The sequence below is a fragment of the Lissotriton vulgaris genome, chromosome 3_1, assembly GCF_964263255.1.
Source record: "Lissotriton vulgaris chromosome 3_1, aLisVul1.2, whole genome shotgun sequence".
NCBI lineage: Eukaryota > Metazoa > Chordata > Amphibia > Caudata > Salamandridae > Lissotriton > Lissotriton vulgaris.
Window position 1 is genome coordinate 731,359,306 of NC_141689.1, and position 144,179 is coordinate 731,503,484.

General features: G+C 45.7%; 1 protein-coding gene across 1 annotated transcript; it reads right to left on the reverse strand.

Annotated features, from left to right (window-relative positions):
• Positions 1-25,909: 25,909 nt before the first annotated feature.
• On the reverse strand, positions 25,910-94,595 carry CDO1 (cysteine dioxygenase type 1). The gene is made up of 5 exons (XM_086961054.1): positions 94,340-94,595; positions 37,889-37,966; positions 32,205-32,362; positions 29,279-29,448; positions 25,910-26,529 (listed from the first exon to the last, which is right to left on the reverse strand). The coding sequence occupies exons 1-5, from the start codon at positions 94,507-94,509 to the stop codon at positions 26,497-26,499; spliced, it is 609 nt and encodes a 202-aa protein (XP_086817180.1). The 5' UTR covers positions 94,510-94,595; the 3' UTR covers positions 25,910-26,496.
• Positions 94,596-144,179: the final 49,584 nt, after the last annotated feature.

The window sequence follows — 144,179 nt, forward strand, 5'->3', positions numbered from 1 at the left end:
TAGTCAAAAACAGCTTAGCACCAGGTAAAAAGTGGGGGTAACCATAAAAGCAGATCACACTTTCCACAGAATGGAAACTTGACAGAGGGTGGCACCAATTAGTACAAAACCCTTCCGATAAGAAAGCACTGCAAAGGGGCGTAACAGGAAACGACACGCTGGCAGCAAAACGTGTGAACCAATCACAAGCCAGAACAATGACAAGTAAGGAGGGCAACTTGCACTATAAGGATAAATACAGCTGAAGAAATAGAACCAATCCAAAAACAGCTGATGACCAACGCTCACTGTATTGGTGGATTATCAACAAATAACGCTGCGGCAAAAAAGTGCTTATCCAATCACAAAATCCTCTAGAAATGCTGAAACAGTAGAAAACAACACACAATAGAGTCTTTGCCGATCATCGTCAGTGAGTGTAAAGAAGTGAAAGAAGACGCTGGATCCAAAGTGTAGTCGAAGAAACATTTATTTAGCAAGATACGCCATCTCATACAAGTCCGGTCTTCTTCTGCCGGTATCTGCCCCAAACCCACCATATAAGGGGAAACCCCGTGGTTCAGAAGATGCCGCAAGCAAAACCATTGCCCAAAGCCCACACGTGCCTACATATGAAATAAACTCAAGCGCAACACAGCATGTCCCGCTCGTGTCTACTTCATAAAATAATGCACGATGCATGACAAGCATGACCTGCAGGTGTATACAACAAATACCCTATGCCCAGTATCCAGGGGATGCTGCAATTGACAAAACCCGGAAAAGGTGTGAGCAGGGTCACTAGAATCATTTTTGTGAGCTATTAGGAAGTTAAACTGCTACCCAGCTGAGAAGTTATACAGATTTCAACTGTGCCCAAGATTTCAAGGACGCCAGTAAGAGCTGTGGGAAAATTGGGTAGACTGGCAGTTTCATCTGCTCCTGGTGGGGTAATTAATGTACCTATATTACCCAAAATAAATCCTTTCCTAACAAAAACTGCATGTCTGTACATTACTACCACTCATCTTGCGTTTCAAAAGGTGCTTTGTAAAAATATTGGATGTCTTAGTGAAGTAGTGTGGCTCACTGGTTAGAGGCGGCAGACCCGAGAGCAGAGGACGGCCCGGGACCAGGGTTCGATTCCCGGCGCGGCAGGTTTCTGGACCAGGGTCAGCTGACTCGATAATTTTCTCGCCTCTGTGCCCACTCTGATCAGCTATCACACTTGGCAACTCTGGGCATTAGCTTGTCTCATCTTCACTAACGGCCCCAACAGACCGCCGGGGATGCCTGGTCTCACCCTGGAGATACCCATTAAGGGACCATCTCTCAGGGAAGCCAGGAAGGGTTTCGCAGCGGTCGAAGCGCCTTGGGACCCTACGGGTAAGTAGTGCGCTATATAAATGCCTATACATTTACATTCTTTGTACTTGAAGACTAGGGCATGAGAACAAGTTGGATGAATGTGTTTGGTGGTTGTGTAGATGTCCTAGTAGTTAGGAATGTTGAGAGGATGGGGACCTCATTGATGCCTAGATTCCTTTTTGCATTTGGATACTTGTTGTTTTGACATATCTAAAATTAATACCAGAGTATAGGTACTAGAATGCAAAAAAACAGAAAGACAAGTTCAAGATGTGTTGCTCATCATGACTGGCATTGGTTATTGCAGGCTGCCACGGGGCTCTGTTCTTCAGGAGATGAAGGGGCACAGCAGAATGTGGGCTACAATAAGAATTTCATATTGTAGAGGTCAGGCACTGTTAGATGCGAGTGCTGCACCCAATTTTAGTTTCTCTTCGCATTTTAGTAATGTTAGCTTTATTCTTTGAACAACTGAAAGTAGAACATTGCAAAGAAAGATGAGGTGTGAAGGCACTATTAATGCCTCGTATGGGGCAATATAATAGATTTGGTGAATTCTGCTTTGGTGGTAGTGAAAATGCAGAGGAATATGGGAGTGGCAAGAAAGTCTCTGAACTGAGAAGAGCAAGAGAGGACATGACAGGCTTAGACATGAGGGATTCCCGGGACAGGAGCCGTTGTACTGTGAAACCAAGGAGAGGCACAGGAGTCAGATGTGGAGAATTTGGCACGGGAACAGCTGTGTTGGGAAGTAAAAAAAAATATGAAAGGCCTCTTGTGTACACTTAGGACTAAAAAGATTACCTTACAGGCATATTTGGAAAAGCTTAGCATGCACATTTTGAATAGCTCGCAAGTCTATTCAATAGAACATACATTTTGCTCTCAATCTGTGGGAGCGACCACCAGGGGGCGTGGTGTCATGGGAAGGGGGTCGCACTCTATCATTTGCAAAAAGAAAACGTCTCAGACAGTTAATTCCGGTAGGTAAAATTATTTCCCTGGATTGTTATTCGGGGACTGTCCTGTGCTGGGCAATCGAAGCCAGGCAGACAGCTAAACACGCCTGTCTACCAGTTTGCTGCTGGCCTGAAAGAATTGCAAATGTGCACTGAGTTAATCTACAAATCGTTTACGTTTGCAGATTAACTCGTTGTGCATATTTGCATTTTTTCAGACCAGCAGCACACTGGCAGAAAGGGGTGTTTAGCTGCCTGCCTTGCTTCGATTGCTCAGGACAGGAGAGTGCTGTTTCAGTTAATTGATCAAATCACGAAGTTTTTTGAGTGGTAGTGTACACAGTTAACAGAGCTGTGAAGTACATTCTTAGAATTGTCAATGTATTTACATAGAACTTACTATCCCTGACAAAGTGTTGGACGGACAGTTATGTAAAAAAATATTACATTACATAGGGTCTGGATAATACTAAAATCTAGTGGCCTCATTTACAATGAAATGGCATGGGGGCACCATCGCAAGTATTTTTGCTGCGCTGCCCTATGCAAAAAGAGCAGGAATGGACTGTATTCATAAGATACGGTGCATTCCTGTCCTTTCTGCCAGTGCGCAGTTTGGTACCTAGCACCAACGCAAGCATGTTTGCATTGTTGGCAGAATTGTTTTTGTGCTCGAAGGCACTTCTTCCTGCGCAAAAACAGTCCATGGAGGCTTTTTCCTCTTTCTATGTGTGTTACACATAGAAAGAGGAAACAATTGAGGAGAAATAAAGATATTCTCCTCATTACCCATCCCCTGGGGAAGCATACAGTTTTGAGGCATCCTCAGGTTTACAGATCCTTGTAAATATGGGAATGTGTCAAAACCCACTGCAACACCCATGGAACGCCCTCCCCCTGAGGCAGTGTAAAGTAATGCATCCACTTGCACTGCTTTGCCTTACACCATATCTAGGAGGCCATCAAAAGCCACACAAAGTGACTGTGTGGCCTCGTAGAAATGGGTCTGTACTCTGCGCAACCAGAGCATCATAAAAAGTGGTGCACCGCTGCGCAAGGGGCTTGTAAATAAGCCCCTATATTTTAGAAGCAGCCCGTATATTTTGAAAGCACTATTTTATCGTAAAACATTTTGTGCATTTTGTAGCGGTCTTTCTTATACTGTGTGTAATATAAGTATAAAATAAAGGCTTACATATTCACAGTGCTTTCTGTCACAGGATGTGATCTCAGTCACAGGATGTGATCTCAGACCTAAAAATACACAAGTCACTATTCCACTGCACCAACCACAATTTAATTCTGTGGTTCTCTCGTTTCACACAGACCTTTGTGGTGCATTAACAAATAGAGGTTTAATAATGTATTATAGTGCATTTCCCACTGAGTAACTTTAAATATTTACCACAAAATCCATCATCTTCCGCATAATCTGCTGATTTTAACAAAAGAAAATGTATTTATTCAAAAGTGTATTTACTCAAAAGGTTCAAAAGTTACTTAAAAAGCAGCAACAGGTGTTGCTACTCAGTATAAGGCCCTTTACAAAGCTGTACTGGCAGGGGTGTGGAATTTAATAAAATATTTACTTGTCCATTTGGCAGGTTGCTTCATAAATCTAGTTGTCCTGTAACAAAATCCACTTGTCCCCTGGTGCCATGTAGTTGTAGTGCGGCCACAAATTATGGCAGCAATCTCATTATACAAGAGCTCTGACATAGCCTCTGATTATGCCAGTGCTTATACCATAGTAGTGTTTGCAATCCCCTTATGTTGCAACGTTTCCGCAGATCTACATACTGGGGCTGAAGGTAGTGATAAGCAGTAGTTTCAGAGTTAAATACCCTTTTGAGTCTGTGCAAACCTACTAACTTGCATGTTTTAAGGGTTTTCAACATTTCTTCTCTAATCTTTTCCCATACTAAGAAATGTTGAAACTTTACTCCTGACAATGGCAGAGGTAAACCTTCTTCCAGAGTTGGGAAAAAAGTTTTTGGAGGTAAACTTGCAAATCTACACATGCACATTTGCTCATGCTAAAATGCAGTTCACACATATTTTCTAGGAGTTCTATTTCTTGTTCTATTTCTGCAAATTCTTGGGAATTCACAAAAGCTGTATAGCTGCACTTAATATATGGACATATAACATCGGGTGCCCTTTTGAGACTTTCTTTAACGATTGGACCCCTAATTTGGTCTGGCGTGGACCATGACCTTTTGTGTTTATTAAAAGTATACCTCTCTCTCTGTATCAGCTGGCTTCACTGTAAGTGACTGCATTCTGCTCTTTCATAAGGAGCATATCGGCACACGAAGTAGTTTTGTTCAGTGCCAGTTACTGTGGCAGTATGTGCTTTTTGAGACCAAAAACAATTTTTGCTTTTGCCAATGTTGGTTATAATGGTGAGGTCCCACACCAATAAGGTTTTACAAAAACCATGCCAAAACAAGTCACACATTGACAAAACTAAAGCAGACCACCAATTTCAGACTGTTAGACCTGGCACCATTGGTGTGGGCCTCCCTTCCATATTTTGCTGTTGCCTTTTATGTTTTTGCTAGTTTTAGATGCTTTGGGCACTGTGCCACTGCTATTCAGTACCACAGTGCAAGTGCTCCCTATGGTAAACTGATGTATGGATTAGTGACTCCATGATTTGCTTGTTATGTTTACTTGTCAGACCCTAGTACAGTGACATATTGAAGCCGGTCCCCGGTCCACCGCTGAGGTTCTGTGACGATCGTGAGTGATGTTTTTGACTCGCACGAATATGGTCGAGTCTGGTATCTATGAACCGCAAATGACGAGTTTAGTGGGTGTACGCATTTTCGCTGTGCTAGCCTAAACCGTTCGTTTGTTTCGTGGGTTTCTTCATCCGAGCCCACGGGTTCCATCTTAGATACGGCATCCATTTTGTCTCTTGCCCTCAGGTAGCCAGCGAGCGGACGCTGTCCGCTTCGCGACCCTGGGATTCCCAAACTCTTGCGGAAGACACGTTTCCTTTGAAAGTGTCTTTATGATGAGGGGGATGGCACTGTAAGGCAGATGGCCCCGCTCGAGGCTCACCTTGCCGTGCCGGTCTATTGTCTTAGTTGTGCATTCATTAGGCACGTCCCCTTTGATGCCTGCAGCTCGTGTTTCCCGATACCACCCCTTTTACACCCTTTTTGCTCTTCTCACTGTTTCCGTCTTCCTCTGCACCTGTTTCTGTCCCTTCCTCGATTTGTTTACTGCTGATTGGAATGTACTAATGGTGGGAAGATAGGTTTTTACAGTTGGGAACTACCAAATGTTTCTGTACTTATGTTCCGGGCCCTGAATACATGAAAGCAACCCCTTATGGTCTTTACGATGGGAACCGAGTTGTAAACCTTTGTGTACTATGATATCTTATGCATGAAAACTGTATAAAAGGAGCGATCCACAGAGGCAAGTTGAAGCAGACTCCTCGAACCTACACGCGTTGTACTTCCTGTGACTTCTGTGTTCCCTGCAGTAATAAACCTCGAATCTTTGACGCCGAAGGAAGTGTCCCGTGTCTCTGTCATTTGTACGCCGGAACAGGTTACCCACGAAGGTTTTAGGTGTTATCCCTGGCACCGCTGGGTCTTAAGAAAACCCAGTCCTTCAGTTGGCGCCCAACGTGGGTCTGCATCAGTGGTACCGGTCCAAGCCCGACGATCGTGAGGAACTTCGTGTGAAATCTCCGAGGGAAGGTGCACCCCGCTTCATCGATCCGGTTGTCGACACAAGTGGCCCGACGACTTTTCCCGCGAAGATCCCCGCCTCCTGACGGCTGCGACGGACTGCTGCCCTGACTGTAGACCTGTCTTGGCGCCTGGAGTAGACCTTGGTACAGCGAGACGATTGACGGGCCTTCCTGGTGACGCCATCGATCTTTGAGTTAAGTATTTGTGGGTCGCTCCCAGAGTCCTTAGTTGTGGGTGCTTAGTTGTTGCATGGTTCCATTGCATTTGTGGTTCTCAGTACTTGGTTCTTTGTTGTGATATTTGACGTCTGCAGTCGCCAAAAACCGAGGGTTTTTGCTCTTTGCACGGACATTGTTAATCCTATAACCCTTGACGTTTGTGAAACTCTGTTAGTGTGCAAGATGCCTGGCCGTAGTACTTTGTTCAGTTGTTTTAGAAGTTGTGGTGCGGATTCCCGACTGGAGGACTCGTGTCCGATACCTCCGGTTGGAACTCCAACTTATGAGCTGTACAGTAAACATGGTTTGGGTCCAATTACATTCAATGAGTGTTGGGTTTGTTATACTAAAAAAGACGGTGTCCTTAGTTGGCCACCTCATGGTAGTTTTGAGACCCCGATTTTAGACAATCTTGAAGCCAAATTGTTTCAGAGAAAGGTAAGGCCGGCCATGTTTGATTCCTTTCGGTTGTGGCGTAAAGAAGCCAAACAGAGAGAAATCAAACAGATTAAACGTAATAAGAGAGAAGGAGTTGTTACCACGGTAAGAAACGCAGAGCAGTTCCAGCGAGATAAGGAGGAAAAGGAAGTTTTCGATAGATTGCAGTGTATGACTGTAGATAAGTGTTACCCCGCTTTACCGACGGGTACGGATAAGAAGGAGGAATCAGTAGAGGACCCCTTGTTGTCCTATCTCTTGAAGTCACCACCTCCGTACGCACAGGGTACCGTAGCTCCTGTGGTTCCCCCTGCCCCTGTTCCTCCACCTGCTCCTGTTCCACAACCTGCCCCCGTTCTTCAACCCGTTCCTGCTCCTCTACCTGCTCCTGTCCCTACTGCTCCTCCGCTTGTACTTCCTCATACTCCTGCTCCCGCTGCTCCTGCTGTTCTGGTTACTCCTGCTGCCTCTTCTGTTGCTGATACTTCTCTTGTTACCCCGTTGTGTTACTCTTCTTCTCCATCTGTTCGACGTCGTACCCCTTCTGTTGCTGCTAACTTCTTTAATTCTCTTGGACCTATTCTTGAGTCCGCTGGTTCGGACGGTCCTCAAAGACGTAGTCAGCTTCCCGGTAGTAGGGAACGTGACACACTATAATATGGCGATGGGTTGGATGAAATACCCCCTTAGAAATCCTCCACGTGTGGTGCTTGATACGTTTTGTCAATTCAATGTACCGACACAAAGGTTCGTGTTCGAAGAAATGTGTAAGGTTTTACGCGACCAAATATCGGCTGATGCATCTGACGATGTAATGACTGCTCTGACTAATCTTCAGCTTCAGTTTGCGAGCGGAATGTTGGTGGGCACCAATGTTCGACGTGCTGTCGAGCAGTTGTTGTCTTTTCGTCCTTCTATAATGCCTCGGGCATTGTTTTTAGAAGACATTGAGGGACCGCTTGCAGCGCCTGGTCAGTATCCCATGCGCGAAGTTCCACCAGTGTGGATGCCAGGTGATGCTAATGCCGTTCCTATCATCCTGTCGCACTTTCAGAGAGTGTGGATACACCTTCCGTGGAAGCGGTCAGAAGTTTTGCAGGTAAAACAATCTTTGCCTGCCCCTCGCAAAAATCCTGCAGGGTATTATAAAGAATTTTCGCAGCTTGTGGATGCTACGATAATGAATCTTGCTGATATTGATATGTTGTTTGGCAATGTCGTGCCGCAACCGGTATGGGCAAAGATTTGTCAGGAAGACCATGCGGCGGAATTAGGCGGTGATTGGAATGCATTGGGGGCTGCTGATGCATTGCAAGTCGGTGGGGCCAAGCCCGAACAGCTAATTACGGCTTTGCCCCAGAGAATTATTGCTCTACTGAAAACGCTTATGCCAGCTATGAAGGTGAATTGGGACAAACTGTCCGCTTGCAAACAAAAGAAGGATGAGAGTGTCTCTGATTTCTTTACGAGATTTGAGGAGGCATTCATTGATCATAGTAGTCAGGATATGGGTACTGAGGGAGGTCAGCGATTGTTTGTGGATAAGTTTGTCTCAAATTTGTTGCCGGACTTAAGCAACAAATTGCGAAATTCAGAAAGTGCGTGGGCTGTTTCCACTTCTGCTCAAATATTGGCCACGGCCAAATACTATGAGAATAGAGAGAAAGAGGAGAATGATCGTGCCGATAAAAAGACGAAAGAACTCAAAACTAAAGTGTTGTTGCAGCAAGCGTATCCTCCACGTTCGAATCAGAATGATTCGTAACAACGGAATCGATCGCAGTCTCAGTCGAATAGGTCACAATCACGAAATGACTCCTCTTCGCAGAGATCTTCGTTAGGGTACAATCAGTGTGCCTATTGTAGGGGAGAGGGTCATTTGAAATTCGATTGTCCAGTTTTGCGTGATCGCAATAGTGGTAATTCATCTAGAGGAGGTCGTGGTGGTCCTCAACAGACATCACGTGGTAGAGGTTGCGGTGCTCAAAACGATCGTTCTAACAATTCTTCTGACTCTAATAATTGTTTCGATCAGTGCGGATCGTCGCAAGGGCGATCTGCTCAGTACAATGTGGACGATTATTACGTCGATCAGGATGCTGACGACGGTAATTACTAGGACAGCCATAGACAAGGAGAGGGAGTAGTATCAGTTCTGGTTGATCAGAGAGGGCCTTACGTCGCAGTTGCCACCTCGGGCGTCGTTGAGCCTTTTCTGTTGGACACTGGTGCAGCGAAAAGTTCCATCATGCATTCGAAACTCCCTGGCGCACCTTTGTCTGGCTTAACAAATGTTTCCATTGGATTCTCTGGCGCCCCTGTTAGCAATCCGGTTTCGTGCCCTTTGCCTCTTACAATTGGGCCTCGTGAGCTGAAAGCTCCTTTGATTTTGACTACTGGTTGTGGTGAAAATCTTTTGGGCCTGGATTTGCTAAAACGTCTATATGCGACTTGGTACTGTTCTCCTGCGGGAGTAAAGCTTACGTTGGGAGAGAGAGTTGTCTCTCCTATGTACTTATCCATCGATAGGCTTCCACTGGAATTGAGTTCTCTTCCTGCATCTTTGTGGGCGACAGGTCCCAATGACGTGGGCCTGCTTGACATCTCCCCTTATGTTGTTCACTTGAAATGTAATGTGCGATTGCCACGTATTCCCCAGTATCGTATCTCCCTTGATGGTGAACGAGCACTGTTTGCAATCATCTACGATTTGATTGAGAAAGATGTTATCGAGGAGACTCGGGGAAACGTGTGCAATAGCCCTGTACTGCCCATTTTGAAGCGTACTGATCCATCAAAACCCCCTGTTTATCGTTTTGTTATCGATTTACGGGAGGTGAATAAAATTGTGATTCCTCAGTTCCCTGTGGTGCCTGACATTACGGCTCTACTGACTCTGATTCCAGCCTCTGCATCCTGGTTCTCAGTGATCGATCTGAAGAATGCTTTCTTCAGCATTCCGATTGCTGAGGAAAGTAGGGATCTTTTCGGTTTCTCTCTTGGTGGCCGCAGCTTCAGGTTTAAACACGCTCCTCAGGGCTACTGTGAGAGTCCATCGATAAACAGCCAAGCCTTGAAGGGCCAACTTGATGCGTTTGTGTTGCCGGCCGGTGCGGCCTTGATCCAATATGTCGACGACTTATTAGTGGCTGCAGATACTCAGGACATTTGCAAACTTGCTACGGTGTCGTTGTTGCAGCATCTCTGTGACTTGCATCACAAGGTGTCACCTTCTAAACTGCAATATTGTTGTCAAGAAGTAACCTATCTAGGTCACTTATTGTCAAAGGAGGGAAGAAGGTTGACCCCAGAGAGAATTGCAGCGATTGCTCGAATGACTGTGCCAACAACTCAGAGATGTGCGTGCCTTTTTAGGTATTACGTCATACTGCAGGCAATAGATCCCAAATTTTTCATTGCTAGCGAAACCATTGGTGGCTCTTACATGCAAGGATGTTCCAACTCCTTTACCATGGACGGAAGAATGTCAGACAAGTTTTTCTGAACTGCGTGATGCGTTGTGTTTGGTTCCTGTGTTAGGTACTCCTGACTACAGTAAGCCGTTTACACTATACGTTCACGAGAGGGAAGGTTGTGCGTTGAGTGTTTTGACGCAACAATTCGGTGGTAAGCAACGTCCATGTGCATATTTTTGCTCGACCTTGGACCCAGTAGCTAGAGCATTGCCGAGTTGTTTGAGAGCAACAGCGGCAGCTGCGGTGTCCATCCGACAATCTGCAGGATTGGTCATGGATAATATGCTTACGGTGATGGTTCCGCATGCAGTTGACACTCTCTTGAATCGTACGAAAACTCAACACCTGACGAGTGCAAGGTTGTCTGGTTATGAGTTGACGCTTTTGGCAAGTCATATTCAAATAAAACGTTGCAACGTCCTGAACCCGGAGACTTTGTTGCCAATCAGTATGGAATCAGACGAGGTAGCACCTCATGACTGCTACCTACGAACGGAGGAAGAAACAAAAGGTCGTGTTGACCTGAAAAATACTCCATTGGAAGATCCCGATGGGACCTTGTATGTGGATGGGTCGTGTTTTAAGTTGCCGAATGGCGATGTAACGACTGCATATGCTGTGGTGACGTTAAATACTGTTGTGGAAAGTGCGAGATTGAATCAGAATTCTGCTCAGGCGGCAGAGCTGATTGCTTTGACTAGAGCGTGCGTGTTGTCGAAAGGGAAACAGGTGAATGTGTTCACTGACAGCCAATACGCATTTGGCGTGGCCCATAGCTTTGGACGTTTGTGGAGAGAGAGAGGTTTTATGACATCGCATGGTACGAAAATTCAGCACGGACAGCTCGTGAATGATCTTTTGGATGCACTTACATTGCCCAAGCAGGTGGCGATTATTAAATGTAGTGCACACCGTAAGGTGACGGATGATGTTGGTCGTGGTAATGCGTTTGCGGATGAGATTGCTAAGGAGACTGCCCGGAATCGGAGTACTAAAATGTATATGACGAGTTCGGTTAGGTGGCCTACAGAGACTGGTATGTGTGAGTACACTATCGAGAGTGTGAAAGCGATTCAGAACGAGGCCACTGAGTCTGAAAAGACGAAGTGGAAAGAGAGTACGGGAAAGTTGGATGCGAATGGCTATTGGATTGATTTGTCGGAGAATAAGAGGTGGATGTTGCCGGATGCGTATGTACTAGCTGTTGTGACGATGGCACACGGCTTGGCACATATTAGTGTGAAAGGTATCCGCAAGTGGTTGTCTCCTGTATGGAAGAATGATGGTATTGCTAAGTGTGCTGAGAGATTGGTTAAGAATTGTATGATATGTATGATGTACAATCCTGGTAAGAGAACCCCTACACCTCCTGGCCATTTTGCTCCCCCTTCATGTCCCTTTGAGGTGATTCAGCTAGACATCATCCATATGGAGCGATGCAACAACCTGAAGTACGTTTTAGTTGTGGTTTGCGCATTCTCCCGATGGATTGAAGCCTACCCTCTCAAAGATAACACTGCTCTGTCCACTGCGAAAGTCCTACTGAAGGAATACTTTCCTCGGTATGGAATGCCACGGATTGTATGGTCTGATAACGGAAGTGAGTTTGTGGGGAGTGTGATGAAGAGTGTGTGTAAGGGCTTTGGAATCACACAGAAATTCCACAGCGCCAATCATCCCCAGCCAGCAGGTTTGGTTGAAGGGTATAATGGCACCCTTAAGTTGAAGTTAGCGAAGATTCAGGCTACGACTGGTCTCTCGTGGCCTGACGCTTTGCCTTTAGCTCTTTTGTCCACTAGGGCGACTGTACACTCCCGAGTAGGGCTTAGCCCCTACGAGATTGTGTTCGGCCGCCCTGCAAATGTTTGGGGGGTCCCTAGACCGAGTGTGTATTCTGATCTTGAGTATCCAATGTTGATCGACTATCTGCATGATCTGACTGCTAAACTGAGGTTAATTCACCAACAGGTCTTTGAAGCACTGCCGACGCAGACGGAGGGTCCAGGCCACCAGCTCCAGCCTGGAGACTGGGTGGTAACGCGAAACTTCGGACGGAAGCGCAACCTTGAGTCCCGCTTCACTGGACCCTACCAAGTGCTTCTTGCCACGAGGACTGCTGTTCGTTTGGAAGGACGCAAAAACTGGGTGCACGCCACCCATACTAAAAAGGTACCTATACCTTTGCCAGCAGACTCGTGGGTGCGGAAGGGCATTGCCTCGTCCGAAACAGAAACTGTGCAGACCTTCGTCCCTTTTAGCGACGCTCAGCCTGTTGGAGTCCTCAGTGCAGCAGGACGACATTGTTGAACATTTGTCATCGAAAAACTCAAGATCTGAACAATCGACTGATCAGCAGAACTCTGTCCCACCGTCGGATCAGTTGTTTGACGACCAGACACATCCTGGGAGAAGGCGATATTTTCTGCGATCCAATATCAAAGACTAATAAAAGCTTTGCTTACTACCTTGACATCCACGTTACCCCATTGACACTATTCAGTCTGAACACACTCGTATACTTGTGATTTTTGTAATAGTGAGTTTTTTCCATATATGTGTTTTTGCTTCCACAGCTAGGAAATTTTGTATATATTTGTAAATAAAGATACCTTACATCCGGGTGGACCGTAGGGCCGCGCGGGTACTTCCTTCTGGTTAGTAGGTCTTGACACTAGGTCGGAGACCGTCGGTTCCTGGGAACTCCTGGGGATTGACTATTGCTACACGGAACGAAGTGCGTCAAAAACGTTGCGGGCGGTTTTAGAGGATGGCATTCTTTAAGCTGTTGGATTTGGAAAAAGCTCAGGCCCAAAGATTCAAGCTGCAGCAAATTGCTCGTACAAAATGCTTCATGTTTCAGGTGTTCCTTTTGTTCTTAACTGTTTCTTCGCTATTGGTGGGTGGGGTGTATTACATGATACAGTCGTTCTTGCCTTCTGCCTCACCTACCACTTCTTCTAAACCTACATCCACTGTTTCTCCTCATCCGTTCCACATCTTACCCCAACACGAGCAGGTTAGACGTGCGGAATTTATGAACAATTCCTTCTTTCAGCTCCTTCATCAGCATCAGTTGGTGGTGAACACTACCAATTGTTGGGTGTGTGGGTTAATGCCACATACCACTGATAAGGGAATTCCGTACTTGGTCCTTCCTTATAGTTCCCAGGGTTCAGCTCGAGCATTCCAAACAATGTTTCGAAGAGCACTAGATTCCTACCCCAATCGAGAGCCACGTCGTCCACACTTTGGTCCCGGTCCGTACCACAAGCCTTTGGCAATAGCGATTGCTGATTTAGATAGGGATATCTATGAGCCGTCGCTCATCCCAGAGGAAGAGGTGCGAGCCTATAGGGATCTGAGTGAGGCTGAGTATAGTGCGCTCGTGGGTGAAAGACAGCTTAAAAGCTCGTCTCCAATATGGATCGTACCCCACCTTGGTAATTTCTGTCTAAAAGGTCGTGGCCGAAGCCTGAGAGCTCACCTTGGAGAGAGTGCTTGCTCCGAGACGTATGTCTTACCAATGCTCTCTTCCCCTGTTTTCCTGACTGCCAAGGGTACGTACTTTGTCTGCTATGACCGTGCATATACATGGTTGCCCCTTGACTTTGCGGGCACATGTTATATTGCAAACATGTTGCCACCGACTTTTACAGTCGCCTCCGATTACCACAAGACCCGAGTTGTGAGGGGCGTGATTAGCGAAGAGGACACTGCCGGTCAAGAGGCAGGAGACTTTTTCAAGGGTTTCTTTCCGTTTTGGGGACCTATGGTCAATAGTAGGAACCTGAGACAGTTGACCCGAGTGGTGGAATCGACAGCTAATATCGCTGCCAGTGCCCTTGGTAATATCACAGCAGAGCTTCAGGCGGATAGGATTATGACGTTACAAAACCGTATGGTTTTAGACGTTGTCTTAGCAGATCGAGGTAGAGTATGTAAGGTGATCCATTCGAGCTGTTGTATTTTCATTCCAGACAACGCTCCGACTGTCTACCAAGCCATCTCGAAGTTGCATAAAATCTCTGAGTCCATACACGTGGACGTAGGGGATTGGACGCTACTTGGGTGGTTTTGGGGCCTAATGTCGACTTGGGGTTAGAAAATTCTGATGATCATCGGGGCTGTTGTAGCATTCCTGTTCACGTGTTGTCTTTGTGTACAGTGTGGTCCTGCCTTATGTGGCCTCTGTGCTACGACGTGTATAAGACAGCCGCCTGTTACCAAAGGAACTCTGATGGACAGAATTATGTTGCAGCAACATCTAGATGGTCTAATGAATATCGATTATGATTCCGACTAGTGCTTGCCTACATGAGGGCAAAAGGAGCGTCTGAGGTTCCGTGACGATCGTGAGTGATGTTTTTGACTCGCACGAATATGGTCGAGTCTGGTATCTATGAGCCGCAAATGACGAGTTTAGTGGGTGTACGCATTTTCGCTGTGCTAGCCTAAACCGTTCGTTTGTTTCGTGGGTTTCTTCATCCGAGCCCACGGTTTCCATCTTAGATACGGCATCCATTTTGTCTCTTGCCCTCAGGTAGCCAGCGAACGGACGCTGTCCGCTTCGCGACCCTGGGATTCCCAAACTCTTGCGGAAGACACGTTTCCTTTGAAAGTGTCTTTATGATGAGGGGGATGGCACTGTAAGGCAGATGGCCCCGCTCGAGGCTCATCTTGCCGTGCCGGTCTATTGTCTTAGTTGTGCATTCATTAGGCACGTCCCCTTTGATGCCTGCAGCTCGTGTTTCCCGATACCACCCCTTTTACACCTTTTTCGCTCTTCTCACTGTTTGTCTTCCTCTGCACCTGTTTCTGTCCCTTCCTCGATTTGTTTACTGCTGATTGGAATGTACTAATGGTGGGAAGATAGGTTTTTACAGTTGGGAACTACCAAATGTTTCTGTACTTATGTTCCAAGCCCTGAATACATGAAAGCAACCCCTTATGGTCTTTACGATGGGAACCGAGTTGTAAACCTTTGTGTACTATGATATCTTATGCATGAAAACTGTATAAAAGGAGCGATCCACAGAGGCAAGTTGAAGCAGACTCCTCGAACCTACACGCGTTGTACTTCCTGTGACTTCTGTGTTCCCTGCAGTAATAAACCTCGAATCTTTGACGCCGGAGGAAGTGTCCCGTGTCTCTGTCATTTGTACGCCGGAACAGGTTACCCACGAAGGTTTTAGGTGTTATCCCTGGCACTGCTGGGTCTTAAGAAAACCCAGTCCTTCACCGCAGTCACTTAGCGACTGATTGTGGTGGAGGGACGCGGCTCCTCCCCCTGCCTCCGTCATTTCCACAGACGGCACAGCATTTACTTCGATGGTTGTCCGACCGCGCAGCGGTCACGCCGATGGCGCGCCAAAGGCAAGCCGTCTGCGCCCGTCCAAGTCCCGGAGGTGGCCGGAACCGGGCACTCTGCCGGTCGGAGGCCATCTTCGAATAAAGTACTTACATATGACAGGGAAACTCTTCTAGAGCTATGTCACCTCTCTCAATGTAAGAAAGTTGTTAACAGAGACTAATTGTCCTAGACCAGGGTGCCGATACTGCATTTGGGATAGCGTCAATAATATCTCCAGTATACAGCAAGAGGATAATATTCAAGGGCAGGAAGAGCCAGTTGCTATACTTGAGAACCAACAATATATTGAGGTTCTACTCTTAAACTGTCACTCACTTAATTAATATGCCTTGCATAACTATGATATATTAGCTGAAACCAATCCTGTGGTGTTTCTGACTGAAACATGGCTGTTCGCCTCATCTAATCCGACAATAGCTTCAGCAATCCCCCCGGGCTACTTGATTACTAGGAAAGATCAGACTGGAAGCAGAGGAGGTGGGCTTGCCATTATCAGTAAAGAGGACATAGCTATTACCTGTATTCCCATGGAGAGTATAGGAGGGACGGAATGTTTATGGTTTCAGGCCTCTTTGTGCCCCCATCAGTGCCTGGCGGGAGTCCTTGTGTATAGACCCCCAGGGCATGCAGGAGCTTTCGTAAAGTCTATTGGTGATGCTATTGCTCCTTTGGCTCTTAGGTTTAAATATTTTATGGTTTTGGAAGATTTTAATATACACTTGGGGCATCAGGATAGCGCAGAATCTTCTCCCTTGTTGGAGTCCATGAGGGGGTTTGGTATTGTACCATATATATATATCTGCCCCCACGCATGAGAAGGGCCTTACCCTTGATCAAGTATTTTCAAACTGTTTAATTCAGACAGAGCCTCCCCAACCCTACCCTTGTACGGTTATCTGATCAGTTTTAAGCTACCTAAAGTGATAAAGTATGCACAAGCCCAAGTTAAGGAGCCATCCTCCATCTCCAGATCATTTTATAAGATCACTCCAGAGGCTTTTAAATGCGAATTAGATCTTCATCCACCCACTCTTATTGGTGATAAGATCTGGATGCTGAAGCTTTGATGAAATGGATTGCACAAAGCACTCTGTCCCTGGCCCCTCCTATCTCTTGCCCTATAAGAATAATTAGATTCTCAGCTCCTTGGTTCACTGACACGTTACGTCAGTGTAGAAAAGACTAAACGCCAGGAAAGAGTTTGGAGGAAGGATTTTAAAGCGGACAATAAAGAGAACTATAAAGATGCTTTACGAGGCTACCATAAAAAGATACAGGTAGCTAAGAAGAGTTTCTTTGCTTTAAAAATTGATTCTGCAGGAAACAAAACCAGAGAGATCTTAGACATGGTTAAAAGCTTCTCCACACCTAAGGCTGCAATTAGGCTTGCCTCTCCCTCGGATGAGTGGATTGGGAACCTAGCCAATTTCTAGTGGATTGGGAACCTAGCCAATTTCTTTTACACTAAGATAGTGTCTATACAAGCTTTGTTCAATGATCTAGACTTGAAAGATGTGTGGACTTCGCTACGGGCTGTCCCCCAGTGCCAGGAAGATGGGCGCTCCCTCTCCATCTTTCTGCCTATGCCTTTAGGGACATCTCTAGCAATAATGAAGGGTTTGAAATCAGGTTTGCCTGTAGATTCTTGTCTGGCCAAATTTTTGGCTTCTATGGCAGAGATTTTGAACCCTACTGTTAATCGTGTGTTGAACACTTCTCTCCTTAGTGGACGGATCCCAGTTGGATGGAAGTGCGCGAAAATAATTCCATTATTTAAAAAACCTATGGCGGATCCTATGGTCTTTACTAACTATAGACGTATTTCTCTTGTCTTTTTTGCGAAAACAGTTGAAAAAATACGTCCACACAGTGATCAGCAATTTTGCAGAGGTTAATAATCGGTTTCATCCTAGCCAGTCCGGTTTCAGGCAGAATCTCAGTACTGAGACAGCATTATTGGAGGTATCTGAATCCATCAAGGAGACCCTGGATGTAGGTGGCAAAGCGGTTTTGGTCCTTTTGGACCTATCCGCAGCATTTGACATCGTGCCCCATGGCCACCTCCTGCAGAGACTGAGGGAGTGCGGGCTTGAGAGCACGATGCTGAAGTGGTTTACTTCCTTTTTAGAGGGTAGAAACCAGGAGGCTTGGGCACCCCCCTTTTCGGGCAGGGTGCTGAGTGTGGGTGTGCCACAGGGCTCTATTTTGAGCCCTGTACTCTTTAACCTATACATGGCCCCACTAGCATCATTGGCGGAAGATAATGAGGTCACAATAATATCATTCGCCGATGACACTCAATTGCTGTTCAACTGCAGGAAGGGCGAGGAATTCAATGGGGAGAAGATCATTAAGTGCCTAAAAGAAACTTTTGCCTGGTTTAAACAATCATCTGAAATGTAATACAGACAAATCTGAAATCATTTTCTTTGGCTCCCCCGCTGGATGTCTGGAAACAATGGTGGCCCCAAGACAGGTCCCCTCCCCAGTTCGCGGTTAGGACTGTAAAGAACTTGGGTGTAAAAATGGATGATGCCCTCTCCATGGCACCTCGGGTTCAGTCGTCAATCAGAACCGGTTTCGGTCTTCTGAAGATGCTCCGGAGGTTTTTATTTTTACTACAGACGGAACACAGAATAATGGTTATTCTGGCCCTTATTATCTCAAGACTGGACTATGTCAACGTCCTCTATCTGGGTCTCCCGGAGTTCTTACTTAATAAACTGCAGGTGGTGCAGAACGCAGCAGCCAGGGCTGTCTTGAGCCTAGGGCTCAGAGACTGGATCTCTCGCCATCTCAAAAACCTGCATTGGCTACCGGCACGCAGCAGAATCCGCTTTAAAGCTCTGGTCCTCGCTTTTAAGGCCCTGCATGGTAGAGGAGCACAATATAGCTCTAGAAGAATCTCTTTTTATGTACCTGGCAGATCTTCCAGATCTGCCCATCAACATCATATGGGCATCCCTAAACATCTTCGAGCCCACAAAGGCGGTTGCTCCTTTCAAGTGCAATTGGCTGGACTGTGGAACAAGCTGCTTCTCTCACTTAGACAAGTCACTAACCTGCTTGCTTTCCGGAAACAACTGAAAACCTGGCTGTTCTAAAAAACAAACTAATATTTACGTGGTCTATCTGGTCTTTTCTCTCTTCCTTGTCTCCTCCTGCCCTTGGCCTTTCTCGGTCTTAAGCAACAGGACACTCTTGAGTAGCTGCGCGCTTTAGAAATCCATTTTAACCTAACTGTGCGTGCCCAGGGCTTGTAAATCAAATCCTGCTGGTGGGCTTGCAGCACTGATTGTGCGACCCACCGGAGCAGCTTGTAAAGTGTGTCTCAGGCCTGCCTTTGCCGAGCCTGTGTGCAGTCTGGTACTGCCATGTTGACTTGGCAAGTGCACCCACTTGCCAGTCCACAAAACCTTCCCTTTTCTACATATCAGACACCCCTGAGGTAGGCCCAAGGGCAGGGTGCATTGTACGTAAAAGGTAGGACATGCCCTGATGTGTGTGGCATGTCTTGATAGTGAATTACAGCCATTTTTGTTTTTTCACTTTTGCAAGGCTACCTGCTCCCATAGGCCAGAATGGGCAGTTTGATTACAACACCTTTTAATCCTAACTGACCTAGGGACACGTGGCAGAAAAACACATTTTAGTATGCCTTAACTCAGAATGATAAAATACATCTTAGTGAAGTTGGTTTTAACATTCTGTGTTTGAAAATACCACTTTTAGAAAGTAGGTTATTTTCTTGCCTAACCATGCAAGCCAGCCTCTGCTAGGTTGTATATTCCTTGTCTGGTTTGTGAGAGACAGTGGCTGGGGGGGCACCAGGAGACAGGGTGAGTCAGCACAGGGCTGAATAGACCTAGCTGCATGTAGAGTGGCGGGAGGAGTTGCACCTGGACCTGAATAGGGCTGTGTCTGCCTTCCACAATGCTGGCTCCACCTCCTGTGGTGTGTCTGATGACCCTGGCCCACACCAGCAAAGGAAAGAAGGGGTCCTGTAAACAAAGTGCTTTAGGACTGCACAGAACTGGTTTGGACTAGGTACAGACACTTTCTGCCTTTGAAGACATAGGATTTTGGTGTATAAAGGGGGGGGCCAGACCCCAGAGCTTTAGATCACTTCTGGGAATCAAGACAAACCTTTTCTGAAGAGAAGAACCAGGAAGCTGAAGTGGGAGACTACCCCTGTGCTGTGTGAGGGGTGGCCTGCAGTGGTTAATTCATTGCCAAAGAAAGGAGAAGAGGACTGAGCGTGCTTTTCGTCAACATGAAGAAGAATCTCCAAGGGCTTGAACTTAAGCTTGCCTTCTGCCTGAAGTCTCAGGGATACAAGACTACACCAACCAGAGGCATAGGGTGGTAAGAAAATCTTTAGGGTTTAGGGGTATAGAGTAGAAAGGGTATTTCAGGGTTTTAAGGTCAGTAGGGACATAGGGTGGTAAGGGTAATAATAAAGGCATGGTGGGGGGGTCTCCCGTCCAATAAAAATAATGTATTGAAAAAATAGGGGGTTGGGGAGTTTCCTCCCAAAAAAGATTTTAAAAAACATAATTTAAATCATATATATTCTTTTTTATTATTATTTAACTTAACGTTGTAACGTCATATAACCTGTTACATGTCTTTCTCCTCAGCTCAGGACTGCGGACCTTCCTTACTAGGTCAGATACATGGCTAACACAGGGTTAATTCACACAGATATTAAGAGCAGTGTAGAATACCATAAACAAGGAAACCCAATAGTTTACATTGAAAGAGTCTGTCCCTCCTTACTCTGGCAGAAATATCCAACAAAATCATTGCGAGTTTGAACATGCATTGTCAAAGTCAATAGGTCTTGCCTTGTGACTTTAGGCTTTGCCAGTGACTTATAGTGATGAGGTACAGCATCGGTAAAAAGTAAAATGCCTTTTGGCAAAGCCGTCCAGAATCAGAAAACAAAAATGCATCATGACTAGTTGCGAACAGCCCCAATGCATCATAACACTACTAACACCTGTGTATTTCAGTAGAATACACATGCTGGATGATGTGTCATGCAAGAACGTGCCTACCGAATGAGGCGGTTGGCATTTTCTTTTTTTATTACGGATATAAAATAAAAATATAGCTGGGTGGGGGATGAGAGTGGGGAAAAAGCAACACACGAGGAGAGAGCAACAGCGAGTGTGGGGGTTTGGTGGCAAGAGAGACAGCGGCACAAGAGAGACAGCAGCAGAAACAGCAGCACACGCAAGAGAGACAGCAGCACGCACGAGAGACCGCAGCACGCACGCAGGAGAGACAGCAGCACGCAGGAGAGAAACACAGAAAGCAGTGGTGGGTATTAGGCGGGAGTACCACTAAGGGAGACACATGGACACTACTTGCACTGTCATGGAGTGCTTAACAAGAGAAAAAGCAGTTCCCTAAAAGTGAGAAGTGGAAGGATACAAGTCAGCAAATCAAATAGAAGGTAAAGAATCTATGCTCCAGGAAAGGGAAAAAACAGGAAGAGGAAGGAAAGCCATTGATATAAGAAGCAAGCAAATGAGTCACAATATTACCAACCAATGGAAGCAGTGGTAGTCTCTGAGCTTGCTGTAAACTCTTAGTACAATCCACAAAAGATCTTTTGCAATCAGAAAAACTATGGAGCCTTCTGGTAGGAGAGACCAAGAAGAAAAAGCCAGCAGCTCCACTGCTTAGTGATCCATTTTGTTTGAATGGCTGGGTATTTCCCATGCGCTAACAACTTTTATTGCAGCTAAGAGTTGCATGGGAACAACCAGACAATGCCCATGGAACGCCTACCCAGGGCAGAGTAACGAAACACAGCGATTTGATCTGCGTTGCGTTTCTCCAGATTTTTGGAGCCGCTCAAAGTGGCTTTGTATGGCCTAAAAAAATCTGACTTACGGTTTGGTTTGTACATTATGTGGTGCAAGAGCCATGCAAACAGGGTCATAAATATGGGCCTTCGTTGGCAGCATGCTTTCCAATTACTGAATGGGATTTCTTTAGACACAGCCGAACCATCTGTCTTATTCATAGCAACATCATTGCCCAGTTACTTCCACTGAAGCCTCATCCAGGCAGCAACAAGAAATACATTCAACACACCCTCAAACCACCTACATTAAACTAAAACCCTTGCTGATGTCATGCCATCCGCAATTTCCCTTGGACACCCACCAAAATTCATGAAGTACTCAAGGTGTTCCCATTGTAGTGCAAGTCTCAGAAGGAGAAGACCTAAAGGTACTGGGGCACATGCTTGGCTCGAAAGTATAAAGATCAAAAAGAGGGAAAGACCAAAATCAAGATCTGCCCCAGCGAAAGTGCATGGGAACAGGACAGTCCAGATTCCAAGAAGTCACCTGGGGATAGCAGAGAGAAGAGTTGCGGGGAGAAATTTAGCGAAAGGAGAAAGAACAGGTATTCCCTTTGGAAACAATTTAAGTGGTGGAAGGTACAAGAGGGGAGAATGAAGGCAGAGGGAAAAAAGGCATGGCAAACTATGGAACCAGGAAACCTGCAGGAGGCTGAAAAGTGGCAAGTGTCATCAACAGCTGGGTTTCAGTGGTGTCATTAGCCAGCCCCTGGGCATAAATTGGCAAGAACTGCCCAGGTGACTTTGTGGTGGTGGACAAAATGGAAGAATGGGAAAAGGCTTATAGCCAGGAAGTATCTTTGCTGAAATACACCTTCAACAAGTCAAGCGGGCACTCGTGAGAGCAGACGAGATTCACTTTTAGATCCAATCTCTCCCTAACCCCCACAGGAGCCACAGATCTAGGGATTAAAGGTTGTAGGGGTCTGTCGACCACACAGCCCTATCAAAATAGGATGGGCTCAGGACCATACTGATGGAGGGAGGTGGCACATTGGGGTACAAAATGGATCAAAGCCCCCAGATGCAGACTCCCCATATCCCCGAGGGCTCAACATTGAAGCCGTGGACCCGGACGTGAGACTCCAGAGACGAGCACTGCCAGACTGCCCTATAGGCCAATTCAACCCTGTGTACTGAGAATACAGTAACCCTTCGGTTGGTAGTGGCATCTCCCCAAAGCCACAATTAGGGAATGATGCACTCCTGGTTTTTTGTCAATGTTCAGAGTCCACAAGTTATCAGTAATGCTTATAGCAAAGATCTGGCGTGCAGCTCATTGCGTGCTCTGCACCCCCCTCCCTCCCCCCGCACCATTGTAAAATACTGAAGAACTGGTGGCGCGTGGTTTGGGCCACCAAATTATCGCACAGCCATGTAAGCAATTTACACAAGAAACCAGTTTTTTTTATCAGAATCCAATGATTTTTTTATCCATATTACTTTCCAAATCTTTTCAACAATTTCTCCATTCGCATCAAAGGTGACATAATTCAATTTTTTTCAAATACTAAGGAATACCCCATCCAGGCCTTATTCAAAAGCACGCCAGACCGCCCAGTTCATTCAGGATAGCCACACGCCTTTATTCACCCAATGCATTTCGGCTATTGGAGCCCTTCCTCAGGTGTATCTGTCTTGATTACAAGCAGCATGTCCCCCTCTCCCATATTCCGAGAGCTCGGTTTTAAAATAGCATCTCGGCCCGTCACTGGTGTCAAAGCCACACATCCTGTAGGAGTCAGTGAAAAATAAATGTGGATGCCCAAAGAGCGGTCCACTGACGCCGCACTGCAAGGGTGGGTATAGTGCCAGTGGCTAGGAGGAAAATGGCTATGTAGAGCTGTGTGAACTGGCAGTGGAGGGGAGGGACGTGGGAGGAGCTACTGTGATTTTCTGTGCCCATGGAGAACAGGGTTTGAATGAAGCGGTAGTGCTGCTGGGGCACAAAACGATTTCAAACTGCTGGCACTGTAAGGAAGTCAAACAAGGTCTAAATGTGGGAAGATTCAGGATTTTGCTGCAGGAGCATGGAGGAAAGATTTAACAAGCAAACTGAACAGTTGCATCGGTTTGTCACAGCCACCACAACCAGCAGCGCCTCAAGCAACAGCATAAAGCAAGAGAGGTATCAGTGGCAGCTGGGAGAGTAGGTAGGGGTAGTGGAGTAGGAGAAGAGGTAAAGGAAGATGGGGATTCCAGAAGAGGCCGCGGAATGTGGGGAAGTAAGGAGTACCAGGCTTATGGAGCAAGTAGGAAAGCAGCCAGAAGCAAAGGACCTACAAGGGATTCCACCTCTTTATGGCATGAGAGTGAAGGGGAAGGAAATGCAGCTTATGAGGGTCTGAAGGCATTGGCCCTGGAGCTAGAGCATGCCGGTCTCTGCGCAGTGAAGGATTGTTGGGTGAGGGGCACTGTATGACCCAGACAGCGCTGAGCCGGGGGGGAACAAAGTAGATTTCAAGTTCCATCAAGGTGGATGTTATATTTGCAGATTTGTTGGGCGCACTTGTCATCCGTGAGGGTATCCAGGCGCTGAACAGGTGAGTAGCATGAGCTTGTACCCAGCTGTGTCTTTGATGTACTGTGGGGTTAGTTGAAAAGCCAGGTGTTTAGATTCTTGCAGAATTTGAGAAGGTAAGACGGGGTCCTGATGTTTTAGGGGGAGGTTATTCCAGGACTTGGCAGTGATGTATGAAAATTAACGACCTCCAGCTCTGCTTCTGTGGATGCAAGGGGAGCATGAGAGTGACGCGGAGTGCAGTGGTCTGGTGGGTTGGTCAAAGTGTAGGTAGTAGTAGGCGGGCAGGGCCGGACTGGGGACCAAAACTGGCCCTGGCAAAGTGCTCGGCCGGCTCCCCTCTCCCTACTCAGTGTGGGGGTGGGGGGGCATGGGCGGTGCTGCCGAGCGCTTTGCTAGGGCCGGTTTTTGGCCGATTTTGTTGCAGGGTCGATTTAGCAAAAACGTCCCCGTCACAAAATCGGCCTCCAGGGGCTCAAAACCGGCCCCCACCCTTGCGGCGCATCGGGGGATTGCCCGGTGCCCGCTGTGGCCAGTCCAGGCAAGTAGGCGGGTACTATGTTGTGAAGAGCCTTGAATGCTAGGATGAGAAGCATGAGCGGACTACATTTCTGGATGGGGAGCCAATGGAGCTCTCGGAGGTGAAGAGAAATGTGGGACCTGCGAGGAAGGTTGAGGATCACTTTGGCAGCGGGGGCCAGCATGATTCGGAGGGTGGGGGCAATTCTGGATGAGGAGAAGCAGGCATTAAAAAAATTAAATGTAAAAATAAATACCTACTCGCCGTGTCTCTCCTCAGTAGTCCTCCCTTGCTGGCCTGAACTGGAAGCACACCCAGGCTTCCAGTCAGCCAATCACAACTCCGCCATAGCAGCGTTGTTATTGGTCTGAACACTGTTTCAGCATTCAGACGCTGACTGGGAGACAGGACAATTTCTCCACGCTGGCTGTAATGCAGCCTGCGTGGAGAACATGTGAAGTGTGCAAGAAGAGGGCTGGCCAAGCAGTCATTGCGCACTTACGAGGTTGCTACCACTCCTCCCCAACCCCAATTCCCTCACGTAAAGCTGCAGCAGTAAGAGAAAATAAAAATGATATTTTGCTGCTAAAAAAGTGGGCGATGTTCCTCCGGGTTAGCGGAGGAGCCGCCACTGGTTCTGAATGGGCTGGAGTCTGGTTACGAGGTGGGTTGAGATTCCGGTAGAGAGTGTTGCCATAGTCTAGTCTGCTTGTAATGAGGGCTCATGTGACGGTATGTTTGGTGGTCTTGGGGATCTACTTGAAGACCTTACACAGCATTCATGGATGGTAGCATGCATATAAAAATAGGCGTGGCCAGGAAGGGAAAGGGTCAGACCACATCTGTGGGCACCTACTGGGGATGGGAAACGCGTCTAGCTTCAGTTCACCAATGCTCAAACAAGGCGTGCCTGATGTGGTATGTATTTGGCGAGATGGCTGGACAGAGGAAGCCAAGGCTTAAATCTGAGGTACGAGCATGGATGCAGGGATGACAGAAGGGAAGAAGAAAACAAATTAGTCTAAAGGAAGGATGGGGCAGGCTTGGGAAGGCAGTGAATAGACAAGGGCATGGCAACAATGGAGGCAATAACGTACACATCAAGCGAAGGGAAGCACAAGTCCACAAAAATAGGAGGAATACACGCCGCTCAGTTAATAGAAAACCACTCACCAACATGCTACCAGATCCACCACCAACCTTGCCACCACCCAATCTCCTCTCAGCATCATACTTCATCCTCTCATGTTCCTTGCTCCCACATACATATTCACATATGTAGGTTTGTCACTGCACTCTCTACAACGGACTCATCCAACTGTGCCAAGCGAGGTGGCCTAGCCTAGCTCCAGATCCGCCCATTATTCTCATGTCCCTGGCTAGCTAACTTTGAATTGCAAGAGGTCGTTGCATTAATGCCATGAAGCACGCAGCTTTTTCTGAAAAATAGAACAACGTTCAAAGACCATTGTACACAAAAGGGAATTTATTGCATTTAAATACATTGCTAATTTAAAAATTCTATTCCTTGGGAAAAATAAAATGCAGGTTACAATCAATCTTTTTAAGGAAATTGCTGAAGTCTGCAAAGTACATTTAATACATGGCTGCAACGTTGTATCAAGACAGTTTTCCAAGGATGGTAAGGTTAGTGAACTACATTTTAAAAATACTCTGTCCATGATTGCTAATTACGGCATAGACAGGACATAATGATCATGCAAACATTAAAAATGGCAAATAAAAGCAGAAACTTAAGACGAATTCCCCTTTACAGTGCCAATACAATGAAAGTATTTCATTAATAGTGTCTCTAAAGTAGATCAAAGACAGGATCTAATGCCTTGCACCTGCTGGTGGACCCAGTGGCTTATGTTGATACTCCAAACAGGATTAAGAGTACACCAATTGGAGCCATTATCAAACTGTCCTACTGTCGCGATACCCGACATAAGTGTGGTGCTGTTCAGCAGCTTGGTAACAACTGTAACATAGTCTCCACGGCATGGCCAGCTCCAGTAGTGCAGGGAGCTGCAGCTTTCTAATCTTCAGAAGTTAGTTATTCTCCTGAGTTGCAACTGTTGAGGCCTATGACAAAAAACAAATCACAATTAACACAGAGAACACCATTATTAGGGTGTCTAAACTATTGCTTGTTCTCGAAACAAGCATACCAACAATCTCCACATGGCATATCTCACCCTGGCTACTGCTTTATTATTTTTTCCAGTAGTGCAGTTTGTGAACATCATTTTGTAGTAAGTTTTGTAGGACTTTAAAACGTACAACAAAATGCTGTTTGTCAATCAGGCCCAGCGTGCTCAAGCTCTTCTTGAATATTATGAAATCATTGAAAACTTGAAGCCATGCTCTTTGAAAATACAGGCAAACATCCAACACGAAACCTAAAGAAATGCAGCATAAGTCAAGGCAAGGCAATTCATCACAGCGATAGCAATGGCTGCGGTTTCATTTTGAGCTCATCTAAATCATCATCATCAAAGCTCTGTTTTTTACCTTGCTGTTGAAACATTTTTAACAGATTGTGATTTTAATAAGAACCCAGATTCTAGAGTTAAAAAAGTACCTAAAATAAGTATTGGCAATCTCTTGTTTCATACTTTGTAGGAACGAACTGGTTTCAGTGGTACAAATAGACCAACACGTCAGTAGTAGGGTCAGTACAGTCTTCTCTTACAGGGCTACCATTCCTAATTCCAGCCAGAATACCAAGGCTACAATAGGTGATCAGACCCCACCAGAAGCCGCAAACTGCCATTTTCCATTTAGTATGGTCTCGGAGATCTCGATCCCCCTGGCCGCTGCCCCACATATCTAATTTGGAAGTATTACATTTGCTTTGATTGCAATAAGCTACTGGTGATGTTGAATTTTTAGCTCAAATCCTCAAGAATTTCTGCAAGCAATTACAAGTATGGTAGGTTAGCCAATGGCAAAGCTTACTCTAAACTATTCCAAAACTAAGGCGACTCACGGATCAAAGAAACTAAACACATTGTATATTATTGGGTCTAAATTAGAAATAGTTGATAGTTGTGTGTTTAGTGGGTGATCTTTCATCGTCACCATAACTGAAACAAGCATTGTTAAACTGTTACTACTCAGTCCATACACTTTACTGCCTTGCTTATCACTGTGTGCTTTAGTATTCCCTTTTAGATAAAATCAAGAAATCTATTTGAGATTATACAATCCTGTTTTTAACTAAAGTGTGTACATCTGCTGATACTATCCTATCTAACCTTAAGCCTTCCAATGCGGTCACATTCGTCCACTTAGATGTCTCTTCCGCGTGCCACAGCACTTTCGCAATCTTTCTGTGAAGCGATGGGGACACGGCCTAGGGCCCATGCCATATTTCTTGGTCATGTGTGGATCAAGGACACAGCTTGGCCGGTCATGCCCGGGTTCACTCCCTCCTCAGCGGAAAGGACATTGACCAGCATGGTGTGTTTGTAACTGTGCAAACAAATGACGCAAGTTACAGGTTCGACCCTGATGCTGCTAATCTGAATTCAACTAATTTGGCACCATCTTAGATTGCAAAAGGCACTGCGTACACATTGAAAGAGCACTGATCCAGAAGTTTGAGAACAGAAAGAAAAATCTGCGCCAAAACCTCAACAATTCAGAGAATGTAGGAGATAAAACACCCAGTAATTTACACAAAACATGTACCTTTACAGAAACATGGACAAAATGAGTTAGCGGGCATCAATATTTGTCATATAAACTCCAAAGAGTTTGGTGAGTGGGATGCTGTTGGTGTTGTGCATTACGTGGCATATTCGTTGGGGAATATTTCGGATGTCACAGACGCAGCATGAGTAGACGGGGGCACAAAGAGAAGGGTATTTACCTTCTGAAAGCAGTGACACAGATTCTGTCCTCGGGTCCCTACGTGTGTAATATAGAGGCAGACTGAGTTTCTTTGGTAGTAGGAAGTTATGTTTAAGTAGAGATTGATGTACGAGTACTTCACTCCCAATATCAGTCTGATTATACTCAGATTTACCAAAGTATTTGGTTTTCCAATCAAACCTGATCAAAATTCTCAGGCAGACTGCACTTAACAGCTGCTTTAATTCTAAACTTGCTTTATTAGAACAGTACAGCCATACAGAGTTAGGGCAGGTGAACCTGGAACAAGCAGGAAATGGTGTCACTCCTGAAACCCAACGCTTATACGAATTCACCACTAATCCTGTTTGGTGTTCCAGAGTAGCGTGCTACCAACCAAAAAGCACTTCAACACCTCATCAGGCGTAGCAAGCACTATATAAATGCAAACCATTGCCTCTTCCATCCCTCCACTATTCTTTTCAATCCAAATAACAGACTAACATGTCCAACGCTCAAATTAATTTCAAATTTCCCCAGACTACTTCACCACTAATCTTTTTGTTCCGGAGTAGCGTGCTACTCGCCTAAAAGTGCCTCAACATCTCATCAGGGGTAACAAGCGCTAAATGAATGCAAACCTTTTCCCTCTATCCCTCCACTATCCTTCTCAATTCAAACAACAGACTAACATATCCACCACTCAAATTTCATATTTCACTATGCTAATTCACCACTTATCCTTTATGGGTTCCGGGGTAGCATGCTATTTGCAGAAAAAGCAATTTGATTCCTCGTCAGGGGTAGTAAGCACTATATATAATTGCAAATACAATGTAAACTTGAGTTCTCAATGGCTTCCGGGAGTACCCCACTGTGCCATTATTCTTAAGACTGGTCAGTACCGGCCTAGACCCTGATGATTCCTTCTAAACATGCCAAGTATTTGTTAAAAACCCCATTCCCGTCAACTTACAAAAGGCGTCCTGATTCCATAAGTGCTCCAAAACGTCATCTTGACTTTACTTTTGTGGCCCGTTCTTTGATCAAAGGTTTGGCAGCTGTCAAAGGGTGGGCTGTACAAATGGAGGCTGACGGCAGGCTCTGTGTGACTGGAATTCTCCACGCGATGAAGACCAATGGAGTCTGGAGAAAGAACGAGAGCAGAGGTTAGTGGGAATGTGACGGCTGGCTGAATGAGAAGTGCCAGAAACCAAGCGGTGGCTAATGGCCATGCAATCCACAGCAAGCTACAGTATAGATGTGAATTACAAACCCCCTGAAAAATCAATGAAACGAGGCTTTCAATGACCCAACAGTTTCAGCCCTCTGCCTTCAGTCTGAAGGCTATGTAGGAGGGGCTTTTGGGGCAAAGGCACACTGCATGCGCCGAATTCCTCCAACCTACCACCACCCCCGTCTGGCATCCAACTGCTGAGGTTCTAATGAAGCCCACAGACGTTTCAAAGCCAAGGCACGGTTTGTGATTAGTCAGAAAAGGGAAAAAAAAAAAAACATGTATTGAAGCAGATTTTGAGTTCCTTTTGTATGCAGGCTATACAGCCCCACATAATTTGGATAGTGTTGAACTGGGACAGAAAGTAGGCCCTGGCATAAAAATAAAAGTGCCCACCCCCATTAGTGAATTTGTTACCTAAACAAGTGGTCCATGTTGCAAATTGGGGCAGTTTTGAACTTGTAAAAACACGCTGTATGTATGCCTGTTTTGTAAAGTATCAAAGACTGCGTGAATTTGAACTGCTTCGGGGAATAATGTTTTAATAACCGGGAAATCAACATTAAAAAACCGTGCAACAAACGGTCAAAACCCGTCCCACACACTGACTTATCAGAGCAGCCCATCAGGCAATGCTTAATTGGCCTTTAGGGAAGTCCGACCCTAAAGGAATGGCTTCCTCATAAGGTCTGCAATTTACCATATTTACTGTCCAGTTATTCAAATCTCGTGCTTTTTCTGCCATCTCGTCTGTCTCAGAGTTTATCATCATCTTTGTCTTCTTAGTTTTGCCAATTAGACCCCTTGTTCAGCGCACAAAACACTGGACCGGCCAATTCTCAGCGTGGTGCTGCAGCAGCAAGGTTTAGGACTCTGGTGGGCACCATGAGAGGCATAGAGTGTGGAACCGCTTCCCTCCTTTCTAGCAAAAAAAAAAGCCAGCCACCGTGTATAAAGAAACCTCTACCATTTAGGAGTAGCATGAAAATACTCTAAAACCTATCCGTATAACCCATGTTAAAATCACCCACTTGGCACCTGCTACTCCCATTTAATAGACCTAATGCTGAAGCCAAGCATCCACCTATGATGGCAAAAATGCTGGATGGTATCGGGGCTGCCTGACCCTGCCTTTGTCTACTTCTTCCTTACTGCATCCCCTTCAAGTGACATTTAGAATACTGGCATGGTCATTGTGCAGAAGCATATGAAGTGGGGACCCTCCGTTTTATCGTCTATGCCTAAAATGCATACTATAAATACTCGTCTCAGGATTACTTTTCTGTGGCCTTACGTCTGCGCTGTGTATACTTATCCTCCCCTTCAATTTCTAAGTATCCTGGTACAGACTGCGACGGGAGATGTGGTTTGGTCCTATTTGCAGGTAGGAAGAGGCAATAGGGACTCCGGTCGAGATGCTAACAGCACAGATAACAAGACCCCACTTTAATGAACATACACATTAATGCTTACAGTGTACCCCAAATTGGGTAACGGCCTTTACAACGTGGGCTTAAGCACGCAGACCGTTTCCCCGCAAGCGGAACACTGCTGGCCTTACCCACGCATGCGCCTAAGTCAGGCAGTCGGTGTTCTAGCTGTCTGAGCGGTTGTGCGGGAAGAGGATCCAGAAGGATTGCGGATGGAAGGACCAGGAGGAGGGGTGGTAAGTTGGGCTGGGGCAGGAGGAGGTTTTAGGGATGGGGATTGGTTTTAGGCCTTATTGACCGGGGTAGTTTAGGGTAAAGGGACAGATTTTAGGGTCAAGGGCAGGGGAGAGGCCGGTGTTCCGGGTGGGCAGTTTAGGGTCAAGGTGGGGTGCTGGGAAGAGGTAGTTTTTCTGGGTAGGGTGGGTTTTAGGGCTCAGGGTAGTTAATAGGGCTGGGGCAGGTAGACGACAATGAAGGAGGGAAGCTTTTTAGGGCTCGGGCAGGGGGCTCTGGTGTGGGATCTTTACCACACATATACCTTTAACATCTTGCCTTTACAACAACATTAATTATAAGGGCATGTGTGGTAAAGACGTGGTCGTTGTAAAGACCACGTCGTTTTAGGCATCTCTTGAAAGTGGGATGTATGTAGCAGCAGGGCTCGAGTCGGAGCACCACGCGGGTGGACGGCGTCCCCCCACTTATTTTACTGGGAGCTCGATAACTGGAGCAAATGGAGCCACACATTCACTCTTTGGCCTCTCTGGGGCGAGATCTGAGCTTTGCAATCGCATCTAAGGGGTGAGGATGAGAGGTAATGAGTTTGATGGTGTAAGCCACCTTTCGTGACATCACTTCCTGTTGTGAAGTCAGCGTTCCCCCCCCCCCCCTGCTTTTTTTTTAGGACTTGTGCCCTGTGTAGCAGATTTATTAAAACACAGGAATCACCCCCGAAGCGGTGTCTCCGCGCTGCCGAAGAGCGAGAGTCAAACAGTCACAAACTACTACAGCTTAAACTTGGAATAATTCCGTCTTCAGGAGTTTTCTGAAGCGATGTGGCTGGGGCATTTACGTAGGTCCTCCGATCTACGTAATACAGCCTGTGCATAGAATGAATACACAAAATGTGTAGTTGACAAATTAAGAGATAAAAACCTTTGTGAAGCGTTAACATAATTATGCTTCCATCCAGGATTTGTCAAGTTCTTTATTTTGAACAAAACGTCCAAACTCACCACTGATGTAAGCGCACTGATTGTTCTTCAAAATGCGTTCAGATTTCTTAGACATTTCGCCCTTCATTTTCTCATCTGGCCACTCAAAAAGAGTTTCCTTCAGGTTTCCCTCCAGCATCTTCATGAAGCAGTGCGAGTCTGTGTGATCATGAATACTGCTGCAGGGGTGCAAAGAGACAGGGCATCAGTACTGCTGAACGCAGCACAACGATGGCTTAGAAAGAAAAAGGAAAATCAACACAAATCGATATCGATTCAGTAAATGCATGATTAACAACTTTACAATGTCATGCATAGACAGGTAGGCACTGCCATGATTCGCTCGTCACTAGATGTGTCTGGTGGACATTCCAGTGTTAGACTAGGCTTCCTGACCTTTTGCTACATCGGTTCACGGACTTCTAGCCTCTTGGAACATATACTGAACTTGGTTTTAAGAAAGACCTATCTCAGGTTTTGTGATAGCCAGTATGCTATTAATTCGAAAGACAACTTTTTCCAGAACTCTTGATTTACGTCATATATCTATACTAATTTACAACATCCTGGAAAACTTTCTGGATTTGAATCACGTTGCAGATACAGGCTTGCTGTTGCGGTTGTGTGCTCCTGTGCGATTGCCAGGATGCCTAGGCACATATGAAAACCTAGGGAATATTTTGTGTACACAGTGAGGATTTGTTTATGTTACTTTTTAAACCAACAAAAAGGCACCATACCCACAGACCCTGCCTTTGTGAGTGTATTCTTCGTGAGGATATTAGCAGTCAGTACCTGTGCAGCGATTATACATGAGGACTGCACGAAGCTTCTGTCTTACTACGTGGAGCTCCTCGGTGCTTTACCCCACATCCCTTTATTATTAATGTTGTTATAAGTATAAATTGTACATCCTGTGTCTTAGTTATTTTGAATTCCCTCTGGATGCATGTTTTTCCTTAGCATAGATTGGCTTGGTTACCCTCTGCGGAGCTTCTCCATGGAATCAGTTCTGGGATTTGGGTCAGCTCAGTGCTCAATATTTACTACCCTGCCACCAGTCCTTGCCAGATCCGACGGTCTTTGCCAGACCCTTGACACACAAACGTGGTCTCTGAGGTGACTAAATCACTGAGAAGCAGGTTTTACAAAAAGGTGGCATTTCTAATACATGTGTCTATCAGAATAAAAAGGTTTCTAGTCCTATGAACAATTAATGGTTCTCCTGCTCAATCACTGGCTAGGCAAAGTGGAGACTCTCTGGGTAAGCAGTGAAGGTTTCATTGTTTGTATATGCATATTGTACAATGGGAAATGTTATTGTGACAGTACAGTGTGTTTGTTCTGACTGGCAGCTTCCAGATTCAAGAGAAATATGCAAGTTAAAAAACTCATTATTATGTACAAAGCCTGACCTCGATAGGGCTGGCTCAGACCGCACTTATTCCAAGGTTAGTAAATTGATAACCACTGAATTGAGTAATAGTTGGAAAATGGCCCTCTCTAAAGAGTCACCCAAACCCTTTGCCTTCCTCCTCTTTTTCTGACTTAGTTGGCGTTAGGACTCTGCACACTTTACCACTGCAAACCAGTGCTAAAGTGCACGTGCTCTCTTCTCTAAACCTGGTATAATTAGTTTACGCCCGTTTGGCATATCTGATTTACTTGTAAAGTGGTATACCATATACCCAGGGCCTGTAAATTAAATGGTACTAGTGGGCATGCAGCACTGATTGTGCCACACACAAAAGTAGCCTTTCAAACATATCCCAGGCCTGCCACTGCAGGGCCCATGTGTGCAGTTTACTACCACTTCGTCTTGGCATTTAAAACTACTTTCCAAGTTTAAAACTCCCGTTTATTACACATAAGTCACCCCTACAGTAGGCCCTAGTTAGCCCTAAGGTCAGTTTGTTGTGTAGATGAGAAAGGTAGGACATGTTCTGGTATGTTCTGCATGTCCCGGTAGTGACAAACATCCTATTTCGTTTTTCACTACGATGGCCTACTTCTCTCATTGGTTAGCATTGGGAATTTGTTAATACGCTTTTAAGCTGTGATTCCTAATCAGAGAAGAGTGGCTTTTTCAGGTTTCGTATATTTGGAATGGTAATGACAAGCCCTCCTTACTGTTGAAGTTGGACTTAACATTACTGTTTTAGGAATGCCATTTTTAGAAAGTGGACACCGCCTGTCTCCAATATAAGCCTGGGCTGGGTGATAGCCAAACTCTGTGCATTCCCTCTAGATAAACACAACACAGTAAAGATAGGCTTATGACTTGTTGCTGGAATGCATTGTTCATTTCAGAGAATGACACATTGCTGGTTAAACTACAGGTCGTTCACAATACTGCAGCCCGATTGATCTGTAACTTACCTGCTAGGTCACCATACTAAAATAATTACATTGACTGCCCATTAAAAAAAAAGGGAATCTTCAAACTCTTTGGCTTGACTCACAGGGCCCTGTATCAGTCTCAGCCTGTGTTCCTTCGTTCAAAACTGAATTACTATCTGCCTTCGACAGTTAAGATCTTGTAATAAAGCCTGTCTGCAGATCACACATTCGTACTGCCAGATTTGGCGGTAGAGCTGTCTCATATCTAGCTCCATGCCATTGGAACAATTTTCCGTTCCATATCTGCACTTGCCCCAATCTCATTGGAAAGACGGTCTAGAACAACCACGTTTTAGCATCTTTTTAAAAGTCATGCCTGTTCAGCGCCGCACCAAGATATTCCTTCGGTATACGTTGTGAGTAATACGGAGTTCCTATAACATATAGGTCTGTCTGAGTACCCATCTACATACATCTGCATCCTGATGGCCTTGCCTGGGCAGGATGGAAAGGAGGGTCTGACACTTGAATAGGCAGTGTCCTGTCCCCACACAAAGGACTGATTTCTCCCCACAGATAGCCGGGCAGGCAGGTCTGGGTTGAAATGGATTCTTGAGTACTTCAGAGAGCTGCTTTGAAGTCACCCCTCACATCAAAGGCACTTTTGGTTATAAGAACGGAGTCTCTAACCCCATCAGAACAGACACTAGTGGACTTATAACTCACGCTGTGCCAGAAGAACTGCTGTGGTGCTTCAAGTACTCAACTACAGTGCTGATCTGGAAGGCCTGGTTTTCGGTTTGTAGCCTTGCTGCCTGCTCTCGGACTCTGCTGAAAGAGAGCTGGACTCTGCTTTCACTCCAAGTGATCTCCAAGGGCTTGTTGGCTTGCTTCCTGTTGCTTAAGACTCCGGGATATCAATTTCTCTACCCCTGCTCTTGTGCCAGTCTCACTGGAAGTGGCCCAGATACTTGCAACATGAATATCAACACATCTTCTGTGTACGTGCAGCAGAACTGGTGCATCAACACGGTTGCGGGAGTAAAAATTGGTGTATTGCAACGGAACCCGCGATTTGCCTCCAGAGATCAATGCATCGGACAGTGTATCGCTGCAGCTGCACTACAAGAGATCGACTCAGCTCATTGACTGCGTGGCAGATTCCAGCGCATCACTCAATGCCTCAACTCTGACACCTGTCTCCGGAACTAGCTTTACTGCTTGGAGCATATTGGTGCATCTCGTTTGCAACCAGGACAGGTACTTTGTTCACCGGGGCCAGCGTGCGTCCTGTACACAGCCGGTGCTCCATCATGGTTGGCCCGAACTTTGACTTCGCCCTGGTTCAGTGCTACCATAACTAACCTTTAGAGCTACTTGCTTCTAAGCTCTTTATTCAATAGAATACATTGGATTTTTTTGTTTTGGTCTGGTTTGCTTCAGAGTATAATAATCTATGAGTGGGGTCTTTGTGGTGTAATCATTGTATTACTTTGTGTGTTGTACAAATACTTTACACATTGCCTCTTTAGATAAGCCGGATTGTTGTTGTGCCAAGCTACCAGAGGGTGAACATAGGTTTTCTTTAGTGTGCATCTAGCTTACCCTAAATAAAGCGGTGGTTCCTGCCTGGCCTAGACGCATACCCCAGCCAACCAGGAATCCCATTTCTTACAACGGGTTACCTGCAGATCTATAATATGATCAAGTCTGGTAGCAAGCACCAAGCAAATATACACCCTGGAGTGGAGCTTTTATCGAAGCAGGCATCTCTTGCTTCTGTATCATGGGGCCTGCTTTTTCATCAATGCGGAGTCCTTTGCTTGGGAATGGCTGGCAGCCAGAGTCGCTGCCACCTCAAGTATGGCAGAGTTCTGAAAGCAACAGTACTAGACTGGGTAGGTGTTCCTGTCCAAAAGATTCTGCATTAGAAATGGCAAAGAGCATCATATGGCAGCAGGTGCAGAAGGGATAAGGGACAAGAAGCAGTATAATATTCTTAGCTCAGTGGACTGGGGTAAATGTAGAACCTATTCAGGATGTCTCTTAACGGGGAAAAAAGTGTACCGTGCAATGTCCAAAGATCAACTTCAACTCCGGTCAAAGCAAATTCATGAAGGGTAAATGAAACCAAAAGCAGATGGGACTTTAGCATACTATAAATGTGCCAATTCGGCGATGCAGCGGGCGCAAGGTGAATAGTTTTATTTAATTACTTACTTTACTCCTGTCCGTCTTATGTCAGAGTCCACCCCCCACCCTGCCCCTTCCCTGCCTACCGCCCCACAGCACTTAGTCTGCGAGCCGCCACTGCTTGCAAATGCAGTATTCTCATTACAGACCAGGTATCTGTTGGTGGTACTCTCTCGATATCCCCAGGTGGAACAGTAGGAAGCATGTGAAAGGTCAAAAGGAAATCGATCTCCTATAGTAGGCTGTGATCAGTAATTTACTTTGGGAGTCCATGGCTCGGATGGACAGAGCTTGTCTATATGAACATTTACCATTTGCTTGATAGGTGTGGATCTTAGGCCCATGGTCTTAAAAAAATAAATAGAAAAAAAAAAAAAAAATTCAAAAAAAGAATTCCTAGGGAACTTTATATTTTTATAGAAAATGCATAACAATAGCATAAATTGACTTAGATACGTGCATTCAATATAATTAAAAGATAAAATGTTTCATCATTTTAATTTCATCAGTGTTCAAAAGAGAATAAGTTAAAACAGAGCCACAAACCCCAAATCACACATTCATACGAATTCATTCAAAACCCATGCTCCAGACACTACTCCCTGCCCCATAGGAAATCCTCATGATGACACAAAGAGTCTTCCATCAATGTGTTTTTGCCAGGTGGGTACAACATATGGTTAACATGTTTCAGTAGCCATAGTAATTTACAACCACCTTCTTCAGGACCCCTGTTTCAGTGTCTTTTTCTATATGAGAATATAAGGTTTGTATAGATTTTACGCTCTATCATTCTTGCACTGGGCCGGTCTTATTAACTATAGAATGTCTCCAGACCTTATATGAGTGGTTCATAGCTCTTTGATGTGAGGATATTGCAATATACCAATAAAGACTGTGTGGCACATGCCACTGTCCACTACTGTTTATCCAACCTGCCTCTACATTAATAGGCAAAACATGAAAATATATACGAGGCGGCTAAAAACTTTCCACCGCTTCCAACGCCGTCCTCCTTTGTAACAGTCCTTCCTTACTAACGCTTCTATAGGTTTTGTTGTGATTAGACATGAAGATATTCGTACTGTGACATTTTCTACTTTAAAAAGGATTTCATTGTTTCATTAGATGCAAACAAATCACATCAACAAGGGTACATTTGGAAAAATTACCTGCCATGCCCTTCACCCCAGCACAAGATCATCAAATTGAATTTTCCATTGCCTTCATCCACAAGATTGCGTGTGTATCTGGAAAAAATAGGGTTGGAATGTTTTTTTGATGACGCAAACTATCACCTGAAAACAGAAACATCTGACGTACAGATCATATGTGAACTATTGTCAAGCATTTTTTCGGTGCGCACAGCAGTCGGGGCACAAAGCACACATAAGAGTTCAAATGTTGGAATTCCCTCTTATCAGGTCATTATGTACTTGGTCAGGGATGGAAAGCTGGCATTACTCAGTGTTCTTGGCTCTCTGGGTAGATGTGGATGAGCAGTCAAGGGCTAGATCCAGGGAGGTGGTGTAGGGCAAGTTTAAATATAGACCAATTCATGATAACAGTTGCAAAAAGTATGCGACTGTCCAACCACATCTGTGAGTAGCCAACACTTCTAACAGAAGAATATATGTATCTACAGAAAAAAAATGAAGTTCAAATGAAAGCTAGTGTACACAATAAACAATGCACAACAAGTAAAACAATATGGTATACAAACCAGGGCCTTGGTGCACACACCGTGTATAAAGACTGCAAACATTGGCACAAACCTACAACACAAAGCTCAATACCATGGCACTGCAATTTGAGAACTGTTGGTATTATTGAGAAATGTTTGCACTATTACTGATCACGGTCATTAGATAACGCAATCAATGGTACAGGTGTACACGCCTAGTCCCCAGACTTTCTTGCAAACAGTCCCCGGCCTTTCGGACCACCTCCAGCACCAAGGCTCCCTCTTTGCTCCTCTCTCCTTCTCTATCACTCTCTCCCTCTCCCTCTCTAGATTGCGTGTCTTGCCACAGTGGTCTCTGTTGTGTCCTCCTGGACAAGTTCTAGTGTTCAGGAGTGTGATGCTGTACACTGTACGCCCACCCATCACAGGAGCCACAGGTCAAGTGACGCTGCTAATAAAAGGGGCCAGGTATCCAAACCATACCACTGTTTCCATGTCCTTTATTCGCAGCCATGTGGGCCTGGAGCACACCTGGACAATGGCGACGAGGAGGTCGGACCCGGTGTTTATTCTGGTTACCACTGGGAGGGGGGGGGGGGGGGGGAGAAGAGAGGGGGCGAGTCTAGCCCGAGGCGACCCCGCACCAACTGCTGGCAGCGTCAAAACAGGGCAAGACTAGGTCCGATGGCATCTATAGGCGATTTCCCTCCAGCTGCCCACCATACTCCGAGACCCAGAGGTGAGGGGCTGTTCACCTCCAGCAGTTGGATGCCCCGCTGCCATTTGCCTGTTGAGTGGCTGAATGGATCAGCGTAAAAAATGAAGGAGGGGTCAGCACGGACAAGTAAATATGCCCTAGACCTCCTCTCGATTTGGAAGGGCTCATGACTGTACGTGCCACCCCCACCTGCTGAGACAACCATGAGTTACCTCCACCTGCCGCAGTTTAGGTTAGGAGAGACTACCTTCGCATGCAAGACACCTGTGGCGCCGGCATGGAATGAGAGGTGCCCCAGTAGCAGGGGCGCAACTAGACCCGAACTTCAGGGGGGGTTGGGACTAACACTCCCAGCCAGGGCTGGCCTTAGCACGGATCGTACACGTTGCAACAGTCTGTTTTGGCACCCACTCCCCCATTTCGTCCTTCCCCATGAATTCCCTCACCACCATTTACCAACAATGCACCTCATCTCTCTATAGCACCTTTCTGGCAAACATTTCGTTTTTTATAGTTTACTCACACTCAGTTCTGTGGTCTGCATGGATGTGAGTGCATGGTGATCAGTGTGAATGCATGAATGCATAGTGATTGCTGTGAGTGCAGGGTGAGCGTGAAAGTGAAAGGGGAAAATGAGTGAGTTGTCTGAATGTAGGGTGCATTCCCAGACACTTGAAGTAACTCAGCATGTTATTGGTAGTGGTGTAGGGTTTCAGCATGTTATTGGTAGTGGTGTAGGGTTTCAGATACAAGTTAAACTATTGCTATTATAGCATTAATCAGGGACCGAGAGTAGAGGAAATAAATAATGTGTTGATCTTGCAACACACTTCCAGTCTTATGATTAGGGTTGCCAGCTCATTATTTTGATGTCCCAGACAGTAGAAAACATAAGCAGTCACCTAAAGCCGTATTTTCAGCATTTCTCGGTGTATACTTTGAACAGCAAATCTAAATAGAAAGCAATTTTATTTGTGTTGTAGGGCTGCCTGAATAATCCATGACAGATAATTAAACGGAACAAAGACAGAAAAGTCACATTACAAATAAATACACAGTTTATTTATAACCCTATTTAACTTCAAGACGAGGTCTTTGCAGTAAATGTAAAATACAAATGTAAGTAATAGGCAGCGTGAGGTCCAAGGGGGTACTGGATACAGGAAAAAAATACTTAGCCGCAGTAACCAGTTTACAAAAGGTAATTAAATATGAAAATGATCTTTAAAGAGCTGTGAAAAACTCGGGCGCGTCGGAGATAAGAATCCAGATACTGCCAAGCTGACCCACATCACCTCGAGCTGCCGTTGCCTGGGCTGAGACACATGAAGGGGTGGGGGGATGGTTGGGGAGAGGGGCTAAAGCACTTTAGCACGATGGGTGTTGCGGCCTGCCCAGTAGTCAATCGTATGAAAAAACTGGGGTTGACCCTGTGTCCCTCAGAACGTGGGTAGTTTATGGTTAAAAGAAAATTGGTTCTGTCGGGTAACGAAACAACTAATTTGCAAATTCTATCTGCATTCAATATTTACTCCTCCCTCTGACAAGATTTAACAGGTTCTTACAATGAATGAAAAGAGAAGCCTGTATAGAACTATTTCTTGATATTTTTCAAAATGCATTCAAAACAATTCATAAATGACTGTCAATATCATAGTAAAAAGTGCACCAAGTGACAATAGTAAATAATGATCATGTGACACATACAATATGTACAGTGATTATTTGCAGTATGGACAATTTATAAAAATATATACAAGTTTTTTTATTTTCAAAATAGGCCGTCCATTAATACAAATTTACAGAATCCTATTTGTTGCTCGTTCATTCCGTTGGGATTCTGGAATATTAGGGCCAGTTGAAAAATGTCGACGTTTCGACCCTTCGCTGATACACTACAGCGTTTCCCAAAGCAGCCGCGATCTAGAGGGACATCTCCCTTCACGCTTTTCTGATTTAAAGAATTCATTTCAACCCGGTCCAGGTGACTCATCTGCACTTGAACTCTCGGACTGTCGTGCCCTATATACCAGTCTTGAGAAAGACCCGCTGCGACCTTATTCACCCTGGCACGCAAAGGGTCGAATGCAGATAGAATTTGCAAATTAGTTGTTTTGTTACCCGACAGAACCAATTTTCTTTTAAGCAGTAGTCAATCGTGACATGCCCGCATCATCTGTAAAGGCTTACGGCGCCCATAAACGTGGCTGCCGTGCCACCGACCCTGAATCTGGCACACCGTGACTGATGCAGCTGCGTGTTTGCCAAGTTGAGGCTGCTTCAAGGCTGCACCACCCTCTGCAGGCCCTGCCTGCAGTGGCCTCTTACTCCTAGTGTCTGGCGGCCCTGTCTGGTATTTACAGCGAGTGAAAACTGGGGCCGTGCCAGCACTGCACACAGCCCTGTCGCGCCAGCACTGCAGATCCCGCACTGGCATTACCAGGCCCATAGCCACAAGCATACGCTTGGAGGTGCATGGCCCCACATAATAACAAGAGGTGGTTCTGGCAGGAAATAATGGTTTCTATCTACAGAATCTATTTTTTTTAATCTTTAATTGGTGATATTTGAAAACAGACAGTTTATTTTCATTCTGTATTTTTCACTACAGTATGATCAATGAGGGCGTTTGCAATTAGTTACTCACATCCTCCAAACAGTGGGCTGTGGACATTCCAAAAGATCACTGAAAATATTTGCACCCAGTCTTACAACCTAAGCACATTAGCTAACAACCTTACACAAAACAGAATACGATTTAAAGCCAGTTTTACAGACGAATTGAGGATCGCACACAAATTGCATAAAACATTAAAGTGATCACATTAATCCAGAGGGGATCTAATTTAAATATGGCTTTAATGTTGATTTGGGGTAATTTCCATTACTTTTTTTGTGAAATAATGGCAAATGGTTCAATTATATATGATTTGAGGGTCTTATCTAAGATAACTTAGTAGGTAGGGTTGCTGTTGGTCCACTAAACAATGGTAGGAGTTATGCCAGATAGTCTCTCTAAAGAGTGGGAGTAGTAAATTGTAAAGCTTTTCTGACCAAAAGCATCAGTGTGCTAGGACTGCCCTTTAATGTGAACACAATAAAAACAATTGAACATAACATAAATGGTTTCAACTGATACATATTGGTGCTATTACTGCAGAGCCTGGTGGATATGCTTATACTCAATAGGTGTTCACCAATAATCCTCCGAAAATCCGACCATTACCAATTATTACTCAATCAGCTCCACAAATTGCCAATTTGTTCCAATTACCAAAATTAGAAGCCTGAAACAATAACAACCCTGAGTTTACAACACATACACACAAGTGCACACTCACAGTACTGAAATGGCACACTGTACAGATTATGTATATGCTTTCAGACCACTGTGTCCTTTATGTTAGCTCATTGATGCTCTTGCAGATTTGAAAGATCACAAAAATGTACTCTTTCAAACACATCCCCTTTGAGCTCTAGATATAAATAACAGACATCCATGCAGAATGGCATGAGATAGAACAGAGGAAGTTAGTCTCTATGAGAGCAGTGAAAACAGCAAATGTTTAAACTCAGAACAGTGGTGTCTGGAAGTGCAGAGCATTGCACAAGTAGGCAGGCAAACAAAGGTTGCAAACCTCACTCTCTCCATAGTATTTGGAGAGGTGAGGGGTTATTGCAGATAATGGGAAATCACAAATGTCAGGCATCTCACGATTTCATGCTACAACATACACTACAGAGCCACATGTTGTTACTGGGTCATACACAGTGCTTCTACTTTACAGAGCTCTGACAGGTTTGCAGAGCACATTGTATAAACAAAAAACAAAAAAAAAAACACGACCAGCTGGTACCAGCTCTCGCTTCTGAAGAAGTGAAACGGTTTCTTCCAAAAAGCGACCTCATACTCTTGCATCTAAACAGCGGTACCTTGTTCCATTGCTTCCGAGATCCCACACTGGCACCCCTCACACATCCCACATTCTGCAGCACATCTCATCCACAGCCTGAAGAAATGATCACATCATCTACAACATGATGAAACTGCATTGTCTCCATTCGCGAACGTGCATAATCTTCATAATTAGCTGCCTCATTTACAAAGTTATCATGACCAACACCCCCACTAATATTGCAGACCAGCTCATCATCTCCGGTGGTTCTCGCCCACTGGCAGTCCAGACATGACCAGACAGCAGACTAAGAAGTGTAAAAAAAACAAAAAATAAAACAAAAAACCACACACGACATTGACATACTCTCCTAAAACATGCAAATGATTTGCTCCTCTCAAACAAAACACTCTGTACCAGGAACAACTTCGAGATGAACATGGATAAGATCGAATGGCGACTTTCAGAAAAGATGCCTCGCTGTACAACTATATCAGGTGGCCTACAGACCTCTGACCCTTTCCCAAACCCCAGCATACAGGCAAGAAACCTCAGCATCATTATTGAAAACAAGCTGGACAGGTGTCCAGGACAACACCAATGCCACACCCTACTTCCACACCATGAGGATGCTGAAAAAGGTATACAAGCCTGGTCCAGGTTGTCGGTTGAGAATTGGATCCTCAAACTTGAACGTTTGCATCCCCCCCCAGTCTTGGACCCGGTAATGGCAGATGCGAACCTCGGTAACTGGTTGACCAGCTAACTCGATTTGATCCTCCCTAAAAGAACAGTCTCAAAAAGGAAGAGAATGGGCTCTGCCCCCTGGTATACGCCCGAGCTGAGAATTCTTAGTAAGGGCTGTAAGAAGCTTGACACGTATGCAGGAAGGAGTGGGGCGAGTCTAATAGAAATGAATACCGCTCTGCGATAAGGGCGTATAAATCTGCTCTTCGCCGTACTAAGGCACAATTCTTTGATGAAAGAATTAAAACTCCTCGAATTCCTCCAGAGAAACCTTCCTAGTGGTTAAGGAACTATTGAGAGTTCCCGAGCCCTCTTTAGCTCATGACAACCCAGGAGACAAATGTAAGGATCTGGCGAACTATTTTCACACCAAAATAGAGAACATTCTAAGTACCCTGCCCCAGATTGACCAGAGGGCAGAAGCCAGTAGGCAGCCTGTTGGAGGCCCGATCCACCTGGAAGCCTTTGGACCAGCGTCAGCGGACGAGGTCCTTAAAGTGCTGGTCACTATTAAGAGCGGCTCCCCCAGCGATCCGGTCCCTATGAGGATCCTGAAACAGGTAGGAACTACTATTGCCACCCCTGTTACCGATTTAATCAACACCTCCTTTGCACGGGGTCTGGTGCTACCGAGCTGGAAGGGAGAAGTTGTGAAAGCCCTTCTAAAAAAGCCGCACCTAGATCCATCGGATCTGGCGAATTTCAGTCCTATTTCTCTTCTTCCTGGACTCAGTAAAATCGAGGAAAGGTTGGTGAACCAACATCTATCACACTTTGAGTCCAATGGCCTGTTGCGTAATTCGCAAACATGCTTTCGGCCTGGTCATGGCACCGACACCCCTCTTCTGGCAGTCGTTGAGGAAGCCAGAAGCATCTTGGATTCGGGAGGATCAGTGGCAGTGATCCTCCTGGATCTCAGTGAGGCTTTCGATACTGTTAATCACCAAGTGCTAATTCAACGGCTGTCAGATGTAGGAGTGACAAGGACGGCTTTGAAATGGCTCACGTCATTCCTTAGAGACCGGACTTACCAGGTATGGGAAAGCAGCACACGATCAGCGTCAATCCCCCTCCATTGTGGTGTGCCACAGGGCTCATCCCTAAGCCCCACATTGTTTAATGTGTATATGGCCCCCCTGGAGGATGTGGTCGCCCCATTTGGTATCAAAATCGTGAGCTACGCTGATGATACTCAGCTGGTGGTCGCCTTATCCCAGCTTGCTAAAAGTCCAGACACGCTGCACTCCTGCATGTCCAAAGTCTATACATGGATGTGTGAATCGGCATTGAAGCTGAATGGCTCAAAGACCGAAATAATGCTTTTAGGACACAAAGGACCCTCACTCCCTCCGACTATCTGGCCCATTTGCGAGTCCAAAGGAGGAGATTAAGAGTTTTGGGGTCTGGCTGGAACAAGACCTCTCTTTCAGGACCCAAGCGAAAAAAATGGCGGGAGTCTGCTTTGGTCTTCTCCGCTCAGCTCGGAAAGTTCTGCCCCTCCTTCCACCGCCATCCAGGAAGCTGCTTATTCAGGGGCTGATCGTATCAAGATTGGATTATAGTAATGCTATCTTTCTCGGTGCCCCTGAAGCAACGTTCAACAAACTCCAACAGATTCAAAACTCTGCAGCACGGCTTCTTAGAGTACCTCAATGACGCGGTCAGCTAAACCCGCATTGAAGGCGCTGCATTGGCTCCCGGTGCGCGAAAGGGTCAAATTTAAGTCCCTTTGCATTGCGCATAAAATTCTTCAGGACAAGGGACCTCCTATCCGGAAGAACTTAGTTGTGCCCTACAAGGCCAATAGAGCCTTGCGCTCAGATCAGAAACATTTGCTCATAATTCCTAAAGTTAAAAAGGCACGTATAGGGGGAGGGGGGGGGGGGGGGGAGAAGATTCTCAGCGAACACAGCGATTCTTTGGAACGCACTCCCCCTGAGTCTGCGCTCGGAGACTTGTCTTCTCCGGTTTCGCAAACTCCTCAAAACGCACCTCTTTCCTAACGGATGCCTCTGAATACGCTTGACTGCTACCTTTCTGTTGCTCTGGAACAAGCGCTGGGATGCTCTAGGGTAACTACGCGCTATACAAAACTCGAAATAAATATTGAACAACACCAGGATGACTGGCACCCAAGCCCTCATCGCCAGCAGACTGAGACTATGGGAATACCCTATATGCAGAAATCTCCAAACAACTCATAAAACGAAGGTGATATACTTTGAACTTTCCGGTTCTTTGTGCTACTCGCACTACAAATTCCAGGATGCAGAGGGGCGATCCGGTGGAGAGGCCAGCAGTGTCGCGCCCATTTTGGTTTCTACTTAAGGGCTTTTGCGAGCCCCCTAAGCTGACGAGCTTTTGGAGACGCACCTGCGTGCCGAGCAGGCAACGAAGCCCTTGACGGTTCTACGGCGGCTTTCTTCACCACCCCTGAACTTTCTCTACTGATGAGGGATATAAATCCCGAAACCCGGGCCATGTCTCGGGTCTAGAGATGATTGAACTTTCTAGAACAGACTTGCACCAACCAAGGTGATATACTTTGAACTTTCCGGTTCTTTGTGCTACTCGCACTACAAATTCCAGGATGCAGAGGGGCGATCCGGTGGAGAGGCCAGCAGTGTCGCGCCCATTTTGGTTTCTACTTAAGGGCTTTTGCGAGCCCCCTAAGCTGACGAGCTTTTGGAGACGCACCTGCGTGCCGAGCAGGCAACGAAGCCCTTGACGGTTCTACGGCGGCTTTCTTCACCATCCCTGAACTTTCTCTACTGATGAGGGATATAAATCCCGAAACCCGGGCCATGTCTCGGGTCTAGAGATGATTGAACTTTCTAGAACAGACTTGCACCAACCAAGGTGATATACTTTGAACTTTCCGGTTCTTTGTGCTACTCGCACTACAAATTCCAGGATGCAGAGGGGCGATCCGGTGGAGAGGCCAGCAGTGTCGCGCCCATTTTGGTTTCTACTTAAGGGCTTTTGCGAGCCCCCTAAGCTGACGAGCTTTTGGAGACGCACCTGCGTGCCGAGCAGGCAACGAAGCCCTTGACGGTTCTACGGCGGCTTTCTTCACCACCCCTGAACTTTCTCTACTGATGAGGGATATAAATCCCGAAACCCGGGCCATGTCTCGGGTCTAGAGATGATTGAACTTTCTAGAACAGACTTGCACCAACCAAGGTGATATACTTTGAACTTTCCGGTTCTTTGTGCTACTCGCACTACAAATTCCAGGATGCAGAGGGGCGATCCGGTGGAGAGGCCAGCAGTGTCGCGCCCATTTTGGTTTTTAACTCATAAAACGACTTCCGACTGTCCAGAAGGCAGCAGCTAAACTGACCCTTAACCTCCCACACTGAGCTCATGTCACACCACACGAGGGTCCTTCACTGGCTCTTGATACACAAGCATGCACAATTCAAGCTGTTCACATACACAAAGCATTTACCAACAAAGGTCTACTTGAGAAGCTGTGTGCAGTTCCACAAACCCTCCAGGCACCTTTGCTCAGCTTATCTAGCCAATGTCCCATGCATATACAAAAACAGATCAGGAGGTCGAGCCTTCTCAACCATCACTCCTAAAGGATAAAATGACCTTCCACACCAAACTAGATCCGCCTCTTCTCTGGTTTTCTGCAAAAAGCTGAAGATCTGACTTTTCAGGTAAGACCTCATGTGGCTAGCCTCACACATCTGCAAAGTGCCATGATACCGTCCTGGGTGATAGTGAGCTATAAAAAGTACACGGGCAAAATAGAGCATCACATTGCTCTGGCCGAAATTAAGTTGCTATCTTACGCGTCAGTAACGTATTAAGTTCAAACGCCCAAATCAATACAGAAAAGAAGAAAAGCAATGGCAAATGATTGACGGTTTCTCAAAGTTCAGACAATGCGTTTCCTGAAACCCAGAAAACAAACCTACATTCTGGGTTTAAGGTATTGCTATTGATCGCAAAAGCAGAGATAGCTCAGTGCAGGCAAATCATACAGGCTCTTGGTCTGGGTCAGCAGCCCCTAACTCAGGAGCGGCCTGTGCAGGTTAGAGTGGTGGGGTGGGGCTGGGTTGGGGGGGGAGGGGATTAGACAGATCACGAGGAAAACATTTAAAAATAATTTTACTATGTCGTCATCTGTCGAAATCCCCCCCTAACCGGCCCCACTGCCGTTACCTGCATGGTCCGCTGCTGCCCTAACTCCAGGATTAAAAGAGGCTGGGAGACCACTTTGTGACCCACTGGAACTGTGGTAAATCCACAAGAACAAAAGAAATTCTCTCAGGCCACAGAGGCATTTCTCAAGTCAACCAAACACTGAAACAGCACAGGACGTGAGCGAACAAGATAAAGATATGCAAAAGTTAATTTTATGCAGTGCTATTGGCACGTAGAGAAATATGCAAAAATGGTCTAACTCGAACCCTCCCACATATATAGAGTGGAGAGCATCTTCAGAATAATTTTTTAGGATATATGCAGTCTCTTTAGAAAAGAAAAAGATATGCCTTTTGGCTCCTGGAGGTGGAATTGATGGAAAAGAATTGATCGGGTTTAGGACATCAATAGGAAGCGATGGTCCAATCATTAATCCCAAACCAAACCTCAGTAAATCACATATCATTCCCATTACTTTATTGTCCTCCCATTTTGGTTTCACTTTCTCCTTGGGTGTTCAGTAGGGAGAGTTGAATATAAGGGGATATGCGGTGAAGTGCAACTGGCTCGGTTTTGAACAAGTGTGGATCAGACGTTCCTGTCCCGGCACAAGGGAATGGTTTTCGGATAGAAGTGCTGTTGATAGTGAATCTGAGGCTAAAGAGGACAAAAAACAAACAAAAAAAAAAAAAAAACACATGGGAAAACCACAAGGGACCGTTATCACGAAGCCATAATCAGGCATATGCTTTTAGCACGCATGCATTTAGCGCGAATATGCCTTTACCATGCATGCCTTTACTTTAAAGCAAATTTCGTTCTAAAGGCATGAATGATAAAGGCATATCGTGGTAAAGGTTTAGGCATGCTGAGCCACCGCAATATGAGCAAGGTCAAAGGAAGAACAAAATAACGAGAGGGTGCAGGGAGGGGAGGGGGTGTGCTATAATGATATGAAAAGCTGTTAAATGTTTCAGTACTACAATTAATAACCCTTAGTTCTTGAAGGTTACTGTGTGTGGGCTTTAACATTAAAATCCATTAGTTTGTAGCGCTTTAATTTTCTGAAATGACCCATTCAGTTTTCCAGTCACAAAGAAACAGTTTAAAAGTTCTCATGAGAAAAAGCTGTATCCTGGTTTTTAGCAAAATTTCTATTCCCTTGGAAATACAAGGGTTTACTAGGAGGAAGCCAGCTAATCGGTCTAAGGGAATCTTTTGCTTGTGTAATAAAAAAACTTTGCACATCCCTAGTATGCGGACCAGACAGACAGTCCCACACGCTCATCTGTACTTGTTACAGTAGACTTCTTGGATAGTCAGTCTCCAGCTTCTGGTAAGGGGCAGTGAGCTTCAGGTGCTGTCTCTGCTTCTCTGGACTCCTTAGGCTGGCAAGCACAGCAGCAACAGAGCTCGTCAACAGAACTTCAGCAGGGGAACCGACTGCTCAGATCCAGAAGGAACAAGCATTTGCAATGCAATAGGTCTCGCAGCATTAAAGTTTGAGTTATTGGCATTGTGTATGACAATGCGTTGCATACATTGAATTGGTGAGCAGTTTGAGTGTGTGCAAGAGTGCTGTTGCTCACAGCTGTTATTATTCACGCAGCTCTAATGATGCACCTCACCACGGGGCTGACGAAGTTATTATGCACCTCACCACAGGGCTGACGCAGTTATTATTCACAAAGCTCTGATGATGCACCTCATGCACGGGCTCACGGCTGTTATTCACTCAGCTCTAATGATGCACCTTAGGCATGGGCTCACAGCTGTTATTATTCACACAGCTCTAATGATGCACCTCACGCACGGGGCTGACGCAGTTATTATTCACAAAGCTCTGATGATGCATCTCAGGCACGGGCTCACAGCTGTTATTATTCACACAGGTCTGATGATGCACCTCACGCACGGGGCTGACGCAGTTATTCACACAGCTCTGATGATGCACCTCACGCACAGGCTCACAGCTCGCTTGGCTCGACCTAAAAATGGAGCGCGTGCCTTCCAACATCAGACATTTATCAGCAGAGCAACTGCAACACTTTACCAGAGTCCTATAGCACAGCTGCCAGCCAATCATACACTGTCCAACTATGCAGCAACAATAGTGCGCAACTTTCCCTAAGGCCCACAGCTCAAGCGTAAACTGCATGAAGCAGACGTATAACGCATCCTAAATTTTGCAATACAATTAGTTAAGGATGCATATGATTGCCTTCAATCAGCCTTTGGAAAGGATGAATACGATGCCTGATCACGGAGCTATCTTGATGAAGGTTTATTCCAAAGGACGGTAAAGTACAGGAACAACAATCACACAGGCACCTCCTCACCCTGAACCCACACCTCTACAGGCCTCACTCTTCACAAAGAGTGCACGCAGGTCTCTCTGCAGCATACAGGAAAGGCATGAAACTCGGACAATTTGCTCACAATGCACTCACACAGGCACGACCCCCATACAGCACTTAAGCAGACACCTTGCATACTGATCACACAGCACTCATACACATGTGCACACCACTCGTATTGCATAGTCCCACTGAGCAACGCTGGCAGTGGCTCCTTGCAATCCTGCCCCCTCAGCCTCTCCCCGACAGCGCTAACATTTGTACATGTATTTTCCATTTATGGGGAGCAGCCGGGAGGGGGTGGGGGGGGGGGGGGGGGGGACACAAGACAGCCTGCTCATCCCTGTGTGTTGCCGACAGTTCCCTTCTGGGAGCCTAAACCTGCTGAGTGGAGGGCAGATACACACTGGCTAGGTAAACAAAAGTAGTAGTTTCAAAAAGGAGGCTCCATGAAAAAGTATTTGCTTAAAATCACACAATTTGATAAAGCATGAAGCCAAGATGGTCGACTTTTTTTCATGCTGGCATCCCGGACATCAAAGGTTAATGCTTTGTACTTTGTTCTTAAGTCTTGGAGGATGAGAGCAGAGTGGAGGTGTAGTGATGGGCTCATAACTTCAGTCGTCCCTTTATTACATCTTCTCTTTATTGTTGCATGCTTTCTGGAATTGTTATGTTTTACCTTGCCTGTTATGCGTGCTTTAAAGTTGTTCTGTTTTGGCTTGTAGCCCATGATTGCCAACACACTCCGAGTTCTGAATACTACTGCTGGGCAGTTGCAGACGGAAACCACAGGACGAGGATATACCCAGTGGGCTCCTGTATCCAATAAACTACAAGAATAGGAGCCCGGGACATCACATGACACAATGAACACTGTAACTAGGTTCACACAAAATGTTGCTTTACCCGTGAATTATAAAGATTTTATTCTTCATTAAAGCTTGCTGTATAACGCATTTTTGTTCTTGTTAGTGTGCAGATGTAATGATGGGCTCATAACCTTAGTCCTCCCTTTATTACAAATTCTCTTCATTGTTGCATGCTTTCTGTAATTGTTAAGTTTTAACTTGTGCATGCTTTAGAATTGTAATGCTTTGACTTGTGGCACGTGGTTGCCAACCTGCTCTGTGAGTTCTGAATGCCACTAGCTGGGCAGTTGCAGACTGAAACCGTAGGACAAGGCTGCACCCCGTGGGCTCCTGTATTTATTCCAACCAACTAGAAGAATAGAAACGCTTCTGCTTCAGTACCTAGTCATTTCAATCTTCGCAGTGGGTGACAGAGGAGACCATACACCATGGCGTTTTCCTGCCGATTCCTTTTAGTATGACATAACTATTAACAGTCACTAAAATAAGGGGCACCAAAAATGCCGTAAAAACACAATCTTGTGCCGTAAAAGGTTCATTTTTGTGCCACAAAATTTCACAATCCATGCCTCAATATCCTAGGGGTTTGAAATGCGTTGCAATGGAAAGAGGTCCTTTAACAACTGCAATTCCACCTGCAGGTCATTGCTAACATTCCAAAACAACTCTTATTTTAATCTAACAATTTAGAGCGCTGAGCAAGCACTTGCTTCTTTCATTTCTCTTTTCATATTAGGTGCAGAAGCAGGTAGAAAACTTCTAGCCGCCCACATTTCTTCTCTTCCCCACCTTCTTGCAGCTCAGAGAGACATTTGCCCAACTGCTTCAAAATATGTGCAGCACTCAATCACAAAAATCAAACAGATTCAGCTCATTTAAAATGCATTAGTGCTTAAAAAAGTAACTGAGATGCTTCCACCCTATGCCGCTTGTGTTCAGCCAGCTATTTCTGCCTCCCGCCAACACATAACACGTGTTAGCCGAACTGGTTTTAGTGAAGTGAAAGAAGAGTTTAACTAGTAGCATGCGCCTCTATTTTCAATGAAAACCCAAGGCTGGGAAGGTGGATTTATCTTTTCACGCTGTCACTACTGCGTCCGTTCTAAATCACTCCGCCTTGTGTAAACCGGGCTGCTAAATCAGCGCCTCCTTTCATTCTTGGAAAATGTGGTCCTACTCCCTGCTTAAACGCTGCTGCATCAGCAGCTACAAGCAGGTGTATTTGCACTTGTTGCAAAGTGCCCCCTGTTTGAGCGCTCAGAGTTTATTTTTTTGGACTCATCTGCTGGTAGTTTTGCACTCCCCACTGGGACATTGCAATCCAGTGCACAGTCGAAATTGGCCTAAAACCCCATTTAGAATATTTAACTTGACTATAGTGCCATTGTATATTGAGTGAAAATTATACCCATGACATTTAAAATTAAATGTAACAGACTGAAGCACTATCGTGTGGTGCGCGTGAGGAAAACTACCGTGGGGCGGGACTTCCGTTTCCTGCTGGAAGCTCGCGCCCACGGAGTTCCTGGCCAGGAGAGGAGCAGTGGTGACGCGGGGCTCCCATGCCCGAGAGAGAGCCCCGTGGTGGCAGCTGAAGTCCGGAGTGGCGGTAAGTGGAGTGGCGGTAAGTGGGCCGGGGGGTACGGGGGGGGGGGGGAGCTCGGTGCACTTGTGTGTGTGCGCGTGTGTGTGTGTATGCGACGGCGGGGGTGGGTTCTCTGTATGTGTGGGTGTGTGCGTGTGTGTCTGCGTGTATGCGCATGCGTGTTTGGAGCTTCCCAGGAGACAGCAGCTGAGCGCGTTCGCGAGCGCGTGGCCCGCTCCAATCGCCTCCTTGAAGAGGCAATGCGCGCGGCCAGGTGCTGTCTTCTGGGAAGCACACTCCGTGACAAAAGATCTCGGCGAGACAGCGCTACGCACTGTATCGCTACGAGACCTAAAAAGGGCAGCAGCTCCATGCTCCAGAATCGCTAACAGCAGCAGGGCCAAAACTCGTCCAGGTTCAAAGCACTTCATTAAGCTTCATTAAATCCACAACTTATTTTCCCAGGCTCAGGGACCTGGGTCATACTCATAATCCACAAGGAAGCCTATACGTCGAACACATAAAATATGTCTGCAGAAATATGGCACAAATCAAGCATGTGTACTGGTTTCTACACCCAGCGCATTTTGGTGCTACTTTAGGGTTTGTAAAAGCGGTTTAGTTTTCCCAAATATGCTGCTTCAAGTAGTGCCTGACCCTTCCAAGCACGGTGTTGCTGACGGCCACTCCTTGATCAAATCTGTGCATTGAAGACTACTCAACATCCTATAGGACTGCACATCAGTGTGGCCTTATGTTGTGGGGGCGGCAAGGCAAAATAATACAGCGCACATTTAGAATTCCCATCTCTTACCCCAATCATGGGTGTGTTGGACAATACTGTACATCCTTTGCAGGGCCCTTCGTAAACTCACAAGAGACCTTTAGGTTAGGGGGAGGAAACGTCCCTGGACAAAACACTTAGATCAGGTGCTACTTCAGGGCCCCAGCACTTATCCTTTGTAAGAGAGCAAGTGGGCTCAATGATTTGGCGACTATTGGTGGTAGCCTTCCCTAAAAGGAAAGGGCCAGGATGCCTCCCAGAACACTGTCTGCTTCTACACCAGTCTGAACACTGTATGCTTCTACACCGGTCTGAACACTGCCAAGCATGGTTGAAGCAAAATGCCCCTTTGCAACCAGTCTTTATCAAGGGAATGACCATTCCCCAGAACCCACTTCCTGATCACAAATGCTGCTCTGGTTTTATACAGTGAATAGACCGGGACAAGACACAGTAGAGGACAGCCGGCCTCTTTAGCATTACTAAAATGAGGATACCATGACCTGGTAGGCCAACTCTCATGAACAGACTAGTACACATAAATGGTTTTATTGTTAAAAAGTGCCAGCCTTTATCGGCCAGAAAACAGCAGGATGCGGAAATACGGAAACATTGTTAAGTGGAAAAGGAACTGCGTGAACTGTGCAAGCTTGGGAAATGCCCAGATCACATGCAGTTTCGAGCTGGTTCATTAAAGTACATTACTTTTGTCTTTACAACATCACATAGTATTCACGCAAGCCCATCCCATAAGGGGCATTGGATATGTCACTGCATTCAAATATCTGAAAAGGAAAATGCATTTTGTAAATGCAAATCGAATTGTGCTTTAGTTCAGATAATTCTTGCTCCAGCTAGCGCTAAATGCCTGTGCTTGGTTGGGATCTCACCTCTAAGCAATATCATTTCAGAGAAAGAAGGGGTAAGGAGCAAATATTCATGGAAAAATACCACCGATACGGAAATAAAAATTGCGGATAATGATTAATATATATATATATATATATATATATATATATATATATATATATATATATACAGATGCAGTGTTTACTGTGCTCTTTGTTACCGAGTTGAGTATGGGAAGAAGACTGCCAACCCAACAATAATAATTAAAAGTATATTACTTTCTTGTGCTTGTATGGTTTATCCATTGCTATTTCTCACTTTTACTAGTTACAAACAATGATTTAAGCACAACCAGACCACAATTTCATTAAACTATAGAAATAACAAGCATTAGCAAAGCCAACAGTTCACAGCTTCAAAGTCCAAGCAATAAGGTTTGCAAGGCCTTCTCCCCAATTGCATGCATGTGTGTTGAGACCCATAGCTGGCTATCTTGGAATGAGTTTTCTATTAAATAAAACTCGTTCCAAAATTGACTCAATGAGCATGCATGTGGCTGGGGTGTGCTTGTGCATGTCTGTTATGGTGTAGGCAACCATTTTAAATGTACCATTCTAACATGGCGAATGGCCATGCCAGAATGGTAAATCAGAAATGTCTTTTAGAAAATCTGAGAATTGAACGGCGGGGCTTGCCAGCACTTTGCAGCTGTGAAAACGTTATTTAAAAAAAAAAAAAACCACTTAAAACAAGGGGGGGCTAGACTGGGAACAGGACAGTGGGATGGGGTGAAAAGAGAGGGAGTCAACAATATGAGCTCTCAAGCAGTGCTCAACAGTAAATAAAACAAACTCACAAAATAGTCCCTTCCAGTCTGCAGTGGAAGGAAACGTGTCCTCCACTCAGAATATTGAAAGACAAAAATGCTTCATGGTGGGACAAACACATGTATTGGAAACAATAGGCTTGCCTACAGGCAGCTGTCTGCATCGGAGACCTAAATCTGAAGGTACTCCATTACCTAATATAGCTTCAATTATTCATTACATTAGCGTTAAATGGGCTACTTACATGCACTAAGAGACGGAAAATGGTCTCAGTGAAAATTGAATTTGATGCAGCCAAGTCTCCAAATATGCAGGTTACATGCTGTCAGCACAATGTAGTCAGAGTAGGAGAAAACATTTATTTCGGATGTTGCTAGTTCATTTTTCTGAAAAGCATACTTATTGCCTCGAGAGTGTAGCCATCAATGGAGCAGCAAGTGCACCGGCAACAAGGTTTGGGACTTTTGATGGAGCCTCTATATCCCAATCATGGATTTATTTTTACTTCATGGCATTGAAATAGGAGGTCCATTTTCCATGCTTGTGCTATGGCTGATAGCACCCTTGCTACGTTGCTGCATCTGCTACCCTTATGAGTGCATGAGACCTTTAGCTTGCACTATAGAGCAGTGTTTCCCAAACTGTGGGTCACAAACCCGCTGGTAGGCTTACAAAGGTCTAAGCAATCAATAAACAGATGCCTTTAAGTACTGCATTTATATGGTCACATTCATTGCACTTCAAATACAGAGGTCAAATGTCAGGCTGTGTCTTCTGATAAATTGCTTTTATTTTTAGGTCTCGCCTATGCAGCGCGCATAGGAAAAAGACCTTTAGTCATCAGCACAACTTTGCAGGCAAAAACGTGCATGCATTGCATTGCTTTGAATGGCAACGTGTGCACGTTAGGCAATTCCCTTGCGGGAGTGAGCTATCAAACCATATGTTTGTAATTAACTTGTTCGCTCCCGCAAGATAAACAGCCCCAGGCTCCCTCCTCTATCCCCTCCCCCTGCTGCTTTTTACTTTCAGCGTGAGGCGCGCGTGGATGTTTTGTTACTGCTGAGGCTTACAGTCGTTCATTACTGGTTTTAATTTACTGGGATAGGTGATTAATTTGCGCCTTGAAAAAGTCCACTGTGTTGCCTGGGCATGATACTGCAATATGGAAGACAATACAGCTGTGCTATATTTGCAATTGTATATTGAGTCAGGCTGTTCTCCTCATTTCGATGTGCAATTAGTGCTCTCCGAACTGGTTTTGATGAACTGAAGCTCACATGTTTTACTCGTGTTATCTTAGAGCTGGGGAGACAGAGTGTGGCACAGAATGCATGCAACTTTGACGTTTGTATTCTTAGAAAACTCGCTCATTTATGTAAACTGTGGACCATAAGCGCGTGGTGTGCAGTCGCTGCATGCAGTTAGTTTGTCTTTCACTGAACTATGAGGTCTTTGGGGACGCAGCAGCTATGATTGCTTCGTACAGCCAATTAGCTGCTCTTTGTCACAGCACTGTAGACGCGGCCGGAGCTAATAGGCTGGGAAACAATAGGAACACATAGCCCTAATTTGCAGTGTTAAAGCTTAAATGCAGGATAATTTTCAAAAGACTGATCCTGGCAATTAATAAATGAGCAAGTGGCTGTACAAAGCGTGTTGACTATCTCTAGCCGTTCCACATGGAGCCCAACAACACATTTTATTGATAGCCTTCAGCCATCTGCTCTCACCTGGATTCTGTTTGCCATGAATAAATCAGCAGAAGAGAGGGAGAATGCAAATCTCTTCGACTCACAATCTGGCTGCAGTGCAGGAAACGGATCAATGTTTCTGCTGCTCTTGAAAGCAATTAGGATCTTTCCGCCGTCCTCCCTGTCTGGGCACTCGGATGCATTTTCCGTGCATCTTCGCCGAAGTGAAGGCTTCATTCCTGCAATGCACGTGACGAGGGGCGCAAGGTGTTTCACAGGGGGCTTAAAAATCATTAGGCATCATTGATTGTATTCATGCGACTGCGCCCGCCTGCCGCAGACTCCCCTCTCGGTGTGTCTCTTGCTGGGAAGATGACAATTTCTGTACTTGTGTTTTATTATCGAGAGCGGCCTACATGAGTTTCAGGCGGGATGACTGCGGTCCTCTATTAATTGCGACAAGATCCGTGTCTAAAACCTGTAAGATCCGTGTCTAAAACCTGTAACCCTCTTTAGTGACTGGGAGTGGCAAGCGGAGAGTGGAAGGGAGAGATCTGGACAGAGCGACAAACAAAGGCATATGTAGGTACAGGGACAAACAAACAGACTGAGATATAGAGGAAGAGGTAGTGACCAATAGTACAAGCATTGGCATAGCCAATAGGTCTCACCTTTGGACCTTATAAGTGTTTAGCAATGCAACACTTGGATGTTACACCAAGGATATTGTGCTCTATAACTAAACACATAAGGCCCCAAAGGTGAGACCTATTCACTATGCCAATGCTTGTTTTACATAGGGATAGATGTTTACAAACTCCTTAAACTTTTCAGTCATAGAAAGAACAAGCCTTTGTAATGCAAAAGGTCAGCTATTGACATTGTAAATGACAATGGCTTTTTTATGTGTTTTTTTAAAAACACATAAATTAAAGGCCGTGTTATTTACAATGCCAATAACTTAAACTCTCGCAAATGTGAGACCTATTGCATTGCAAATAATGGATCTGCGCCCCATGCAGCCTGCGATGTTGTCACGACCAAGAAACCAGTGAAAGTTAGGAGAAAATAGAACTATAGTTATGCACTGCTACAATTAAAACATTAGTAGTGAACGTCTTAATTATAGCAGTACATAATTATAGTTTTCTTTTTTCCTAACTTTCACAATGCCTTCAAATACCAAGAAGGGTGGGGGAGCTGCCGTACTGGAATGCATAACCAAAGAAAAGCAGACGGCTGCCACATTCATGAAAGGACGGGGTGAGGAGATAATGAACCCAGCATTGCTGCATGTCTGGAGCCCTCTTGGGTCCCACGAACTGCTGTTGAAAACACAATTCAATAAAGCACTTGAAATGTAAGCAGGAACAACATGGGAGGGACAGAGATGGGGGCTGCGGTCAGTGTTAATTCCTGAAGCCGGCAATAACAAAAGTAATGAGAGGCTGCCGTTCTCGAACCTGAAGGTAAGCACGGGAAAGCATGACTTGCCTGCAGTAAGACAAAATAATTAAAGAAAACAGAGATCACAGACTAAATAAACGTACTGTGTAACACCACAAGTAAAAAGTCCAGTTCTCATGGGAGGGTACAAATGCAGACGAGGCGTTACTATGGAGGGACTAAGAAGCCTATTATCGAATCAGAAGCCACCATTCAGAAACAGTGACAAGAGGTAATTGAAAAGATGGGCAGAGCTTCAAGTCCCTGTCTGGTTACTGGATGCCTCGCAGAGCAGAGCATGAGATCCCCAGGCTGGACCTAAACATTATATGACAATTTTGCTGGGGTATAGGGAGTGTGAAAGGAAAGGCAGTTGGATGTCCTTTTTTGTACACAATTAGATTTCAATATCTGTAAATTAACTGTATATATTAGGCAGATATGAAAACAAAAATGAAGCACATATTTTTTTAATTCTGAAGTGTGATGGAGACAAAGATTTTAATAGGACCAAAACAAAATTAAGACGTTTTAATTGGTGGTGTACAAATCAAAATATTCACTGAAACACGATTTCCACACATTATCATTTGTATGCAGTATAGGTTTATCAGTAAAACTATATGCCTGCACATATAGTGGCCATTTCAATGGAAAATGTCAAAGACAGTGCGCTACCAAATGATAGTTTTAGTTACATTAAAAACACTGCCCGTCTCATGTCCATTAAAAAGGTACGTGGGTCGCGAAAGTTTGTCCTTCTAAAAATTGGGCCATGGTTCTAAATAGTTTGAGAAGCACCGCTATATCATGTTGTGGAAGTAAGGAAATCCCCTTCACCACATGGCAGTGAAAGTGGCCAGGCTTGGAGAAAATACAAGGTCTTGGAATTGGCATGCCTTGATGTTTTCTTAGTGGAAAGGACAAGGCCTCGGCCTCATTCAAAGTTAATGAGCACACCAACAAGGGTGGGCAGAGAATGGGCTGGCAAAGCGCGTATGAAGGCGGCAGGGCGCGGATTGTGTGAACTGAAGAGAAAGACGTCAACCAGGATAGCTGGCATCCGTCACGTGATCTGTCAGAGGAATTTCTCACTTCACAATGAGGCCTTTCTATGCAGTCCTGTTTCCCCCCTCCCCTCCCTTACTCTTCGGGGGGTGGGCGAATACGAAATGGTTTCCCGACTGCACAAGGTTTCGAAGTCGAACCACGTGATTTACAGAAAGAGAAGACAAGGGACATAGTCTGGAGATGCCACAATTCTCGGACAGAGGCAGATAGTCAGAAGGCCGACTTTAAAACAGCACAGAAGTAGAAGTGCCCTTTATGGATTCCTTTCAGAGAAGGATACAAAAATAATTATTTCTGGCGGACGACGTTGATAATGGATTTCACATTCTGTCCCGTTCTTTCACTTTTCTAAACTGAGTAAGCAAGGCCTTGATGTCCGGGAGAGGAGCGGGGCCTGTTTATCGGAAGCAAAAAGAAGCACGCGCTCCTTTGTGCCTTCTATCCGTGCCTAGCACAAGCTACACAATAGGTCAGAAAGCCATTTCTGTGGCCAGGTAGTGCGCGGCGTTTGATCACCAATGGGATAGCACTTAAATACCCCTGTATGGGACGTGGGAAGGGTCGGATTGATGCGGGCACTTGGGCGTTGGGACGGTCTCTGAGTAGCAGCTGTGGGCAGCTTTTTGGGCGGGAGTAGTGGCAGACTTGGGCTGTGTCTGAGGTGTTTAGATGCAACCAGCGGTGGACGAAGCGGACTTTTCGGAAGCAGATTAGCCTCTATGTCATTCCCGGTCTCTCGCTGGGCCCACCACTAATGTATGCAGATTGAGCAGGGGCTCTGAGCAGAAGCGGGCCCCACTTACATTCGGTGTGGTTCACCATTGTGAATTAATCCTTGCACCATTTTTTTTATCTCAGTGAAGTAAAACCCACCCTTTATTATACTGAAGCAGTGTTTTGCGAAAATGCACATTCCGCAAATGTGGGCATTTTTTTTGGTGCCCAGGAGTACTTTTGATCCCAGTCCAACCCTGGAGTGGGCCGCATCGCTGCTAGGGCTTGATGTGGGCAAAGCGCAATTATATCGACAGTGGCAAGAATTGATGCACTGGTTCTACAGTGTTTCACAGCAGCATTAGAGAGGCACCCATACGAAAAACAGAATAGAAAAGTACATACATGCAATTTACAAGATGTAAATGTAAATGTGGCGTATTTGTATAGCGCGAACAGTGACCCGGAGGCATCCCGGCGCTTGTACTCCTACCACAAGGGAACCCCTCCTGGCTTTTCCTTGTGGGGTGTCCACTCCTGGGCATCCCATGGTGAAACCAGGCATCCCTTTTGTATCAGGGGGCCTTTGTGGAGACTAAGCAAGCTATTGCCCAGAGTTGCAGCGTGGGACCCATGCTTAGAATCGGCACTGAGGCGAGAATATCCGGTCAGAGGAATTTAAGCCCGAAACCCGCCGAGGCGGGAATCGAACCCTGGTCAGCGTTCTGCATCAAGGTCTGCCGCTCTAAGCATTGAGCCACACTTCTCCACAAGACTGCCTAAAAACGAAAATACAAAAATACCCAGAGCTCAAGGTATCTAGCCCGATCCATGAGTAGCTTTTCGGCTTTAAAGTGGTCCGAACCAGGACAATGAAACGGTCCCCATGCTATGCGTATACTCATGTCCTTAACATGACTGGCAAATAATACTTGCCAATTTAAGTACAGGGCTTGTTTGTTGCATGATGTCATTTGAAGTCCTGTCCAGAAGACGGACTACAAGTAGTACAATTCAAGGAAAAGGTCCGGACTGGATGAGCTATTCATGCCTGGAAACGGGAAACCTAGAGAACCCCATTAAACTGAAAGCCAGGGTTCCCGCCCATTCACTCGATACACAACAGCCACCCCAGAAGATATTTAATTAGGCAAGTCAGAGAATTTTTTTTTTTTGCGTACTTCAGCTAAGTGAGGCATCAAGTAATACTGGCAGTGACGTGCACCACGAGGCATCACTAGGTGCAACTGGTTAAATGGGATTAGATCAGCACAATGGTGTTTTGTGAAACGAATGCACTGACCTGTTCGAAAGCTGCAGGGTCACGTGCTACAAGATTTTAATCTGAAAAGAATCCCAGCTAATCACCTCAACACCGAATGTACGTGCATTTGGCCATGGAAGCCGAACATCAACTAAACCAGAAAACGCGGGTATTCATGGGCCTAAAGAAACTTTCCCTCGTGTTTTTTACAGCCCCCCTGATGTTTCTGAATAGTCCATACCCAATGCGCATATGCCCTCATACATTGCATTGCCATCAGATGCAGCATTCAGTCTCATCGGGGACCCAATCAGCTGCCTCCCACTTATGCCAGCTGGTTTGCTACAGCACCCCCCACGGTTCGGCAGGAGTCAAACCCATGAGCACAATGAATGAAAACGGAGTTTTACCACTAAACTACAGGGGCAAACAGATGAAGACATCACACCAACTACCCCTGGTACGGCCACCTTTTTTCATTATATTGGACAAAGTCTGCTTCCTGCAATAGGAGAAGGATCTCAGAATCGTTATGCAGACCCGGGGTCAGGTATGGAGTACTACGCGGTATCAGCATTGATACAGTATTTTTTCACGAAATGATTCAGGCTACTGGATACTGTTGCTTACAAAAGGTGGTTTCCTTGACTCGAAAGTAGTAGCTGCAGTCGAGACTTACTTAAGGAGGTGGTGGTGTGAAGAATAGAGCTCTGATACAATACAAACAGTCCAAAGACACCATTATGCAATATAGAACTTCAACAACTGGATCACCAGCGCCACAGACAAAGTCGCTCCCCCCATACCAGCCATAAAGCAAAGACCCTCCAAACAAGCCAGCTAGTACACCCCAGAACTCAGCACATCAAAACACAGATGCAAAGAACTTGAAAGAAGATGGTGCACCAGCAGGAACCCCACTGACAGAGTCACCTTCAAAGTAGCCCTAAATGATTAACATCAACAGATCAAAAAGGCAAAGAGGGAGGCCCTGATCTACCAGATCGACACCGGCACCAACCAAACCAAGGAAGTCTTCACCATCGTCAGAGTTCAGCTGCCCGCCAGTCACCAAACCTCAAACCCTCATCACAGGAACTCTGCGATGTCCTTGCGGACCACTTCCACAACAAAATATCAACAGTCTATAAGCACTTCGATCCTGAACCCTCCCAACCCCTTCATCCTTCAATCAACCACCATCACTCACCACATGGAAACAACTCAGCGCACCAAACACAACCGCCATTATGAACTCTATCCAGTCGGGAGCACCCACCGACCCCTGCACCCACCAACTCTTCATCCTCAGAAGAGCAGAGATCAACCACCAACTCACCACCATCATCAATGCCTCTCTAAACACGGCCACCTTTCCCGACTCCTGGCAACATGCCACCATCAGACCCCTCCTAAGACAAAAAAAACAAAACACTTGGTAGACTCAAACGATCTCCAGAACTAACATTCCATCTCCCTGCTCCTGTTCCCCACCAAAGTCCTGGAGAAGGCCATCAACCTCCAACTCACTGAATACCTGGAGAGAAACAATCTACTAGGCCTCCCCAATCAGGATTCAGAACCAACCACAGCACCGAGACAGCTCTGATCGCTGCAACAGATGACATCCACACCCTACTTTACAGAGGAGAATCAGCCGGCCTGTTCCTGCAGGACCTCTCTGCCGCCTTCGACATGGTATCCCACCACACACTTATCGATCTTCTACGCCAGTTTGGTATAACAGACGATGCACTCAGATGGACGACAGCCTCTCTCACGGGACGCACCCAAAAAGTCTGCCTCCCTCCCTGAATGGGGGTCGCAAGCCAAGCACAACATCTGTGGCATTCACCAAAGCTCATGCCTCAGCCCAACACACTTCAACGTCTACATGACCCCACTAGCAGACATCGTCAGATCGCACATCATTAACATCATATGCTACACCGACACAACTCGCCCAATCGCTTTCTGCCGACTGAACGTCAAAGTCCAACTTTCACAATACATGAAAAATGTGTCAGCCTGGATGAAGGACAATGGCCTAAAGCTCAACACGGACAAGACAAAAGTTTCATCTTTGGCAAACACACTGCCTTCAGAAAAAGCTCCTGGTGGCCATCGGAACTCGAACCCACCCCCATGGCGAAAGACCACACCCGCAACCTCGGCATCATCCTAGACAGCAAACTATCCATGAAACGTCAGGTCAACGCCAATTCCTTAGTATGCCTACACACGCTCTGCAAAAATTTCAAGTGGCTAACCATCACCACCAGCAACACGTTAACGCATGCCCTCATCACCAGCCGACTGGACTACGGCAACTCACTCTATGCATGGCACCACCACCAAACTTATGCAAAGACTCCAGACAATCCAGAATGCAGCCGTCAGACAATCTCAGCCTCCCCGAGAGTTTCCACATCACCTGAAAGACCCCCTCTGGCTCCCGGTCCAGAAGAGATGCAAGTTCAAGCTCCTGACTCACACCTACAAAGCCCTCCACAACCAACGACCTGCTTACTTGAACCACCGTCTGTACTTCCACCGCCCCCCAGGAACCTCTACTCTGCACACCTCGCCTTCACAAGGAACCCTCGTAGTAAATGCTGCTGCGCTACAGGGTGCTCCTTCCTCGCCACCAAAGCCTGGAACACCCTCCACACCCGCACCTTGACCTCACTGACCAACTTCAGGAAGGGAGTCCAGACCTGGCTCTTCGAATGAGACTTACAGCAAGCGCCCGGATCCCCTCTCAGGTGTCAAGCCACGCTTTACAAATAATGATTGACAATTATGGCAGTTTAGGGAATCTGAATTTTACAGTATGGCCGAAAGTGGTCAGTGACTTAATGTTGGCTTTGATGATGCTTCCACAGTGTACAATTAGAAATACCCCCAGAGCTAAACCCGTTTAAAGAAAAGTAACACGGGCTAAATTCTGGTAGTCTAGCCAGAGCACCAAGGCAGTACCCAGACAAAATAAGTGATCTTTTATGGTTAACAAAATCAAAGGAACAATAATAGAAAGAAAAGATTTCCAACTAGAAAAAACAGAATACACAGGTGGTGACATCATTACTACGTTGCATAAGTAGCTGCGAGCAGCACAGACTATACTTAGACAGGCACCCCCTGTCCCAGCAGTAATACACTTGGTACAAGTTCAACAAGCCTAAACTCGGTCAGGTTACCCTTGTTCATCCCCATCATTACCCCATGATGACGCTAGATGGGAATGTGATCAAACTTTCAATATATATTTTTCATGATAGTCGAGCTGTTACCATTCCAAATAACACCCATGGCTTCACTGGTAGTTACCTTTACCCTTCGAAGCATACCTGAAGAAACCGCGTCAAAACAGCCATCCACATAACAATTTCTAATTGCCAAGGTGTGGTCCCCCCAGCATGCATCCATCTTACGAAAGCGTGAATAAATTTCTGTATTTGACAACAGTGGACCCATTCTTATTCCATACTCTCTGATGCCTTGCAAAGCTACCAAACTGCTTGTACCCTCATGGCGGTCTGGTCCCTGGTGGGCCGGAAATAGCTTGTATCATCTCAGCCCATGCAGTCAAGCTGTCTGGCAGCTTATCTGGTCTAGCCCTTCCCATTTGGCCTTCTTCTGCTGCAGCTCGTTCCAGCACATCTCGAACCCGGCCCTCTACAGGAGGTGCTCTATGATTCAGCCAATGGATAGCTATGCATCTTTTCACAAGAATTGTGTTAGTATGCGCTTACCCTTTTGTGGGATAATGTTCAGGATATACTGTTTTAATGTATGCACCGAAACCGCCTCATGTAGATACTTATCTTTTGAGCAATCTCCTTCTGAGCAATCTCCTCCCAGTAGGTATGCATTGTCGGGCAATTCCAGATTACAGGGAGGAAATCTGCATCCTCAGTTTGGCCTCTCCCACATCGTGCTGTTGTAGCCGGGTTTATCTTGCGTAATTTTACTGGGGTGAGGTATGTCATATGAACATAGTTATATTGTATCATAGCATGCATTACTGACACGTTGTACCTCGTGACACGTACATCCGCTGTTCGTCAGTAAGAGCGCAGTCAAAGTAATTTCACCACTTATCATAAACTTTCAGGTTTGTCCGAACTCAGTGCTCTGTAGAGACTGGATACCAGGCATCTGCATCAGGGGTGAGCCAATAACAGTCATTGTGTGCTTGTGGAAGCGTCCAGGAATGAAGCCAAAATACCCTTTGCAATGCAGGCCAAGAGCATAACGCCACATTGGCCACTGCCAATTCCAAAAGTACTCTGGGCTTTACCAAAGGTAAGATGCCAGTTGTGAAATGGGCCAGCTAGAGTTTAGCAGCCTCCCAGTTTCCAACTTTTCAGAAACACTGCGGCAGATATCTGTGCAAAGGAGTGAATGAACCACATTGGCATTTTCATTGCAAACTGGTTTCTTCACAGTATCAACGTAATCACTCTAGCCCACAAAACACCGATGCACACAAGACAAATTTTGTGATTCCGGTCCTCCCCATCAGTAGATTTGGCAATTATTCTACCTTATGTTTACCCTCGAGAAGTCTGTTCTCCCCTTCGTCAAGCCAATGAACTGTGTGCCGCAGTTGGGCTGCCATGTAGTACAGGTCCTTATCAGGGAATTGCAGCCGGTCCCACTCCCATTAATGTGTCCAGTTTGAGTCTGCTACGTTTACCGGCCCTTTTCAGGTATACCAGTAGCTGGTTCAGCAAGAATACTTGTCTTGTAATCAGATACGTGCAACTCTATAGTATCAGGGAAGAAACACCATCTTGGCCACTGCCACCTGCCAATTACCGACAGTGAGAACGTATTTCAGAATTTAAATAAGGATTGCAGACCAGCCATCACCCCCCCTATGTTCAAACTGTGGCTGTGCGCTACATCCAAGGCAGAACTACCTTCCATAAGTGCATCCAACCGCTGTGGTGGATCCTTTTCACATTGTATAAATGAACAACCACCTCAGGAGTGCCATCCTTTAGGTAGGTAGCCCACATTATCGACTTGTTACACCATTCAATAAGTGCAATTCCCTGGAAGCCAACTGATATGTTGCTACTCATTCCCAGGTGCTTCCTCCTGGTGATACTCTCAATAAATGTATAGGGCCGAATCATTGACACAATACAAGTTTATTGTTTTTACTTTGGAGCTCACTCAATTTCAGAGTATGAATGAAAACCATTGATCCTGATCAGTCGCTATTCATGCCCATACATTGTACAGCACTCGGGCACTTTATTCTCACTGTTAGAAATGGGGGGGGGGGGGGTCTCTAGTTAGTAATGGTTTGCACCTTTTGTCCAAATAGGGACCTTTGCTTCTAGTCAGGGAAAGGGGGATACACTCCTAAAATACCCCCTGCTCACCCCCTTGGTAGCTTGGCACGAGCAGACAGGTTTATCTCAGAGGCAGTGTGTAAAGCATTTGTGAACACAAAGTAATACACTGAAAACACTACAAATGGACACCACATCAGTTTAGAAAAATAAGTAAACTTTACTAGACTTCACACAAGACCAAACAACAAAAATCTACAATACACTTCGCGGGTCCCGCAGCGCGTCATCTGCCTGGGGTCTGCATCGAGGAGCTGAGGAGGAGCGCGGGGTCAGGCAAGTGAGCTAGCGGGGCTGCGAGCAAGGCAGGGGACTCCAGCGACCAGGAGCCCCTGCGCGCCCAACCAGCAACACCTGGGCTGCTCTCCCCGCTGGCCACGCCCCCCGCCTATCACCAAATCAACACAAAGCAGCAGTATCTTAAGGAGGGTAGGACCTCCGCTTCGCGGGAGCGACCGGGAGAAGCCCGGGACAAGGGCGGGACCGTTTTAGGCCGTTCTAGGCCTGAGAGGCCTGGGCTGGGCCACGCTATTTGGCCCTACGAACAGCCATTGCACGTGAGTCTGTTACCATTATTCTACTACAAGCCACCCACTAACCATCATGTGCACACGAACCACACGAAGTAAAACCGCAAGGGGACTTGGTGGCTCTAGTGGGACATTGGATGACTTTTTATTTAAGACTAATATGGCGATTGACCACGAAATTAACAAAATGCAACATAGGGTCTCTCTTGAACTTGATGCTGCCCGCAAATTGTCTCTTAATATTGCTTCCTCAAAAAAATCGTCACTTGGGAACCTTGCCCTAGCACTTACCCCTGAGAGGACAACTGGCCCTCGCCCCCTGTTAGCCACAGCTGATATACATCACTGCCCCTCTCAGCCCTTAAGTGACCTGGTTAGGGAACCTCCATCTAACCTGGTGGAGGACGTAGTCCCAGTTAAACCTGTAGCCACCACAAGCTCAAAGGCGAAGAGCAAATCACCTAGGGCTGCAACAAGGGCTAATACCATTGCGAACAAAAAGGCGCTGCAGCAAAAAAAGAGCTTGGCCAGATCTGCCTTTGCTCGCAAGAAGGCAAAAATTGCGAGAGCCCAGTTCTTTAATTGCCGACGCCCTTTGTCTGCCTCAGCTCATGGTGAATCAAACGATGGCACCCACACTGACAGCATTGCTTGTGCCACCACCCAAGCTCCAGATGGAGCTTCGACCGTCATTATGGCGGCGGCTTCCCCTGGCTTATACGTTGAGGGGTCAATGGGGGGAAGTTCGGGTGGGGCGGAGGGGGACAATGGGGATGATGAGGCATTCATACACACCGTCTGGGTCACTCTTAAGAAATTACTCACCCCCTTGGAGCTTAAACTTACTAAAATAGAAAACCATCTGCTTGAGATGGATAAGACGATAGTAACACTTGCCAGTCTTAGCCTCAAGCAAATGGAGTCTAGACTCTCACAGGGGGGGGGCTCATCATCACAATGCCTAGAAGTAAATGCATCTGCTTCGCTTAACGAACGACCCAAACCTGTACCCAAACCACGCACAATAATAGGGAATAGCACCCCCAACATCCCAAGTGCAAAAGCGGGCCCCACCAAGGTGCCCCCTGCACCGCCCAAACCCAAGCCTATTGCTAACCCCAAGCCTAGTGCGCCTCGAGCAGTGGCCGAATTACACACTGTAGGACCAAAACCCAAACCTCCAACAGATCGCCAAACTATTCAGCCAGCCCCCAATGCTCAACAACCCCTTGAACCTAGCAGACCAAACTTCCGTGGGGGCTATATAGATCTACCCCCGGAAGCTAGTCCATATGTTGCTGTCTTAGCCGGTGTACCGACCCTTGATCCACTAACAAAAGAGGACCATTGGTCCCTCAAAAACAAGGTCATACACTGGCTAAACACAAACAGACAGCTCCCTAGCCATCAAAGAAGCCGGGTTCTAATGGTCCGAAGAGTACCTTGGATTGGACCGAGCCACAAATCCATTTCGGGTGATTGTATAGTGGTGACATTTGCTGATCCCAACACGGCACACCATCTCTGCTCATGGTCCCCTTGTATTAATGACCAGTCGGTTGTCGTCAGACCCCTCACTTTTTTCTATCCCCCTAGGAACTCGGATAGGACAGGAGGGAGTTGGTCTACAACCCAAAAGTCTAGAAATAGGGGTTATAGGTATGCAGGACCTAGCCAGAGTAGTTGGTGGCAGGAAGTTCCCACGTCTAATATGTTTGGCTGTCTGGAGGAGGTTGACTGACTCGGGGGGGACATCATTATTAAAGGGGATCTGACAGTTGCTAGCATGAATGCCACAAGCGATGATAGTACAGGCTGCCAAATGTTGACTCCACCTGACCCAATTTGTGTTTTCACTGACCACTATTCTCAACAAGCAGATATAGAAACCCTGGCCCACCCTGTTACCCCTTGTACCGATAGCCCAGATAGCCAACTTAAAATAATATCCTGGAACATCGCGGGTCTTAGGGGTCGCTTGGACAATGATGACTGGGTCGAATACATCTCCGCCCACGATGTCATCCTGTTCCAAGAAACTTGGTCAGCAGCCCCACTCCACAGACAAGGCTATCTTAACTTTTATAAACCGGCTATTCAGGGCACGAAGGGTAGGGCGTCGGGTGGCCTTTGTATTTGGATTAAAACTAGCCTGGGTTTTAATATTAGAGAAATAGCAGGGATAAATCCCGATATACTTTGCATCTCATTAAGGAAGGCAAATTGTAAAGAAATACTCCTCATTAATATTTATGCCAGAGGTTGCCAAGGAGGCAAGAAGCAACCAATCCTTAACGATCTGGAAGCCCTCTTGCATGAGCATAAATGCGACCAACTCACCATAGTGTCAGGGGACTTAAACTGCTCATTTGAGCCTATCATGAACCTTGCCGAAGATGTTGGTTTAGACGAGGATTCCGCATGGGACATTCCCCCGTTAGCAATTACTAAGGCAGTCAGGGGAACGGAGGCTGCTCTCCATTGGCTTGGGCTGTGCCTGGAATGGGGATTCCGAGCCGTAAATGGCCGCAGCTCATCTGATAAGGAGGGGATGCCAACTTTCGATAATGGGTCTTGCGCTAGCCGCATTGACTATATACTCATTAATATCGAATCTTGGGTATCTATGGCTGACATGATTGTAGACAGTAGGCCGGAGAGTGATCATAACCCCCTCTCTCTAGTACTTAAGGTCCCTGGGATAGCACCACCTCAAGAGGAAACAGATTGTATCACATCTGACCTCGTCTTATGTGACAACAGAAGACGGGTCAAATGGCCCAAGGTGATATCTGACCCTGAGCTTGTCAACCAGATTGAAGAATTGGTTTTTATCACCAAAGAAAAGATGTTGGTACCCCCTTCCAGCGACCTGCCCATGACAAATAATGTCGATCTACACGAGGCATGTTTTGAGGCAATTAAAGATCTTCTCACTAGACCATGCCGGAAATTAAAAGTTAAGCAAAGCAAGGGCTGGTACAATAAAAACTGCAGGGAAGCCCATGCTACACTTATTGCTGCAGTCAAGTCTAGGAACTCCCCGGCCATTAGAACAGCGAGACAGATCTATAAGCGTACCATTTGGGAAGCTAAAAGGGACTGGGATGACTCATACTGGCATGATCTTCTTCATGCATGTGAGTCTTCCAACCAAATCAGATTCTGGGAGATAGTCAGGCGAGGAAGGGGCTCGGACACATCATCCCCTGAAAATCATGTTCCAGCCGTAGAATGGGTGAAATTCTTTTCTGCTCAATTTGCCAACCAGAATGCTCCCCAGCTGGCCGAAGCGCACTCACCAGGAAACCAATCTGTATCACATGAGAATAGACTTGTCTTTAGCTGCACTGACACCAAACACGCTTTAGGATCCATCCAGTCCGGGAAAGCCCCAGGCATTGACGCTGTACCAGCTGACCTTTTCAAGCTAAACTTAGATCTGTGGGTCCCCTACATTACTATCTTAGCTAATTCAATAGCAGCCGGGGAAAAAATACCGCAGTCTTGGAAAGGGGCTGAAATAATACCGGTTTTTAAAAAGGGGGATCGATCCTTTACAAAAAATTACCGTCCAATTAGCCTGATCGACACAATCCAAAAAGTGGTAGCACGAATGGCCCTAGCTAGAATACAGGGGTGGATTGAGCAAAACAACATACTCTCCCCCCTGCAGGCAGGGTTTAGGGCAGGCACTAGCACTCTGGATCAGGTCTTTCGGCTAACCATGCTATATTGGAAGGTGGTTTTTTTGGGTGGGGGGGGGTCATATATGCGGCCTTTGTCGACCTTCGGTCGGCATTTGATATGGTTCCCAGGGCCAAACTTTGGGACGCCCTTAAAAGTATGGATTTCCCCCCAGACCTTTTAGACCTGGTGAAACGCCTCCATGAGGAAAACTTCGCGCGTGTAAGATGGGGCAACCAGGGTCAGGTGACTCCTAGCTTCCCTGTAGAACGAGGAGTCCGGCAGGGCTGCGTGTTAGCCCCTACATTGTTCCTCTTGTTCATCAACCGGGTGGTTGCTTTTTTTAACGAAATCTACACTGATGCACCCACCCTGGGAAACACAAAATATCCTCTGCTAATATTTGCGGACGACACCCTGCTCCTCTCAAGGACCCGTAGTGGCTTGCAGGCGGCCTTAAACAGATTTTCTGAGTTTTGCACACAAAATGACCTCCAAATTAATACAGACAAAACGAAATTTATGATATTTAACAAAAACAAGCCCATCACTAGCTCATTCTCTCTAGAGGGCGTTCCGATTGAACAAGTTACAGTGATGTCCTATCTGGGTGTAACCTTGGACCATCAACTCACATGGAAACCCCAGCTGGAAGTGACAGCCCTTAAGTTTAATCGCCTTTCCGGATGCCTGTTAAAGGAACAGAAAAAATCACTAACAAAGCGTATTACACCTGCCCTAAAAATACACGATGCCAAAGTGAATGCAGCTACACTGTATGGTGCGGACATTTGGGGGTATATAGGTTTGTCTGCCCTTACCAATGCTCAGAACAAGTTCCTCAGGATGTTAGTGGGTGTCCCCCAATCTTCCCCCATTACTCCCTTGCTTTTAGACTTAGGATGTAAACCGCTGGGTGAGATGGCCCAGTACCGTCTTGTTGCTCTTTGGCGTCGCCTTTGGACGACTGAAGAACTAAGCTCATTTTCTCGAGAGCTTGGTGAAGTTAGAGCACTGTGGGGTGCCCAAAAAATCCCTTGGCTCAGGGAGGTAAAGCGCATATTATATCTGATGGGCCTCCCAGAACTATGGCTACACCCAGAATGCTCAAACTTCCCATCAAAAGTTGAATTCAAAGAGCTCTACTGGGCTGCTAAAAAATCTGCTCTGGTCTCCCTCTCAGCTGCTAACAACCTAACAGGCCAGTTTCTGATGCACAAACTAACCCCTTTCTTGGAACCATACTGGGACTTGATCGGTAAGACGCTTGATCGCAAGCTGTACCATCAGTTCCGAGTGGGAACCTTACCGATCAAGTCCTTTACTGCCAAGTGGGCACTGAATTCCAGTGATAAATGTCCCTTTTGTCCCGCTCATGCAGAAAGTCTGGGCCATGTATTTTTTGCATGCCCTGTATATCGACAGCCCAGACTAAAATGGTTGAGACCAATTTGCAAAACTTTAAATTGTGGGGACAGCCACACAGCCCTTCTCAAACTAAGAGATCTGCGCTCTACCAAATCTGTGATTTGTGTAGCCAAATTTTTGGGATGGATGTGGCTTATCCGTGCAAAGAATCTGTAAACTGTTTTATCTATTTTAATGTTCTACATTAATTTTAATGTAATGGGGGTCTCTTTGTATAATATTGTTATTTGGAATTGTTGGTTTTATTTGTGTCTTTTATGAATTTTTATTCGAAATAAAGACTAATTGACTTGACTTGACTTGACTACAATACACTATCAAGAATAGGACTTTAGGAGGAGCCAAGACGGCGGCCAAAATGGCCGCATAGACGCCCGGCTCCGCCGCTCACCCTCTCCTCCCACACCATCCTGGCGTCGATCCTGTGTCCCGATTGCGGCCAAGTATGTATGAATGCCTGTGGAGCCCGGCTGTGTTACTCCGGCACGAAATCTGCCCCTGATGGCCGAGATCCATCGTCCCAAACTTTCCGGCCCTTGCACTGAGTGAGCCGGGACCTCGAGTGGTGCTGCAGCCGGCGCGCGACTGAACAACATCCGCTCCGACCGACCATCATCGCCCGGTGATCCAGACCGGGACTTGTGATTGGACGCGGCCAGAGACGGCCGATCGGAGATTGGCGCTGGCACCCCGGAGCAGTCCAACAAAGGATTACGCCGATGCCTGCTAACTATCGTACACTCGGCTACACCTACCGACGTACGGCCAGGCTTTACCCTACCCCGTCCACTGCCGGCGACCGATGGATCTCCTTGCAATGCTGTTTTGAGGGAGAATTCGGATGCGCCCGGTAAGCGATTTGCAACGCGGTGGGTGATTATGGTCTCGAGTGTGCTTGATAAGAACCACTAGTGTGTTGTGGGCAGCGATTGCCTTCCTGGCTACCGGTGGGGCTTGCTTCCTCTCCTGCTCCGGGGTTCCTTGGAAGAGAGGTGCGATACATTGATCTGTGAAGTGGCGATGGAACCCACAATGCGAGACATCCTACTGGCCCTCACAGATTTGCACTCCGCATTGAGGTGTCGCTGGATGCTCATTGATGATCCGCAGATGGCGGCGAGTTGTACGATGGCGGACGGCCAAAATGTTGATCCGAGCCCGACCTTTCTTGGTCTGCCGACGCAGAGGACTCCCTGAAGTGCGTGGAACTAGACTGTGGACTTGGTGGGCCCTGTGGCCGAGCTTGTGTCTGCTGACTTTCTCACCCTCCAGCTGGCTATTATCGCTCCTGACTTTCATTACCCTGTTTTCTCGACGGCTAGTGTGCCATGGAGTTGCACTATCGCATTGACCTTTTTGCTTTTACTTGCTGCTACATTAGCTCCGAAAGGTACTGTGGACTCATGGCACCTGCCTTTCCACGATGTGCGACGCCTTACTACCTCAGCTCGGACTGGACAAGGCTGAACCTGGATTGTTCAAGTATTTGCATGATGTTTTTGGGGCCGGATTGTGACATGGCTTTTGGTTGTGTCTTGGAGTGATTGGGATGACTGTACATTGCTGTTTGCCCTCCATTATGGTGGGCTTACTTGTTTTTTCAGGATGGGTGGGGGGGGGGGGGGCGTGTCTGGGGCCAGAGCTATTGCCCTCCTCCTGTTTTCCCTTTTTCGGGGTGCTCTGGGGCGACAGGCATGCCTATGGGGGGGGGGGGGGGGGGAGGGGGAGCCGTGGCCTTCCGCTGCATGCAGGGTGGGGGTGGGACGTGCTTTTGTTTCTTCTTTGTCTCTATGGCCCGCTTTTTCTTTCTTCTTTTCTTGTTCCTTCTTGATAAATCTTCCTTTTTATATCTATCCTTGTAGTTGGAGTCGGGGGTTTGGGTTCCTTGGGAGGATCATTGCTTGTGTCCTTTTATGTTACAAAATTCTGTTAACATTGCTCGCTTCGTGTGCGGGATATTGTGGTTCAGTGGATTGTTCTTGGACTTATACCTTCCTATTTTTCTCCCACTGATGCGCCCAATTGAAGGCTAATATCCGGTCATGTGAATAGTATGGTAAAAGATGTCATAATATTGCCTTTAGTCGGATCCTTCTATTTTAGTACAAGCTGGAATCCTCCCACATCCTGTAACACTGTGGACAATTTTGTTCGTTGATCCTAATTTAATGTGACCGGTCTCGCCGGAGAACACAGTGTAGTTATCCTCTGTTGCACGATATTTTGACATCTGGGTGTTATTGTTTAAGGGCCTTTTGGCCTCTATTTGCTTTGCATACGATGTAATCCTGCGGCTTCTGCCTACCTCGACAAAACTATAAAATTAAACCTTCGCTATCCTGTCGTTTATTGTTTTGTGCACCACGTCATAGCGGACGCTCAGCGGCCGCCTCTATTGCGTATTGTCTCTTTATTCTTTTACTGTTGGTCATAGCGGCCGGCCCGACGGGGTTGTAGGCAGACGCTGTGTATTGTGCATTTGACAAATAAAGGTTTAAATAAAAAAAAAAAAGACTTTAAAATGGTAGAAATAGCTTAGCTCAATGTATAAGGTAAATGCGACACTTTAACTCTGTAAACTCTTGAGCCGCAATAGGCCCTGCAACCAGTTTAGTCGGTGATGCAACGGCAAACTGTGGCGGCGACCCGCTTCTTCGGCGATGCGTCAGCAAACAGCTGTGGCATGCTTCTTCGGCGATTTAACGCAACAGCTGTTGCGGCGACACGCTTCTTCCTCGTAGCGTCGCACTTCCAGCTGCCAGTGACACGCAGTCTCTAGAGGTCCTGTTAGAATTGGGGCCTCTGGTTGGCACAGGTAGGTACTTGTGACAAGCAGGGACCCTCTCCTCTAGTCAGGGCAAGGAATTACTCTCTCAAAATATCCCATGCTCACCCTCTAGGCGGTGTGGCGCGAGCAGTCAAGGCTCATTTCAGAGGCGAAGTAAGTTAAGCAGTTGTGACAACACTAAAAATTGACACAAGACTGGTTTTATATAAAAAAAAAGCACACTTTATAAAGAGTTATCACAAGACCAATAAACGACAAAAAGAATCCACAGCAAAATTCAGTTTCAAGAGTTCAGGTTAAAAAGGCTTAATTTAAGGTTCTGTGCCAGTCGGTAGCCTTGTCCAGCTACAGCGTTGCTGAAAAGAACACAGAGTCTAACAAATCCAGAGGCGGTCCGGGCCCACTCAAATGTCGACAGACTCAGTCATAGTATCTTTTCCTTGGGGCGGCCGGCACGGATGTTCGAGCCGGTTCCGGGGTTCGTCGCGGTGTAGAAAAAGAAAGCGTTGCAGGTCACGGTGTCCTTCCAGTCGCGGTGCATGCTACGGCTCGTTGACTAAGTCATGAGCTCAGAGCTTGCGTTGTTAGAGGCGGACGTTGCTCGTTGCGGTGCTTCCAGTTTTACGGTGCGACGACAAGAGCCGGAGTTCGGGAGCTGGCGTCGATCAGTCTGGACAGCGGTGCGAGTCGGGCTGTGCGTCGCAAAGCGTGCAAGATGATGCCCAACTCCGGTGCGGTCACAGGACTCGAAATCAGCAGCAGTGACCGCGTCGGTCAGACTAGTTCGATTCGGTGTAGCGAGGCGTTGCGGTGTCCTAGTCGCGGTGCAGGCTACGGCTCGTTGACGGCGGCGAGACAGTCGGTGAGCGCAGAGCTTGCGTTGTTCGAGGCGGACGTTGCTCAATGCGATGCCTACAGGACACCAGGCCGGTCGGGAGAGTCGATCACAGCTCCCTGCCTCTGTAGCCACTGGAACAGCAGCAATTCACAAAGGCTGGTGAAGTCCACTGGTCCTGGGACTTCGGTCAGGGGGAAAGCTCTCTTCCAAGTCCTTGGAGATCTTTGCACAAGTGGAAAATTAAAGGTAAAGTCCACAAAGTCCTTTCTCCTCTCTTTGGCAGTCAGGCAACCACTGCAGGCCAATCCTCCAAGCAGCACTTCAGTTTGGGAATAGTCTCTCCTCAGTTTCTTCAGGTTCCTTCTCAGCAGAGGTTTCGTCTTGTCGGTTCCAGGAGTGATCTACTTTCATGGGATCAGGGTCCCAATACGTATACCCCAAAATCCTTTGTTCTGAGGGGAGAGGGGCCTGTGCCCAGTTCAAGCCAGTTCTGAAGCACTCTGTTGACAGTCTTCCTCCTCTTTTTTCAGTGTGCAGGGCAGAGACATCAGACACCACAGGAGGTGGAGCCAGCATTGTAGAGGGAATGCCTAGCCCTATTCAGGTCCCAGGTGCAACTCCTCCCTCCCATCTGGATGCAGATCTCCGTATTCACCACCGGACTGCCCCAGCCTGTCTCCTGGAACTCCCCAGTCCTGTCACACACACACACACCAGGAATATACAACCTAGCAGAGGCAGGCTCAAATGGTTAGGCAAGCAAATACCTACTTTCTAAAAGTGGTATTTGCAAACACAAAATATTCTTTACTAAAAAATGTATTTTATTATTCTGAGTCCAGGCATACTAAATTCGGATTTCTACCATGTTCACAGAGTCTGCTAGGACTATAAACATGTAACAATCCAGCTGCCCATTCTAGCCTATGGAGAACAGGTAGCCTTGAAATAGTTAAAAACGAAAATGGCTGTAATTCACTGTTAGGACATGCCACACACATCAGGGCTTGTCCTACCTTATACTTACAATGCACCCTGCCCTTGGGCCTACCACAGGGGTGACTAATAAGAAAAGGGAAGGTTTAGGGACTGGCAAGTGGGTGCATTTGCCCAGTCAGCATGACAGTACCAGACTGCACGCAGGCTCTACAATGGCAGACCTTAGACACATTTTACAAGGCCGCTTCTGTGGGTGATACAACCATTGCTGCACGCCCTGGGCACACTCAGTGCACTGTACTAGGGTCTGACAAGTAAACCAAACATCCGATCACAAAACCACTAATCAATACATCATTAATTTACAGTAGGGAGAACATATGCACTTTAGCACTGATCAGCAGTGGTAAAGTGGCCAGAGTCATAAAATAGCCAACAGGCCTGAAAAAAATATAGGAGGGAGGCAAAAAGTTCAGGGATGACCCTGCAAAAAGGGCCAAGTCCAACAGGTCCCAAAAACAGCAGCAGCCACTTCTCTGCAGGTACAATTCCCATCAAGGCAATTCAGGGGAGCTGGTGGTGAAGTGTTTGTGTTCCTGAGACTTCAGATCAGGAGGCAAGTGCAGCTACACGCCCTTGGATATCTTCAAGATGACAAGTACACACAAAGTTCCTTTTCTCCTTTCCTTGGCAATAAGTAACCACTGCAGGCCCACCCCAAACAGCACACAAGCTGAGGCAATCTCCTTCAGCTTCCTTGGTTTCTCTTCTTGGCAAAGGTTTGTCTTGATTTCCAGATGTGATATAAAGTTCTGGTGTCTGGCCCAAATATTTATACTACTAAATCCTTTGTTCTCTGAAGGCAGAGAGTGTCTGTACCTAGTCAAAACCAGTTCCGTCCTCCTTGGTGCAGCTTCTTGGCAGGAGGTGGAGACAGCATTGTTGAAAGCAGACCTGGCCCATATAGTCAAACTGCCCATTCTGGCCTATGGGAACAGGTAGCCTTGTAATAGTGAAAAACGAAATTGGTTGTATTTCACTATCAGGGCATGGCACACACACTAGGGCATGTCCTACCTTTCACATACAATGCACTCGGCCCATAGGGGTGACTAACATGCAGAAAAGGGAAGGTTTAGGGACTGGCAAGTGGGTGCACTTGCCAAGTTGATAAGGCAGTCCCAAAACATAGGAGGCAACAGTAAAAAAAAAAAATGGAAGGGAAACCCACGTCAATGGTGCTGGGTCTAACACTCACCTACTTCACTTTTACTGCTCTGTTGAGTTTGTGGGAGCACCCCTTTATCTTTACAAGCCTTTAAATGAAAAAGCTTTAATAAGTTTTCTTTGGAGTTTAATAATAATTAAATGAATAAAATAGTTCTTTTCATTAAGACAAATCTTTGGATGGTTATGTATCATTACAGAGGAAGTTGAGGTTTACACTTCCCATAGGGATCAATTTTTCCTGGAATTATTGTATTGCCCAGGTCCCAGGGTTACTGGGTTGGCACGAGTTTTCTAAATCTGTGCCTAAATAGTGTCCTTTAATACCTTCCTGTGTAAGATTCACTTGGCTATTTTTATTACAGAGCCTCAGTAGGGGAGCATGTGAAGTCACTTTTGAGCAACCACACAAGTAATCTGCCAGATGTATCCCCTTCCCTTTAAAAACACGGTTGATACTTATCAGCAGTGAATCGGTCTAATCTGGCCCACATGTCGAGTAGTGACTTTTTAGAATATCCCATAGGGGCAGATTCTGCAGAATATTTGGAAAGGACAGTTCTATTTCTTTCAATCTTTTTTCCTATGCTCTCAGTGATGGTTACAATTCTTTTTTCACCCCATATATTAGAGAAACACATTCACTTTGTACCACCTTTATCGTCATCCACTCTGTTGACTCATAACCCGTCGTATTTGGATTAATAATGAAATAGTGCAAAAGCATGTCTGCGAGCCAATGTAAGAATATTTAGTTCAACAAAGCCTCCATATGTAGGTGTCACAGTCAGCAGTGGCCAGCACCGGTCAGGGGTGGAGGGGCGGTGTTAGGGTGAGGCGGAGGATGAGGGGCCGAGGTTAGATAAAAAAGTTTCAATTAAAAACGTACCCGCTTGCTGTACAATCCTTTCCGCTCCTCCTGGTCACGGCTCTCATCCTCCCACCGGCAGGAACAGGAAGCAGCCTGGAGGTACCCAGCTCCCCATAGCCAAATCAACACGCTGCAATGCAGTGTTGTGATTGACTTGAGGGGCCTGGGCATGTTTTCCACCTAGGCTGTTCTGAAGCCCGGGTGGAGAAGAGGGAAAGTGTACATGACTTGGCCAGAAAGTGACGGTCAAACAGTCATGTGCAGTTAGGAGTGGGGTAAACCAGTACTTGCCTGCTCAGTGATCACCTCCCCGCCGCCTTGCACAAAAAAGGAAAAAATAAAAAAATAACCCATCATTTTATATTTTCTTATACTGCAGGAAAAAAAAAAACAGTGGGGCGACGCTCTTCTGCCACTTGAAAATCATACATTATCAAATAAGTAGAACAGAGGCCAGCAGTGCAAGATATGTATATTCACTGGCGGGTGTTAAAAGGATGGCGTTAATGCTGCCTGATAGACCTTAGGGAGAGTTATGTGCCTGTCCCTGGGGGAATTTTCTGTCACACTTCCCTTTCTTTGAGGCAGACTTCATCAGGGGCAGCTCCTTCTTTAGGGCAGAGGGGCGCTGACCTACTAGTTCAAATGCCCCCGGAGATGAAAAAATAAAATGGTAAAAGTTCATTTACTTCCAATTTATTTTACAAAACTCCATCCAGGCCGGGCGTCAGGATAGGGCTTTCTGCTGTTGATATTCAGGCAGCAGCAGAAAGCAGTGCGCATGTCTCTTTGGCTACCTGTCTTGTGATGCTCAGCCAGACATACATTTGACAGGTATACAACGTTTAGCAAGCATTTTTTACCACGCACTACCATTACAACGCAGGCATTACCACGCATACCATTACAACGCATTGCGCTGGGGGGGCGCTCTACGATAGGGAATAAGTTTAATTTTATATCCAACACCTTCCCTAGTGTCCACGGGGACTGGAGTTGGAATATAAAATTATACTTACCACTATCCAGCACCTCAAAGCGCTATGCGTTGCAACGGTATTCGTTGTAAATACCGCGTTGTAAAGGTATGAGTGGTAATAGTATGCGTGCTAACGTCATACATCCATTTGACAGCATAGAGCTCAAGTGTCTTCAGGAACGCCGAAGAAGGCCGCTCACTCCAATCCTGGAACTTCTTTCATGCTAGATGAGAGCGGCATCAGGATTGGTTTCGGCTGTTTCCTGGGTCCTGCATTGGAGTCTGTCTGCCAGAAGAGGAGAACGTTGTCAAAGGAAGGTAAGTAGAATAATTATTTATTTACTTTTTTCCCCCCCCACCCGCCCAGCCACCCTACGTACATGCTAGAAGCCACTGGACTTAAGTGTCAAACTTTTATTTATTTTAACACTTAGAATATTTCCATATTATTTCCTTCCTTGAACGGAGCAGACAGAAGTTGTTCATTGTTTACAACTGTATTGAGTTCTGGCTGTTGGCTAGATTAGGGCTCTAAAACTGATGCCCCTAATATTTTGCCTTAATTAATCAACCATTTCCTTTTACTTTTTTATGGATTCTTAATTTTTAAATAAGCCTTCATGGTTGGTACTTCGCCTTTTGTCTCGACTGGATTTTCATATATGAATGTTTATTTGTGTGTACATTTGTGTTTAGGACTCATCTCTTAGAGACGGACTCACACATAGCCCACATTCATCTATTGTCACTTTTGATGTAAACACTGCCGACAAGACCCTTCCAAATACCTATCCTGCCCACAGGAGACCTCTTAGTCCCTGTGGATCTAATCAACAGGTTGACTGGTTACAGCCCCAGAGAACAAGTCTTTACTAGCAAGAGATGTCATTATAAATGGGTGAGATACTAAAATGTTTTGTAAACTACAGAAAAGAGAAAATAATGTACAATCTGTTTGCCATTCCTGCAGCATTTTTTTTAATTTCACATTAGAATTGGAACGGATTCCCCTTTGTGCAAATCAGAGGTGATGCTCGCCTGAGTGGGAACTGTTAAGGGACTACTAGAGGTCCAGGTTATTAGTTTGTTCAGAGAAGGATTCCTGCCAGTTGCATAATGCAGTGGTAGACTCTCAGATAGTTGCTTAAATATACATTGGGCTGAATGATGTTAACTGTATTTGAAGCACATTTCTACCATTCATAAGGAACTGTAGCACTTCTAGAAAACGGTTGTGATGTTTTTCATCGACTGGGGCCATGGAGTCCCTGTTTAAAGTATGCAAACAAATGGATGGAATGCTTGAATTAACTGAGTCACTGGTAATCACTCAGGGCCACATCCCAATCCATCATTATTTTGTACACCATGCCACCCAGCAATATGCAAATCAGGCTTGAAACTGCTCTAATGGGAACAGCCCTTGCCCAAACTGCCAGGTCAGTTTCTCCCTGCAGAGGAACACAGGCAACTTAGGACCGGTTTCACCATAGATAAAGTACATAAGCCAGGTATAGCTTGGTTCCAGTGACAATGTGCGCGGGACCCACGTTTGGGTATACCCGTCCCTCTTGGTCACACACACCGAAGTATACAAAACAAGCATTTGCAATGCAATAGGTCTCGTTTTTAGGGCCTTATAAGTATTTAGCCATGCAATATGGGGACTACCTGCCTTTCTTTTCTATTTATTTAATTTTGTAGCATTTGCAGCATGCCAAGCTTTAACTTCACATGTTTAATTCTAACGTGCATACTACAAAAATGAATACATAAAATGAAATGCGGGAGGTCACCAGGTTTAAAGCTAGGCGGGAGCGAATGTTTGAGGGCTGCTGGAATCATCATTTGCATTGCCATATTTTATATTTGAACATGAAATAGATGGAGGGAAACTGAGATCGATAATGGCACAATTATAAATAATCTAATTCCCTTAATAATATAAGAACGTGGAATAAATCTGTAGGTTCCAGCCACACTTGTCCCATGGAGAAGTGCAGACAAAGATACTCATACTTAATAGCAGTCTCTCAAAAAAGAATAAAATTACTCTGATTGCTTGTACAATAAATAGCTGGAAGACCTACATTATTTACCCCAGTGGATTGGAAAGGTTTGCTTCCTGGTGTGTTTTACCGTGAAAACAGAGTTCAAGTTTCTGCATCGCCTCTCCTCGTGCCCACAAATCGCAGGTTTTTTTTGCATGGCATATTTTACACCAAATGAACTTAATAATAATGTAAGGATAAAGTGGAGCCGTGCCAAGAAAGAAACATGCGTGAAGACCATTGAACAGCTGCTCAAAACAACAAGCAAACTTGGACGGCGTGAATGATTATAATAATACTCCTATTGTGTGACAAACAAAGGATGTAGGGATGTAAAAAAATAACCTGAAAGTGTGAGTCCAAGGGGCAGAGAGTGCTTGTTGATGAAAGAAAGAGGCACCATGTGCAACTATAACTACGCACCCTTGGAAATTCTGACCCCCACCCACCGGCCGCAGGCTTTTTAGCCAATCTCTGGGTTCCGGCATTAGCTATTTACAAATGAAGCACTGCTTGTATCCCTAAGGAAGCAGTCAAACAGTTAGAAATTAAAGGTTTATTAAAGTAAATTAAAACACTTGGCGTTGCGGTTTAGAAGGTGAAGGAGGAGCCTAACTGCCATTATTAAAGTGCAGTGGGGATCATGCACTCTGAATAGGTTTTACCTTTGTTAAATTGCATACGCTTTTCTTTGTCCGGATGGGATCATTAAGTAGTCCTCTTTTCATTTGATGCTTTCAGTGCAGAGACCGCGGAGACAAAAAACAAAAAAAAAGCCCAATGTATTAAAGAGAGGATGTGGCATTACAAATAGAGCTGCAGACTTTGTCCCCGAAGAACGGATTTTCAATCTGTGCATCACCTTTCCTCGTGACTACAAAACTCAAGTTTTTAATTTTTGCACTGCATATTTTAAATTAACCCAAAAATAATGTGTGGATGAAGACGTCACAGTAATTAAGAGGAACGTGTGTGAAGACCTCCAAACAGCTATTCAAAATGCGGCGTGAATGACTGAAATACTACTCCCTTTGTGTGCGATAGCCCACCAGGAGGATCAGGGAGGAGGGGCCCTCACGCGCTACGTTGGGTCAGAAGCGTGAACACGTTGGGATGGACAACCAAATGAAACAATGAGTGAAATCGCAAGGGAGGGAACCAAGTGCCCAAAGGAGGGACAATGCACCAATAAACAAGCCCTGCAAACCTTTTATTAAGCCAGCAAAACCAAGAGCAGAGGAGCGATGCGTGCGAGGTGAGCTCGTGAGTGGTGCGTGCGGGCTGGGGAGAGTAGTCTGCTTTTTTTGAAGCACATACTTGTGCTTGTGGCCCGCCCCCTGCACGCTCCCGCAAGGTGTATGCCGCCACAAGCATGAGTATGTGCTTCGAAAAAGAGCTGAATGGCGGCTACAGGCCTCCTATGCAGCGCATGCGCGCTGCGTCGGCAAGACCTAAAAATGATGGATGGAATTTTTGAATTCATCACAGCCACTGGTAATCTTTCCCGGGTCGCATCCAGTCTGGTTATTTTGCACACCAGACCACACTGGTTCGGAGTCAGTGTTAGTCATTGAAGAGAGGATCGGGCGGGTTTACAACTTGTGTGCAAGTATTTGTGGCTGCAGGATGTTTCATAAAATGAAATTGATGGTTGTTTATTGCCAGGCCTGAAGTTTAAATGCAGTTGAATTACATAATTTGGCAGTTATTTCGCTCCAGACTATTGTGTGGGGATGTGGTATGTTTAGCTAATGTTTGATGGTTCCATTAGGATGTGGTTTGTAAGGAGAATGTTCTGTTAGGATGGAAATGCTGTATCACAGTGTTTCCCAAACGGAGGCTTGTGACCCAAAGGTGGGTCGCAGCCAATTGTTGTTGGGTTAGGAAAGTCAGAGCAATAAGTAAAGATGCCTTTAATATCGGTGTTTATCTTGTTACTTTTGCTGTGCTTCAGAGACCAAGGTAAAATGTCAGGGTATGTCTGACAAATTGCTTTTTATTTTAACACAGGGATTGGGGTTTACTTTTCTTTCTCGGACTGCAAGGTGAGAGGAGTTTTTAAAGTGAATTGTGGGACAATCTTGCTGGGGTACAGGAGTGTGAAAGGAAAGGCTGTAGAGTGTTGTTTTTATTAGCATCACACAACAAATTGGAAATACCTGTAAATTAACTGTATGCATTCAGCAGTTAGAAAAGCAAAAGTGAAGCACTTTTGTAATTCTGAAGTGCGCTGGAAACAGAATTCAATAGGATCAAACAAATCAATACACTTTTCTTGATGATGCGCAAATGATAAATGTGCACAGAAACTCGATTCCCATGCATCATCATTTGTGTGCTATGTAGTTTTATCAGTAAAACAGTATGCTGTGCAAAGTTAGTGGCCATTTCAATGGAAAATATTCTGTCTGTAAATGACAGTGTACAAACACACGATGCTTTGGTGACAAAAAAGGGCCACCTCATGGCCATTAAAGGTAGATGGGTCACGAAAGTCTTTCTAAAAAGTGGATCATGGTTCGAAAAAGTTTGAAAAACACTGCTTTATCGCCTATGAGTCATTTGACTGTTATGCGAGTATATGCTGTGATGTGTCTAATGTTCTCCTGGTTCTGGAAGGAAAGTGGTCTAAGTAACGGATGAGCTGTTAGGGTGGAAAAAGCTTTGCCAATATTATGTATTGATGTGCTTATTTGGATTACTAAAGGGCACAATCATTCGCTATGAGTGTACGGTTGCATTAAGTACCTCATTTCCCAGTCTTGTGTGCAGCCTTCCCAAAAGCAGTGTGTGTGCTTTTGGGAAGAGAGGAGTAACCTCTGGAGTGACCTTTGGTGCTGTGGTAATCAGTGCTTTAATTGGAAATGTAGAAGTGATGGCACTTACTAACAACATTTTCTATTTGCTCACACTCAAGAATTGCTGGTACTCTCCCATTAAAAGTATTGTGCCTATGCTGAGAAGTGCAGGTACTCTCCCTTTCAAATTAAATTAGTGCTGGTACTCCGTACCAGGCGGTAAAGTGCTGGTAGTCAGTACTGGCCCATTTAAAGCACTGGTGGTAAATATATGCAACAGTAGTGTAGGTGCACTTAATATGTACTGTTGTGTTTACTGGTTTATAAGCGGCTAGTGCCATTCCCTATGCCTTGGCATTCATTACCGTTGTGTGAAGTATTAATTTCCCATAGGACAACGGAATATACATATTTACCAGGGCTCGAGTCTGGGTACCACGTGGGTAGATGGCGTCCCCCCACTTATTTTACCAGGAGCTCGAATACTGGAGCAAATGGAGCCCCACATTCACTCTTTGGCCTCTCTGGTTTGAGAACGGAGCTCATTCAGAATGCTGCTCACGCGCTGGCTTTTCTGATGCAATCACATCTAAGGAGTGAGCGAGGGGAGGCAATGAGCCTGGTGGTGCAAATCACCTTCCATGGTGTCACTTCCTGTAGTGACATCAGCTTCCCCCACTTCTTTTTTTAGGACTTGTGCCCTGATATTTACAATACTCATATACATGTACTTGTATACAAATGAGTCATGAGTGAAATAGCAACTGTACAGCAATGTAACTTATTGACACATGCACAATCTATACAATGTTTCACTTGCCATTACACCAGATCGTCAGTAATTAGGAAACCGATCTGATCCAAAGACTTGATTGGGCACTTGGTGGAGGAGGTCTGGCGATTTTTAAAGATAAAATTAAATGCCGTATCGCAGGTAGTCCAATCCTTGACTGCGAAATTCTTTCGCCCTTAGTCTCTCCCCGACTTGCACTTTCTCTGGGGTCCGAATATATTGGCCCCCAGGAGCCATTAGGCATTTCTGCAGAGACTTATTAGAAGTCATAGCAACGTCAGGAAGTTCGATGCCTAATTTTTCCATACCAGGCGACCTTAGTATTCATTTTAATGACTTATCCTCCGATTTTGCTGAGGAAGTGGTTGACAGTTTGGCTGCTATGTCTCTCGTTCAAAAAGTGTCTCACCCAACCCACCAGAAAGGCCATTTACTTGATCCGGTGTTTACGAACATTGATAATCTGGTGGTGGGTAAACCTATCCCTCTACCCTGGTCAGACCACCACCTGATTCCAATTATATGGGCCCCCCAGTGGCTGGCTGCTCACTGGGTTCAGCAAAAAAAAAAAAAAAAATGGAGTCGGAACTGGTCTAAATTGTCCATTGTGCAAATTCTTGAACACCAGACCAGTGTTAGACTGTGAATCAAATTTAGCCAACAAAGTTAATACATGGCTTAAGTCTTCTTTAGATCTACTGGCTCCAAATAAATGGCTGACAAAAAAACAAGGCCCTAAGACTATTGCATGGTATTCCCCCCAGCTCAGGGAATTGAAACAAAGCTGAAAACGCTTGGAGAAGTTGGAAGAGAGATCTCTCCTTCAAGAAAACCGAGTATAGAGAAGCTATTGCAGCTTATAAATTAGAAAGGCTCAATCCCAGTATTATGACAATAGGATCTGCTCAGCGTCTAATTCCCCCTGTGAAATTTTCAGGATTGCTAAATCCCTTCTGACCTCCCCTGCACCCCCCTTGCCTACCTCCGATTCATTGGGACAGTGCAATAATCTGGCTAAATACTTTCTAAATAAAATTGGAGATTTATTCAACTTTCCCTCCATTCCAGCATGGCAGTGCCCACCTCCCATGGAGGATCAGGCCATTATCCCCAGGCCTTTGTAGGTAATTCTGCCTCTGGATTTGAAATCTCTTATAGGCTACCTCTTGCAACTTAAAATCGGGGTCCCCTAGGGATCATGCTCCCCCTACCATCCTAGGAAAAGGCATCGATACGTTGGCCCTAACTATACGAGATCTTATTAACATCTCACTCGCCACCGGTTCTGTTCCTCTCCTTTGGAAGCAGGCTATGGTCAAAGCCCTTCTTAATAAACCCAGTCTGGACCCAAAAGTATATGCTAATTTCCGGCCAATCTCGCTTTTACCAGGGTTTTCCAAAATTTGTGGAATATATGTTAATGAGGTCCTCTCTACATTTCTAGAAAAAAAAACTGCCTTCACTTATCACAAACAGGGTTCCGACCCTAAGAGGGTACGGAGACTGCCCTGCTGGTTGTGGTGAAGGAAAACAAACATTTTGGATGCCGGTGGTTCTGTGGCAGTCATCTTGCTCGGCCTTAGTGCGGCATTCGACACCGTAAACCACCATCAATTGATTGTGAGACTCAAAGAGGCCGGAGTGTCTGGTACCGCACTTAGGTGGCTACAATCTTTTTTGGACAATAGATCATTTCAAGTATTTGAGGAGAATGTTATATCTGAGAGTATGCCTTTGAGATGCGGGGTGCCTCAGGGCTCCTCCTGGAGCCCCACACTCTTCAATGTATACAGGTCTTCTTTTGCCGAAGTGGTTAGGCCCTTCGGCATTCAGATTGTCACCTATGTGGACGACACTCAGCTGATAGTTTCCCCTCAATCAATCTGACAAAGCAGGCTCCAATTTGGCTGACTGTCTGGTCAGGGTGTCCAAATGGATGGAAGGATCTTCTCTGAAACTCAACGGTGCAAAAACTGAACTGATGTTTCGAGGTAAACCTACTATCCTGGATGCCAATGTCTTCTGGCCCAACTGCTTTGGGGAGATGCCACCCCTAAAGAACAGATAAAAAGTATTGGCGGCTGGCTAGACCAGAACCTTAACTTTAAAGAGCAATCACGAAAGGTTGCAGGCATCTGTTATGGTATCTTGAAGATGCTCAGAAAAATAATTCCTTTGCTACCATTCAGAGCTAGGAGATTAATGATTCAAGCCCTGATTCTCTCTAGGATTGATTACGCCAATGTACTTTACTTAGGTACGCCAGGCTCAACTATCAAAAGATTACAAACGGTTCAAAACTGTGTGGCATGCCTCTTTATGCAGGCCCATAGTCGGGAATCTGCAGGGCCGCTCTAGGCCTCTCCACTGGCTTCCAGTGGCTGAACATATTCACTTTAAGGCAATGTGTCTGGTTCACAGATCCCTTTCAGCCACAGGCCCACTGATCCTACGATCTATCATTGCCCCCTATCTACCAAACAGAGCACTGCGTTTAGAAAATAAGGGTCTTGCAGCTGTCCCTAGGATAAACAAAGCTCGGACTGGAGGTCGCCAGTTCACATATTGCCGCCAAACGCTGGAACCAGCTTCCCACTAACGTTCGCTTGGAAACCAATTATATGTTGTTCCGGAAACTTTTAAAAACCTTTGTTTCACTGACTCCCACTTACAGCTTAGTGAGGATCTTTTTGGCTAGCGCTGGGAGGCCTCCTGGTAGCCGCTGCCATGCGCTTTACAAAAGATGTTTCATTTCAGTGCACCAGAAGGGAACATGGGTATTGTAATGCATAGAAAGCAATGGTTTCAGTTAGTGGGCCATTTACGGTTCTGGGACGATCATTTAATAGTCCACCTTGGATGTCTCACAAAGTACTACTCATCCCGTGATGTAGGCTTAAAACGTTCATGGCGATGCCATGAATTTTTCATGCCGCCATAAAGGAGATATTGATGCTTCTACGCATGGCGTAATACAGGGCTGGCTTTAGGGCAGTGAGACTGGTGCGGCCACACTGGGTGCTGCCCTATGGAGGGGGTCGCTGACATAAAGAGGAGGGGTTCTGTATTTAGCAACACCCCCGGAGAGATGAGGGGCACTTTTGCCCGGAATCCGACGAGGCAGTGATGGGGCGTCGGGGGCGCCAAAAAGGATTGTCGCACTGGGTGCTGCCAGCGCCTAAGCCGGCCTTGGTGTAATATTCTTAAGCAGCGTTTGATAGAAAAGTGAAGGGCGTGGAGTTGATTGTGACCTTAAGGCACAGCTTTCCAAACTGTGTGGCGTGACACGTTACTGTGTCGTGCACCACATGTAGGTGTGTCGCGAGATGACGCCGTGGCCCTCCTCCTCCTCCTCCTCCTCCTCCTCCTCCTCCCTCCCTCCTCCCCCCTCCCTCCCTCCCACCTCCCTTCCTTCCTTCCTTCCCACCTCCCTCCCGAGTGCTACGGCGCTGCTCATGGCCACTGAGAGACTCCGAGTCAGGCGAGTCCAAATCCATACGTTCGTTTTTAGTGGCAGCCCGATCACCTGCATGAAGGTCGGTGTCTGGAATGCGACTCCCGCCCAGAAAGGATCTTGTGACCTTCCATAAATATAGTTTTTTTAGTTTTTCCCGTTAATGCTTTGCACGGACAGCACAGATGGAACTAACCGAGATAACAAGGGCAGGAAGAGTTCACCCCTGTATCTCAAATGAAGCGCTGTGAAAAGGTAGAGGAAATATGTGTTTCTTTGTTGTTGCCTGGGCCATCTAGTTCATATATAATTGACACGGTCCATGTAATACACAGTTCGATCTAAGTCACTCTCAAAAGAATTTCTAAAATCAAAGCAAGAGTAAGCTAAATCAGCCTCATAACTTTCAGGAGCAGGTCACGAGGCGCCTTCCTCACCAATGCCTCACAGGGGCCTCAGAGCAAACACTTGCGCGTTTATCTGCCCCCAAGGGCCAAGTAAGGTCACAACCCGTGATGGGGACTATGTTCTGCTGACGTCACTCTCCAGGTTGCAGACAGCTCTCCAGCGTTGCTGCCATCATTTTGCTGTTCCAGTACATTTCAGAGAGACACCATTTCCACTTTCATACTGTGAACCTTTTGTTTTTGGTGAAGTGAAGTACATATTTACAATTGTGCCCATATTAAATATCTTGCAATGGGGTGGTATTTGTGATAATAGTAAAATTGAAGCAAGGTAGAGGAAGCTTAACGCTTTCTTCATGGGAGGCATTTTAGGTAGTTAAAGCAGAAAAAGAGGGCCAAAGGGATCAGAGCGCTTTACATGAGCACCAGTTGTGTTACAGAAGGACACTTGCATTTTTGTGTGTGTGTGGTTGTGTGTGGGGGTGTGGGGTGTGTGTGTGTGGGGGGTTGTGCGTGTGTGGGGTGGGGTGTGTGTGTATGGTGTGGGTGTGTGTGTGGGGTTGTGTGTGTGTGTGTGTGTATGGGGTGTGGGGCCCGACGCCCCTTAGGTGGTTGGGCTCGCTTGCTCGCGTTACCGTGTCCCTGAACATTTTTTCACAAAAAAGGTGTGTCACCAACATGAGAAGTTTGGAAAGCTGTGCCTTAAGGCAAGATTCATGCTTTGTCCAATTAAGGCATAGTAGTAAGCTTGATTACGATTTACAGTTACGTGACGACTGAGAAGGGTCATTAAAACCGTATAAACATGGTCTTAAACGCACCAAAAACATAACCCGCCTCCAAAAAATATTGATAGTTAGATAAGTAGGTTGTCCGACTTTAAATAGGGGTAAACTACCCGATATACCAACAGGGTCCCACTTGAACTAGCTCATCTGATTAGACCCAGAGCCAGCGCTATCCTTGGAACGCATTCATTCTTCTGAAAAATCCACATCCCTAAATGAGCGAGTGTGATTTTCCATCCTGAACACAAAAGAGTGATTCTGGTGCAGCATCGCGTTTTTTTAACGCTGTTCTCGAGCAAGGCAAGGTTCCTACTCGAATTGGTTGATCGGTCCCTGTAAACAATAATCGAGAACTTTCGCTCGTCTACTTTGAGAACCGGCCAGCTGCCGCCCGTGCATGAATCATGCAAAGTGAGAGCCAGTCTGCAACTTTAAGTTGGATTCCAACCCGCAAGCCGTAAATCAAAGCGATACTTCACCTCATTCCCACCCTAAAAAACCACAAATGTCTATTTCTGTTGTGCTCTGTGATTGATCTCGGGAACAGGCCCTATCCCGGGGCAACAGGCTAAGAGGATTTCTCCTGGAGTGGCTGGGGCTCCTTCCGATTTCTGATTGGTTCTTAGAGCCCCTCCCTCTCCGCGCCTTCTGGGACGTGCAGCATCTGCCATGATGAGATTTGATTGGCTTCAGTAGAGCTTCCCAGTTCACACCCACAGGCAGTTTGCCCCCAAGGCGGGGCGCTCATAAACGCAGCGTGGCGCTTCCCTATGAGAGCCGCCGATTCTGTGCGGGTTGCAGAGAGCAGCAGGCAGGCCTAAACTATCGGTGAACACCGACATGTATCCATCATTGAACTGCTCCTAGTCTGCAGCACATCCCAGGCGAGATTCAACCTCCTTCAGCGTTGTAATGCGCAGATCTTTGCCGGGGTGGGTGGATTGGTGGACTCATGTGACCAGTGTAGGGGCCTGTGTTCGACCTCATGGTTCACAGGTTCAAATTCTGGAGGGCCCAGTAAGGTTGTTATCCTTCTGAGGTCGATAACGGGAGTACCATTGTATTGGTTAACAATAAAGATTTGTTTTTCAGCGCCTAGATACCCTCGCGTGATAAGTGCGCTTACACATTATGTTATGTGCAGTAGATTGCTGCTAAGGGCCGCATGCGCATTGTGAGACCAGGCCCCTGTTTCCCTATAGTAGAGAGAAAACGTATGTTTTAGTAAAAGGCCGACCGCAATAAAAAAAACTCCAGCACGAGAGATCTCTCAAACGTGCTCAACTATCAAAGTTGCACTACATCTTTTAAGATGCTACAAACGTCCCACCAAAAACGTGAACAGTCCGACATTTATAAAATGGGCCGTACTCTTGAAGAACATTCATTTACTAACAAAACAGAGTGACAATTTATTAACGTTCTGGAATGCGCCTTACTGCAGAAAGGTATTAATCGGCTTTCCAAATTACTCGGCGACAAGACCGGCTCAGGCAGCTTCCTGGTGTAAGAGTGACCGGATACAATTTACAGCGCAGGGTGTTAATTTTTAGCAGGTTCTATTTCAGGTGCAAGGACGTGCAGCGGTACGAAGAAAAAAAAAAAAAAAGGAGAAAGTGACACGTCCATCGATGTAATACGGCACCCACTAGACAGCTCAATGCGTTCAAGTGGAGATAGGAAACTCAAACTAAGCGATCGGACGTCTACATTTGCTTGCATTGGCCAATATTTATTGACTTTATCAGTTGGTGCCAGACGATCTGTTGCTTTTCTCTTCCAGTACCCGGTGCATACGCCTAAACGCTCCCAATTTATGTCGTGGGTCGAAGCAAAGCCACAAAACGTGCCTTGCTCAAAGTCGCATAATGCTGTGCAATCAGGGACACTGAATGAAATTATGCGGCAGAAGGGGGCCATATTATACGGCAGGGTAGAGTAAATTATGGAACAAGAAAAGGCAAATTATGCACCATAATGCAGCACCTTGCTCAAAGTCACATAATGTTATGTAGTCAGGCAGGCCACTGAAATTATGTGGCAAAAGAGGGTTAAAGTATGCAGCATGGTTAAGTAAATTATGTGCCATAATGCAGCACATTTTGTGATAGTGTTACTTCATTATTTGTCATTTTTACCCATAGTAATAGTCTGGAAATTGTCTGCACATCATTAGTACCAGTTGAATATTAAAAAACTGCAATAATGGGCCCAACTTCCATGGGTCCTCCTGAGGAAGAGATCTTTCTCTATCTTATCTGTCTAGTTATCTCAACCACTCGCCCTCTCTCTACCTACATTTTTACCTCATTCTTTCTCTCTGTACACTGTGTCAATCTAAGTATTTTAGATGTTTTAGTAAGACCCAGTTTCTGGAAGTTTAAGTACAATTAAATATTGTTTGACATCAATAGCTGACAATGTGTAACTAATTCAAAGTTATTACGAACAAGGGCCCCCAAAACGTATCATGCCCGGGGAATCAAAAATCCATTAAATTACACGGTCAAGTGAACAGTGTGTGGGCGTAGGAACTATGCTGCAGTTATGTCGCAAATTTCTGGTGTCCCAGGCTCAAGTATTGGCTCTCCTTGGCCCAGTGTGTGATCTTGGACAACTGTGCGCTTTACACGAACCATGGGCTACATGTACGAACGCTGGAATATCAATTTCCTATTTGTGATTTTTTGGTGAATCGCAGTTAGGAAATCGATATTCCTAATGTATGAAACTCTTTAGAGTTTCATTAGCGATTCCTAGTGGGTCGCAAATCGGCCTACCTCATGAATACTACTGAGGTACGACACAATTACCGATCCATTAGGAATCGGTCACCACAGGGAAGGTGTCCTGTTGGGGTCAGTAGACCACGTCTGTGATTGCTTTTAAATAAAGCAATGGGATACATAAAAAAATGACTCTTACATTTCATTTTTAAGAGTAGGTAATAGTCTGTGGGACCACTGCCTGCTCATTAGTCCCTTATTAAGTCCCTTGAAGACCCCCTTCCCATTTGCGGGTTACCATCAACTGGCTAAAAATTGTGAATGCTTTGCAACCACGTTTAGGTTGCAAAACATTCGTACATACCATTCCAAATAAGTATTAGGAAGAGTTCCCCCCCCCCCCCCAATTTCCCAATACAGAATTGCAAAACCCAAATTGCTGTTCAGTTACTTTCAAGTTACCAGATTGCCATTTGGACTTTCTGCATTTTTGCAGTTGCACCCTCAAAAATGCTTTGGGTGTATATATATCCCCCAATGTGTTCATTAAGCGCACTACTAGATACTCACTTAAATTACTACTTTTTCTTGCTTGCAATTCGTTGAGCTGTAAATTTGAAACATGCAATTTTTTCTAGGTAGTTTGCATTTCATTAGATTCTTGTGCATACAAACCGACGTTTTTCTTGAGGCTATGAAAACCATGTTATAGATCACGTGAATAAGAACATGCAAAGTAGGACTCCCCTTTTGTAACGCTCTGCTTTGCGCCCTTCTCTGTAATAGGCAAGCTCAGTTACTACCGAAGCTTCCCTCCCCCACCAGGCACTTTGGTTCCCGCCACCACACACAGTTTCTTAATCTGTCAGAAAAACATGAAAGCAGCGAGCAAGCACCCAGCTGCCTTAGATACAGGTATCACCTCAGTTAACAAGTTTTAAAACAAAGTGTACGAGTCCACTTGAACACCCTTCATTTCTAGTTCAAAAGTGCAGACTAGCTAAACCACTCCCCTATTTAAATTAAATGAGCGACATGCAGAGCTATAGTTGTGAAGCACACGCAGGTATTTTCCTTTTTAGGTATTTTTTTGGCTGCAGTCATTTTTCTCTGGATATATTTTTCCCGGGGAGTTTAGTGGCTTGCTAATCCCTCGCAGACTGTGCTTCCTGTGCAGTTAAATATACGGTTGCCTCCGAATCAGACCTTGGTGAACGCACGTGAGGACGTGCGAATAACGCGCTGCGCTACGACGTCTTCTGCAAGAGAAATCGAGCCAGTTACCTGTATTGGTCAAACTTTGCAAACTGCATCCAGTCCAGTGGGTTGCTCTCGTAAGATTCCATTATTGCCTGCACCTCTTCAACGCAGATTTTGTCGCTGGAAAATATCTTGTGCAGAATCTCGATCAGATCTTGTAGAGTTTGCGGCTTTAACACTTCTGTCTGGTCCATCGTGCACGCCTTTTGAGCAGTGGCAGATTCCTGAGCGCAATGACCGTGACTCACACCCTTCGAGCAACAATTCAGCACACCCCCTGCCGGCCTCACTATTTATCGTCCCAAAGTTACAGTGGGATGTACCAACTTCCCAGGGAGGGAGGTTCCCGGCAGCTGACTGGGTTAATTATGCATCCTAGGCGCTCGACTGCAGATGCACACAGCATTTGTACCAATGTTCCGCCCTTTCTTCTAGCTCCTGCCCGATTGTCAAGCTGCATGTGTTCCTGTTTGGCATCGGTTGCAACCCCCTTTTTCTTAAGACGTGCCCCGCTTAGATCCCCATTCCGTCAGTAACCATGGCAGACCCACCATAGCCTGTAGCTGTGTGATGTGCTGGGTCTTGCACTTGGGTTTTGTTTATGTGCTTGGAGAGACAGCCGAGTTTGCTACAGAAAGAGATCACTGCGAAATCATAGGCGTAGTAAAAGAGAGGGCGTTTTTAATTATTGTATTACATGCGAATATTTTCAATAGGGTAGCTGTATCTCACGTAAAAATCCTTTTTTGGGGTAGTTGTGCTCTGTCTTCCTTTGTAAACCTGTGTCACTCCGCTCTCTTCATTTTTCTTTACCTGCATTATTTTTTTCTGCTGACTCAGCAGTTTGCGAGCCAAGTTCGGGAACCATTAGAGTGGAACGGACGAGACTGCATATAAAAAAAAGCACCCGTCACAAGTGTTAGCGCAGAGGCTACTTCATTAAAAAACAAGCATTGGCATAGCCAAAAGGTCTGGCTTTTGGAACTTATAGGTGTTTAGTTATCCAGCACACTATCCTTGGTGCAACAATAGCAAGTCTTGCATGGCTAAACACTTATAAGGTCCCAAAGGCGAGACCTGTTGGCTATGCCAATGCTTGTCTGTTGGCGTGTTGGTGTGACCTGCTGCCAACACTGGAACGCACAAGAGACTAGTTGACATTTAAAATTAGCAGCAAGAAGCCCGGAAGCGCTGGGTAGCAAGCAAACTGTGACAAAAGCATCGGAAACGCGGATGCTATAGAAAAAAATTGCAAGTCTTTACTTTTGTAGCATGCATTTTTCAGATACCTTTCTCTCCCCGTCACTACAGGACACACTTGTTTTTGATTAAAGCCAAAAGGTTTGATATTTGTTATTTTTGGCAAGGATTATTCAAAACTGATGTGGTCGTTTGCATGCAGACAGTGGCTAAAATGTCAGGTCCCTAGATAAAAGTCAGAGCTAAAGTTGCCTCTTCGCACCCGACTTGCATGATGGGTGTCATCTGATCCCTAGAGAGTGAAAACTACAGCATCAGATGCATTTGCACGTGGGCTGCTTTTATAGCACTGGGTCCATTATGCAATTTTATACAATTCGTAGGAATTTCTATAGGCTATGATCCATGCAAATCAAATACCAGAGCATTTTCCTATATGAACGTAATACTATTAGATTAAACAATAGTATTTTTTAGAGGGCAGGTTCCAGCTCACCATTATTCCTCCGTAGCACAATAGATGCAGCGGGGTACATGTGGAGGAAGGAATGTGCTTTCATTCAGAACACGAAGCACAGAGACGTCCTCCATCCCGCTGTATATAGGATGCCCCCTTCCAAATATATTTTTCAACACGGGTGCCCTGATTAACAGTAACAGAAAGAATTGAAAATGTACTCTTGCGGGGGCCCCTATTTCTGGAGTATTTGTCTGTTTTTTTAATTCACAAACTAGTCCAAGAGTACACTCGAGATGTGTGGCAGTTGTAGGTACCTAGGCATACTCTGAATTTCCACTTATGCCCATGATAACGCATTTTTGCATGTGTGTCTGTGTACATGCATCTATGACTACATATAACGATGCAGTGTACGTGAGCTACACTTGCAAACAAGGTTTTACCTTCTTTTCCACAGGTATAAACTGTCACAACGGAAAAACACTTTCCCTACACCACCAACAAATTTGGGGAGATGTTTCCTTTCGATCCCCACCCTAAACACAGATTTACTCCTACCCTTGATAGGCGAACTTATCATACTGCGTCAGATATGGGACTCGGGTGTAAAAAGTCTGTGAAAACAAATTAACACCCCAACTGTGTGAAAGTACACAAACTTCACTGATTATTTTCATCTGGAGTGGCTCACTATATAGGGGAGAAGATGTACTCAAACAAGGATTCACATCAGGACAGACAGACTGACACATAGGAAACAATATACCACAACTCTGGACATTCAAATAATTTTAGATAGATAGAAGTCACAGAATGAACCGTGAAGGTGCAATAAACTGGGTAAATATAGAATGAAAAAAAGTGCTTAGGTTTTACGTCTTCTATTAACCAAGATGGGGGGTTTGAGGGGCAGCCCAGCACCGCAAGGTCTGCCCCCGGGCAGATTTGGGAGGGGGAGGGGGGCGAGCAGAGAGCAGCCATTTTGCTGCTTTGGGCTGCCTGGGATATAGCCCAAAGGCAGCCCAAGTTCAAAAACACTAGCCCAACTGATAGTTAAGGGGGCTTGCGCTTGTCCAGCCACCATTTTAGGTTCTGGTGACCTGGTGGCTGGGAGCGCAGTAGTCAGGTGTCTGGTTTTTCCCCCGCCCACCACCCTCCCTGGGCTTAGGGTTTTTTGGGAGAGGTTTTTGTTTTTGGGAGGTTTGGTTGGGGCCTTGTTGGAACAGGTGCATAAGGGTGGAGTTATGTATTGTTGTCGCTTGGAACAGGTGCTGGCGGAGTTGTTGTTGAAGTTGGTCAAGTTTGGCTGGAGTTTGGCAGTTTATCGTTAAGTTGGGGAGTTGGTGAACAGGAGCGGGCAAACGTTAAGCAGTTTGGAAGTTTACATTAGAGGGTCGTTAGTTACAGTTGCAGGAAGGCAAATAGGAGGGTAGGTCTTGGGAGGGTAGGAGTTTTAATGTTAGGTGAGAAGATTGTGTATTATTTAATGTATTGTATGTTGCAGGGTGGGGCTTTTTTATCATGTGGGGAGGAAATGTCAAGGGGTTTAGGTAATTCGATGTTTAGAGAGGTTTTAGTTTTGTAAGGCGAATCGCCAGGTTTAATAAAGTGTGATGTGCACCTGTTTCAATAAAGCAGCCGTTTACACACACAAATGGTTGTAGGTGTGCTTGCCCCCCTTTCCTCCCTCCCAATTTTTCATTTCACTAAAATTATACGTGTAATATGCATATAGGAAGTTTCAACCAGCCAATTCATCCACTGGGTTGCTATTGGGCATTTCACATTTTTCTTCTACTATCTACAGCGTAGGGTTATCCTACTTCAGCCATTGGCTAACTTCACTGAGTGATGGCATTCTTCTCTATCACAAATAGCATATTCACACAAAGTTGTTCTCTTCTCTACCAAACACTGGTATGGCAAAGTGTGCTTTGTTAGGCCAGAAACATTTTTGGTTGTTAGCAAAGGTTTCACATATCGAGGGCCCAGCAGCTCCTCAAAAATAAAGTTTTACAAAAGCCATGACCCAACAAAATAAGCATCAACAAAGCCAAAAGGCTGGCAGCCAACGCCAGACCCACTGGCTTTATGAATGCTTGATGAACTTGGGTTAGTGATGGAGTTTTCACCAGCATGGTTTATTTCTCGACAACGTGCAGACATCGTATGTTTCTGAGATTACTAATCCGGTTAGAGGAACTGAGTCGTGTGATTAATGTTTATCCAGCAGTTATTTGGACAGAATTTGTTTACATGTAAATTAGAGTAACCATACGCACCGTGAACTGAACCTACTGTGTTCACCACCCCAACCTGGGTGGCTTAGCTTTTTGTCTCGATAGTTTGTGCATCTGGATAGCCACATTCACTCTTCTCCATTTTCCATTTGTAATATACACCTTAAAGTCTAAAAAAGTGAGTACACTCTGCAATCATTTAACTGCATGGAGTAAGACCCACAGTTTGTAACCTCCGAGTTCTAATCAATTGTTTAATACTTTTGCTGCAGTAAAAATGCAATGCTCCAATTCTGCAAACTTGACCAATTGATTTATGCCACCCCCCTCCAAAATGTCAAGTTTAGACAATCAAGAAAAGCATAGCAATTTGCACAGCAGTTCTGAGCCAACAAGTTGTCTTGTATTATTTGTATGAAAACAAAGGCCACGTATTTCATATTAGATGATGTGTAGCGCATCAGCGCCTGCTTGCGAGCAATTCTGTGGCTTGCTATGGCTTTGTATCAGTCGGACAATACTGTCTACCACGGGCGGCATCACTAACTTAGGAGACGCCCAGACTCCCCAATAGAACAGCACATGTGCAAGACATTCGGTGCCGGGGGGGGGGGGGATTGGGGGGGAACGGGGTTGTTGGAGGATCAGCAAAAAGCTTGCTATCAATTAATGCTCGTGCCAGCTGAACACAAGCCAACCACTGCCTACTCTGTACATGACAGATAGCTAAGCTCCCGGTTCGATGCTACACCATGATAGCCACGTGATTTTCGCTAGCCCTGGGCGAAGAACTACGCTACGTTCGCGGAGTTTGCGGAGTTTCGGCAACTCCGCGCTCTGCGGAGAACGCGAAGTTGTCGAATACTCCTCAGACTGCTGCGTAGCGTAGTTCTCGAGCGCTCCATAGCATTTTCGCGTGCGCGAGGTTGCTTGTCGGTAAGATCGAGTTGCCGAACACGCAGAAACTGCAATCTGGCACAGAATAACTCGCGAACACGTTAGTAGTGACCGGAAATAAGGGGACGCGAGCGGGCGGGACAAACCTCATGGGTAACTTGGCGCGCTACACATCCCGAGCATGCAGGCAATCAATCAATCAATCAATCAATCAATCAATCAATCAATCAGGATATTTGTATAGCGCGCTACTCACCCAGAGGGTCTCAAGGCGCTTGGGGAGGGGGGTCCGCTACTGCTCGAACAGCCATGTCTTGAGTTGCTTCCTGAAGCAGGTGTGGTCTTGGGTCAGGCGGAGGTGGATGGGGAGGGAGTTCCAAGTCTTGACTGCCAGGTAGGAGAAGGATCTTCGGATGCGTGGCACGGCGGCGAGGACGTGGCTGGTCGATCGTAGCTGGCGGGTGGGAGTGTAGAAGGTCAGGCGGTTGTTGAGGTACCTGGGGCCCAGGTCATGGAGGGCCTTGTGTGCGTGGGTGAGGAGTTGGAACGTGATTCTCTTGCTGACGGGGAGCCAGTGAAGGTCTCTCAGGTGTCCGGAGATGTGGCTGTGTCGGGGGATGTCCAAGATGAGTCGTGCGGAGGCGTTCTGGATGTGTTAGAGTCTTTTCTGGAGTTTGGCTGTGGTTCCGGTATAGACGGTGTTTCCGTAGTCCAGTCGGCTGGTGACGAGTGCCTATGTGACCGTCTTCCTGGTTTCGGTGGCGAGCCATCGGAAGATCTTTCGGAGCATGCGTAGGATGTTGAAGCATGATGATGAGACGGCGTTGGCTTGTCTGGTCATCGAGAGGGAGGAGTCCAGGATGAAGCCCAGGTTGCGTGCGTGGTCCGTTGGTTTGGGTGCGCTGCCCAGGGCAGGGGGCCACCAGGAGTCGTCCCAGGCGGAGGGTGATGATCCAAGGATAGGACTTCCGTCTTGTCTGAGTTCAGTTTCAGGCGGCTGTTCCTCATCCACTCGACTATGTCTTTCATCCCTTCGTGTAGGTTGGTTCTGGCGGTTCCTGGGTCGTTGGTGAGGGAGAGGATCAGCTGGGTGTCGTCGGCGTAGGAGATGATGTTGAGGTTGTGTTGGCGTACGATGGCTGCGAGGGGGCTCATGTAGACGTTGATGAGGGTGGGGCTGAGTGATGATCCTTGTGGTACGCCGCATATGACTTCGGTGGCCTTGGATCTGTACGGGGGGAGGCGGACTCTCTGGGTTCTTCCGGTGAGGAACGAGATGATCCACTCCAGTGCCTTCTCTTGAATTCCGATGTTGCTGAGGCGCTGCACTAGGGTGCGGTGGCAGACCGTATCGAATTCTGTGGAGAGGTCCAGGAGGATGAGGGCCGCTGTTTCCCAGTTGTCGAGCAGGGCTCGGATGTCGTCAGTGGCTGCGATGAGGGCGGTCTCGGTGCTGTGCTTGGCGCGGAAGCCGGACTGCGAGTGGTCGAGGCTGGTTGGGCGAGCGCAATTGGTGATCCGCTGTGTGAGGTTGTTGGCTGCTTGGTTGGGGTCCATTGAGCTGGCGGGAGGGTTCTGCCTCAGTGAAGTGGTGAGCTGGTCGGTGGTGATCTTGTTCCAGTTCCTGCGGGGAACCTGTTGCGGGGGGTGGTGAGTCGTGGTCTTTCTGAAGCTGAAGTGGACGCAGCTGTGGTCTGTCCAGTGGAGTCCGGTGGAGTGGCTGAAGGAGATGTACTTGCTGGAGGAGAAGACTGGGTCAAGCGTGTGTCCGGCGTAGTGGGTGGGGGTGTTCACCAGTTGCATGAGTCCGAGGTTGGCGAGGATGTCCAGCAGGGTGGTGTTGTCGTTGTTGTTCTCCAGGTGGAAGTTGAGGTCCCCTAGGAGGATGTAGTCAGCGGAGGCGAGGGCGTGCAGGCTGATGAAGTCTGCGATGTCTTCGCTGAATTGTGTGCGAGGTCCTGGGGGTCTGTAGATGAAGGTGCCTCTGAGTGTGGTCTTGGGGTCGGTGTGTATCTGGAAGTGAAGATGTTAAGCGGCTGTGAGGGTGTCGTCTGAGTTGGTCGTGATGCGGATGGTGTTCTTGTGGACGATGGCGATGCCTCCTCCTGTCTCGTTGATGCGGTCTCTCCAGGTGATCTTGTATCCGTCCGGGATGGCGACGGCGATGTCGGGCGCTGAGGAGGCGTTCATCCATGTTTCCGTGAGGAAGGCGACGTCTGGAGATGTGGTGTCGAGCAGGTTCCAGAGTTCCACGGCGCTCCCGAAGACGAAAAATGGCTCGCGAACAGGTCAAGCAAGCTACTACGCATGCTCGCGGAGCTATGCGTAGTTCGCGGAGTGCAAGTGCATCTTCGCATAGCTCCGCGGAGTGCGGCTACGCGAACTACGCCCAGGCTTAATTTTCGCCAACCTGGTTGCGGGTTGAAACTGAACCCCAAAACTAAAATCGTAAGTGTGATGAGTGTTGTTTGCTCCATTAGAGGCATCTTAATTCTATGGTTTGAGAACCATTCTGAGCAGAAAACACGTCTTCATACATCTGGAACTTCCTTTGAATTTTGGACGTCGACTTTAGTTTCAGAATTATTACACTGACACACAAAGCACCTCAGTGTTTTTGCAAGCTTGCTTTACTCAGAGCAGGAATGACACAGCAAGAGACCCAAGCTACTTCACGTACCTACTGGCACCGACCTCTTGAATGCGAACAGTTTTGATTAGATTGGGCCTGTCCTGCACTATGTTTATATTCGATTATTTTTAATGGCTGGTCACCACCTACAATGAAAGAGGTTGCTGCACTGGTGCTAACATCCCGGGAGTTATTCAGTTTACTCTGGTAATAAAGTTCAGTAAGTTACGTTTTCCTTCGGTACTTCGCTTTATCGGGCATTCACGTGTATTTAATGTAGACGTTACCCATCTACTAATTGCAGCTTACAGGAAATCCTCTGGGGAATTGCGAACAAACCTAAATACCATTGAAGGAAACTAAGTCTAAGAAGGCCATGCAATTCAGTCTGGACTGTTTCCATGAGGCACAGGGTCCAGACTGATTTGCATATGGTTGGGTCCAAACTGGGGTGGTCTAGTGGCCAAAAGAACAATGGATTTAACCCAGATCTTTTGACTGGCGGAGAATGTTTGCATTGCCAGCATTCCGTCCATCATTTGTTTGCTGTAACACTTTTCGCCCTAAGTGGGATAGGTATGCCCAGACGTGGGTCCCTTGCTTACTGTGCCACTGAATTTAAGCTAGCCTGGCTGAAGAAGGGTGAAATACCCTGAAACCGTTCCCAGGATACTTGTTCCCAGTCCAGGGAGGACCTGGCCTGGCATTTCGGTCTGGACTGATTCCATGAGGCACAGGGTCAAGACTAATTTGCATATGGCTGGGTCCCAACAGGGGTGGCGTAGTGGGATTTAACCCAGATGTTTTGATTGGGGGAGAATGTTTGCATTGTCAGCTGAAACACAAGTCCCACACTAGAGCAGTGACAAAATGGTGTCATGTCTCTTTAACTTCTTCCGAGCCCTATCATTCGCCATAGATTTCCATGCCCCTTTTCATACCTTCATAAGAACTCATTCTGCCCAGACAAGGACTGTATGTATTGCTAAGCCATCAATGGGAGCATCCATTTTGGCGGGTACAGTGGCATGGGAAACCTGCCAATTAAGCAGCTTAAGCAGGGTCTGCCACTGAGCACCATGGGCTAATGAACTGGATCCACACTAAAGGTAATTAGTTGTTTATTGATCTCTTCTGACTACAGGTGTTAGGGTAAACAGAAGTCCCTTGCATAGTGACTGATGTGCACCCCCTGCCCTGAGTATACCAGTTGCATGGATGCCTGGATCCCTGGTACTGATTGGGTGAACATGGATTATCCATGTGTGTTGTGCCCTAGACCTGTCTAGTGGTAACAGTCTTGTTAGACTGCAAGGGGCACACCAAATGCTAACCCCGTAGTGGTTGTGGGCTACTGCCCTTACTTACAGTTAAGTGGCACGACTATAGTGGTGGGAGCATACTTGTTTTGTGTTTGGTGATCAGTATTGTGAAATGGGCCTTTTACCTATATCACAGGAGTGGTGCCTACCGGCCCACTTCTGTAAAGATCCGCTCCTGTGTACTTCACTCTCCTAGGGCCTACATGGTGATTGTGTGTAGCGACTGACAGGGCATGATACTTGTGTGTGCGAGCTGGGATATATGTGCGCCTGTGTATGGTACGAGCATGGAGGCCTTTGTATTCCATTTTGGAATCTGAGGGCCTGGAAAGGCTAATGGAGGTTAGGTCTGTAATGCCCAGACTGGAGATGTGGATTTCCGACATTTCTGAGTGCTGGTGTAGGAAAACATACACTTGAAGAAGGGAAGCAGAGCATCCTATGTGCACCTTAAAGTTGTCTTTAATTCCAGGAAGAGTTACTGGTTATTGGTCCCGGGCCCATTGTCAGGTATTCATGAAAGAGAGGTAGGCATAGGCTTTTGAACCTTTATCAGCCATATTTAAGTGAAGACTTACAGCCAGGTGTGATCTCCAGTTACTCCTTCGGCCTGTGTTGGTCAATCAGAATTGGACCAGCAGGAGTAAAAGGCCACAACCCCACGGTTGGGGCCAGTAAACCTGCTTGACTTGCGACCCTCTGAAAGGGGTTCTGACAGGAGGTACATAGGGACATAGCTCCTGATACATAATACTGTTAGGCATTACCATGACAGAGTGGTGTAGGAGGCGAGTTGGCAGGTACAGCAACGTGAAAAAGAAAGAGAAATTATGAAAACAGAGAGAGACATAGAAAATATGAGCATGAGAGAGAATGGCAAGAAGGAAAAAGTAAGAATGAGAGACAAAAAACGGGAAATTAGAAAGAGAAGAAAACAGAGAAAGCGGGGCAAATAGAAAATATGAGCTTGAGAGAGAAAGGCAAGAATTAAACATTAAGAATGATAGACAAAAGATGGGTAGATGAACAGAGAAAAGAGCAGTAGGAGAAAGGAAGGATGGGTTGAAGGAACCATGATAAATGAAGAACAGGTGAAAGGGAAGAAGGATGAATAGAAGCATGGGTGAAAGGATGGATGGAGGATTGAAAAGAGCAATAGGAGAGAAAGTATGAATTCATGGAAATTCGAAGATTGGACAGATGAGGAAGAGTGGGGAAGAATGAAAGGATTAATTGGTCAGAGGAATGATACATGGATATATTAGGTGAATGCGTGGAAGGATGAATGTATATTTAAAAGGGTGGATGGATATGTGGATAAAGGTCGAAAGGATGAATGGATAGATGGATGGATGGAGAGAGGATAAGAGTGAAGAACTGTCAGCGGGATGAACGAATCACCTTTGCAGAGGTTGATGTAGCCATTTCAGATATGAACCCTGGCAAGACACCGGGCCCTGATGGCTTCCCTGTAGAGTAATAGAGGAAATTCCGGAAGTTGCTGTTGCCTAACTTATTGGCACTCTAAAATGATGCCATAACATTCACTTCTGAGCTGAGTGAAATGAGGCGACCATAGTGGTCCTGAACAAGGCAGGTCTCCGATAAATTGTGCGTCTTATCACCTGATCTCACTTATGAACTCCAAGCTTAAACTATACGCCAAAGTGCTAGCTAACCATCTCCTCATGGTTGTTCCCACGCTGGTCCATTCCGACCATTATGGGTTTATGCCGCAATGTGATGCACACCACTGTATTTGCAGTGTACTGTCTGCGGTGGCTTACCGTCATCTGCTGCTGGGGTCTAACGCCCTTTTCCTCGTAGACTTTGGGAAGGTCTTCTACTCCCTCGACTGGGACTTTCTCTCGTATTTTCATGACCATGCAAGGCTAAATATGTACTCTCCAGGACATCCACTAGACTCCCTCAAGCTCAAACAATTGGCAGCGAAGAGGGCTTCTGCGGGCTATGCAGAATAAAATAGTCTACAACACATTCAGTTATAAAAATTGAAGAGCTGAAGGAAGTCCTAAGTTTAGGGGCAAGGGAGCAATCATCTCCACTCTTACATTGTGCCCAGTTTTTGGAACAGCTACTCAACAGGTTTGCCACTAAAAACAGTGTTGTGTGAAGCAGGCAAGCAAATAACCACACTCTGGAGCTGAGAGTCCTAAAACAAAATTTGAATCAAATCTTGCTGACCGCTCGTAACAGCCTCTCCCTCCCCACAGTGGAAGTGATTTGGAATGCAAGGAAGTCCTACAGAACAAAAATATGGGTAATTGGATTACAAAAAGAAGATTCACTATGGGTAGAACTTTATGAAGCCATAAAAATAAAAACATTCTGCAACATTTTGGAGATTGGTTCAGAAAAGACCAAATGAAAACTATATGAAGGTCACTCCTCCATCTCAGATTCAAAGTAGACTGAATACTTTCCTGACCTGTATAACACAGCGATAGTGGGATCTAGCATTGAATCATCGCTAGTAGACATTTGGCCATCTACATGGAAATCTAAAGCATTGGGGCAAAGACATGGCCAGTAAAGACAAGATCAAATGAAAATGAATACTAGCGTCTTTTCTAACAGCAGGAGCCTCTGGACCAAGTGGACTCCCTACGCAAATATTTAAATCTGCAAATGAGGAATGGGCCTCACTGCTAAGCCCTCTTTTTAAGAACTGTATTATGTCGAATGATGTGCCAGACAGTTGGAGATGCTCTATATTGCCTCCAATTCATAACAAGCACTGGCATAGCCAATAGGTCTCGCTTTTGGGACCTTACAGGTATTTCGTTTTGCAGCACAATATCCTTGGTGCAACAACATCAGCTGTTGCATGGCTAAACCTTGTACCTTAAAAGTGTTTAGCCATGCAACAGTTGGTGCTGTTGCACCAAGGATATTGTGCTGCATAACTAAAAACTTATTAGGTCCCAAAAGCGCGACCTATTGGCAATGCCAATGCTTGTTTTTTTTTTTACTTTGTCGAGGGTGTGAGTCTGGGGGTCTAGGGTGGCTGCTCCTTGCTCACAGCACTATTTTGGCGGGCTTCTAAGTGCCGTCCCTTTTAATCATTGTTGGAAATAGGATCTATTTATAGTGCTAGGTAGTCCGCTCTCGAGCAGCAGTGACAGCAGAGTGTTTGTGTGTGCCTATCACTTTGAGCATCCAAGAGCAAGAGAGCGCCCAAATAGACCCATTAGAGGTCTCTCTTACGTCAGTATGGACGGAAAATATGGTGCTGTTCTATTTTTAACTGACCACCTAACCACCTAAGCGAAGCACATTTCTCCGGAGCTGAAGCCTTCGCTTTCAATAAACACGCCCCTTTTTTGCGTTAAAGCAGAATATGTTTTCGTAAGCTGTACAAGCAAAATCAAGGCGCCATGATGAGTGAGTCAGTGTTGTAAAAGTAAAACTAATTTTGCCTTCACTCACATGAGCTATAGTGGGGAGAAGCTTTATTGTCCCTGGGAAGGTGATAAGGCAGAGTAATTGTATATTATCCTATCCCTGGAACATCTGCCTGAAGACTGTTGGAGCAATTCATCTATCATGGTGGACGAGAGCGCATTTTTTTTTGTCTCCCTGTTTTAACCCAACCCAGTGCTGGCCTGCACTGAAGGTTTTGATAGTGCCTGCACGCGCATTAATCAGTCTAATTCACTCCAGCTGACATAATTACAACCTGCGCGTGGCAGTTATTCAAGTCGAGTCCTTGTCACTCGTGGTGCGAAACTACACAGCTCAGATTCCCAAGGAGATAGTCTTATCACACCGAACAAGGGCTCAGAGGAGCAGAAGAGAATAGAAATTGGAAAATGTCTTTCGGGACTTCTATATATTCCTTTAAAATAAGACATTCGTGAGATTTACAAGGGACAAAGGGAAGCACTGCACTCAGCCTGAAACGAACAGGTTATTATTTCCTAGAAAGATTACCCGAGTCTTTTATTCCGGTGATGTGGGCATGTTTTATCAAGTACATTCAGTGGGCCCCTCATCACTCGGCGACAACTGCCTATTAGCTGCCTTCAAAGGAGTTGGAGCCTTGTGGAAGTGTTTTAAACGCCTCTCGGTAGTGTCCGGCACAACGCGGCCAGGAAAATTGCACATTGTAAATGTGTATGTCTGTGGCTCGTGTGTGGTGCTTATGCGTCTCGGTGCAGGTTTATTCAGAGTATGAATGCTTTCGTTCCTTTCAATGTGAAAAGATCTGCAAACAAGCACAAGTGCGCGTGCCTTGCGCGGCAGCAGGGAGCGGGTAGAGAGGAGGGGGCCTGCGCGATTCCCTTACGGGAGCGAGCAGCAAGGTGAGATAATTGCTACCATATGGCACCGCTTCTGGCTTCCACAAGGGAATCGCCAGACGTGCACGCGTTGCCATTGGAAGCAATGCAACGCGTGCACGTTTTTGCCCGCAAAGCTGTGCCAATGGCTAAAGGTCTTTTTCCTATACAGCGCCTGCGCGCTGCATGGGCGAAACCTAAAAATGAGTGTACGATCAACCAGACAACTTTCCGTCCTCGGCATTGAAGGGAAATGTTTCACAAAAATCTTGAATAATGAACTATGGAATGGGCCAACTCAATGGCCTTAGTTCTGACCCCAATCTAGTTTCAGGTGGGTGCAAGGAACTGAAGATTACTTGGTCATTCCCTCAGCACTGAGTAAGTGTCAGACCAGTCAAGCCCCAAACTAAACAGCGGCCCAAAAGGGAGTTGGTGATGGACGGAGCATCTGAATCAATCAAACACTCACACCCAGTCAAAGGATCTGGGCCCAATCCATCACCGTTCTTTAGCCCACTCCGTCACCCCAGTTCAGACATGGCTATATGCAAATCAGACCCTGTGCCTCATGGGAACAGTACAGCCCGAACTGCCAAGCCATGTCTTCCCTGGACCGGAAACAAGCTTCCGAGGACCGGTTTTTGGCATTCCAGCCGTCTTCAGCCCGGCTTGCTTGAATCCAGTGGCAAAGTGAGCAAGGAACTCACGTCTGAGCATACCCTGCCACACTTATGGCGGCCAAAAGCGGCACTTTGTATGCTCAGACGTGATTCCCAGGCTCTCCACGCCACTGGAGTCAAGCTATCCAGGCTGATGAAGGCTGATAGCCAGAAACCGGTCCTTGGATGCTTGATTCCGGTCTGGGAAAGACATGGCTTGGTAGTTCGGACTGGACTGTTCCCATGAGGCACAGGTTCAGAGCTGATTTGCATATAGCCAGTGTCTAACCCAGGGTGGTGTGGAGTGCAAAAAAACGATGGATTTAGGCCCAGATCCTTGTACTGGGGTGAATGTATGACATTGTTCTACATTCTGTCCATCAACTGTGTTTTTTCCAAACTAAACAGCATCACTCGATTTGTGCCCTGGGGAGTAGAGATAGCTGGTACTACAGAGAAAAACCCACTCTGAACCGTTGTTGGAGTTCAGCGGTTCACGAGCGGAATTTAAAGATGGCCGCCGACTTTGAAGACCAGGCGGCGGCCTAGTTGTTGTTATTGCCCCAGCTGCAGAATGTTAGGTGAAGCGCGCGTGCCAGCGCTAATGCGCAGTTCACTTGAGGATTTAGAGAAAAATGGTCTACATTTTGGAGTTCCTGTATTCGATAATATTTGGCCAAAGAGTTGTATATTTCCTATGTAATTAAGACCATTAGTTACACGGGCTTCAGGGATCCTTTCCTAGCTTGTAGAAAACTAAATTTCCAGTTCGAGAAAACGTCAAGAGAAAACTCCCTGTGTCAACTCACCATGTCGGAGTAGAGCGCTCGTCTCTTCAACCACGAGTTTTCCCTGGCGAATACAAGAAGAAAAGACACAGATAAGTGAACGCGTGAAAACTATGAAAAAAGAACTTGTTTGTGAACTTGAGGATAAGACAATGTTAAATGACTTAGACGCTGGTATATCAACCGAGAAGGTTATTAATAAGATAGTACTTACCAGAGAATTAATAATCTGATATTTGGATAACCTGTGGAAAATAAAAGAAAGGCACAATTAATTAAAGACAGGAAAGAAACAGAACTACTAGAATAGAAGAACAATTAACAAGACACAAAATACAAGGAGAAAGGGCTTACATAAGGAGGTAAGAGTAGAATAAAAAGATTAAAAGAAAGAGTTACCTTAGATAGTTAATAGAGAATTAAAAGTTGACTATGTATTTACAGGTTTAAAATTCCAGAAGTCCAAGAGTAGAGTCACACAGAAGACACTGAGAGAAGAGTAACACTAGTATCTGGACTGTTAGGTAAGAAAAAGTCAGAATAAAAAGAGATTAGAAGAAATAGGAAAGGAGTTTAATTTTCTTGTCTTTAATGCATTAGGACTTCCAAGACTCGTCAAAAGAAATCTATTGACGAGTCAGAAGAAGCAGAAAAGAACCGATCCAGAGCAGTCTGTTCCTAGTTTATTATTTTATCCATTCCCCCTTTCCCCACTGGGGTTCTTGAGAGTCAAGTTTTCAATAATAACTGGCTCTGAGTTTCCCGGAGGTGGAGTTGGGAAATAAGCAGCCGTCTGTTCCTGTGCAGTTCGTGGATCAAAGGTACTATAAGTCTTAGTTTGACAGAAAGGCTGCCTCCCCCAAAGATGCCCCTCCTCTGTACATAGTATCCATCGATTTCACTACAGCATTTGACAAAGTGGATAGAACAAGACCATGGCAGAAATTGCACAACTAGGTCATCCTGGAAAGTGTTCTTAAAGCCGTCAGGAGCCTTTATACAAAGAACTGGGTGAGAGTGAAAACAGCGGCAAACAGGGTCGCAGTGCATACGATCTGGACCAACACTGATGTAAAACAGGGATGCATATTAGCCCTGCGTCTGTTTAATCTTTACTTTGCTGATATATACAACGCTCTAGCTGTAGCCCGTGCCTTACCCCCTTAGTTTGTGGACACCCATATACATGGCCATCAGTATGCAAATTCTACCCTTCCATTTGATCACACAATGATAGGGCTTCAACGATCGTTGTAGCCACTTGCTCAATAGTGCAAGAAAAACAAATTCCTAGTCCATCACTCCAAAACCAAAATTGTGGTTTAAGGAGCCAGATGCACCAAGATTTCCAATATATTCATATTTGTCCTGGACGACGTACAGTTGGAACAAGTATCAAACTTGGCATTCATTTTAACCAGCAGGGCTCGCATCCTGTACAACTTTCCAGCCTAAAAGAAAGCTCCCTTTCCAAGATCATGAGCATCAGGAAATTGGTAGGAAAGAAGCATGGCCCAGATCTCACAGGCTTTTGCAAAGTAATTCATACCAAATTCATACCAACTGTTGGACCTGGCCCTTTTTGCAGGGTTATCTTCAAACATTTAGGCTTCTTCCTCTTATTTTTTCTGACCTGTTTTGGTTGGCTTTAGTACTCTAGGCACCTTACCCCGCTAACCAGTGCTAAATTTCATATGCTGTCTGGCTAAATTGTATTAGTGATTGGTTTATCCACAAGTGGCATATTTGATTTGCTAGTAAGTCTGTAGTAAAATACACTAGGTGTGCTCAGGGCCTGTAAATCAAATTCCCATCGTGCAGAGTGACCTGATAACATATGGGTCTCCTGTACATATTTTTTCTCGGTACGTTATATAAATGGATACTTTGTATTCCTAGTATCACGGTGGTATTTAACAAGGGGAGCAGTTAAACATGGCCCATTATATATGGCTAATTGAATGAAAGTCCGTCATCATTTTACTATAGCTTAGTAAACACAGGGTAGCTGCCGTTGTATTGGCAGATCTTCCCCCGTTTCTTTACACGTAACAGAAACGGTTTTTCATCTTACTTTGTATTTTTAGTATCGTTTGGGTATAAAATAACAGGAGCGGTTAAATACAGCTTACTACTCAATGAATCGGCAATATCGTTTGTCGTGCCCTAAAAACAAACATAAAAATAAAAACAAAAACGAGCCAATGCTAAAATTAAGGGTCATTGTTTTCTGGGTACTCGTAGTCATACTTGCCGCAAACAAGAAAACTAATGGTAATATAAATATATAACGTTCTTTATGAAAATATTCTCTTATGTGAGGAATATATACCGGGTCTCTAATTACTGTAACATACACTTTTGTAGGCAACTGCCGAAAGGAGATACGTGCATGGTTTTTTCCAAATGAATAGGAGGTGGAATATACTGACTGTGTAGAACAAACTTCACTTGCCCAAGGTAGGCGTTTCCGAAAGGAAGTGTTTTCTGAAAATACAATGACGCCTTTGATTTGAGACATAATCTCGGTGTATATAGATAATTAGTGTTCTCCATAAGTATTTACATGCATACATTGGGATGCCTCCCCCCCCCTTTTTTTATACTGAACCTTTTCGTGATTATAGGTTGAGCCTTGTCTGAACATATATATATAAAAAATATAGAACTAAATCTGGGAAATATTGAGAACCCCGTTCGCTGGGCTCACTGCAGAAGAAAATTCGAATAAGGAGAAAACTTACCAACAGAACAATACTAAATATTATAACTGGAACCCAATACGCCTTGATATACCACTTGCGGTAGGAAACATTTCTATATATCTTCTTCTTTCTTTTTTTTTTCTCGTGATATATATAAAATACTCTCACCATATACATCGTTGAGGAAATGTGGTTTGATTCAATAATAATAGTAAGGACAAACAGGTGTCAAGGACTTGGGTACTTGATGGAAATTTCTTTCGCGAGTGCATCTCGATGTATTTAACGTTCATACCAACAATCATAGGCATATGCATATTGGGGATAATCAAAGGCACACATACACTGGGGTCATCGGTTTCTTTGACACTATCGGTAGTCCGGGTATGCTGAAATAGGAATATGTGATAACAAGGGCACATTTGGTTGATGATTATATTTTTGATGAATAGTCGATGTCTGAACGGGCAAAGGATTGGGCATAATGTCGCGTTGAAAACGCTTTTACCCATGCTGAAATATATATACAAAACATATGATAATAAGTGATGACGCACTTTTGCAACTAGTTGGAGGTGTTTTTGAGGCTAAAACTTGTATTGATTATAACCAGTCAATTGAAGTGGTGACACTAATGCTATGTGACAAATTGTCTCGCTTTACACAATGTTGATAGATGATGTATAGGATGTTTCCCACAGCTCGCACTGACCCTGATCTATAGAAAAAGGCGCTGACGAGTGTGATTAGAGTACATATACAAAAATGGTCCAAAACTAATTCAATTGCTGAATCAATTCCATTGAGACATATGTTATATTAGAATGTTTTTGATAAAAGGATAATGTGAATGCAGGCACTTCGTGCATATGAAATACTGAATGTTTTATGAGATGTTTTGAACTTTTCAATGTTGCATCAATTGTGTTTTAATGTGGGCACTGTAATGTTATAACTTTTAGATATGTATGTGTTGTCTTTCGTGGCACTTATTGTGTTATTTTTGTATGTCTTTTTTCTAAACTCACAGCCCTGAAGAAGTTCTGGTCACAGAACGAAACGCGTTGGCTGGTGTCTTGTTTATAAGTGGATCATTAAAAGAACATTGAAATTTGTACACCACGACTCAGCGTCTATATAAGAGGATAATTGAAAGATTGAATAGTCTCTTATAATTGGAGGAGACCAACTCTGTAAGCGGTGCTTTTTCATTCAGGACAAATATAGACTTTTTACCCAGGTTTTGGGTAATGCTCTTGGGACAGGGAGCATTTGGAAAGTACACGCTGGCTTATTGAAAACTGAATAATTTGGTGATATTTGGATTGGTGCTTTGTTTTTTGCTGGAGTGGTCCACTGTCCGAACTGTGGTGCTATAACCATGTCTCAGACCTGTCACTGCAGTGTCTGTGAGTGTGGTTGTAAACTGCCATTTTGACCAGGCAAGTGCACCCACTTGCCAGGCCTAACTCTTCTCTTTTACTACATATATCACCCCTAAGGTAGGCCCATTGTGGCCCCATGGGCAGGGTGCAATATATTTAAAGGGTAGGACGTGCTGTTGTCTTTTACATGTCCTAATAGTGAAATACTGCTAATTTCATTTTTCACTATCGCAAGAACTATCTCAACCATAGAGTTAAATGGGGATTGCCTTAAAATATCTTTTGAGTGTAATTTCCATTGGGAACAGATAGAGATTTCGAATGTGGGGCCTTTGAACTTACAATTTAAAAAAATACATATTTTGGTGAAGTTGGTTTTTAAATTGCATGTTTGAAAATGCCACTTTTAGAAAGTGGGCATTTGCTTGCATAACCATTCTGTGTGTCTGGCTGTTTGTAGAATACATGTCTGGGTTGGCTGACAGTTGGACTCTCGTGCATTCACTAGACAGTCATACAACAGGTGCTGAGATGTGCCTTGCATCTCCTGATGGGCCATCACAAGGCTGATGGACCTTCCCAAACTATAGTGGTGGGAGGAATTGTCCCAAGCACCTGAATAGGGCTGCGCCTGTCCTTGCACAAAGCTGTCTCCAACCCCCTGTATAGTGTCGGGAGCCAGGTAAGGGAAAGGCAGGGTCTTGTGCACTACAAAGACTTTACTTGAAAGGCAGAAATGGTTATATAAGTATTAGACCTCTGATACTTCAAATTCAGAACACTTCTGAAATGAGGTCATTCTACCAGGAAGAAGTGCTGGGGATGATGTAGCTGGGAATGCCACTCTGGCTGTTGCTTTGTTGTGCTGGCCTGCTGCTTCTGTCCTGGAAGTGAAAGGACTGGACGTTGCTTTCTACATCCTGCTTCCAAGGTTCTCCAAGTGCTTGTGTGTGCTTGCCTCCTGTTAAGAAGTCTGAGGGCCATCAAATACTTCACCTACCAGTGCCTGGTCTCTAATGATGAGAGCCCTGACTTGCTAAATTGTGCCACATCCAGATCCTGGGCCCTAGGAAGTATACTAGTGATCTTAAAGAGAAAATCTACTCATCGATTCCCGGCACCTGTATTCTTGACACAACACTGCAAAAGATTGACGCATCACCACTGCCTGCACTGCAGCATGGTTATTGCTGGAAGCATCGACCAAGGCTTTCACCGCAGGCCCAAGATCGCCGTCGCAGTGCTTCAGAAGAATTGCCACAGCATGAGTCCCAAGCACCATGTCACATACATTGATGGCACCTGGAACCGACGCCTCGCGGCTGTTTAATCGACGCAGCACCTGCATCATTGCTGTCGCACTGATGCAGCACATCTGGATTTTCAATTCATCATCCCTCGATGCCGACTTTTCATCAACACCGTACTGCAGTAAGGAACTGAGGCAGTGTGACAGAAAAAATATGCATCACCTCCCCTGCCAGTAGGGAACCAACGCATCACCTCCCATGCCAGTAGGGAATCGACGCATCACCTCACATGCCTAGCAGTGAGGAACTGAAACATTCCCTCCCATGCCAGTAAGGAACTGACTCATCACCTCCCCTGTGTAGTAAGCAACCAACACATTGCTTTGCTCTTCCTACGCCTCAACTCCCATGCGCCTTGCTCCGTCTTAGATTTTTGACGCATCTAAGGTCCTTTGTGCTAAAACGAACGCATTTATTGATTTCTATGGACTAAGCTTACTTAATCTTTTAAACATGATATTTTGACTTGTGTATGTTGAATTTTTGTTGTTTCGGCCTTGTTTTATTCAGATAAAGATTGGCCATGTTTTTAAACTGGTGTGGACTCCTTTTGTAGTGTTTACATTGTTTTACTGTGTGTGTGTGTGTATACAAATGATTAACATATTGCCTCAGAGATAAGCCTGGCTGCTTGTACCAAGCTACCAAGGGGATGAGCAGTGGTTATCTTAGCTGTGCGACTCCCTTAAGCTGATTAGAGTGAGGGTCCCTACTTGGACAGGGTGCAAACCACTGCCAACTAGAGACCACATTTTTACACCAACCCTAACCTATGGCTCACTGATATTCAAAGACCGTACTGCAACATGGCTGGACAGAGCTAAAACCCAATGCAATAGGCGCTTGTTCCATCTTCCAGATGCCGCTCCTCATCCCAAATACAATTGGAATTTGCCTTATACAAACAATGAATCCTGTTGAAGGCTCAGTTTCTGGTTAACTACGTCAAACTGAAGTCTGCCCCCCAAGGATACCTTAAAGAATTGATTTTACTAGGTTTTCAAGATCACAAGCTCCAATAGGAATCCCCGGTGAGGAGATATATAGAACCTTTGGGCGCGCAGAACATTATAGGACAAACTCTTCCACCAAAGGTAACCTAAAAAAGTTTTGCTAAAAATGCAAAAACAATATCAGGAGATGAGGACAGGCAAGAAAGCACACACATTGCTCATGCTGATCAATGTGTGCTTCTTTACCAAGATATGGGAAAAGCCTCATACCTGTCCAGCCATATGAAACTGGACTGCTGCTTCCTCACACCAAGCAATGATGTGACTGTTGGCAGAAGACATTTAGTCCAGCAGGACACACCTTTTTAGCTAGTACTCATCTTGGGGATATTGTCATCTCCCCCACCTAATGACCCATGTAATCTGCTGAAGATGCGATCATTTAGTTATCCTTCTGTTGGATATATGAAGGTTGTCTGCATGTGTGGGGTTGTGTGTGCACATTCTGTCTTCTGACATGGATGATGGGGTGTCAATTGAGATTGCTGTTTGTTCTTTTGCAGACTGGTTAACATGAATGCCTGTTTTTTCCCCTGACTCCTTGCTCACTCGCCAAAAGTAGTGACCAGATGGATGGGGGATGCTTCTTCATCCCTTCCATTAACAGGTATATATTTCTCATGCACTCAGTAAAATCCATCCCTCCTCCCTTGTCCTGTGTTGCTGACTGTGACCCTAGCAGTATGAGCAAGGCCGGATCCTGAGTTGAACCATTTCATGCCACTTTATGAGAGCCTACTAAAACAGGACAAAGACCAAAAATACACACCCAAAGGAATCTTGATTCTAGCTATATTCTGTTTACACATTGAGGAGATCCTTTGACCAGTTGGGGGAGAAGTTTCGTGGGGGTGCAGGGGGCTGTTCCCCTTAAGGCAGGGACCGAGCCCTGGGTTCTGGTATAATATTTCATGATGTGAATGACTAAACTTGTCTGACAGGAGTGGAGATGATCAGACTACTGGCCGGAAGAATGATCATTATAAGGAATTGGCTGCTGAAATTCTGTACTGATAACACTTTGAATCACCACGAGCCACAAGATCAAACAATCCAGCTGTCCGGTATCACAAACGCACCAAGAAACTTTCCTCTTAGACTTACCTGCCTGCTGTGCTCTATGATGAGCCTGCATCATCTTTAATACACCAGTTGACTGCCTCAACCAAATGTGAAATGGGTTCTTTTTTGAAAGAAGCCAAACTAGTTTTTGAATCATTGGAATATCCTCCAAACTTGTACCTTTGAAGAGTTATAAAAGGTTTAACCCTCTAGTTTTACCCTAAAGTCTTTTTTGTCCGCTGGGAATGGTGAGGCTAGTTAGTCAGCAAAATCCACCAGTTCTTTGGTTCACGCAACCAGTGGAAAACCCGTCCAGAGTTATGGCCCGCACATTTTGAAGCCCTCTGGGAATGATTGTCATGTTCTGGAGGTTAAAAAATGAGGTATAACCATAGGAATTGAACTAATGAGTGTCCTCCCTGGTCCCTAGGGATGTCATAATGGACAGAGAATGATCTTCCTCTGGAAACAGCCTTTAACACAAAACCAGAACCCGCATGCCTTTACCACCCAGGCTTACAACGCATGCCACACCTCCACTCATGCCATTGCCACATATGTCTTTACATCAAATATTCCTTTTCTTCACATGCCAGTACAACAAATTTTGTTGTAAAGGCATGAATGGTAAAGGCATGTGCGTAGTAAAAGTTTTAAAGGTAAGTACTAAGTGTTTAATCTCCAGTCGCCCACCCCCCGAGACATAGCTGTTTGCTTTGACCTGGCAGGAGCTTTGACATCTTCCTCCAAGTCCCAGCAAACACTCTGCTTTCAGCAAGTGAGAGCTGTGAATATGCTCTTGCTTGCTGGAAGCAAATCTTTCATCTCCTTCCCTGCCTGCTGTCAAGCGAACAGGAAAATAGACTAATTGCTTTCACACACAGGGCTACATGTTTAGCAACTCCCTGTGTGTGTAAGCAATGCTAGCTTCCGCAACAGTAGGAAGCCGGCCTGGACCGTGGGTGCCGTGAAGCTCCCTCCGCAGTCCCGGCCGAAGAGGAGAAATAGACAAAAAAAAGGACAGGAATGAATAGAAAGGGGCAGAATAAGGGTCAGAAATGAGTAGAAAGAGGCAGAACTAAGGTCAGCATCGCTCAAAAAGAGGCAAGATAAAGATCAGAAACAAGCGGAAAAAGGCAAGCTAAATGTCAGAAACTAGCAGAAAGAAGCAGAATAAAGGTCAGAAATGAGATGAAAGAGGGAAAATAAAAGTAAACAAGCAGACAGAGAAAATTAAGGCCAGCAACGAACAAAAAGAGGCAAAATAGAGGTCAGCAACAAGCAGAAAGAGGCAAAATGAAGGTCACAAATTAGCAGAAAGAGGCAAAATAGTTGAGCAACGAACAGAAAGCAGCAAAATAAAGGTCGGAAACCAGCAGAAAAAGGAAAAATACAGGCCTGCAACATGTAGAAAGAGGCCAGCAAATAGACGCAAAATTAAGGCCAGCAACAAGCAGAAAGAAGCGAATAGAGGTCAGAAACGAGGAGGAAGACAAACCAAAGGCCAGGAACGAGCAGAAAGAGGCAAAATACGGGTCAGAACCGAGCAGAAGAGGCAAATAAAGGCCAACAAAGAGCAGGACGAGGCAAAATAAAGGTCAGAAGTGAGCTGAAAACAAGCAGAGAATGAGCAAAACCCAGACACTCATGCATCCACTCACAGAACATCTCAGACACTCTCACACCCACTCACAGACCCAGTCTGGCACCCAAACACCTACTTTCAGAATAACTCATACTCTCACCCTCACACAGATTTACTCCGTCTCATGCCCGACTCACAGACCCACTCAGAGACACACACCCACTCACAGACCCATTCAGAGACTTATGCTCCCACTCACAGACTCACTCACACACTCACAGACTTAAGCACTCACTTACGCACACACTCACACCCAGTGAGACAATCAGGCACCACTCACAGATCTATTCAGAAACTCATGCAGTAACTCACAGACTGACTTACACTCATGGAGGCACTCCCAAACCTGCTTGGATACACTCACACCCACACACAGGCACACGCACACCCACTCAGACTCACTCAGAGACTCATGCACCCACTTACAGACCCATTCACACACACAGTGAGACACTCACGCACCCACTCACAGACCTATTTAGATACTAATGATGTCACTCACAGACTGACTCACACACACATGGAGGCACTCGCAAACCCACTCAGACCTTTTCACACCCACACGCAGACACTCATGCACCCCCTCACAGACCCACTCAGACCCTTATGCACCCACTCACGTACACAGTGAGACTGGTGACATCTCTAATGACATCACTCATTTGTGGTACAGAAAGTATACTAATTTAACTTTTAACTTTTATGGTACCTAAAGTATATACATTTAACACACAAAAACGTTTAGAAAACACTCACAATCACTGGATGATGCCATCATGTCATTTGCGATGTCATGAGTGATGTAATATGTGATGTGGATTGTGGGGGTGTAAGTTAGAGTTAGCTCAGGTAACTATAACTACTGAATTTCACTGGTTGTGTACGAGTCAAATCTGGGCCTTACTACAACATCCCTGTAACCTTTGTTTTTTTGAGTGAATTTCTAAGGTTTTTTTAAATTATATTTCCTAACTATAACATCCCTGTATATATATTGGGGTTATACTTATCTGTTACATTTTTACCACGCATATGCCTTTACCATACATGCCTTTAAAATGAAAATCCGTTTAGTAGGCAGGCATAGTAAAGGCATATGCATTGTAATTGAATGTATGGTAGTGTTGTAGTTGTTGTAATGACCGCGGGGTGACTGCATGCATGGTAATTGCATGCGTGGTTCCATCATACAACTTCTTCTTCAGGTGTAAGGAAACTGATAGCAGGGACACCAAAAGTGTTCAAATGAGCCAATGCTAATTATTAGTAAAAAGTTCTTGTAGTGCAACATGAATCTTATTTTGGTCCTACCTTATTTTGGTTCTACCTCACCTCGCCCTAGTGCCATACTTCCGAGAACTTACTGACGGAGAACGATCTGCTGTTTATAATCTGTGTGCACAGTTGTGACTTCTGATAATTGATCACCTATTGCCGTAGTTAATGAGAGAACACTGACATGCAACAGGAGCGTGGTTTTAGTCAGGTACAGGAGATTTGCTTCTGGATGGAGTGACTGGATTTGGAGCAGATAGGAGAGGGCTTCAAACTAAGAAGGAGCAAGACCCGCAGGAACCCTCCTAAGGTAGGAAGACGAAGTTAGGAACTAGAAAAAGGTCCGTGAAAAGTAAAATTCCCTAAGCAATAAAGGGCACGAACACAGGAAAAAGACTGGTCAACAGGAGTGCTCTTGTAAGTCATGTATCCTAATTCCCTTATGCATCTGTTCCTTTTTTGGGCCCTTCCAAATTTCTAATCCATTTTTGATCAGATGAATCTGGTTATGCTTGAGAGAGAGCAGAATAACACCAGAGTGACTTGCACAGCAGGAGCTGACCGTTCGGTCCATGACTTTTAGTTCTCTACATGGTCTTAACATATTCTGCCCACTTTGGTGTGCACTGCCACACCCCACGTTAGAATCAGTATCCATTGCACTCTTTCCTACAGCTCTAGTATCCTGATACCACCTCTTTACCTATTAGCGGGCCTTGTGGGTGAGTGTGTACTTGCTGCCTGTGAAGGGTCCAATGGTAATAAGATTGTGATGGTACTCGAGCCTAACGATTTGCTTCATTCCACTAAGGCAGGTGCATCCAGTCTTTTTTGTAATAATAGCTACTTATGTCCAATGGAAATTATCTCAAGCTACTAATATTATTAGTGCTGTTAATAGTGACCACAGCAGGCAAGATTACATTAGTGGCTAACCTATGCAAATTCAGCAGCACTGATCACCTCAGTGGAGGGTAGCCAGCAGTAATGCAAACAATGGCTTTGTCAATTTCAAATGACTGTACCTTGCGTTGCGTTGGTGGCCTTATTTTTACTGGTACGTGCGCACTTACCTTACCAATAATCCTTACCAACAATCCACCTCCCAACAAATGCCAAGCTGAAGTGCCAGTAAACTGCACACAAATGCCGTGGAATGGCAGGCCTGAGACAGGTTTAAAAGGCTACTGGCACAAGCAGTGATGCAGTCCTACTAGTAGCATTTAGATTACAGGCTCTGGGTATATGCTATACCACTTTACAAGGGACTTATAAATAAACAAAATATACCAATCCGGTATACACTAATGTCATCATGTTTAGGGGAGAAGCACATGCACTTTAGCACTGGTTAGTAGTGGTAAAGTGCTCAGAGCCCTAAGGCCAACAAAAGATACAGCAACAAGTTGGGGGAAGGCTATGTAGTAAAGTGCCCCTATTTGCATGGTTGCCTCCCACGTTTTGCCTAATGTTGCTGTACTTTGATTGAGTGTGCCCTGGGTTCCTGCCAACCTGGTACCCAGGGTCTATGTTCTTTTCCTACACCGTACTGATGCAATACCCAATTGTCAACTCTCTTGCCACATGTAAGTCCATTGTAAAGGGTACCATGGGTACCAAGGGCACTGTGACTATAGAAGGCCCATAAGGGCACCCTTAGAGGCCCTCCACCTTTACACACACACACGCACACACACTGCCATTGCAGGCTGCGTGTTTCGGGGCAGAACAAAATGAAGAGTCAACATGGCACTTATCCCTGTGTGCCATGCCTACAACCCACTGCCCTGGCATAGGTGAGCCACCACTCTAGCTGGGTGCGCTATACCAGTGGTGAGGGTACTAGTCCATGAGCCCTGTACCCCCACAGTGTCTAAGTCTATTCTTAGACGTTGTAGGTACAGTACTGCCATAAAGAGTATATGGTGCTGGGAGTTTGTCATTGCGAACTCCACAGCACCATAATGGCTTTACTATAAACTGGGAAGTTTAGTATCAAACGTCTCAGCACATTAAACCCCCACTGATGCCAGTGTGGGATTTAATGAAAAATGCACGCAGAGGTCATCCTGGAGATGCCCCCTGAAAAACAACCAGCCCCTGGTTGATTCCCTGACTGGTACACACCAGCCTGCTACCACAAGACATGTTTCTGGACCCCCTGAGCCCAGAAACAAAGTCTTTCCTGGGCGGGGGTGTTCACACCTCCCCAGGCTAGTAAGAGCCTGGGGAACAAGTGCCCTGGCTGAGTGGCTGCTCACCAGCGGCCACCACCAGACATGTTTCTGGACCCCTGGGTCAAGAGCCTGCTGCTCTCGGGGTCCTGAAACATAGCACTTCCTTGGATAAGGTGCCAAGCCTCCTCCCCAGGATGGACAGGGTCCACGAAGGAGGCGCTATAAAGGCTTACCGCCTTTGTCTGCTACCCCAGCCATTTGCTGCATCTAGCAACTAGCCCCCACCGGTTCTGACCCCCACTTTGGGCGGGAGAATCGGCAGGAATACCAAGTTAGGAAGAGAAGTGTGCCCACCTTTGCGGACCCTACCCCTCAGGTGTGGAGGCGAGGTGACGCACAACTCTGTGCCTGCCATCTTGAAGAAGGGGGGACCCTGCCAACCGGAGTGTGACTTATGCCCCTTCCCAGGAGGGTGGCATGATGGGGATGCACCCACCTCAACCTACCGGTAATGCCCCTAAATTTAGTATTTAGGAGCAACCATGGACTTTGCCTCCTCAGACAAAAGAAGAAGAAGGACCAAATGCACTATGCTGAAAAAAGAGTACGAGGACACCAACTGCCTTGGTTCCACCCTGACCGGCCTGTCCCGACCTCGACCTGCTCCAGTGAAATCCTGGTGTGTCCTGCAGCCAGCAACACCCAAGAACCCAAAGGACCTGCCCTGCCTCCCAAACCAGGCTTTGTCTCCTGTGAGCACTGGATTTGCTCACCAACAGACTGTGGCCAAATCCGCGAATCTACACCACTCTGCACCTGACGCCCACAACCCGAATTTGAGTGGCCCAACACCACGAGGAGGTATGCCCAGTGATCCTGACCTGGGATCTGGTGATCTCTAATCTGCCTCAAGTGTCCAGCCTACGCGTACAGCCCCTTTCTGGAGGATCCCCCCGAGCGTAACCGGAGCTGGTAAGAAAAACCTGACGCCAAAAGCCACCCCTGCACCCGACGTTCCACGCCCTTAAGTGGCCTAACCAATGGTGTCTCGCCATCCCAACTTACCCTCCAACCGGTGGTCGACTCCAGAATATCTTCGTCCCTGAGCCTGCGGTGTTTATTGCAACTGGAGAATCCCCATTGAAAATAACAGGACACCCAAAGCCAAAACAGCACTCTGCACCCGGTCGCCCCTGTGCCGCTGTGGGTGCACCTACTGTGCTAAATTGGGTTCCCCCTTTGCCATGATCCTAACACCAGGAGCTTTGCTTCCATAACCTTTTAGCCTACTTTTGAGCAGCCACCAACCGGACATTGGGCTTCAGCACTCTGTACCCAGCCACCCTAGTGCCGCTGAGGGGGGTTTGAGAGTGCATCCTTGACCCTGGGGGAACCCTGGTTCTAACCCCAGAATACCAACTCCTAAACCAAAGTACCCACCGTTAAACCAATAACACTGTTTTCTCCCAGTGGACTGCATTGACTGCTTTCTGTGTAAAATCTTTTAAGTGTGGAGTTGGTTTGTATAAAACCCAAGAAACTGCAAATGTACAAAAACTGAAATGCTTACCTTTTCTCTAGGAAGTGTCCCAGTGTGATATCTAGGAATTTCGCACTGAGTAGAAAAAGGTACTTAAAAAATAATCTGAAATATAACTTACAAAGTCATCGCCATAGTAACTGAAAAGTAAATTTGACTGTTGACTTACCTGTGAACAAACCAATTGCATTCTACTGCATTCCTACTACATTCAAACTGCCATCAAATTGGTTTTCCCTACATAATTCCTACAAAGTATGATATACTGACCTGTACCAAGCCTTGCTTGGTCCCAGAAAACAAAATATAAATAAATAATATATTTATACAAACAAATTGGTCTAAGTTCAGTCTTTGAGTCTGTCACATCATTTCTTGCCTGAGTGTGTACAATAAATGTTTAACACTAGGCTCTAATAAAGCCTTACTGTTCGCCCACACTACTGCAAATAGAAAGTTAGGTATTATCTACTTTTACCTCTGTCTACCTTTGCGGTTACACTGCATTCTCAGCACATTATACCTTAACTTGGTATAGTATATACAGAGCCAGCTTCCTACAGACTGCCCTAAGGATGACAGGTCTAACAATATCATTTGTCGTAATTTGACAATGGCCGAGTTAGCGCTTAGCTGTGCTACACGTTTTCCCGCTTAACTTGGCTATACTTGGAAACGCCATCTTGTTTGTTACGGCGGCCATCTTAGATCATGAGCGGCCTCGTGGCCAGAGTGCCCTCTAGTCCGTTGTCCGTACCACTGACCACTCGAGTTTGCCTAGCAACAGGCTATTTTTAGTAACGGTCAAGCCTGTACATGCGCAGTCCCAACTGACCAGTCACCCCTCAGGAATGTGCCGCCAAACTGACCAGCGGGGTTGTAACCCCTCCAATGAGCTGGCTGTGTTCCAAAAAATGACCATATATGTACATACTGCTCTGTAACTTTGTACCGCCTATCTTTTATTACCTGCATATTGTATAAAAGAACGGGTCACACCGATGTTCGGTGTGATACTTCTTGCATTACCGAAGGGTGCTGTAGGAATGTACCACCACCCCATGGGGTCCTAATAAACTTGTTCTTTGTACTTTTCAGTTTCCGTGCCAACAGTTCTTTCAATGTAAGTGGATTATCTTCGGAACATGTAGGCCTTGGGAACCCGATACTACAAATTGGCGACCACGAAGGGACTCATCGGCGACTCGGATGCCCGAAGGAGAGGTCGTGACGAAGGTTTGGAAACTCGCCATGGACGCGTACGCTGCCACCGAGTGACCCGAGTCTTGGCACCCGCGGTGTTTCTTCCTTTCCTTCTGATCTGACCTTCCAGGTGGCGCCGGTCTCCGACTGAGTTCTCGATCGTCTGCGTTGCTGGATAAAGTGCCGTTTGGCTGATTCGATTAAAAGACCTTGGCAGTTGGAATCTGGACCTTTGAGACTTTGGGTAAGATTTGTGATCGGTAAGGTAGTCTGCGGACGCTTACTGAAGTTCTATGATTTGTGATCGGTAAGGTAGTCCTCGGACGCTTGCCGAAGTTCTATGACCTATGACTTTGATTTGAGTTAGCTAACATTTGTGAATTTGTGAACTTTGAATCTATATGTGTAGTGCACTTCACATAGGCAGGCATGCAGAGATGTTTCTCTAATTTTGTTTTTTTTTCCTTTGAGCGGCACGTTTGTGTGAAGTACTGTAAGTGCCATTTTATACGGTATCGCGCTTTCGTGATACTTTTTGAACATGCCTGTTTTCAGCACACTCCGAGGGATGTGCTGTCTTGGAAATGGTACCTCAATTAGGTTAGCGGAATCACAGCCGGCTCCCCCAGAAGGAACTCCAAATCGGGAGATGTATATCAAATTTGGCCTTCCCCCTATAATGTACAGTAAATTATGGAATAAGTATACTAAATCGGATCCTGAATTACAATGGCCTCTACATGGGTCGTTCGATTTGCGTAAAGTACAGTTTGTGGAGCAATTTTTGTTTCAACGAAGGTCTAGACAAAATATGTTTGATTGTGTACGAATGTGGGAGAAAGCGGTACGTGAGCGAATGAAACGTGAAGTTGCCTTGGCGGACAAAGAGCAGCGCAAGGCTGCTCGTGATAAGGCTTTACAGCTTGAGGAAAAGGAGGCTCAGGAGAAGAAAGAGAGGGAGGAACGGGAACGTAAATTGCAAACGACTGGTCAATTCCCTATTCGCCGACCGCTTTATCCTGTCCTTAATAATGAAATTGATGATTTTTCATTGCTAGATCGATCACCGCCTCCGTATGTTTCGCCTACGGCTCCAGCTGCAGATTCGGATGACGACGGACTGGATAAGCCGGGAAAGAAGGGTGCATCTGGTGTCAGGTTTTCTGCGGAGAGATCCGCACATTTACGTAGTTGGGCTCGTAAAGTGAATACGAATTTTGTTTCTCAGTCTGAAGTTGTTACTGAAAGGGGTAATTGGACAGAACAAGAATTACTGTATTTTTTGGCTACTTTGGCAGATGAAGTTGTTATCGCATATCGTCAACTTTCAGATACGCTAGAACCTAAGGTTGTGTCAGTTCACCGTGAGAATCTAGATAAAGGTATATTTGATCTTGCAGATGTCGATGCCCTTTACAAGCAACTGATCCAGCTGCGAGATGAGACTACCAGATTGCGGGACGAGCGGAAAAAGAATAAGGAGTCCGGGCCGGAGTCTAATGGGCAATCTAAGGAGTGTTCTCTCCGGGGTTCAGATAAGAGTTCTGCAATGCATGTTATGCCTATGCGTGAAGCCGCACCTTTGTATGTTCCACCAAAAGGGGAAGGTACAGATGATGATAAAATGTCAAAGGATGCGAAGGGGTATTTTATATATAACTGGGTGTATACGCCTTGGAATAGGGCAGATGTTATGGCGTTGAAAAATTCCTTACCTGACCTTCGTAAAAATCCGGCGGCATTCTATGAAGGGGTGGAAGGGGCTATTTCGTCTTGTGTGATGACTCTTGTCGATATAGTTTTTTTTTTGGGTTAATCCTTCCGCCTGACATGTGGAGACAAATTCGTAAAAATAATGATGAAACGATACTTGGGGGAACATGGAAAGAAATAAATGCAGCTGATTTAGATAGGGAACCGGCATGTAAGCCCTGCCAGTTGATTTTAGACCCTCCTGCGGCTATTTTGAATAAATTAAAAACGCTCGTACCTTCTAAAAAGATCGATTGGACTATGTTAGCTTCGTGCAAACAAAAGCCAGGTGAAATGGTTTCAGATTTCTTTACACGCTTCGGAGAGGCGTTTCATGATTACAGTGGTCAATCTTTAACAGACGATACGGGTCGGCATTTGTTTGTAGATAAGTATGTGGCTAATCTCCTACCGGAGATTGCAAAGCGATTGAAATCGAGTGAAAGTTCCTGGGCCACGGCGACCCCTGCGTCTTTGTTAACTATGGCTCAGTATTATGAGCGGCAGGAATTGGAGGCTAAAGAAAGTGTTGATAAGAAAGCGAAGGAGTTGAAAACGAAGGTGATGTTGGCACAGGTCCGCGGAACGCAATCTAGAGGGAATGATAGAGGAAGACGAGGAGGGGGCAATGCGTCGTACGGGCGTACGGATATAGCGGAGGATCAATGTGCTTACTGTAAGGAGTTTGGACATTGGGCTGATGATTGTCCGGTACTTCGTGAGCAGCGTAGTCAGCGTGGTAGAGGAGGTGGAAGGTCGAGGGGAAGTTACTCGGGAGCGAGAGGTAGTGGAGGTGATCGTAGCAGGTTTGAAGAGAGGGGCCGTGGCCAGGATGAACGTAATACGTTTGATAGACGGAATCAGTATCAGATATCAGAGGGCGAGAATGTGGAACATAAGGATTATGTACATGCATAGGATTGCGTAGGATGGGGTACGTAATCAGTTGAAGTGCCAGTAGATCAGAGTGGTCCATATGTAACAGCGGGCATCTTGGGTTCTACTGATCAGTTTCTAGTCGACACAGGAGCTACCCGTAGCGCTTTGTCTAAAAACTTGGTTCCGAGGGCTCCCCTGTCTGGCGATATGATAACATGTGTAGGGTTCGATGGCACACCCACTCCTAGCCCATTATCAAAGCCTCTTGCACTTTGTCTCGATAAATTTTTCAGTTTTGGCCAATTTTTGTTGTCACCTTATACCCCGGATAATATTCTGGGCATTGATTTGCTTAAATATTTTCGAGCAACGATATGCTGTGCTCCCGAAGGGGTGCGGGTTATTTTAAATGACAACTACCCAGATCCGCACAGATTTTTTTACGATTAAAGACATTGAAGCGTTAGCCTCTCTCCCTCACACATTATGGGCAACCTCGGATACGGATGTGGGACAGATGCTTATTCCACCTATTCGGATTACTGTCAAAGAGGGGGCCTCTTTGCCACGTGTTCCGCAATATAAGATCTCTAAAGAAGGTGAAATTGCTCTTATACACATTGTTCAAGATTTGATCATTGCAGGGGTAGTGGAGGAAGTCCCCTATAATGTTTGCAATAGCCCTATTCTACCAATCCTTAAGAAAGATACTGACAACAAAGTCTATCGATTTATTATTGATTTACGGGAAATTAACAAAATTGTCATTCCCCAATACCCGGTGGTGTCTGACATCACGACCTTGCTTACACTGGTGCCACCAACGGCAACGACCTTTAGTGTTATTGACTTGAAAAATGCGTTCTTTTCCATTCCCATCCATCCTGATAGCAGATATTTATTTGGTTTCACGTTAAGTAATAAATCGTATAGATTTTGTCGTGTTCCCCAAGGTTACACTGAGAGCCCGAGTATCTACAGCCAGGCTTTAAAAAGACAGCTTGATTCCTTTGCGTTACAGTCTGGGGTTGTCCTTATCCAATATGTGGATGACCTTCTGCTTGCTGCAGATTCTTATGCACAGTGTGAGGAGAGTACGATTGCTTTGCTTTCTTTTCTGGCACAGAACAATCACAAGGTTTCTAAGAAAAAGCTTCAATACTGTAGACCCAAGGTGACCTACCTCGGTCATCTTTTGTCTAAGGAGGGGCGTGCATTAACATCAGATCGAATTCAGGCGATTTTAGATACACCAGTCCCCCGCACACAGAGAGATGTACGCGCCTTCATAGGGTTAATGTCCTTTTGTAGGCAGTGGATCATGGGGTTTTCGCACATTATAAAACCCTTGCTAGCGTTACTGTCCAAAGCTACACCAATGCCCCTTGAATGGACAGATGAATGTCAAAATGCTTTTGAACAATTGAGACAGGCTCTCTGCTCTGCCCCCGTATTAGGTACACCAGATTACACGAAGATTTTTACATTGTACGTGCACGAGAAAGATGGGTGCGCGTTATCAGTGTTAGTGCAAGCCCACGGGGATAAACAGAGGCCATGTGCGTATTTTTCAGCCATTCTTGATCCTGTAGCACGAGGGTTGCCTGGGTGTTTTCGAGCAGTGGCAGCAACAGCAGTAGCTATACGGAAGAGTGAGGGAATAGTGTTATCGCACAAATTGTTGGTGTTAGTTCCCCATGCAGTCGATGCCCTGTTGAATCAGACGAAAACCCAGTATCTCACGAGTGCACCTTTGACAGGATATGAGCTTACACTTTTGGCGCCACATATCACACTAAAAAAATGTGCTACCCTGAACCCTGCCACTTTATTGCCCTATCCGGTCGAGGAGGGTCAGGAAGAAAAACATCATGATTGTGTTTTCCTGACTGAGGAACAGACAAAGGGTCGTGTCGACTTACAGGATATGCCATTTCCAGATGTGGATGGGGAACTGTGGGTTGATGGATCGTGTTTGAGGCTGCCAGATGGTACGACTTCCGCAGCATACGCGATCACAACACTTAAGACAGTGGTAGAAACAGCACGAATACCACAAAAATCAGCTCAGGCAGCAGAGCTGATAGCCCTGACGAGAGCCTGCGAATTGAGTGCTGGCCTATGTGTGAACATCTACACAGACAGCCGGTACGCCTTCGGAGTAGCACATGACTTCGGGCTACTCTGGAAAGAACGTGGGTTTTTAACTTCTCATGGAGTACACATTATGCACGGAGAATTGGTGCGTGATCTTTTAAACGCTTTGCTTTGTCCGAAGAAAGTAGCGATCATTAAGTGCAGCGCCCATAAAAAGATCACAGATAAAGTGGGCCAAGGAAATGCCTTTGCAGATAGTATAGCGAGACAAACAGCTATGTCCCGAACTGACTCCCCTATGTACGTAACAAAATCACAAGCTGAGCGATGGTATGATGCTAGAGCAGAGATACTAGACATCCAGAAATCAGCGACTGAAGCAGAACTTGCGGCATGGGCAGCAGATGGGGTGCTAGATGATGAGGGTTGTTGGAGAAGTAAAGACATGGAGAAATGGAAATTGCCTGCAGCTTACTTGCAAGCAATGGTTCAGATGACTCATGGACTAGCACATGTGGGATCTCTGGCGATCACTCGGTTGTTATCACGAGTTTGGGAGCATCCCGAGATCGCCAATACTGCCAAGAGAGTAGTGCAGACCTGTCTGATATGTTTGCAGCACAATCCTGCAAAGGGGACCCATACTCCGAAAGGAGGGTTTGTTCCACCTTCTGCACCATTCGAGGTACTCCAAATGGATTATATCCAGCTTGAGCGTTGTGACAACCTGAAGTATGTCTTAGTGGTGGTATGTGCTTTTAGCAAATGGGTTGAGGCTTTCCCCACAAAAGACAATACAGCTTTGACAACAGCTAAGGTGTTGCTTAAGGAGTTCTTACCTCGATTTGGAGTTTGCAAATTTCTGTGGAGCGATAATGGGCCTCATTTCGTTGGGAAAATTGTGGAGTATGTGTTGAAGGGTTTGGGAATTCAGCAGAAGTTTCATGCTGTCTTCCACCCTCAGTCGGCAGGTCTTGTTGAGCGGTACAATGCCACGTTGAAACTCAAACTGGCTAAAATTGTGGCGTCCACGACATTGAAGTGGCCGGATGCCCTACCGCTAGCATTGCTCTCTCTCAGATCAGTGCCCCACTCGAGAACTGGCCTCACACCGTATGAGGTGGTGTTTGGACGGCCTATGAATATTTGGGGAGTGCCCAAGCCGCGATTGATACATGATGTGCCTTGTATATTGATGAACGATTATTTGGCACGATTAACAAATGATTTGCTTTCTATTCATCAACAGGTTCGAGAAGCGCTCCCTGACAACTCTACTGGAGAGGCCCACAATCTTCATCCTGGCGACTATGTGATGATAAAGTCGTTTGAGAGGACGAACAGCTTGGAACCGAGGTGGCGTGGCCCCGAGCAGGTCCTCCTGGCGACTCGAACAGCTGTACGAGTGACCAATAGAAAGCGGTGGGTGCACTCAACCCACTGCCGTTGTGTCTCTCCTGAACTGGTGAATCCTGCTGTGTTGACCGACTACAAGGAGATTTTGGAGAAAGAAAAGAGCCCAGCTGTGACATCGGCCGAAGTTGAGGGAGCCTTCCTGGACCACACTGTTTCTGGACGAGAGCGCTATAATCTGCGGCCACGATAAAAGAAGATTTTTTTTGGTTTTCGAGACTGGTTGGTTACCGCTCTGGGGTTTGTGAAACAGAAGCCGGGAATCTCAAGGGGAGGGGATCAGTTCTGCCAAGAGTAGCGACACCCGTCTTGACCCCGGAGAAGAAAACAACGGCTACCTCGGAGCTCAGCACCGTATTTTTCTTTTTTAGATATATATATATATGTACATTTGAGACTTTGTGAACTTTTGAACTATTTGAGACATTAAGAACTTTTGAACTATGGCGTCTTCTGCTTCACGAGACAAAAGAATACTTGGTGCCATCCTTTTCGTTCTGACAATTGTGGTAATAGCAGTGATAGCTTGGGTAGTTGAACTCGTGGTGCCTGCACGTGAACATTTGCTGCCGACTACCCTGGCTCCATCTGAACATTTTCACTTCACCATGCCCTACCATGAAGAACGGCACCGACAGACTTATTTGAACAATAGCTTTATTCAGATTCTGCATCATACGCATAACATGACAAATACGTCTAATTGTTGGGTGTGTGGGATGTTGCCTGGGCATCAGAAGAAAGGGGGCACTCCACTCATTCCACTCCCGTTTTCACATAATGGTTCCTGTAACGCCTGGTACTCTCTTCTCTTCACCTTACGATGGCCAACAAAAGGGGGGGTGCTTTTCCGTTTGAATAAAATTTGCTATCATGACCGGGATGGGTATCCACGGGCCGAGGGTACTCGATTTGAGTGGGAGGAGTACCGCCCCGATAATGTGTCTGCCCCACGTGTTTACAGCAATCAAAGGAATATCAATGTATCCAGTTCGCATGTTATTAATGTTATTGCCACTAAAGCTGATTTGTGCATACGCAATAAAGGTACAATTCCGGTGGGGAAAAGTGAATGTAACACTACACTTAGATTTGACAGCCCGAATGGCATATCGTTTGTAGCGTCTCGCAATACTTACTTCATTTGTGGAACGAAGGGTTATCATCAGCTCCCCCTAGGATGGTTAGGCACATGTTATGTATCATTTGTATTGCCCCCTGTATTCATTGCCCCACCAATGTATCATAATGATTATGTCCTTTACCACGATTTCGTGTTGAATCGTGTTAGACGGTCTGTTGCTTTGGATGACATCGATCAGACCGATACTGCTTTACAACAATATGTGGACTTTAATTTGGGACTGTTTTCCTTTGTGGGGGCTGCACTGAATAGCCGGAAAATACGACGACTGACCCGTGTTGTTGAGGCTGTAGCTAATGATACTGCTATTGCACTAGGTAATATTACTGAAGAACTCCAGATCTCTAGGATTGTCACGCTCCAGAACAGAATGGTTCTAGATGTGGTTCTAGCTGACCGTGGGGGGGCATGTAGAATCATCGGAAGTAGCTGCTGTGTATATGTACCTGATAATTCGCCATCTGTTTATGATGCTATTTCGAAATTGCACAAGATAGCTGCCGAAATACACCCGGATAATGGAACTTGGACTCTTTCAGGGTGGTTCTGGTCGATGCTTACCACTTGGGGTTGGAAACTGTTAACGATTCTATGTATCATTGTTGGGATATTGTTTTCTGTATGTTTGTGTATACAATGTGGTCCAGCTTTATGTTCCATGTGCTTATCTGCTTGCATACCATCAAGACGAGCTCTTGCTCACAACAAAATGATGCTTCATAAAGAAGTAGCCCAAATAATGCTAATTGATATAGAAGATGAACACCCTGACTATGTTCACTATGAGGTAGCTTCAGCTAAACGCTAAAAGGGTCGTCTGTCGTAATTTGACAATGGCCGAGTTAGCGCTTAGCTGTGCTACACGTTTTCCCGCTTAACTTGGCTATACTTGGAAATGCCATCTTGTTTGTTACGGCGGCCATCTTAGATCATGAGCGGCCTCGTGGCCAGCGTGCCCTCTAGGCCGTTGTCCGTACCACTGACCACTCGAGTTTGCCCAGCAACAGGCTATTTTTAGTAACGGTCAAGCCTGTACATGCGCAGTCCCAACTGACCAGTCACCCCTCAGGAATGTGCCGCCAAACTGACCAGCGGGGTTGTAACCCCTCCAATGAGCTGGCTGTGTTCCAAAAAATGACCATATATGTACATACTGCTCTGTAACTTTGTACCGCCTATCTTTTATTACCTGCATATTGTATAAAAGAACGGGTCACACCGATGTTCGGTGTGATACTTCTTGCATTACCGAAGGGTGCTGTAGGAATGTACCACCACCCCATGGGGTCCTAATAAACTTGTTCTTTGTACTTTTCAGTTTCCGTGCCAACAGTTCTTTCAATGTAAGTGGGTTATCTTCGGAACATGTAGGCCTTGGGAACCCGATACTACACATTGATGTATTAAACCTTTGTGATAGAACAGCAAGGGGATGTAACATATGTGTTACTGAATTCTACTACTGTAGCATCACCTTTGATTGTATATGCTTCTCCGAGATCCTCCAATGCAAAGCATTCTTTTAGTATTTGGAAAAGAGAGCTGACAAAGTTTTGAGATAGACTTTTGTAGGCAATATGTAGCCAGTTATTCATGTTTGCTTATTCCATTGATTTTGCTCCTCCATGAAGGAGCTCAATCAATGGAATAAGCAACTACAAATAATTTGTTATAAATTGCCTACAAACTTTAACAATATCTAAAAAGCATTGTAATACTTTTAGGTTTGGTGGGAAGAGGTACTGCAGTTCAGAACAGCTTGTACCTTTATAGAATCCATCTCGGTCCCTTTGGAGTAAATGATGTACCCTAAAAATGAAACTTTCTGTTGATAGAAGTCGCACTTTGAAGGTTCAGCATACAGTTTATGATGTATCTGTCTTTTGAAGTTGACCATCACATGGATAATGTAGAATGCGAAGTAGGAGGAACAGAAATAAAATATAGTCCTGGTATAGCAGTAAACAAATGCACGGATCCAAGAAGTCCTGAAATATGTTGTTTATACAATAAGATATTAAGATAAGGTGCTGAAAGGAAGCAGGGGTATTACAGACCAGGGGCGGCTGGTGACATTTGAAAGTGGTGGGCCGTAAACTGATTTGCATACTGCACCATAGCGAGCGAGCGCAGCGAGCCAGCCCGAACCACCTTAAGGGAGGTTCGGGGGGGTTCTCCCCCGAGAACATTTTGAAAAAAGAGAAGAAAAATCATGTATTTTCAAGCAAATTTGTGAAAGCAGGAAGGTTAATAAAGCAATTGTGAAAGTGAAGTTATTACATTAATAGATGCCATGACATAGGTAGCTGCTTATTCAGTATAACCATAGAGCTTCATACATTCCGTCCTATTACGCTGCTGAATTCAGACTATGAGACTTTCATGAAAATCTCAGCTCTAAGAGTAGAAGAAGTTGCACAGCATTTGGGAATAAGAAAAACTTGAGGATCAGTTGAACGTCATTGTCCTATAGGGGAAAGAAGGTGAGACCTGCCCTGGGAGAGACATAGAGAAAGTTTGTCAGAGCTACACAAACACACGCCCATACACAGAGACACGCACACACATACAGACTCATACACACACCCACACATCAATCCACACACACACACTCACACAGACACCCCCCCCACACACACACACATGCTCACACACACATCCGCACACAAACACACATCCCTGGGACATAAAGCACACAGTGTTGCTTAGGAAAGCCTGCAGAACTCGCCCTTGACGGTCTCACTCAAACATACATTTCCCCCCTTTTCTTCTTCCTGAATCATTCGATTCTCATCAGCTGCTCGCCGGATTGCCAGACATCAGATAGAACCAGGCAAGACATTCAATGGCACAGTTATCAAAAGCACATGCTGGGGGCAAGATAGAAAGAGGCAGATGACAGGGTAACCATCGGGTCAAGTTTGTGCTATATAAAACTCCACACAAAAAATATCTTGGACCCTGTACTCCTTGTTGTTCCTCCCTATCCCTTTCAGCAGCTTTTCATCAGCTGCTGAGGGGCCAGAAATGGGACAGTGTGTGAGACGTCTTCTGGCCCATCACTAGGACACAGCAGAGGAAGGGGCAGTGAAAGGCAGTGATGGGGACCTTCCATGTAAAGATCCAATAAGCTTCATCTCGACCTCATTCATTCATTTGTCTGTGTCGCTGGAGGATGAGTCACGAAAAGCTCTGCCTCACCTTGGGGTTGGAAACTGTTAACGATTCTATGTATCATTGTTGGGATATTGTTTTCTGTATGTTTGTGTATACAATGTGGTCCAGCTTTATGTTCCATGTGCTTATCTGCTTGCATACCATCAAGACGAGCTCTTGCTCACAACAAAATGATGCTTCATAAAGAAGTAGCCCAAATAATGCTAATTGATATAGAAGATGAACACCCTGACTATGTTCACTATGAGGTAGCTTCAGCTAAACGCTAAAAGGGTCGTCTGTCGTAATTTGACAATGGCCGAGTTAGCGCTTAGCTGTGCTACACGTTTTCCCGCTTAACTTGGCTATACTTGGAAACGCCATCTGTTTGTTACGGCGGCCATCTTAGATCATGAGCGGCCTCGTGGCCAGCGTGCCCTCTAGGCCGTTGTCCGTACCACTGACCACTCGAGTTTGCCCAGCAACAGGCTATTTTTAGTAACGGTCAAGCCTGTACATGCGCAGTCCCAACTGACCAGTCACCCCTCAGGAATGTGCTGCCAAACTGACCAGCGGGGTTGTAACCCCTCCAATGAGCTGGCTGTGTTCCAAAAAATGACCATATATGTACATACTGCTCTGTAACTTTGTACCGCCTATCTTTTATTACCTGCATATTGTATAAAAGAACGGGTCACACCGATGTTCGGTGTGATACTTCTTGCATTACCGAAGGGTGCTGTAGGAATGTACCACCACCCCATGGGGTCCTAATAAACTTGTTCTTTGTACTTTTCAGTTTCCGTGCCAACAGTTCTTTCAATGTAAGTGGGTTATCTTCGGAACATGTAGGCCTTGGGAACCCGATACTACACATTGATGTATTAAACCTTTGTGATAGAACAGCAAGGGGATGTAACATATGTGTTACTGAATTCTACTACTGTAGCATCACCTTTGATTGTATATGCTTCTCCGAGATCCTCCAATGCAAAGCATTCTTTTAGTATTTGGAAAAGAGAGCTGACAAAGTTTTGAGATAGACTTTTGTAGGCAATATGTAGCCAGTTATTCATGTTTGCTTATTCCATTGATTTTGCTCCTCCATGAAGGAGCTCAATCAATGGAATAAGCAACTACAAATAATTTGTTATAAATTGCCTACAAACTTTAACAATATCTAAAAAGCATTGTAATACTTTTAGGTTTGGTGGGAAGAGGTACTGCAGTTCAGAACAGCTTGTACCTTTATAGAATCCATCTCGGTCCCTTTGGAGTAAATGATGTACCCTAAAAATGAAACTTTCTGTTGATAGAAGTCGCACTTTGAAGGTTCAGCATACAGTTTATGATGTATCTGTCTTTTGAAGTTGACCATCACATGGATAATGTAGAATGCGAAGTAGGAGGAACAGAAATAAAATATAGTCCTGGTATAGCAGTAAACAAATGCACGGATCCAAGAAGTCCTGAAATATGTTGTTTATACAATAAGATATTAAGATAAGGTGCTGAAAGGAAGCAGGGGTATTACAGACCAGGGGCGGCTGGTGACATTTGAAAGTGGTGGGCCGTAAACTGATTTGCATACTGCACCATAGCGAGCGAGCGCAGCGAGCCAGCCCGAACCACCTTAAGGGAGGTTCGGGGGGGTTCTCCCCCGAGAACATTTTGAAAAAAGAGAAGAAAAATCATGTATTTTCAAGCAAATTTGTGAAAGCAGGAAGGTTAATAAAGCAATTGTGAAAGTGAAGTTATTACATTAATAGATGCCATGACATAGGTAGCTGCTTATTCAGTATAACCATAGAGCTTCATACATTCCGTCCTATTACGCTGCTGAATTCAGACTATAAGACTTTCATGAAAATCTCAGCTCTAAGAGTAGAAGAAGTTGCACAGCATTTGGGAATAAGAAAAACTTGAGGATCAGTTGAACGTCATTGTCCTATAGGGGAAAGAAGGTGAGACCTGCCCTGGGAGAGACATAGAGAAAGTTTGTCAGAGCTACACAAACACACGCCCATACACAGAGACACGCACAAACATACAGACTCATACACACACCCACACATCAATCCACACACACACACTCACACAGACACCCCCCCCACACACACACACATGCTCACACACACATCCGCACACAAACACACATCCCTGGGACATAAAGCACACAGTGTTGCTTAGGAAAGCCTGCAGAACTCGCCCTTGACGGTCTCACTCAAACATACATTTCCCCCCTTTTCTTCTTCCTGAATCATTCGATTCTCATCAGCTGCTCGCCGGATTGCCAGACATCAGATAGAACCAGGCAAGACATTCAATGGCACAGTTATCAAAAGCACATGCTGGGGGCAAGATAGAAAGAGGCAGATGACAGGGTAACCATCGGGTCAAGTTTGTGCTATATAAAACTCCACACAAAAAATATCTTGGACCCTGTACTCCTTGTTGTTCCTCCCTATCCCTTTCAGCAGCTTTTCATCAGCTGCTGAGGGGCCAGAAATGGGACAGTGTGTGAGACGTCTTCTGGCCCATCACTAGGACACAGCAGAGGAAGGGGCAGTGAAAGGCAGTGATGGGGACCTTCCATGTAAAGATCCAATAAGCTTCATCTCGACCTCATTCATTCATTTGTCTGTGTCGCTGGAGGATGAGTCACGAAAAGCTCTGCCTCACCTTGAGGTCCTCTCTACCCTCGAGCCCAAAACATGGCTTATTTCTCAGGCAGTATGAAAATATATTCTTTCTTTTTCTCTCTATTTAGTATCTACTACAATCTCAGCATATACAGTGCTCGCACATAAACCTCTTCTTTATTTGCTTGCCTATAGTCAGTACTTCCATACAAAACACTTCAAAAACAAGTTACAATACGAGCCTAACCCTCGGGTCGGGTGTCAGAAATAGATACACCATGTCACGTGGATCTATGTTATAGATAATATGTCATCACGAAGCCCCACACTGTAGATGCCATTATCAGGTTGTCTTTAGTTTTTGCCATCTATTTTGGAAGCAAGCCTTCAAAACGTAATTATTAATATCTAGGTCACAAAAGCAATGGGTTTTTTAAATTAAAGATTAACATAAACAACTGTGAATATTCAAATAGAAATATTTATAAATGAATAAGTTAAAATAGTTCTGAGATGGGTTTAAGTCTACCATGGGAGTGCAAATGAAAGTAAGATACGCGTTTTTTATGCTTTCAGCGTCTTTATCAAAATTATTTTGTTTTTAATCTGCCAATGAGATGTAGATCTGTATAAAAAACACGAGAGAACAAGTAAGAGCGGATGCTTATGAGGTATTTTAACAGCTGAATAAATTATAGCACGACCTTATAAGAACCCCCACTGAAAAGGGCTGGAAAGCCTTCCACTCCCAGATGCGAAGCATTAAAAGACATGTCTTTTAATAAGAGTCCCAAACAAAATGTGCAATGAAAAGCTCTTCGCAGGCCTGTATCTATTCCCAGAGTGACAGGCTCGGTAAATCCCTGTGGCGGGAGCAACCAGATGCAACAGAACCAGCCCCCTCTCCCACCCCTCTGTCCCACCGCGGGCAGAGCGAGGCGGATCCGTCCTGCCAGGCCTCGGAGGTCACATCAGGCCTGGAAGGATCAGCCAAGGAGTGGGGACAAGAATGACGCGGCCTTTTGTGCTCGCGCGCCGAGGGCCGTGAGGCCAGGCCCAGCCGCCTATTATGACGTCTCTCACACAACGGTGCGACAGGTAGGTCATTCACTGACCGGTGGATTAATAAAATTCAGTTTCAAACTACCACGAGTACTGTTTCAGTGTGCAAAGATGTATAGGATACTTCGACAATGTGCTTGTTTTTTGCTGTCTGGTGTTTCTACTTTTTGGTTTTGGGAACAGAAAATATGTTTGCACTCGCAGGTATTGGGTTTGTGGGGTCCTCACTGTCCGAGGGGAGTGTATAGGTTCCGACAGGACAGGATGTGAGGCTGATGCCAGGCATCCAGGAACAGGGTGCGTGTAACACTAACAAAAGCAGTACATTATAACACAACAGCGCAAGCGCAGCATACCGGTGGCTGTTTTAAAATTAATTTTTTCCCATCTGTTCACATATACTCAGAGTCACGATTGGAGTTATAGAGAGCATATGCAGTCTAGTTTTTACCAAGTTTGCCCATTGCCCATTATTACGAATTATAGAGCAGCACCTACTATTCTATTCTTCAATAGTTCTGTTATCTGTGTGGTATTGCCCGATCATTGACACAAGAAGGGCAGGCACAGCATGTGACGGTGACGAGGCGGCCGGGCCCGGAGTAAAGTCGGACGTCTGCTGCTGCCTGCACACACGTGGCGATAAAGAAGACGCTGAAAGCATAAAAAACGCGTAGCTTACTTTCATTTTCTCTCCCTTGGTAGACTTAATCCCCTCTCAGAACTATTTTAACTTATTCATTTATACATATTTCTATTTGAATATTCACAGTTGTTTATGTTAATCTTTAATTTAAAAAACCATTGCTTTTGTGACCTAGATATTACTAATTACATTTTGAAGGCTTGCTTCCAAAATAGATGGCAAAAACTAAAGACAACCTGATAACGGCATCTACAGGGTGGGACTTCGTTATGACATATTATCTATAACATAGATCCACGTGACGTGGTGTGTCTATTTCTGACACCTGACCCGAGGGTTAGGCTCGTATTGTAACTTGTTTTTGAAGTGTTTTGTATGGAAGTACTGACTATAGGCAAGCAAATAAAGAAGAGGTTTATGTGTGGGCACTGTATATGCTGATGTTGTAGTATTTACTAAATAGAGAGAAAAAGAAAGAATATATTTTCATACTGCCTGAAGAAATAAGCCATGTTTTGTGCTCAAGGGTAGAGAGGACCTCAAGGTGAGGCAGAGATTTCCGTGACTCGTCCTCCACCGACACAGACACATGAATGAAGCTTATTGGATCGAGATGAAGCTTATTGGATCTTCACATGGAAGGCCCCCATCACTGCCTTTCACTGCCCCTTCCTCTGATGAGTCATAGTTATGGGCCAGAAGAAGTCTCACACACTGTCCCATTTCTGGCCCTTCAGCAGCTGATGAAAAGCTGCTGAAAGGGAAAGGGAGGAACAACAAGGAGTACAGGGTACAAAATCTTTTTTGTGTGTGGAGTTTTATATAGCACAAACTCGACCCGATGGTTGCCCTGTCATCTGCCTCTATCTATCTTGCCCCCAGCATGTGCTTTTGTAACTGTGCCATTGAATGTCTTGCCTGGTTTTATCTGATTTCTGGCAATCAGGCGAGCAGCTTATGAGATGCAAATGATCCTGGAAGAAGAAAGGCGGGGAATATATGTTTGAGTGAGACCGTCTGAAGGGCGAGTTCTGCAGGCCTTCCTATGCAACACTGTGTGCTTTATGTCCCAGGGATGTGTGTTTGTGTGCGGATGTGTGTGTGAGCGTGTGTGTGTGTGGGGGGGGTCTCTGTGTGAGTGTGTGTGTGTGGAGTGATGTGTGGGTGTGGGTGTGGGTGTGAGTCTGTATGTGTGTGCATGTCTCTGTGTGTGGGCGTGTGTTTGTGTAGCTCTGACAAACTTTCTCTGTCTCTCCCAGGGCTGGTCTCTCCTTCTTTCCCCTATAGGACAATGACGTTCAACTGACCCTCAGGTTTTTTTTATTCCCAACTGCTGTGCAACTTCTTCTACTCTTAGAGCTGAGATTTTCATGAAAGTCTTATAGTCTGAATTCAGCAGCGTAAAAGGACGGAATGTATGAAGCTCTGTGGTTATACTGAATAAGCAGCTACCTATGTTATGGCATCTATTAATGTAATAACTGCACTTTCACAATTGCTTTATTAACCTTCCTGCTTTCTCAAATTTGCTTGAAAATACACGATTATTCTTCTCTTTTTTCAAAATGTTCTCGGGGGGAGTACCCCCCCCCCCTCGAACCTCCCTTATGGTGGTTCGGGAAGCTCGCTGCGCTTGCTCGCTACGGTGCAATATGCAAATCAGTTTACGGCCCACCACTTTCAAATGTCACCAGCCGCCCCCTGCCTTCGGTCCCTCTCTAAGGGGAACTTCAGTCAGGTTACTAACGTGCATGCTCGGGCTAGTTACAGCCCAAAAATCCTCATGCGCAGTACTGTTGCTGGCCTGCTGCAGACTGTCACTCAAGCTGCAGTAGACCAGCCAGCCCCACCCCCTGCACCTGCGCACTCCGGATTCAATCAGGTGTGTCCCGGATTAAAGCGCTGCGCTGCGGCACTTATTATTGTGCATGCCAATTTAACAAAAATATTTTTAGTGTGCTGTGTGCTCTTGTCACGGTGCGTCCAGGCTTAGTGGGCTACGCCCTTACACCCCAATTGATGCACCGCAGCTGTTACAAACCTCAAAGGGCATTACCAGATATTCAAAATGCCCAAAACGTGTGAGATGTTGTTTTCTATTCATACTAGATTACAGCGACACTTCAAGTCCAGTTTGCCATCTCATACTGAGGATTTAACTTGATTCAATAAGACCTAATTTAATGGCAAGTCGAGTTGTTTTTGATAGTGATTGCTTTGAAAGAGTGAAATAGATACAAGGCCTTAATTCTGACTTGTTTTTTATGGAAATGAAGAAGGTAGTTTTACCAATTATTGACGTCCAATGCTGGATGAACCCTCTGTCACGATTTTGCTTGATCAATTTCTACTTTTCTATGAAAGCATATTTTGAACCATAGAGAATAGTAGCCCTCCGAACAAAATGTGTTTTGCAGTTATGTGCACTATGGGGAGATAAGGTGTCTACTTCTTTAGCATCAAGGATGTTGAGATATGAGGAATACTCAGATGGAATGTTACATATGACCAGAACACTTTCCATAGAGGGTGTACTGACTGTGGGATGACAATTGATCACAAACATAGATAGGAGTTTCTGGATTTGGAGTATTGACATCTGTTAGAAATTGGGTTTCTGGTTGGCAGAGATATGCACCCTACCCTAGCAGGAACTATAATCCTAGTCAGGGTAAATCAGATACACACAATAAATCAAACCATGCTCACCCTCTGGTAGCTTGGCACAGAACAAACAAGCTTAACTTAAGAGGCAATGTGTAAAGTAGTTGTGGAGCACTGTAAAGAGTAACAGTGAAAACACCACAAAAAGACTCCACACCAAGTTAGAAAAATAGAGTATATTTTTATGAACAAAACAGTACAAAAAACGACAAATATCCAATAAGCATAACTGGAGCTATGAATTTTAAAGAATACATGAAGTGCTTAAAGTTCCAACTGGGGCTATCTGGTCACGCTCGACCAGGACACATCTGAAGTTTCAGGCCGACGCGATAGAGTACGAGTTGGATACAGGGACCAGCCATGTCCTCCTAAAATGTACCTTATATGCATCATTGACGTAAAGCAAAGCAGTGACGAGTCGTCACCAAACCGCATGATTGAATACGATGTGTTGGCGCTGAGATGCGCAAAGTCAGAGATGCCTTGGAAACTGGAGACGATGCATCTCACAGTCAGCAATGCGATGTCCGCTGTCCATGAAGCAGTGGGGATGCGTCGAAAGAGATGCACCGTGTCTGATCGTCGCAATGTGGTCGATGGAGGAATTCCAGCAGTTGCAGCACTTTATACACACTTCCAAGGGCCCAGGACTCAATTGGCATCACTTGGCAGGGCAAGACTTGCTGCAAGCAAAGTCCAGATTGATGAAAAGTATTAGAAAAGGCGGCAAGCCCTTGGAGTCACTTTGGTTCGGTGTTCAAGTTATGTGGTATGTGGTCTAGTCCTACTCACCGGGGCAAGAAGGGCAGCAGGTCACCACAGCAGAAAAGCAGTTATTCCAGAGCAGAAGTCCAGCAGAGTGGCAGTCCTTCAGCACAGCAGTCCTTCCTGGCAGAATATCCACAGGTTCACATGTGTGCTGAAGTGGTAGGATCAGAGACCCAGTACTTCTATCCAATTGAGCCTTTGAAGTGGGAGTGAATTCAAAAAGGGGGTCTGAAGTGCACAGAGGGACTCCCTCCCAGCTCTGGCTTCAGACTCGCTCCAGGGGGTATGCAGCCCTTTGTGTGGGTGACATAACACAGTCTGTTCAGGTGTAAGTGTCGGCTCCTCCCTCAGATGCTACCCATGGTGACCCATCAGGATGGGGATGGTCCATCAATCACACCAAACCTTCCTTTGTGTTCTGTTGTCGAGAGGAAATGCACAATGTCCAGCTGTCACCCACCGCAGACCAGTATTGGAGACAGACTACAGGCACACAGGTCTATGAGCAGAAAAATGCCACCCTTCTAATAGTGAAACCAAAGGGGATGATGGACGGAGTGTTGAGCAATGCAAGCACTCACCCCGAAGGGACTCACATCTGGGCATTCCCTGCCAACTTACTTTTCACTGCCAGAACATACAAATCATAAAATACATGTCCCACCTATTAATTACACTTCACCCTGCCTGATGGGCTACATAGGGCCCACATTAGGGATGACCTATATATAATAAAAGGGGAGTTTGACTTGGCAAGGGGTTTTAAGTGCCAAGTTGACATTGCAATGTAAACTGCACATGCAGGCTCTGCAGTGGCAGGCCGGAAACATATTTTAAAGGGCTACTTAAGTGGGTGGCACAATCAGTGCTGCAAGTCCACTAGCAGCATTGAATTTACAGTCCCTGGGCACATGGAGTGAACTCTACAGGGGATGTACAGGTAAATTAAATATGGCATTTATGGATAAGTCAATGAAACCATGTTTAGGACCGAGCGCAAATGCACATTAGAAATGGTTAGCAATGGTAAAGTGCTCAGAGTCCTAAGGTCAACAAAAATAATTCAGCAAAAAGGTGAGGAGGAAGATAAAATGTTTGGGGGTGACCCTGCAGAAAGGGCCATTTCCAGCAACATCCATGACAATATGATTCCTGGAAGGTATGTGCCTTTTTCTTCTAATCTATCAAGGGATTCTTTTGGCTCAACTACTTCAGTCCTATGATCATCGTAATGCTGAAGGCATCTAGAATGCCACACAGTATTTGTTTCTTATGGTGGTCAATAGATGTCCTATGCAGTTCTTGGAACTGGAGCAATGTGGGCATGTATAAACAAAAAACCATTACCGAATGGATGACTTCTGGCCAAGATTTAATTTATATCCGGATATATTGTTGGTTCTTAAACTTCACCACCAATGATCTTTTGACTGGGGGTGAGTGTTTGATTGGTTCAGATGCTCCGTCCATCACCACCCCCTTTTGTACCACTTTGGCCGCCATAAGTATGGCCGAATATGCTCAGACGTGAGTCCCTTGCTCACTTTGCCACTGGATTCAAGCAAGCCGGGCTGAAGACGGCTGGAATGCCAGAAACCGGTCCTCGGAAGCGTTTTTCCGGTCCAGGGAAGGCATGGCTTGGCAGTTCGGGCTGGACTGTTCCCATGAGGCGCAGGGTCAGACTGATTTGCATATAGCCATGTCTGAACGGGGGTGGCAGAGTGGGCTAAAGAATGGTGATGGATCAAATCCAGATGTTTTGACTGGGTGTGAGTGTTTGATTGGTTCAGATGTTCCGTCCATCACCACCCCCTTTTGTAC

Bases quoted from the DNA above. Each gene is read 5' to 3' on its own strand.
- CDO1 (XM_086961054.1), bottom strand. From the start codon at position 94,509: ATGGACCAGACAGAAGTGTTAAAGCCGCAAACTCTACAAGATCTGATC. The intron at 37,967-94,339 runs GTAACTGGCTCG...TATTTTTTCCAG, and splicing joins GCAAAGTTTGACCAATACAG to ATACACACGCAATCTTGTGG. The intron at 29,449-32,204 runs GTGAGTTTGGAC...TTCTTTCTCCAG, and splicing joins TCAGTGCGCTTACATCAGTG to ACTCCATTGGTCTTCATCGC.